This window comes from Podarcis pityusensis (assembly GCF_964106645.2).
Source record: "Podarcis pityusensis genome assembly, chromosome: 2".
Classification (NCBI taxonomy): Eukaryota; Metazoa; Chordata; class Lepidosauria; order Squamata; family Lacertidae; genus Podarcis; species Podarcis pityusensis.
In genome coordinates, this window is record NC_138029.1 from 11,806,233 (window position 1) to 11,913,411 (window position 107,179).

General features: G+C 46.7%; 2 protein-coding genes across 3 annotated transcripts in view; one reads left to right on the plus strand and one right to left on the minus strand.

Annotated features, from left to right (window-relative positions):
- BAZ2A (bromodomain adjacent to zinc finger domain 2A) overlaps nt 1–23,585 on the plus strand; it is a 42,153-nt gene extending 18,568 nt beyond the window's left edge. The window contains exons 10-29 of the mRNA XM_080996572.1: nt 8–128; nt 1,603–1,664; nt 2,998–3,078; nt 3,170–3,403; nt 4,988–5,242; nt 6,618–6,832; nt 7,511–7,585; nt 7,994–8,156; nt 8,817–8,876; nt 9,068–9,212; nt 10,482–11,059; nt 11,882–12,110; nt 12,623–12,778; nt 12,874–13,037; nt 13,708–13,991; nt 14,887–15,019; nt 15,390–15,536; nt 15,858–16,096; nt 16,688–16,831; nt 19,349–23,585. Coding sequence (XP_080852698.1) covers nt 8–128; nt 1,603–1,664; nt 2,998–3,078; nt 3,170–3,403; nt 4,988–5,242; nt 6,618–6,832; nt 7,511–7,585; nt 7,994–8,156; nt 8,817–8,876; nt 9,068–9,212; nt 10,482–11,059; nt 11,882–12,110; nt 12,623–12,778; nt 12,874–13,037; nt 13,708–13,991; nt 14,887–15,019; nt 15,390–15,536; nt 15,858–16,096; nt 16,688–16,831; nt 19,349–19,517 — 3,654 coding nt within the window. The 3' untranslated portion in view covers nt 19,518–23,585. The remainder of the gene's footprint in view (nt 1–7; nt 129–1,602; nt 1,665–2,997; nt 3,079–3,169; nt 3,404–4,987; nt 5,243–6,617; nt 6,833–7,510; nt 7,586–7,993; nt 8,157–8,816; nt 8,877–9,067; nt 9,213–10,481; nt 11,060–11,881; nt 12,111–12,622; nt 12,779–12,873; nt 13,038–13,707; nt 13,992–14,886; nt 15,020–15,389; nt 15,537–15,857; nt 16,097–16,687; nt 16,832–19,348) is intronic.
- A 9,658-nt stretch (nt 23,586–33,243) lies between these two features.
- Nucleotides 33,244–106,964, minus strand: RBMS2 (RNA binding motif single stranded interacting protein 2). 2 transcript variants are annotated; one of them, XM_080994829.1, is made up of 14 exons: nt 106,760–106,964; nt 56,531–56,721; nt 51,006–51,064; nt 50,003–50,094; nt 48,643–48,800; nt 44,130–44,209; nt 43,296–43,405; nt 42,221–42,267; nt 41,933–42,026; nt 41,609–41,659; nt 40,414–40,524; nt 40,232–40,312; nt 35,038–35,124; nt 33,244–34,806 (listed from the first exon to the last, which is right to left on the minus strand). In XM_080994829.1, exons 1-13 carry the CDS (start codon nt 106,823–106,825, stop codon nt 35,044–35,046), a joined length of 1,221 nt encoding a protein of 406 aa, XP_080850955.1. In that variant the 5' UTR covers nt 106,826–106,964; the 3' UTR covers nt 33,244–34,806; nt 35,038–35,043. The 2 variants fall into 2 exon arrangements, with proteins under 2 accessions (XP_080850955.1, XP_080850954.1); XM_080994828.1 differs by lacking the exon at nt 106,760–106,964 and adding an exon at nt 57,265–57,520.
- Nucleotides 106,965–107,179: the final 215 nt, after the last annotated feature.

Sequence of the window (107,179 nt, forward strand, 5' to 3'; positions counted from 1 at the left end):
TACTGAGAAAGCCAAGGCCAAGGAAATGCCCAAGGTGAAACGTGGCCGTGGCCGTCCTCCCAAAGTGAAAGTGCCTGACCTGCTGAGCAAGATGGATGCCAGGGTTCTGAAAAGACTGGAAGCCCAAGGTACCAGCTGGACAAGCCCCTTCTGCATGCCGGGAGCTTTCACAAGAAAGAGCTTTAGTTTGTGGCAGGAGTTGTTTGTCAGTCTCTGGAGGCAGGGCTGTTCATTCTGTGTGCCAAGAAAATTCAATTTTTGCTCTCAAAACTAAAGCATATATCAACAAGATGCATGCAAATCTGCTTATTTTACATCAGTCTCCATTTGCATGCCTTTTCTGGAAACTAATGTTTGAGTTTTTGCAAAATTTGGAATTTCTTGTCAAGGAGCGGTGTGGCAGCAGGAAGAGAGAAACGGATAAGCAAGGGGCAGTAAAAGTATATAGGTAAGAGAACATGACCGGAGACTGAGGGGAGGGGCAGGTAGCTAAACATGGCATAAAAGCTCTGCCCTGGAGGATTGGAAGTACTTGCAGACATTGTCTTCCTAGCTTTCTTTTGTGTCTTCACAGCAATGAGGGATAAAAACTTGTGCTTTATATATATTTTTAAAGACTAGCTCAGAGATTCAGGAGTAGAAATATGACTAGAATTCTATGTGGGTTGCACGCAAGCAATCTTTAAACAGATTGTGGTCAATCCTGGTGCATCATGAGTAGCTTCCAGTCAGCATTGGCTAATCTTTTCCTAACCCTCTGAGGGCTGCATGCCAGCAGCGGATGTGATCAGAAGTGTGCATGGCCAAGTTACACATGTGCGTTCACACAAACGTACACACACTCAGCATGCATACACATTCAGACCTACTCCTCGCCCCAACACACATTCAGGCAGACAGATAGATAAACAGACAGGTCCTCTGAGTGGCAGTACGGCTGCGGGGGGTGGCAGGGAGAGGAAAATGCTCTCTCTACTTACCTTTCAAAGACATGGGTTATGGCTAGGAGGAAACGGGAAGGAGCACTGCTGCTTTCCTGAACACAGACCTCCCATCTATAGCGGTGTGCCTGAGAGAGAAGTGGTGACTTTCAGGGGTGAGAAATGATTTGGTGATTCCTGTCAACTGTATCTGTACAGTTGAAAAAAACTCTAAAGAGAACATGTTGGTTTATGTCTTATCTTGGGATCTTATGTAGACTGATAGCACAGCAGGTAGTAATGAGAGATTTTGTGGTTATGGATGCTCATTCAGGGTTGCAATCATTAATAAGAGGCATTTTTGGAGAAGGATATAAAACAATTGAGATAGAGACACACTCCCCTTTTGTGTATCTTAGGAACATCACCCTAAGTCTACATCTTTTGGAGAAGTGGTACCTTATGTAAAGCAGCCTTACCCCACCTAGTGCCCTTCAGATGTTGTTTGACAACAGCTCCTCTAATTCCTGATCATGGATGGAGTTTTGCTCCCAAAATCTGGAGGGCACCAACTTTGGGAAGCCTGCTATAAAGCATAAGGATACTATTAGGTATGGAATGGCGGGCTGTTCTAGTCTCACAATTTTTAAAAAATTCCCTCATTCTCCGTTTGTATTTGCAGAGGTACTCAGTGATGAAGATAAGCTGAAGATGAGCAAGATCAAAAAGAAAATGAGGCAAAAGGTACATACAGTAGAACAGGACAGTGTATTCTTGGTGGGAAGGGGTCACAGTATTCTCTCCCTATGCAAGAGGGGGATGCTTTGGGGATGAAAGGAGCATTTCCCAAGCTGAAGGGGTAAAGTGGGGGGGGGGGTGATGAGAGCTTCCTTCTTTGGTTGCCAGTAAGGATGTTTGTGTACCCCAAGACAAACATTCCAAATTGCGCACCCAAGTCTGGAATATGTCCAAGTCAGTTGGCATAAGACTGCTTTCACATTTTAAAAGGATGGATTTATTTATTTTTTGGCAAAGGATTTGAATTGCATAGTGGAATGCAGAAAAAAAAATTACATGGGTTTGTATTTTAGGGACAGGAAAGCAAGGAATAAGTTTCCCACTGCTTGTGCGCTAATTCGGTGCGATTCTAGGCATTTCTCTACAGTCATGAGGGATAGAAGCATTTACTCACAGCTGAGATGCTCAGAATGCCAAATCCCACCATTGATTGTGTGGTGAATCTAAGCAGTATGTGAATGTATGCTACCCTAGTTAGCTGTGGAACGGGGCATTAAGGGTCTGTCCCTTGGGCTTGGCTGGAAGCTCCAGCTGCTGCAAAATGTTGTGGCTAAACTCTTGGTGGGGACACACTACCAGTTCATAACTGCAGTCCTTAAAAGTTTGCACTGACTGCTTGTATATTTCTGGGCAAGTTTAAGGTTCTTTTATTAATTTCCAAGGCCCTTAACAACTTGAGTGCAGGATACTTGAAGGACAGCCTGATTCCTTATATCCCTGCCTGATCACAAGATATGCAGGGGAGTCTCTGTTATTGATCCCTCCTCGCTCAGCTTGTATCCACTAGGAGCCGTGTTTATTGTGGGCCCAATTCTGTGGAGTCCCCTCCTAGCTGAGATCAGACAAGCCCCCTCTCTGTTGAACTTACAGGTTCTTGACAAAGAGCTTTCTATTCAGTTAGATATTTTAAGTAAGTTGTGTGAGACTTCTTTTAGGTTTTTACCTGTGGTTTTTACTGTTTAAAACACCTGTTTTATTATTTGACTGATATGTTGTCAGTGCAGTGATGCATTTCTTTATTGCTTTGTAAAGCACTTGGAAACCACATTTACATTGAAAAGCAGTCTATACATATTGAAAATAAATTAATGAAATATAGGAAAAGAATCTCCCAGTTAAGCTGAAAAGCAGTCAAACTTTAATTGATAAATGTTCCTAGTAAATGTTTTGGGAGCTAGTACTGTAAAGACAGCAATGGCTTTCACCTTCCCCTTAGGTTTCTTCTTTTTGAGTGGATTCTCTCCTTGACAGAATTCCTCATGCTTATTTTTTTCCATAGGTGCAAAATAAGCAGAAGCAAGAGGCCAAGGCACTCAAGCCCAAAGAGGTCAAGGCCAAGGAAGTAAAAAAGAAGCCGAAGGTGGGTCAGGAATGGCCCTTTGAAAAGTTGGAAGGTTGGCAGGTCCTGAATAATTGCATGTAAACCTTGCCATGTCTCTCCTCCTCTCCAGGTAAAGAAGGAAAAGAACAAGCCAGAAAAGAATAAGCCAGAAAAGCTGAAGGAGAAGGCAAAGCTGAAAGAAAAAGTGAAGCCCAAGGAAAAAAAGCTGCCAGTACCAGCCAAGGTTCCCCGAAAGGTGGATAAGAATCTTCTAGCTCGGCGTCAGGAAGAACGACAGCGGCAGCAAATGATTCTGGAGGAAATGAAGAAGCCCACTGAAGATATGTGTCTAGGGGACCACCAGGTGCATAGAATTGCTTGGCTTTTTAGAGGTTGGGAGACAGCCCCCTATTCCATTCGTTTATTTATTTATTTATTTATTTAAATCAGTTTTTATTTTTTTAAAAAAATGTATTGTAAAACAAACAAATAAGCATGGAAAAGAACATATAGCGTCTCCACTTCCAATTCACAGTGTCTTTTTCACAGTTTGCTTATTTTCGGTATGAGATACTGTTGTCATAGGCATTGGGAGGAAAGAGGGGAAAGAGATGGGGACATAATGATCTGATTGAATCTTATTGGATAATGATCTATTGCATAATGCTTGTGCAGGGTTTTTTGTGTCAGCCTCACGTGGGTAGGTCCTTTATAAAATTATTTATTTTTGTTGGCATTGCGAGGGATTGGGGGGTCCGGAGGGAGGTTGGTTGATTGCAGTATGGTTTGGACAATCTCACGAAAGTTGGGGTGGATTGGCATTAAGGGTAGAGATGGGGAAGAAGAGTCATGGGCAAAGGTGGGTAGAGAAAGCTGTGTAGGTAGTTGAAGCCCTGCCAACTGATGAAGGAAGCCCTAAGCATCTCCTTATCTTCTAAACGTCTGCCAGACTATTAACTATCCTGTACAGCTTTGGCTAGAATTACATGATACATAAAAGCAGAGCCACTATTAAAAATAGCAGTTGAATGTTGAATTCCTACCTTCACCTCTTAATATCTAGAGGAGCTTGCCAGTGTTATGAAGTCACGGTATGGTATGTTTCTGTGCTGCATGCTAACAGTAGCAAATAATGCAGCATAGAACAGTGCACCATGCCTATACCATGCTGTTCCAAATATTATGAAGGGGAAATTTTCAAACCTGTAGCAGCTGTGTGTTTATTGTAACATGAAAGTCCTCATCCCTTACCAAGACACTCCCGCCCAAGCAACACTATTTTGTTGTGTAGCATCAGCTTAAGGGGTCTTCTGGGTTTACCACAAAATGATATCTGGCACTGAAACTGAGGCGGTGACTCTGGCTCAGATGTTTACATCTCAGGATGCCAGTTTTCTGCACCAGATTCCTTAATTGTACCAATACTAAACAAACAATGCATTTTTGTCTAAATATGCGAACCTTTCAGTACTTTCCTATATTTGCTCAGTTGAGACACTTGATTGTCTCACAACATTGTTCTGTCACCTATGGCCAATTATAAGACTTTAGCGTCTGATATAGTGTTTTGTCATATATTTACTGGGTTGATCATTTAGTTCTTCCACCAAAAGGCTAAGATTGTCTGAGCTATTCAGTTCTATCTCACTGAGACACTAAAGTATTTTTCTGTGGCATTTGAGTTCTTCTCTGTATCTATTCATGTTGCTGAATGGACTTGATCTGGTGGAATTTAATATAGTTTGAGACAGGGAAATCTGGGCACCTGGCTTTGGAGGGCTGGCAGGCTTTCCACACTGGGAAAATGTTCTCTGATTTTCTACCTTGTTAGACATTGTATATTATCAGCCTTTCGTGTGGCTGAGTTGCAGTATGAGCAGGGCTAGCTATTCTGCTAGATCACAAGTCTGTACTGATGCTCTCTGTACTGATATTTTGTCTTTCCCAGCCTCTTCCAGAATTTTCTCGCATCCCTGGATTGGTTTTGCCCAGCCATGCTTTCTCAGACTGCTTAGCCATTGTGGAATTCCTACACAACTATGGCAAGGTGCTGGGCTTTGATGTAGCCAGGGAGGTCCCCAGTCTGAGTACGCTGCAAGAGGGCCTCTTCAATGTAGGCGATAGTTTGGGTGAAGTGTTAGACCTCCTGGTGAAGCTGGTGAAGGCTGCACTGTATGATCCTGGCCTCCCTCCCTTCTGCCAGGTAGGCCCATGTATGTATGTTCTGGGTCACATCAATCTGCATGTTTGAATATAAGAAATCATATGGACTGAAGTACTGGTGTGAAAACGGAATGGGTTTGTAGTCTGGTGCATGCCGAATATTCTAGTGGTATAATCAGAGCTCTGTGTGTGTGTGTGTGTGTGTGTGTGTGTGAGAGAGAGAGAGAGAGAGAGAGAGAGACATATAGTTTAGACAACCCCCCAATTTTGCACCAAGGAAAATTGAATACATTTGCACAATTTCTCTTATTTTTGCATATTCTGAGTTCACTATGAGGAAGGGCAGCAAACTGTGCAAAGCACTGAAACTCTGCCCCAAACGCCGAGAATCTGTTTCAACAAGCCTTCTTTCTTCTGAGATGTTAGTAGGCATTGCCTACACACTTTTATGCAAACGAAAAGCTCAGAAAGCTAGAAAAACATTGTAGATTTTTAATTGAAATGAAAGCTGAGAGTCTCAGGAAGCTGCACCCAATACCACATTATGCAAGTTTCCTGTTCTCCCGTGGAATTGTGGTATACATGCAGGCCTGGCTATTGTGGTTTTTTCCTGTATCTACTTTGTGAGTAGGATGTAGACTAGATTGCTGTCTATGGAGGATAGGAAGAAGCATCATTGTCAGGGATGCTGGCTTGCTATAGCTGCAAGCCTGCTGCTAGTGGCAGACTATGGCTTGCAGTGCAGGTTCCTGAGAATAGAATTTTTCATTTTATTTTATTTTTAAAAAAGAATGCTTCTAGCATTCAAGGTTTCAGGGAGAACTTAAAAGTTGCATGGAATTATCTGCCAAATATTTTTATGAGAGGGAGCTTGGAGGGAGGCTTCATTGACCATGGTGTGAGATCTTCATGGCTCTTTTCCTCCCCAGTGATCTATTTGCATCTGTTCTACTTATTGCCATCAATTCTATCTAGCCCTATGTAAACTTGTACTTTAAAGGGTCGAGGGAGGCAGCTTAATCAAAATTCTGCGCCAAGAAAAGAGAAATTGTGTGAAATCTGAAACCTGCAAATTGGACGTATTAGCACATTTGCCTGTTTCGCTTAGAACCGTTGTTCTAACCATGGGGCAGTCTCAATACATTATGGACCCAACACATATTGCCAGCCATACTCTTGTTCTATTTTTTTTTAAAAAAAAGAACAGTTTAGAGTTGACATTAAGGTGGTGGAGGTGGCTAATTATTACCCAGCTGTCATGAACAGATCACTCCCTAGTGAGGTTTGGCTTGGTGGTAGTAGTTTTCTCCTACAGGTGGTGGTAGTTTTCTGAAAGAGTCTTGAATGCTGTGCAGGATGTTCCTGTTGGCATGGCAGACACATCTTGATTATTGTCCTCTCCTTTCTTCTGCCAGTCGCTGAAGATCCTCGGCGAGAAACTCTCTGAGATAAGCCTGAACCGTGACACTGTGTCTGAGATCCTTCGCTGCTTCCTCATAGCCTATGGGGCAGATGAGAACCTATGTGACTGCTTGCGCACTAAACCCTTCCAGGCACTAGCCCCTGACAAAAAGGCTGCCGTGCTGGCCTTCCTCGTCAATGAACTTAACAGCAGTGCCCTTATCATCAAGTAAGTGGTGATAGCTCAGGCAAGTTGCTGAGTTGTGTCTCTCATGGCCATATTATTGTGACAGTCTGAGCTCTTAATATGTAGATATGGATGGGGAGGCATCCTCCCCCATGATACTATCTTACTCTCTTGAGCTGAGAGAGGAAAGCAAGCAGAGGAGCTAGATGGTTCAGCATATCTTAGATGCTTAGTGACCACAGTAAGGTTGCACGGCTGTAGGCAGGGACTATCTTGTTCATTGTTGATTTTATGCAAGCTGCACTGGGAGCATTTTTTGACTGAACATTGGGGCAAAAATGCTGTTAAATAAATAGATAAATGGTTTCGTGCACTTTAGCATGTGGCCACCCAGATTGCACCCGAGCTTTGTGTAGAAAACATGCTGAACAGAGAACAAATTGTTTTCTGGGAAGATACCACTGGGAACATATTAGAATAGTATTGGACGTCCAAATGTCCCTACATAAGCTTTGCATGTCTGCCTTAAAGAAATGAGTGGCTAGCTTACTCTTCCGCTGACAGGTTCTCTTGTAGACTGGACTGTGTATGTGTAGTGGGGTGGGTAATGGATCTTGAATGAGCATTGTGCATATATTGATAAAAAGGGAATATTTTCCAATTCTCTGCAGTTGAACCCCACCCCACTTCTCTTTCTAATTTTTTGTTTAACTCTTGCAGTGAAATTGACAAGACCCTAGAGAACATGTCTAACCACAGGAGAAATAAATGGATCATTGAAGGAAAGCTGCGCAGGTACATATCCATGGATTTAGTTTTGACCCAGTGTAACCAGAAAGCTCAGTGGGTGTGGGAGGGGCACTTAGATGAAGAGGGCTGAGATCATTTCACTCTTATATTTATTTAAATCAAGTAATCTCTGGTGGTGTGGAATCTTACTGTGACTATAGGAGCCAAAGTGATTATTGATTGCTTTATTTTCCATCTTCTTGGATTTACCAGAGGATTTCCCCTCTGGTTCCCCTCCCTTTGGTATGTGGGTCACCTAAGGAAATAATTCCAGATGGCTAGTAGTTGTGCATCAGCTCATGCAGGCGCAGTAGCTGGATAACGCTTGCCCTGAGTCTCAATCCCAGAGTCCCTCGCTGTAATGTATTGTGTCCCTTTTCTCTCCATTACTGGTGCCTTGTTGTTGCACTGTAGGTTAAAGATTGCTCTAGCCAAGAAGACAGGACGCCCCGAGTCAGAAATCACAGGCTTGGAGGAAGGGCGGTGGCGACGGAGCTCACGCATCAATGAAGAGAATGAGGACATGGAAATGGAGGAGGAGAGAAGCAGAGCATGCAGGACACGGAAAGACAATGAGGTAGGTGAAGGTGTGAGCGAGTAAACTGAGAAGGGCGTATGCAGCGTCCCTGAATATCTGTTCTAATAGCAAAGTGCAGGTTTGAAGGGAGCAGTGTTGGTCATACGGCATGAGATGCAGGACAGTTTGAGCAATAACATTTATTGGACCAACTAATTTTATTTTATTTCATAAAATTTATACACCGCTTGATTGCAAAAAAACCTCAAAGCGGTTCGCAAAAAGATAAAACAATAAAATCAAGAGAAATTCACAACCATCCTTGAAAACATATAAAAGTTAATATTTTAGAACAGATTTAAATTGCCTCTGCTTTCTAATAACTTCAAAGTAGTGTGACCCTTGGTAAAAATCATGTTCGGCCATGGACATTGAGGCAGATCTAAGCTTGTCAAAACGACCAGTTCTTTTAGCAAGATGCAAGAGTCTTAAGAAGTGAGTCGATATTCTCTGTGTTGCCTTTTGTAGAATAAGAGGGCTCCCCCCGTCTCTTAGTGGATTTTGCAACTTCATAAGTTGCAGCAGCTGGATCCTCCCTTCCGCTCATCACTTCCCACTTTCTTCTTTCTAGCATCTTTTTTAATGTATCCAAAGCAATTCAGCCTAGATTTTCTGGGAAACACGAGGGTTTGGCTCTAAGTTATCTTCTTTCTTTCCCAGCATGACACTCCGGTTTCCAGTGTGCCTGAGCTGGAGAGACAAATTGAAAAGCTTTCCAAGGTAAATGCTTGTATTTGAAAAGATAAGTACAGAATGGAAGGAGCTGTAGTAGCAGCTAGACTTTAAAGTGTATATTGGCGATTGTCAGTAGAATAATCAGGGAGGTGTGTTACTCTTTGCTGTGGTAACCAGAGCTTTGCACAGGCACTTTATAACACATGGTGCTCTTGCTGGTCTCCTCCTTGCTGCAGCGCCAGATGTTCTTCCGCAAGAAGTTGCTCCATGCTTCACAGCTGTTACGGGCTTCATCCCTGGGGCAGGATCGATATCGACGTCGGTATTGGGTGCTGCCTCACCTAGGTGGGGTCTTCGTAGAAGGTTGTGAGGTTTCAGCAGGTATGTAGAGCCTAAGATGTACAAAGGCTAAACCACTTGGGGCCATGATAGTTGAGGAACTCCTGTTCCTATATCGTCCTGACTCAACATTTAAGTTCTCCTGCGGGGAGGGGCTCCTTGGGAGCTATACATTATGTGAGGATGTTGGAGAGAGCCTTGGAATTCTCTCCCTTCGCCCAGAGGCCCAGGAGGCACCAATGGCGGCTTCTTTTCAGCGCTCAATAACAACCTGACTCTTCATGCAGGCATTTGGAATGTACTGGTGGCATTACTGAGTTGGGGTCTGCCTATTAGTTTATTTTACAGTTTATTGATATGCGATTTTTTAGTTCCTGTTTTATCGTACAAATTGTGGTTTTTGTTAATATGTGCCTCGCCCTAATAGTTATTTTATTTTTATTTATCGGTTTGCTTTTTTATTACAAAGCAAGAGATGGCACTGTAGATCCCGGTCTGACGAGGAAGAACCCATGTTTCTTGCGGTGTTCCGTGTTTTTTTGTGGGGTGGCTCCCTCCTCAGAACTTGGGGCCACGAGGATTGTTGCAGCTGGCAAAATAGATCAGAATTAATGGGCTAATTAGAAAGAGCCATGGGACAGCTCAGAATTTGGGGCAAGAAGAGCAGAGTAGAAGTGGGAAGTGGAGCCAGGAGGGTTGTATGTCTGTTTTTAAATCTGTGGGCCACATATCACTTTTTAAATTGAAATGCCAATTTGACTGAAGTTTGCTGAGGGTGCAGAGGCAGCATGGGATATATTTGGATGGGTGGAGTAATTTAATAGGGCATTATATCTGCGAACTAAATCGCACTTTAGACTTCAGCTGTATATAACATTTGGCCAATGACTCCCTTGTTGAAAAGCTGATGCTTGATCTTTCGGGCGCTAGCTGCTTTTTCTCTCATTGTTCTACCCGCTCAAGAAAGCTGCACCCACACCCACAAATGATTTGAATCAGTGTTTATCTTGCAGTCAGGGGGTGGAGGCAGGGAAGATAATTTCCAAAAGAAAAAAGGTCTGCTGTACCTGTGCTTGCCTCCTTCACTCCATACAGAGATGAGGAAGCAGTGGCCCTTTAGGTGACATTGGACCTTCCCAACTCCCATCATCTCTAACCATCAGCCATGCTGCTTGGAGCTGATGGAAGAGCATCTGGAGGGCCACAGGTTCTCCCCGCACCCACCCCTGACATTGTATTTTTGAGATAAGTTTTTAGCACCATCTTGTGGCGAAACCTAGGGAGATATCATTTTTGTTGCCTCCCAAGCAGCTTCCCCTGAGACACCCAAGAACGTGCCAGAGAAGGAAGAGGCCCTGAAGGAGGAAGAACCTGAGGCATTGCCCATCAAACAAGAGACCACTGAGACTCCACCGGTTACTGATTACGTAAATGGCACAACTTCTTGGTCATGGAGCCGGCCGTGGAGGGACAATATGCTGCTGCCTGAGTCGTCGGAGCCCAAGTTGCCAGAGCCCGCCCCCATGTCTGTCAATGGATTTTTGGAGGATTGTGTGCCCATGGGCCAATCCCAGCATGACCTCAGCCAGTCGGCCTTCCTGTCCTGGCTCAGCCAGACACAGCAGGCATCCTCTCTGCTCAACAGTTCTGTGCTTACCCCAGACAGCAGCCCTGGCAAAGGGGACCCGTTACCCCCAGATGAGCTGCCAGACTCTGCCGCAGAGGATGAAAGTGCCACAGAAACACAGGTTGCCTGGTTCAATCTGCTGCCCCGGGCATCCTGTAATGACTCTCCAATTACTACCTCCGTTGAACAACCCTCTATAAAAGCTGCCCCCCATACCTGCAAGCCCCCGACCAGGGACCAGTCAAAGGCCTCGACCCGGCAGGTGAGTGTCATCTAGAGACCTTTCATTACCAGGAAATGCAAGCTCCAATTCTGATCTTGCCTGGATCAGTGGAGGAGCAAAGGACATGGTGCCTGCATTAATACAAGGAATTGAATGCAGGGCCTTTACCTGAATCCTGGGGACAGTTCCCTGTGAGTGGTCTGTTTCCATGTAACAACTAGAGCATGGGGTTGGTGGTGGTAATGCTATTTCTGAATTGCTTTGCATTTCTTATCTGTTCAAGGTAGGAACTATCAGACAGGAAGCTGTAATGTCAGGAAACTACTGTTCATAGAGAATCGGACAAAAAGTAATAGATTAGAATTCAAGAGGTAGATTTAGAGTTGTCATCAGGAAGGATTTCCTAACCGTGAAAAGTCATTTAGAATGAGCTTTCTCGTTGAGTGGGTAGATCTCTTCCTGCGAAGCTTTCAAGCCAAAAGTGGAAGTGGCATCTCTCAAGAGATGCTTTAGGTTATAAGATTGCCCTGCCTCAGGACACAACTTGGTATAGATAAACTATAACATCCTTTGTTGATCTCATTGTCCTCTATCTAGTTATCCTCTTACCCTGCTAATATACACCATTCCCTGGTGCCTTCCACTCGTATATAATAGCTAGCAATAAGACAACAAATGACTTCAGATAAGGTAGTAGCTGAGTTTTTTCAAGCCCACATAGTAACCTATAAGTGTTGGCATGATTGAAAAAACAGCCAGGCAGCTCCTTGAGCAGATGGCAACTCCACTAGAAGATTGACTTTAAAGCCCTGCTAGAGCTCAGGCCTTGTCTGATGCATCCTGATCTTTCCCTCTTCACAGCTGAACGGCCTTTCCACCGCCAGCCCAGCATTGCCACAACTGGCCTCCACCCCTCTCCATTCCAGCTCCAGGATTCACAGTACTTGCTCCTCAAGAGCCAAGGACGTCCCCGTTAAAGGCCAGGAACCTCTAGGGCAGCCGAGACGGCGGGGGCGCCCCCCTACAAAACTCTTCAAGCAAATTGAGCAGAAATATTTGACACAGTTGACAGCACAGCCTATACCTCCAGGTGAGGGAAACCTGCATCTCCTTTTCTTCTGTATAATTTGTACTATGTGCGTACTCTGAAGTTATTGATACTATGGTTTGGAAAAGGATTGTGAGGGAAGATGAAATGGTTTACCATTTGTAAGAAGACGCGACTGAGAATCCGCCATGAGTGACCATAGGTATCTCCCAACCCCTGGAAGCGTCACCCCACAGTGTCTTCAGTTTGTAGGACCTTGTAGAAACTGCCAATGCAGTTTCACCTTTTCCCCATGAGGACTAAAAAATCTGTTCTTAAGGACAACCCCCTCAAGTACTGCACTAGATATGGTTGTCTTCCACATTACTTAAAGGCTTCCTGAACCGTGAAAGCAGCTGATGTGCAGTTCCTTGCGTGCATGCTGACCTGAGACAAGACCCAGAGTGCATCATTTGGGAGCTAACAGGCATGCTGTGCGGAAACGGTGGCTTATTCAGTGGCCCCAGACTCTGAGCTGGTTCACCTCCCCCTCCCCATTCTTCTCTTCCTTGCAGAGATGCAGAGTGGCTGGTGGTGGCTGCAGGATCCAGAAGAGCTGGAAGCCGTGGTGCAGGTACTGCACCCACGAGGGATCCGCGAGAAAGCCCTGCACAAGCACCTTATCAAGCACAAGGAGTACCTACGGGAGGTGTGTGCCCGAGCTGCCAATGGTAAGAGCTTCTCATCGTATGGCTGGAGTGAGGCAGGGAGCCACGTTACCACATCCCTAACTTCTCTAATGGACTCTTCTGGTCTTCCCACCTAGATCCCATCTTCCAGACCCATCCTGAGGATTCCGCCCACCCTGTCTCTCAGGAAACCTTGGCCCAGTGGTCGATGGCTGAGCGGGCCTTTGAGGCAGACCTGTCTGTTCTGCAGTGGGTGGAGGAGCTGGAGCAGCGGGTACTCATGGCTGATCTACAGATCCGAGTAGGTACCATGATCCAGGGTAGGCTGAGTCCCTCCTGATAACTCTTCTTATTATTGTGGGTGGGTTGGGGGATGACCTCACGTTGTACAGATCACCCTGGGGGGTGCCTGCTAATCTCTAGATCTGCCGTAACAATTTAAAACATAAATTCAGATCTTTCCTTGTTTCTGGAGTTGGAAAACTGAGGAGAGAAATGACCCAGGTCAACTTAAAATCCTACCTTGGCATTTCCATTCTTGCATGTGGGCATTACTCCCCAGCTGGCACCTTTGCAGCTACACTGCCCTGCAGAAAGCTAATCAATTTGAGAGCAAAGACTTCTCTTTTTTTGTTGTGGCACCTTTAGAGGTCCATATACATTGGCAGCACCATATGATGATTCAAGCTTCTTCGTTTTGATGGGCTATCTTAAGACTGTGAGTGTTCTGGTACATGGGGGCTCCTTTGCACATCTGTGCCAGAGGCACCATCATTATTTGGTGCAAATATTTTTCATTGGCAACAGGAGTAGCACAACCTTGAAAACTGTGTACCTGCAGGACCTGGTTTCGGTTGGTACATGGAAAGAAGATTCACAAATGCATCTGGGGTTCCCAGAGTGTGTCACAACCCCCTCTTCTTCCTGCCATGCCCTGATCTCACGTTTTTTGTTTTCCACCTCCCCCCCAGGGCTGGACAAGTCCAGAACCTGATTCTGTTCGGAACGACTTGCAGTACTGTGAGCATCAGCTGGAGCTTCTGGAAGACATCACCATAAAAAACCGGCGTGAAGGACCAGCTATGAAGCGTGAAACCACCAACCCTTTAGACCTAGCTGTGCTTCGCCTGACAGAGCTAGAGCAAAACTTGGAGCGGAGATACCTCAGAGAGCCCCTCTGGCCTCCTCACGAGGTGGTGGTAGAAAAAGCTTTGCTGAGTAACCCCAGTAACCTTGAGCTGGGTACCACAGAAATGTAGGTGTATTCTTTTACTGTTGACTGAATTGCCAGGGCCTTACTCCTAATGAGAATCAGGGTCGTCTCACTATTTATAAAAAGCTTTTTTTATACCTTTCCTTTTAACCCAGGGACTCCTAAATCAGTTTACATTAAAGTAAAATAGTAAAAACCCATAGGAACTAACATTTAAAAAACCTCTTGTGGAAATGGGAGAATATGGACTTGGGGCAGGAGTCTTGATAAATTCCAGGTCTGATTGCATTGAGAAGATACTAAGATGTAAGGAAAAAAGCTGCTGCTGTTGGTTGTTTTGACATGAGGCTTTTTAGGCAATAGAAAGTGGTAAATGTGTGCATTGCAGCAAAAGTGAGAAATCTGGTGAATGTTGACATTTACCAGTAAGTCTTACGGTTTTACAAGGCCCATCAGGAAATGTCAGAAATCTTATTGGCAAGAATCTGTTTCTCTCAGGCCTGAGGTATGATAAATATCCTTTTCGCTGCATATGATGGAAATGAGAATGATTTGAACTTAAGGCTACTGACATTTAATCCTGTTAGATTTCCTTTTGGGCCTACTTAAGTCTTTGAGGCTTAACAATAAATGTCAAAGTTCACCAGATTTCTAATGTTTACCTAGCATGCTTATGAGCTAGGCGATGATGGACGTTAATGAGAACGAAATATAACAGGGATGTAGATGGTTTAGAGCAGTAAGATTCTGAGCCAGAAGCTATAGATTCCCCTGACAATTCCATCCTGGAGCTTCAGATGATGCGCCAAAGGCCTGCCATCTCTCACAGTATGTTTCCATTTGGAATGGCCCCAAAAGACTCCAAGTGAAGAATTTCCTTTGCTGGGCAGGATTGACTTCCCCCCATCGTAATGGATTGCTATTTTTTCTTCTGCAGTTCATACGAGATCACACCTCGGATGCGAACGTGGCGCCAGACCTTGGAGAGATGCCATAGTGCAGCCCAAGTTTCTCTGTGCATCTACCAGCTGGAGCGTTCTGTTGCCTGGGAGAAGTCCGTTGTCAGAGCGGTGAGGAAGGAGCACTGGGTTGGGGGTAGGAAATATAAGGAAGCGTAAATGAAGAAATCAAAGTGAACATAGGTAACTTGTGAAATCCCTGGTGCAGAGAAGAGAGTTGATCCTCCTTGTGTGGCCTTTAGAGGCACATGTGTGCTGAAGCCTGTACTAGGAGGAGATGAAGCAGCTGTGGGATCTGCAGAAAGATCTCTCTGTTCCAAAGGGGTTGGCTAGAGCAGAGCCGTGGCTTGGATGAATCTAGCTGGGAAGGAGCTCAATTTGGGGACAAGGGAAAAGGGAGAGCTCTCGGAGCTCAACTTTGGCCTTGGACCTCTGAATGTAGTGCTGGTCCTCACCCCTCCTTGTTCTCCCTGCCCTTCAGACTTGCCTAGTGTGCCGGAAAGGGGATGATGATGAGAACCTGCTGCTATGCGATAGCTGCGATCGTGGCTGCCACCTCTACTGCCACCGGCCCAAGATGACCGAGGTGCCGGCCGGTGACTGGTTCTGCTCCCTCTGCATCGCTCAGGTGCTGGCTCCATGTGGGCTAGAATCTGTCCCATCCCAAACTCTTCGATACTTCCTCCTTGACTGGCAGGGCTTCCTTTGCTCCACAATTTGTACTGAGATGCATTCCAAGGGAGGGAGTGTTGAATGTTGGAGCGTGTGGGGAGTGTGCAACAGTGTGGGACCGTGCCGTATCCCTAGCAGATAGCTCTAGGCTTTTTGTGCTGCCTTTGGGAAACCCTTCCCTGAAGTGGGATTCCTAAATTCACCAGTTTATGGTTCTTTACTTCCCTCTCTCTCACACACACATCCCTGTCGTCCCTACAATTTCTCTATGGTACAGATGCAAAGAGAATACCAGGATGACTATGGCTCTCCACGACGCGGCAAGAAAAGAAAAGGTGGAAGTTCCGGGGCTTTTTTTGGAAAGGAGGAGCTCAGGCCCCGATCTCGGTCAGCAGCAAACCAGCAGCGCAGTAACTTGGCCAACGTACCGCCCCGATACTCGGGTGAAGGCCTATCTCCTTCCAAGCGAAGAAGAGTGTCTACACGAGGCCAGAGTGCCGACCTCACCTTCTGCGAGTAGGTGTCACCTCCCCTGGTGTCCAGGGGAGAAGGGTGTGGAGCAGAATATGCCATAGGGATAAGCTTTCAGTTAGGTTTGAATGGAGAGGAGAAAGGACCATTTGCTCTAAGACTTGCTGTGGCCTAGAGATTCAGAAGCAGAGTGGCGCCTGGAGCATCTGAGGGCTGTGGAAGGCTTGTAAATCCCTTTTGCTTTCCCTGGGATTTTTGCATCTGCCACGCATAGAGACATCCACAGCGGACATGGGGTGAAGCAGCCCCACTCTGTGAGGGGTTTACATTGGGCTTCTGCAGCAGTTGTTTCCTCTCAGATGTGCTGTGGCCCAGAGATTCAAAGCAGAGAGGCAGCTGACAGGAAACCTTTGCCCACCAGAGCAACCCTTGCCTATTTAGTTGAATTAGTAAGAACCTCTTCGGTTAGTAGGCGATCCTACTGAATTTATTTGAATGATCCAAATAAATAATTTGGTTAGAGTGTCAGTAAATCCACTCTAGGGCTGCTCCTGCTCATTGGGAGGCCTTCTCAGCTTGACCAATAAGCTCTCCAGTTTCTTTAGCCCTGACTCTATGTTGGCCCCTTTTTGTCAGGATCATCCTGATGGAGATGGAATCACATGAAGCTGCCTGGCCTTTCTTGGAACCAGTTAACCCCCGGCTAGTGCCTGGCTATCGGAAAATCATCAAAAACCCTATGGACTTTGCCACCATGAGGGCACGGCTGCTGCGTGGCGGGTGAGTCCAGGGAAGGAGCTTGCTGGTGGCAGGGCCAGCTCAAGGCGTTTGCAAATCCAAATGGCGCTCGCACAACCCCTTTCTAATTGTGGGGGTTGGTCCTGGTTGGAGGGTTTTGTGTGCTACAAATGGGGTAGTTTTATGCAGGTAGAGCTAGCGTGCGCCTCATGGTGGTCCCATGCAGTGTGCCACAGCCCTTGGGCCGGGCTTCTTTTGCAGAGTTACAGTGGTGCCTCGCAAGACGAATGCCTCGCTAGACGAAAGGGTTTTGCGTTTTTTGAGTCGTTCCGCAAGACGAATTTCCCTATGGGCTTGCTTCGCAAGACGAAACATCTTGCGAGTTCTTGCGAGTTTGTTTCCTTTTTCTTAAAGCCGCTAAGCCGTTAATAGCCGCTAAGCCGCTAATAGCCGTGCTTCGCAAGACGAAAAAACCGCAAGATGAAGAGACTCGCGGAACGGATTAATTTCGTCTTGCGAGGCACCACTGTACTAAACTTGAGGTCTCCAGAGGGCTTACTGAGGGAAAGGTGATGCTGCGCAGGGAAGGGAGTGTGTGACGAGGCCTGCCTTGGGGGGGCCAAGCATTGTGACGTAGGAATGGCAGAGGTAGTGATCGCAAAGCTGGTGTCCTTTGCGGTCATGCAAAATTTGAGTTAAAACTTTTTAGAAAAAAGGCGCAGTGTCTTATCCACCACCTGGGCATGATATTGGAAGAGATTTTTTCAAAAAAATAAATCTTGAGGGGTGGTAGCTGTATCAGTCTGCTTCAGAAAAACCATCCAAGAGTGCTGTAGCATCTTGAAAACTAACCCCTTTATTAATGCATGAGATTTTGTGGACCAGAGTCTGGATGTATGGAGCATTGCCCCACGTTGGCAGGAATAGACAGTGGTACCTTGGGTTACAGACGCTTCAGGTTACAGACTCCGCTAACCCAGAAATAGTACCTTGGTTTAAGAACTTTGCTTCAGGATGAGAACAGAAATTGCACGGCAGCGGCATGGCGGCAGCGGGAGGCCCCATTAGCTAAAGTGGTACCTCAGGTTAAGAACAGTTTCAGGTTAAGAACAGACCTCCAGAACGAATTAAGTTCTTAACCCGAGGTACCACTGTATATGCAAGATCGGACTATATTTAAGTTTCATCAGAATTGTCACAGTCTGTACTTTTAGAAATTTATTTCCCTCTGATTTCACGGCTTTATTTCCCCCTCTTCCACACCCATGTGTATATACTTGCCAACTTGGAAAGCACCTACATCTGATGAGCTGGACTCTTGCTCATGAAAGCTTACACCACAAATAAATTTGTGTTAGTTCTTAAGATGCCACAAGATCTTTCCTTTCTATTTCTTACAGTGTAAATTAAGGTCTCAGACTTGAGAAACCTTCCTGTCAATTAGCCTGCCGCTAGCTGCTCAAGCTCAGCAGCCTCCTCCCTTTCCTAATGACACCTGCAAATGGTGGTAGCCCAAGCAAGGGAAAGACTGGTGGAATTGCAATCCTGTAGGGAGTCATTTCTACAGCTGACAGGTCCCAAATCCAAATTACACCATAGCTTAATGCTGTTGAAAAAGAAGCTGGTGCAATTAGCGTTGGACTGGAGCCTGGGAGAGCAGGTGTCGAATCATAGAATTGTACAGTTGGAAAGGACCCTTGGGGATCTAGTCCAACCCCCTGCAGTGCATGCAGGAATATGTAGCTGTCCCATACAAGGATTGAACCTGCAACCTTGGCATTATCAACACTACGCTCTAATCAACTGAACTACAGTGGTGCCTCGCAAGACGAAATTAATTCGTTCCGCAAGTTTTTTCGTCTTGTGGTTTTTTTGTCTTGCGAAGCACGGTGTCAGAAAAGTTTTGGAAAAGCTTCAAAAATCACCAAAGTCTTCAAAAACCTCAAAAAAGGCTACCACACCGCGTGCTATGAGTTGCTCCTCGAAGTCAAGTCGCAACTGTATTAACGGTTTTAAGAAAAAGGAAACAAACTTGCAAGATGTTTCCGTCTTGCGAAGCAAGCCCATAGGGAAAATCGTCTTGCGAAGCAACTCAAAAAACCAAAAACCCTTTCGTTTTGCGAGTTTTCCGTCTTGCGAGGCATTCGTCTTGCGAGGTACCACTGTATTGAGTGCTGATTCAAAAAGCACGATCCCCACTAAGTTATTAAGCTCACTAGGTGACTTAAGACTAGACCCTACCTCACAGGGTTGTTGTGGAGGTAGAACAGGGAAAAGGTGCACTACTTGGAGGAAAGGCATGGTATAAATGTAATAACATGATAATAATCTGCCCCTGCATTCTAGCCATTGGGAAGAAATGAAGGAAGGGGAGGGGAGAGCTTGAGAGGAGGGTGATTCACAGTAACTCAGAGCCGGCTAAAGCAGTGTGCATTGAGACTGCCCTCACCACCAAGGGATAGGATTGTGGTGTTGCAGGGCGCCTGCAGTTTCTGTCCGAGTGCTGGACGTCTTAGCTGCTTCCAGGAAGCTGACTGCTGCTCTCTTTGTCCTCCGCAGGTACACAAGTTGTGAGGAGTTTGCTGCTGATGCTGCCCTGGTGTTCGACAACTGCCGGACCTTTAATGAGGATGAGTCCGAGGTGGGCAAGGCAGGGCTGACCATGCGCCAGTTTTTTGAGAGCCGGTGGGAGGAGTTTTATCAGGGAAAACAGGAGACAAACCCATGAAGCTGGCAGAATGGGGAGAGATGAGAGGAGCCAAAGGCGAAGCCCTCCCATTTCAAAACCCTGTGCTGCACACTGTCTCTTCTGGAGCTCATCTTGCTACCTGCTGATTAATGTTTCCCCCTCTCACAATGATTGGACTTGGATTGGCATTTAACGATGGGGCGGCTTCACTCACCGCCTGGATCCTCAGAAGCCCCCCCCTCCTCACTTCTTCCCTCTAAACAACACAAACTCTCTGAACTGTGTAAGCCAAAAAAAAAAAGTTTCCTTTTTTTCAAATGGAGAAACAACCACCCACAACCCCAGCTTAGCTGGGGCTATTTAATAATAGCAATAGTTCTTAGTGAATGTGTAAGAACACTTTTTTCTGTGCAGTGTCAGTACCATGCATTAATGGCCAGTAACGTGAACGTTAAGTTTTTCTCCTTTTTAGAGTCGCGTTGAAAATGTATAAAGCAGATCACTCCTGCCTCTGGGAATGACAACCTTGATGACACTGAAACATGCTGCTTCTACTCCCCACCCCTCCCCACCCCTTTGCCCTTTCCAACTCTGTCTCAACCAGCCTCTTCTCCCCACCACTGCTGAACAACCACTGTAGCTGTGGACGGTTCCTTCCCCCAGTTTCCAATGATCTTTCTGAAACCAAGGGTATATGGCTTAGAGCTGGTGTTCATCTGGAGGAGTTGGGATGTTGAGGTACTTCTGCCCATGTGAATGCAAGATGTACTCCCTTCTCAAGGGTATCACCCCTGTGAGCCACATTCTCTTGGTTCAACTAAGATGGGCTGCTTCCAGAGGGGTGGTCATAGCTTGAGCTCTTTGTATGAAATTGGGATCTTGCATTCCTATATTTGGTTAATCTACATCACCCCCCGCCCCCCGCTCAATATTGGTTTATTCCAGATTTAGTTTCTAAGGGAGTTGAACAAAATGGGAATAATCCAGAACGAGTGTGTACCAAGAAGACAGTATCAACCAGATAATCCCCCCTCATGCAAACCACAGTTTAGCTGGATGAACCTTCCTGCTAGCCTCTTCCCCACCCCTGATTCCACAGGGAACACTTCAGCAGGGGCAGCTCATGAGTCCATTGCAGTGCCCAAGTCTCAGCTGCAAGAATACAGCTCATTTCCCCCTCTTAGTTGTGGGTAACATTGCTGGATTGTATCACTAGGCTTCAAGGGACCAAAGTAAAGGAGCTTGCGGGAGTGGGGTTGATGTAACCTGCGTTTTGGGAGGAAGGATTTTCTGATGCCCCCTTCCAGCTCTTCAGAAGATCATGTCATGGGATTCTGGCCTTATTGAGTGTTGTCCCCACCCTGTCCCCTGTCCCCCAACTGCCCCAGCGTTATTCCTCAGGGATGGCTACTGTCTACAAAGTTTGATCTGCAATCTATCTGTACGTTTGGTAGGATTGTTGTTTCCTGCCTTGAAACACCATTCCCAATCTATCATAGGTATTTCCTCCTTGAGACAAGATGTGGGATTAAGCCCATTAGAAGGGAGGGAAAACTGCCACCATTTCATCTTCCTCCATGTTAGGTTCCTGTCTCCTGACCATATTTTTAACCTGTGGGGTCTAAATCGTGCTGCCTCCTTTGGTTACCTTGACTGAGATTCAATTCAGAAGGGCAGCTTTGGACATTACATGCAAGTGAAAGGACAAAGTTCCTGCTTCCACCAACTATGGCCTTTGCAGAATGTCCACAACTGCCCTCAGTCTAAAGATCTGGAATTCATAGGTATTTCCTTTCAGCTTTTGTCTACAGTTTCTATATAGTATTTTACCTTAGATCGCCACTCATACATACCCCATGTGAACATTCTTAACATTTTAGCCTTTTTTCTAAACCCTTTTCCAACTGGATTCTGATGGTTTTCTGAGGAGAAATAATTGCGGTTCCATTCATCGTTATTTTTGCCACGTGGGCAAGAGTAGCCTGTTTCAATGAACTACCATTAACTCCAGTGCCAGAACCACCAAAACCAGAATTTGTTTTGAAGCTGCCTGAGCAGGTATAGGGCAGTCTGTAGAGGGTCCCACCCCCAGGCCCTGTTCCATTGAAGCAATGGATTGCTCCAGCTTTGGGGAATGATTTAACAACCCGCGCAGTCCACTGAGAACAGCTCTTGCACAAGCTTCCATGGAGATGAATGTGCAGGTGTCCGATTCTTTGCTATCCAACCTATGCAAGAGACATTCTGGTGGATTGTTGCCATATTAAAGCATGAGAAGGAGCCTGATGCGAATAAGCAGTTGTGATACTTTCTGTATTTGGGTTTCTGGTGCTAAGCGCTTGGCAGATTCAAATATTTGTGGCTGAAGCCAGGTGATCCTTCCCGCTCGCACTTGGTGCAAGCGGGAATGCGGTTTTAACAAAGTCTTTTAAAATACATGTTTAGGTCTCTAGCCTTTTTAAAAAGAAAAATACCCCAAACAGTCCACAAGGCAGTTGTTAACAAGCATAATTGGTCATCTTGTTTCTTGCAGTTCAGCAACTCTCCATCAGTCACCCCCCTCATGGTGCACGGATGCCTACTAGCAATCTGTATTTGAAGTAATAACCTGGTCCCAAAGCACCAGCCTCACACTGTTGCTGAGCAATGGTTTCTAAGGAGACTGCTGTCTGGGAAACCGATTCACCCGACCCGTATTGTATTCAGGAGTCATAGGCTTATATCCTAGTCCACCCCAGCTGCCTCTGTCCTGGAACAGGGGCGTTGCTGCCATTGGTTTTTTGCCAGTCTGTTTCAGGATGCTGGTCCAGTATTCTTGGCCGTGGTGCAGATGCAAAGGAGGCATATAGGAGAGATAAAAGAGGAAACAGCTTGTTTCTTTCACTTTTCTTCCACCACCCAGGTGGATCGGAGTGGTGGGAAGGCCATCTCCTGTAACCTTAACTCCCTAGCTGCTTTTCATACCCAGCCTAGCTCCTCAAACCATTGTAAATTACGGGTATCACTTAGGGGCAGATAAACGGCTGGCAGGGTCCCATCAGGAGATGGCTTTCCTCCCGCATTTCCACCTGTGCTACAATTGAATGAGGGGTGTGTGTGTGTTTGTGTTTTCCCCCTCCCCGCGTCGACCAATCCAGTTGCAAGAGCACTGATGTAAGTAAAATGCAGCCACAGGTGATGTAGCCTGGAGACTGAAACCTCCCTTACTGTGCTTCCTCTACCCCAACCTCACTCCCCACCCCCAGTTGTTTTCAACAAAACGTAGCCTTTTTCTATCAAATAACCTCAAACTTTATTTTATTTTAAATTTTGGGATTTTTGTTTTGTTTTGTTCTTGCTTTTAAAATAAAGAGGTAGATTTGAAGTCTATTTGAAACTGACTTTATATTATGCATAAATATTTATATTTTATCTAAACTTGTGCTGTAACAGCTTCTTTTTGTGGGTTTTTTTTTAAAAGTAATGTTTTTTCCCCTGATCTGTTGGGATTTTTTTCTCAGCTATGAGAAAGCTCTAGAGAGTTTGGAAGTGTTAATTGTTGGGCTTTTGTTTTGTTATGGAAATGTTAAAATTTTTAGATTCAAACCCTCACACCTTAAAAGAATGAATCCAGGTTTGTCCTAATCTTGATCTTCATTAGGGGAGTCAGTGTATAAAATACCTTGTTGTTTTTTGAAAGTTACATGCATTCCCCCCCCCCCAACTGGATTTTGAGAATTGCAACTAGAATAATTGGCCTTATCATCCAACTACTGGCTTTTTCTTCCCCCTTCATCTTGATTTGATATCAGAAAGGAACCAACCAACCCAACATCCTGTGAGATGCTCTGAACAGCAGGAAGAGGGGCATCACACTTTTTATATGAATAACCAAATGTGTTTGTTTTAGTGAATTTTTGATAATGTACAGTTTTTTGTGAATTTAAATTGATTTCTTTCTATATTTTTAGGACCAACCTCATTTTTAATAAGGTTTAAAAGGAAGAGAAAAAAAAATCTAGAATTCCTGTTTGTTTCCTTGTGATGTTTCCACAAGTACAGATGTTAGAGTGCTTGTCAAGTTTCAAAGAATAAACAAAAAAACAACCCACGTTTGATAGAGAAGAATGTGCTTGAGAATGTTGTCTTTTTCTCGGGGCAGGAGGGGAGGGGCGTTGCTCTGCTACAAGCTGAACATTCACCACTCTAGACACGGACTTGTTCCCCCTCCTCTGTGGCAACCTACCTCAGTACCCTGTTAAGATGTGGACCTCTGCAATGGGTGCCAGAAAGCTTGAAGATGCGTCTTTTTTTTAAATAAACCAACAAAACACACTCGTAATGTTGAAGTAGAGACTGGGCAGGGGCATCTATAGTCTATTATTTCATTGTGATACAGCAGAATTTAGGGAGGATGGTGAGTGGGGGTTCCTGGTGGACCAGTTCCTTCCAAATTGCATGATCTGTACAGGTGAGGTCACCGAATGTTTCATGGCATTGGTATCCCTGGTCTACAAGTTGGGTGTTGTTTATACAGGCCAGCTGTGTTTTGTGCCCCTGGGTTGCTCAGTTGGTTAGAGCATGATGCTGACAATGCCAAGGTTGCAGGTTCGATCCCCATATAGGACAGCTGCATATTCCTGCATGCGTTGCAGGGGCTTGGACTGGATGATTATCAGGGTCCCTTCCAACTCTAGAATTCTGTGATCTGTGATTTCTAAAGAGGACGCCATCTCCACCTTGGGTGTAAAAGGTAAAGGGACCCTGTATGTATAGCTTAAATTGGAGCTGTGTGGATCCTACATGGAGGAAGGCCCAGTCTCTACAACTGGAATCCAGCCCAGCCTTATCTGCTTTTAATTTGTCATCTGAGGTGGAAAAACCCAAAAGATCAGCCAGGCCTCTCCAGCCATGGTGGAGAAAAACATTTCCATCATGATAGCAGGCAACATTTCATGGAGGCTTTTGAAATTTGGTGCTTTAGGGCAGTGGCATTTTGATGAGGCTTGGATGCAGTGAACTATCCCAGCGACATCTTGCAGAGATATTGTAGTTTTCAGAAATCTTAAATTCTGTGGGTTTGAATGGCACCCAAAGTCCCATAGCCTGAGCCTCTCTTTACCTCCATGGTTAAGGCAGTTGCTACTCCCATTAGTGTGTATAGAAAATGGTAAAATGAACATACAGAAAAAGTTCAGTAACCACCACAGTATGGAAAGTCAATTGCAATTTTGTTTGTAGCTTGCAGAAAGATCAGTTATTCATTAGAGCTAAGTGGAAGTTGTGTAAGAGACCAACTGCAAGGGAGATCTTGCAAATGCAAGACCTGGTATACACCTCCCACTTTCCTCAAGTAGCTCCACTCCCCCCCCCCCTTTTTTTTTTCAATCTTAAGAAGCTGAGATGAAGACCTTTAACAGTTGGCTGGGCTACAGAATATTGTGCTGGATGCAGACATCAGTTTCTAGGTAAACCAAAACTTCACACACAACCATTTCTTAGAATGTGGATTAGTCCTCAGTTCCAAGTTGGGGGGGGAAACAGCCTTCGCAGCATGGGGCGGGGCAGCCTTTTTACTGTTCTTTAACATGAACCTCTTGTGGGTTCAATTGAACTAAGGATAGTTCAATTGTGTTGAAACTCTTGACTTTCCAATGCTCCACCACTTCAGGGAATCTTGCTATCTACATTGCCAAGGTGTTCTAGAGCAGATTGCAAGTTCACAGGAGACCTAGCCCTCCAATATGCCCCACACATTTCAGAGTATATCTAGAATACATCTGATGATTGCAAATATTGTCCCAGGGACAAGACTGATTGAATTTATTGGGTACTCTTCATTGGTAGCAATCCCACTACTAGTGAAAGGATCAGTAGAGCTGGTGAAGTTGTCTGCCAGCAACACTGGTCCATCATCCTTAACCTTGTCCCCAAGAAATTTCCACAGAACCTCAAGAGTTTCCTGGAGCATAGTTTGAAAATCATCATGACATATTTTGTCTTAAATCGCTTTAATAGGGAGAGAATGACCAGCATCTCCTTGAAACTGCTTAATGATGATGACGAGCTAAAAGTAACTATCTTTCCAAGAAGCAGTCAAGCCACAGGTTTTTTTTTTCACCTTTTATTTAAAAACAAAAATTTGTTCAAAATGAGACCAGTCAGAGCTCCACAGAGGGAAAGGTGTACAGGGGTTGAGAGAGAGAAACAGGCCTGGCTGTAGCATGGAAGATACAAAACTATAGAAACTTCTCAATTAAAAAAAACTTGTACAAATAGTCCTAAGTATATAAATAAAACTAGCCGGTAAAATGAACTGAGACTGTGGTTGCGGGTGGGCCAAGAACTCTCGCTGTGTCTGTGGCAAATGGAAGCACAGAAGAGTTGCCTTTGGAGAGTTCCCGGGAGCTTTGAATGACTTGAGTCAGAAACAGGGCAGAGGCATCGCTCAGAGTGCCAAATGCATGTTTACAGGAGACTCATTTGCATCCATGGCAAGCATGTGGTGGTGGTGTTTTTAAAGCAACAATTTAGCTGTTATGTTCCAATGTTATGATGACGAACTTGGGTGTTAAAAAACACACTAGCCTGTAGCCTGCTGTAGACATGAACCAGCATGAGATGGGTATTTCTTTAGAGTGGGCGCCTATTGCTATCTGCTTTAAAGGCCATTTGCTACAGGGCAAGGCATCAGTGCAACCATCTGAACCACCAAGGGCGTATTGCTCCAGAGGAAAGTGCCGACAAGCTATGAACTTTGTCCCAAGGTATGGGGTGGATTGGGCCTTGCGTTAGCTCAAAGCAGAGCTGGAATCCCCACCAGAGCCTCCTCCTAGAGACGGGAGGGCAAAGCTGAAGAACACCAAGTGCTCTGCAATCAAGAAAACCCTTTCTTTAAAAAACAAAATGTTATTCTGGTGCGATCCTAGCGAGTAAATTATTTCGAGGAAACACTTGTTACTGACCCTCACTTTTTTTTGCCACTCAGAATGTTAGTAGCGTAAACTGTTTTAGCTCCTGGACAGACAAAAAGTGAGATTTCTGGAAGACGAAACGTTGACTTTGCTCCTTTTGCCCAACTCACAATCGCCAACAGCTCTAGGGGTACTGCCTCTGACAGAGGAAACACATGGCAAAAACGGAAGCAGGAGGCCACAGCGCAACCTTGGGCCCTGCTGGAATAGAATTGGCTTGGAATACTATCTGCTTTATTTGCTAGCATGTTTGGTATTGCCTCCACCCCACTGTCTGCTTTGATGGTGCTGGGTACGTGTGTGTTTTGAGCTGAGGTATTGGTATTTGTCAAGAGCATCACTTCCTTCTGGATAGAAGAGGCTCCCCAAAGAGCAACAGCTGCTGTTTGACAGCCATTAGCTCCGAAGTGTCTTACTTGGCTGTGCAATCACTTTTGGGCAGCTTAGAGCAGCCATCCTGTATCATAGACAAATACATCCAGCTCCCTATCCAGTGAGCCAGTACTAGAAATTCTAACAGCACAGCAATACCACAAGTACTCTACCCCCACCAAATTTCCTTGACCTCTGCTCATTTTGATTCTGCAAGCCATGGCCCAAGGCAAAAAGTTCATTCCCTCAAGTATCTTTTGCTAACGGGATCCTTGCTAGTTCAGTTTGTTGTTTTGCGGTCACCACCTGCATAACCTGGGGCCAGTGGTTTCCTTTCTCTTACAGAAACCAGATTCCTGCAAACTCAGTATTTAGCTAGAGCCCCAGAGTATGGAGTCTGAAAGCCTGTTCATGGCAGGCTGGTTTAAAGGCAAGATCCCTTGTGCTGTGTCTTTTGACCGTTCAACTGCTCCCAGGGGGTCCAAATAAATCCACTGTTTTGCTTCAGCGAGCCCTTTTAAAAATAAAAAAGGCTGTTTTGAAAACCAACAATGGCTTATGCCATTCCTGGACTTCTAGGTGGAAACTTTTCAGCATTCATCACTTATTAATTCTTGCCATGCTTGGGGGTCTCACACTGAGGTCACAAAACTGTGCTCTACCTGTGGATCAAAGATTTCTGCTCACGTTCAAAGAAACGAACTAACGCAGCGTCAACACACTTTACAAAGGAATTTTTTTTAAAAGCAAAATGTGGTACATCTTAACAAAACTCTCCAGTAATTAGCAGCAACACAGGGGTTATTAATCTTTTTTTTTAAAGACAAACATTTCTCTTCCACCCACCCCCTCAAAACAAAAGCAGAGGAGCCCAGAGGGTTTTCTAAGGGTGAGGTGGGGGAACTCGCCCCCCCTGGAGAAGGTGCAGTTTGCCGGTTCAGGATGTACAAATGAACTGCAAGTACATGTGAGGTAGATGTGTAGCTAAGAATGACAAAAAAAAACCTGGAACTGGTGTGCATAAAAATGAAGGGACGTTCTGAACCGGGTTTATTTTATTTTCCTCCCCCAAATAGCACCAACAACTTCCAAGGAGGACGGGGTTTTGATGCAAGCATGGAATTGGCAGGCAAAGAGTTTTGGATGGTGGAGCTTGTTTTTGTTTTAATAAAAAAAGATACCAGCATTTAGGAAAGACAAAGGTTTTGAGGCTCATCTACAGTCTACTCTACTAGGTCTCTTGAGGCAGCCAGCTGCTTCCTCTTCCTCTTCCAGCATGGTGGGAAGGCTGGGGGGGGGCAAGCGTGATGCAGGAGATGACAACAAGGGGGGTGGGCTGGTTTGTGCAGGGGGAAGCTGGGCCAGAGAAGAGCACAGAGGCCTTGTTGGGCATAGAGTGGGACAAGGCTGCAAGGTCATTCATTCACAAAGTGGGGAAGGAGCAGGTCGGGAGAGGCCTTTACTAGCCTGGAAGTTTAAAGTGCAGGGACTGGTTCCCCCCACTGGCAGAATGGGATAGGGGAAATCAAGGCACAAGATTAAAAGAAAAAAATCTAGCAGCTCAGAGGTCCATGCTCCTAGGTCCCAGGGTTTTTGCTTCTTTTTTTGCCTTCGGTCCCTATGCTACGCATGCACGCTCACAATTCATGCTTTTGCGCAGCGGTCGATTCCCAGAGTGTAGGAAGGAGCGATGAGGATGTGAGCGGAAAGCTCAGACCGCGACTTTGCTCATGAGAAAGCTGCAGATCAGGCTTAAAGCAAAGGTGCTGCACAAAAGCAGCTAGGAGCCTTCCTAGCAGTTTGGGGCTGGCGTGGTCGGGGGGGGGGGGGGATGAGCGATGCCATTCGACAGCTGGCCTCTGAAGCCCGGGTAGGATTTTCTCAGATGTTTCTCCTAACTGCTAACCCTCCTTCCAGACCTGGGACGATGGAATCAAAGGACCCCAAATGCCATGACTCGTTTGTCTGTCATAGGTGTCCCCCTCAGGAAAAGAAAAGCTAGGAAGTGCTTTAGGGAAGGTGTGGGGAGTGAGAACAGGGCTTAAGACCATGGGTAAGCTTTGCAGTGGCGAAGTGTAGGGTCTCTATCTGGGCCTGCAGCACACAATCTCTCAGGTCTGTGCACGTCCACCTTTTCCCCACTGCACTCTTACTTTCTCTCACACTGCATTAGCATCCAGCCTTACGCATACCCTAATTCTTCCCTTTACACCCTATCCTTTCTCCTTACCCACCCAGCCCTGGCCACAATCTCTCCCTTCCCCTCGCTACCCTCAGCCTCTCTTTCGCACGCGCGTCTTGTGTTACTTGCTGTTCTTAAACCAGTCCTTGCTTCCTTTCTGCATGGGACCGGGCCTTAATAGACAGCTGCATCTGGCTTAAGACTCGGCTCAGGTAGAAACCCCGTTTTTGTTCTTTCTTTTAAAAAATGCAGAGTGGCACCAGGTTAGCCCTGGGACACCTTGTTTATATCTTTGGCAAACAAAAGAAAAATGTGGCAAAGAAGAGGTAGGGACATCGGCATGAACGCTTAGGTCGAGGCTGCTCCTGTCCTCCTCTGCTGGGTTTCGACAAACACAAATAACGTCTCCAGTCCCAAAGGCTGCCTTGATGCAAAATGGGACTCAAACTCTTCCCTTCCTTTGCGTTCCCTCCTCTCACCCCACTTCCACCAAGAGCTACCTCCTAGTCCAAATGAGAGAGCGACTGACCGGGGGGGAGTGGGGAGGCTAGAACAGAGGGAGCTCTTAACCACACCGGAGGAGAAAGCAAATGAAACAAGTCTACAGAACAATTATTTTTTAAACAGGCTGAGGATGAGAAGGAAGCATGGGCAACAGCTAAGCAATTTGCCCCGATTCAGAAAACTGGGGCAGCGGTTTAGGATGGCTCGTATGCGCAGAATCCTGCACTCAAACCTGGATGGAAGAGATTTGTAGGGGGTTGCCAGGTGTGTTGCTGTATGGCATCTGTTTAGTTTTGTGCTGCTGGCTGCCCACGGCAGCTCCTCTTGAACAAATGCAGAGAGACTTTCTGCAAATAGATTGGAGTCCCTAGCATAAGACGGATATGCTGTGAAATGCTGATCCTATAGTAAAGCCAAGTCTTTCAGGGCAGTGAGATGAAGGAACGCCGAAGTAAAATGCAACTAGCCTAGGAAAACATTGCAACGTTAGCTACTGCCGAGATGGAGGTCAACCTCAGTTTTGGGAAATGAAACTTATTTAATAATATAGCTGCATGCCAGCCATGAAACACAGGCACACACATTGAAAAGACCATTCCCACGACATTCCACAATGCACTCCTTTCTGAACTGGAATTTAATCCCGAAAAGATTCGCAATCCACGAAATCTGTGGCATGCACAGCAACCCCACCAGCAAGGCTAAAGTCTGCAGCCCCCGGTTTGAAAGCAGAAATTATTTCATGGAGGGTGATGCACAGTCACTCTGAAAGCAGCACTTAAGTATTTGTATCCATGATACCGGGAATTCCTTGCTTCCAAACCAGCTCTTGTTATAGATAACTAGTCACAAATGGCAATTGGGCAGTTTCAGGTGCGTATGCATTCCTATGCACAATGAACACATCCAGCCAGTTCAGTAAGACCCAGATAAATATTGCATCCAGATGTACATCTAGATTAATATCTGCAACTACATCCCTACGCACTTCACAATGCTGTTTCCATGCATGGAGCGCCCTTGATGGAGCTGTCAGACTTTGCTGTATTCCTTATTTCCCTAAACAGAATCTTATGAATCCTGACTTACTGAATTCATGGGACCTAGAGGATTGAACCTTTGGCTACAACTAACTTTTGCTGAACTGAGTTTATTTCTTTGTTTTATATTTTGCTAGCACTGCAGACGTGGAACCAGAGCAGGGTCATAATCGAAACGGAATTAAGCTGAAAAAAGGGATAGTGGGAGTCCCATACAGACATCATGTTTTGAGTGGGGTTTGTTTTCCTTAACCATGGTTTAAGTGTTACTTTACATCTGACTTCCTAAACCATGGTTAAATGTTCCTTCTGCACTGAGCAAACCATGGTTAAGACAGTTTCTCCATCCTTCGGCCTGCAAGATGGCAAGCAGATCTTGCTGGTGTCTTATTATATACATGCCCTCCAGGGGCAGGTTAACAGAAGCTAACCATGATTTCAGTATATTCTGAAATACTAATCAGAGGCAGCAGCAAGCCATGGTTAATGTGAACCATGTTTAAACATTATGTTTGCATTGAACCATTGTTACAACTTAGTTCTAAGGACATGCTTTTGAAGACGATCAAGGCTTTTACATGGCCACATGCATCTTACCTACATGGGCTGAATAAATCACATCTTTGGCCACCAGCATCGAATGTCTATATCTAGTGTATTTCAAGCTTTGCTAATTTATCCGAGTTTATCCATTAAAACTTTGTTATCAGAAGCCTTATATAAAACGGTGATTAAAATAACCAATATAGGAGGGGAACATAATTTCATGCTCACATACTTAATTGGTTCTTGGTATGCAATAAATCAGACGTAAATCTAAGAGAAGGCTCAATTTTCACAAACCTCCATGCTCCTTTTTTCTCTTCTTTCAAAACCTGTGATTCTCTAAGCAGTTACGTACTACCATTTGCCTGAAACCCCAACACACCTGATCATGTTGGACAAGCAGAACCCACAAGGAAATTATCCTGCGTAAGCTGTATTAAAATTAACGGCAGTGGCAGAAGTGCTCCTGTGAAGCTTCTAGCCATGTCAGTCCAAACAAAACTTCCTAATGGATCGGTGTGATCCAGAGGGATTGCATAGAGGACTCAGCTGAAAACTTGGAAAGTGGCTTCTGATGCTGTGCGATGTATTTAATTTTGGGCGGTGGGAGTGGGATATCAGGACATCTGGTGCAAGAATGGAAATGTTCGTGCAGACCAAAACTATTATTTGGGTTGCTGTCCAGATTTGAAGCACTCTAGAAAACCAATTAATTGAGCCCGAATCTTTTTACAGCTTGATCTAAGGAACTGCTATGGCTGGCACAAGTTGGGTGTGTCATGTGCTACCCCAAAACTACGTTTTTGAATGCTGTGATGTGCTGGCCCCCAAATGAAGTAAAGACTGAGTTGCGAAAAAATAAGACAACCAGCTCTCATTTCCTGGAAACTGCCACTTGGGTAACAGGATGGTGATGTGCGTAGGGGAGCAGTTGTTCTGCACCCAAATCTCTATGGTGCGGTGCCCTTTTGGCCATTTGAGTGGAATATTGTGACAGGCAAAGTTCAACAGAAACGCAAGACACCTTTTGCTGATTAATTTTAGCCTAAATCTCTTCTCCTACTCAGCCGGCTGTTAGGCCTCACCCTGCAGAAGTCAGTTTAGCCCCTGCCGAAAAGCTTTCAGCGATGAAGGTGTGCGGGGGCCCTCTGCCCAAATGAAGGCACTTCAGTTTAGCTCAGCACCTTGGGGGAAATTGTCAGCTTGATTTGATTCAGTCTAAGGTCCAGGCCGGGGAAGGGGCACAAAAACAGCATTCTGGGAATCGACTGATGTTACAAGAAGCGATTCTGGTTGCTTATACCGAGACCTCTCCCTTGCCGATATCTGAGGTATTAAATGGGGGTGCCTCAGTCCTGCGTTGCCACCAATTAAGGGTGCAAATTTGGGGGGGGGGGCGTGGCTGAGGAGGACAGACAACAAAGAAGCATATGACTAAGGAGCTATGCAAGGTGTACTGAACCCTTATCTTTCCAAAAACCTCAAACACTCCTGTTAGGGAGGAAAACCTGATCCCACTTAACAGTCAGGACAAAGTACTAATCCTTTAAAAAGAAAAGAAAATACCAATGTCCTGAGAAATGCAAAATTAAAAACAAAGGGAAAGAAGCCCAGTTCTGCAGGGATACCTTCTCCCAATGCCATCCTACATGTGCTGTGCATACATACAAACATACAAACACACACACACACAAACACACACACTTCCACGCTCTCAATCCCTGGCTCACATGACACCCGTATGGCCTCTGCAATTAAGTCCTCCCTGATTGTCAGCTGCATAAGAGCTATTTCGTCAAAGGTATGAGTTGGGCATCAAGAAAGGAGGAGGGGGAAAAGGTTTCTCATGATCACATCTGGAGGGGGGGTGGGAAGCGGGAAGCAACATCTAAAAACAAGGTGGAAAGGGTCAGCTTCATGCCAGCTGGGCTGATTTTATGGTGGAAGAGAGGATAAGTCTTTTAGCACCATCTGGTTGGGAGAAAGCGGGGGGGGTTTGGGGGGGGGAGAAAACGGAGAGAAAACATGCAGAGGTGGTCTAAAGCACTTGGTACCTTTGAAAGGCTCTCCAGGGAAACGCGCTGTAGGAAGGGCTGGATTATTGCACATAGTCTCCTGCTATTGCGAATCTGGGGAGCCAGCAACCAAGGGCTTGTTTTTTTTGGGGGGGGTGGGTGAGGAAGGGAAACGTGCATAGTAACTAGGATATCCGTTTCGAGGTGGGGGTGGGGAACTCAGCCATCCCCTGCAAGGTGCAAGATGCTCCCTGTTTTGTGTGTGGGTTTTTTAAAGCAACCGGAACAGACCTCCCCGCCCCCGCCCCCCCAAATCCCCCCCCCGCCAGCTGGAAGCATCGACCTCAGCGCCCCCAACTGGTCTGCCAAGAAAAGAGAGAGGCTGTGTGCACCTGGGTTTGACAGGCATGCAGGAGTCGGAGGCGGGGCATACGGCAGCACAGTCCGGACCGCAGGCAGCAGAAGGCACTGTGTGTGTGTGTCCCAAGGGGGGGTCGGGAGGGGGGGCAGGAGAGGGCAGGAGCGCGAAGCACTGTTGCTGGCAATGCGTCCATTCAGTGTCCAAGAGTCCGGAAGCGACGACACATCACGGGGCAGCAGGTTCCTCAATCAGTTTATTGTTCCCCTGATCCAGAGCAGGGCGGGCGAGGGGGAAGTCCGTGTGGAAGCAAAGAAGGGTCTGCGCAGAAGCTCAAAACAGAGTCCAAAGCAATCCAGCAAGAACCGGTCCCATCGGACAGGGTAGAGGGCAGAAATCGAGGTCTGGAGCAAACTTTCTTTCTCTTTTTCTCTCTCTCTCTCTCTCAGCTGGGGCAGAACTTTTGCCCCCCGCAAAATAGTCCGTTCATCAAAAGCCACCAGCCACTTCATCTCCCTCCAACTTGACAAGTTTTTATGCAAGCCCCTCTTGCTGCCGTCAAAAGTTCATATTTTTTTTTTGTAGTTTTCCTTTTTTGTAGATTTTTTTTTGTAGGTTTCCTTTTTTGTTTTTTTGTAAATTTGTCTTTTTTAGAAAAAAAAATTACCCTCTTGAAATAATAAAATAATCCTTTCAAAGCAAAATCCCCATTCCCTCCCCACTCCCACCCCAAGGAAGAAGAAAAGAAGAAGTCTGCATTGATTTTTTTCCCTAACAGCTGCGAGGTGGGGCTTTCTCAGAGCATTTTTTTTTCTTATAAAACAACAAAAAATATCCAAACACTTTTGCATATTTGTCCTTTAAAAAATCTTTTAAATGACCAAAGAAAGTAAAACAAATTCAAAGGAGCAAAAAAATTCCTCCCAGAGTTGGAGAGCCATCTTTCCAAAAAAGAGAGCGAGGAAAAAAATAAACAATAACAATTGTTCTTCTCTGGGGAATTTTGTGGCATCCAAAGCGTTTGACTTTGCTGTTAACAAGAAAATTAATGCGCAAACACACGCACACGCACACACAAAAATGTTTTCCTTGTATTAAAATAGTCCTTAGTCCATCTGTACATCTAAGGGTCGGGGGGCCGTAGCCTTTCCACCCCCACGCTAACCTCCTTTGGTTCCTCGGTGTCAAAAGTCTATTGCGGTTATTTCCTTTTTTAAAAAAACAAACAAAAACAAAAACAACCTTTTTTCTTTGCAGGAAAAAAAAATGGTTCCATCTTCTAAACGCAGCACAAATTAAACAAAAATAAAAGTTGTCTCCCTCGAAGTGAATGCTCAGAGCTGAGCTGCTCGATGGTGCTGGAAGGATGGAAAGTGGAGGTAATTACGAGGGCGGGTGCTATCCTGAGTTGGCCCCTGCTGCGCTTGTGGCCCCGGGGTCAAGTCAAAGTGGCCCAGCCTCTGGCACCATCCCCAGCCCTCCCGGAACTGGCTGATAACCAAACCTTAGACAGATGTTGCTTTTGCCCTCTGGGAGAGATGGAGCTGTCCTTCCACGCCCCACACAATGCCTCCCCACTTCCACCTTACCTGTTGTTACTTGTTGTACTGGTACGAGTAGGCAGCATGATCCGATGGGGACTCCACTGTCACATGGCTCTGCTGGCCACTGTTCTCCTGTGACAAAACACAGCATCTTAGACAGCATCTTAAAAAGCAGAGACATCACCTTGCCAACAAAGGTCCGTATAGTAAAAGCTATGGTTTTCCCAGTAGTGATGTATGGAATTGAGAGCTGGACCATAAAGAAGGCTCATCGCCGAAGAATTGATGCTTTTGAATTATGGTGCTGGAGGAGACTCTTGAGAGTCCCATGGACTGCAAGAAGATCAAACCGATCCATTCTTGTCCAGTTCTGGGCACCACAGTTCAAGGAGGACACTGACAAACTGGAACGTGTCCAGAGGAGGGCAACCAAAATGGTCAAAGGCCTGGAAACGATGCCCTATGAGGAACGGCTAAGGGAGCTGGGCATGTTTAGCCTGGAGAAGAGGAGGTTAAGGGGTGATATGATAGCCATGTTCAAATATATAAAAGGATGTCACATAGAGGAGGGAGAAAGGTTGTTTTCTGCTGCTCCAGAGAAGCGGACACGGAGCAATGGATCCAAACTACAAGAAAGAAGATTCCACCTAAACATTAGGAAGAACTTCCTGACAGTAAGAGCTGTTTGGCAGTGGAATTTGCTGCCAAGGAGTGTGGTGGACTCTCCTTCTTTGGAGGTCTTTAAGCAGAGGCTTGACAACCATATGTCAGGAGTGCTCTGATGGTGTTTCCTGCTTGGCAGGGGGTTGGATTCGATGGCCCTTGTGGTCTCTTCCAACTCTATGATTCTATGATTCTATGATTCATTCTGAAGGAAATCAGCCCTGAGTGCTCACTGGAAGGACAGATCCTGAAGCTGAGGCTCCAATACTTTGGCCGCCTCATGAGAAGAGAAGACTCCCTGGAAGAGACCCTGATGTTGGAAAAGATGGAGAAGGGGATGACAGAGGACAAGATGGTTGGACAGTGTTCTCGAAGCTACCAGCATGAGTTTGACCAAACTGCGGGAGGCAGTGGAAGACAGGAGTGCCTGGCGTGCTCTGGTCCAGGGGGTCACGAAGAGTCGGACACGACTAAACGACTAAACAACAACAACACGTTTCCTCCCGAACCTGTCAGGTCCACCAAGTTAAGCAAGGCCGACTTGGATCTGCATGGGTGTATCAGGCCTAATGTGCGCAGCGACTCATCTCTGGTAGGTCTTGCCCCCACGAAGCAGCTGGGGAGACTGAAGCTCCCCACCTCCCCCCAGCTGCCTAAGTCCCCTCCGCTCCAGAGTTTCCCCCAAGCAATCTGAGACTGTGCCTGCAGGAAGTGGACTTCTCTTCTGCCCTTTTCATGCCTCTCCTGGTTCCGGGAGACCAGCGGGGAGAGGAGCTCATTGCAGCAAAAGCTGGAGACCCCAGGACTCTTCACTAGCCTGTCTCATCTTTGCCTCTTGGCTCCCCTCCTGCTTCAGCTTCTGCCTGATTCTGGACTTCTCTCGGCCACAGTCTCTCCCTGCTCATTGAGCCCTGTTGCCTCTTCAGTTGCCAGCTCCTCCTTCTCCTAGTCTTGTCCTTCTGACAACGCATTGTTGTTCCACCACCATTCCCGGGCTCTGAGCCTTCTTCCCTTGGGGGTTCCTCAGCTGCTGCCTCGCACCATTCCTCTGTGTCCAAACAGCTTGTGACAATCTCCTAGTGTAGCCTTGCTCTCCGCCCCATCCCCTCACTTCCCTTATTGTGTTTTTCGGCGGCTCTCTCTAATTTTCCTCCTTGTGGCACACACACACACACACACACGAGTTTGCTGCTAAGGCGTGTAAGCAGAGAAATGTTGACACCGCCTCTGTTGCTTGGCAAGAGAGGGTTAAAGGGCCCTTTGGCCAGGCCTCCACTCGCATGGAAATGAGCAGTCAGCAGGCCAGGTGATCTTGCTGCCCCCTCTACAAAGATGATCCTTGTTAAACATTAGTTGGAAACCAAAGTCCTACCCCAACTTAAAATGGTTCAGTAGAACAATACAGTCATACCTCGGGAGAAATACCCTTCAGGATAAGCATTTTCGGGTTGCGCTCTGCGGCAACCCGGAAGTAACGGAGCACGTTACTTCCGGGTTTCGCCGCTCGTGCATGTGCAGACGGTCAAAATGATGTCACGCGCATGCACAGAAGCGTCGAAACATGGCACGCGCAGATGCGCAGTCGCGCCTTACGTTCTGTTCAGGATGCGAACGGGGCTCCGGAACGGATCCCGTTCGCATCCCGAGGTACCACTGTACTTTATATCTCCTAAAGCCAGAGGGCAGTAGTGGGGAGGAAGATGGTTTCACAAAGGTCCAAACAGGCCAGACCATTTTGGCAGTGGGATCAGGAACTTGGCTTATTTCTCATGCGTGCAAGCATTGCCTTCGAACACGGTGGTTGGTGTCTAGGCCTGGGCTGTGTACACACCATAATTTAAAGTGTGTTAAACACACACAAACACACACAGAGTCCTGGGAACTGCAGTTTCTTAAGGGTGCTGAAATGGTAGCTTTGTGCAGATCCTAAGATTGTTTCAGAAGGGGGTGCTTAAATGTGCCTTAAACGTATGGTGTATACAGTGTTACTTTTCTAGAAAAGGGGTTCCGGAGCTCGCAGTGAACTTCTCCCTTGTTCTCTTAGAATGGCAATGGCATCCACCTGACAGGGGCCGGAACTGAGTTCCTGCAAGTTCTGGCTAGGGGGAAAAAGCCCTGGGTGTGTATGCACACTGGATTCCTCCCTCCCACCCACCCACCCACCCACCTGCCTCTTTTAAACACAAACAGGTGCCTCATCCCTACAGCTGTTCTTAGGCCAAGATAGCCTGGCCACTATAATCCACTCTCTGATAATCTCAGGATTGGATTACTGCACTGTGTTCTAAGCAACCCAGGAGCAGAAACTAGCGTCGAATGCTGCAGCTCGGTTACTTTACGGCAGGGGCGGGGAATCCCTTTTTGGTTGGTGGGCTGGATGCAACTGTGGTCTACCCTTCATGAATCACATTTGACGGCAGGGCTGCCAATCACATGACCTCACACAACACCTGGTGGGCCCAACCCCTTGTCAAAGAAGCACGTCTTGTATTTGGTGCTAATAATAGTAATAATTTATACCCTGCCCATCTGGCTGGGTTTCCCCAGCCACTCTGTGTGGTTTCCAATAGAATATTAAAATACAATAGCCTATTAAACATTAAAACCTTCCCTAAACAGGGCTGCCTTCAGATGTCTTCTAAAAGTCTGGTAGTTGCTGTTCTCTTTGACATCTGGTGGGAGGGTGTTCCACAGGGCGGGTGTCACTACCGAGAAGGCCCTCTGCCTGGTTCCCTGTAACTTGGCTTCTCGCAGTGAGGGAGCTGCCAGAAGGCCCTCGGCGCTGGACCTCAGTGTCCGGATAGAACGATGGGGATGGAGACGCTCCTTCAGGTATACTGGACCGAGGCCGTTTAGGGCTAAATGCAAGCAGCACTGGTAAAGGGGCAACCAGGAGCCTGCGCTCCCAACTGTTCCTTTGCGAGCATATCTTGCGCTTAGCAGCCTTTAAATTTGGCAATGAATGCTAGTGGGTTCCTGCGTTGATCCAACCCCAGGAGCAAAGCTTGCCCCATGTATAATGGTGGCTTATGCCAGCCACACTTGTGAAGGCAGAATCAGGAACACACTCTAAGGCTCTCAATTGTTCCTTTGCAGCTTCAGCTTCATCTGATGTCAGGTGAGTGACAGGTGTGTTCCTGGATGGGGGATAGGAACTTTGTGGGGCACATTAAGAGTCCTGGCAGGGCCAAAGGTTTACCATGCCTGCTGTATGATGTCCCAAAGTGGAATCTTTCAGGAGTGGCCCTGGTTCTTGGGACTGATTTAAAGTTTTGTCTTCAGTTGTCTAAAGATGCAAACGGCCTAGGACCCAAATAGAGTGGTATCTCTAGTTGCGAACAGGATCCGTTCCAGAGCCCCGTTCGCAACCTGAGCAGAACACAACCCCTGTCTGCGTGTGCGCGGGTCGCAATTCGCCACTTCTGCGCATGCGCGTGACGTCATTTTGAGCATCTGCGCATGCACGAGTGGCAAAACCCGGAAGTAACCCGTTCCATTACTTCCAGGTCGCTGCGGGACACAACCTGAAAAGATTTAACCCGAAGCGTCTTTAACCCGAGGTATGACTGTACATGTCAGACAGCCTCTCCCAGTACATCTGACCTGGGCTTTAAAATGAGTGGGGAGGCCCTGCTGGCCATGTCTGTTATAGGCACCCAGAACAAAGCCATCACAGCAATTACAGAACTCCTTCCCATTAGAGAGATGACTGGCCAGTATTGCCTTTAGTCATCTTCTGAAAGCATTTTTTTCTCCCCCACCCTGGTTTCTGGAAGAAAGTGACCTAGTGCGCTGCATTCAGCTTTTTCCAAAATATTCAGAATTGGCTGTTATGGTGCCTGCTGTGGAATACTTTGTACAGCCGTACCTTGGAAGTCGAATGGAATCCATTCCAGAAGTCCGTTAGACTTCCAAAACGTTCAGAAACCAAAGCGCGGCTTCTGATTGGCTGCAGGAAGCTCCTGCAGCCAACTGGAAGCCGCGGAAGCCCCGTCAGACGTTCGGGTTCCAAAGAACGTTCACAAACTGGAACAATCACTTCCAGGTTTTGATAATTTGGGAGCCAATTTTGTTCGGGAGCCAAGGCGTTCAAGATCCAAGGTGCGACTGTACTATGTATTTTGCAATATACCATACTTTTTGCCCTATAAGACTCACTTTTTCCGTCCTAAAAAGTAAGGGGAAATGTGTGTGCGTCTTATGGAGCGAATGCAGGCTGCACAGCTATCCCAAAAGCCAGAACAGCAAAAGAGATTGCTGCTTTCACTGCGCAGCGATCCCTCTTGCTGTTCTGGCTTCTGAGATTCAGAATATTTTTTTCTTGTTTTCCTCCTCCAAAAACTAGGTGCGTCTTGTGGTCTGGTGCGTCTTATAGAGCGAAAAATACAGTAGTATTTGGTGTAGGATTCTGCCCTGCGATTGTCAGATGAAGAACGGTCTAGAAATAACGTTTATAATAATGATCAGTAATAATAAAACAGCCCCCAGCTGTGATGTGTGTGTGTTTGTGTGTGTGATATATTGGTGCCTAGCATGCACCCCCAACTTAGGCAGAAATAACAAAAGGGCCTCTTACCTCAACTGCGACACTAGAGGAAGGCACAGGTGTGTACTGGGGGATGTAGGCTCCTTGCATAGCTGCTGCTGCTGGCATGTACTGGTGGGACGGAGGGAGAGGAGACGTCAAAAAGGCACAGGAGATGAGGGCAAAAGCCTCTCCAAGAAGGGGGAAGGGTAGAGGAGGAAGAAGACACTTACCGTGCCAGCACTGCTGAGGGACAGGTGGCCCAGCTGCTGAGTTAGGGGCCCCATCATGGAAGTGGGCTGGATGGAAATCGCATGGTCCATGGTAGGTGTCAGCACTGTGCCCTGGTTAGCAATAACAAGAGAGAGAGAGAGGTTAAAGAAAAAAAATTGTGGGAATAAGGTAATGGAGAGAGGGAAGTGTCCATAAAGAGCCTGGAATAACTCATGGCAGAGGAGACACTGGCAGCTGTTAAAGGTGGGGCTCTATGTGGGTCTACCTTTGAAGGTGGCCCGGAAACTACAATTAACCCAGAATGCGACAGCTAGACTGGTGACTGGGAGCAGCTGCCGAGACCACATAACACCGGTCTTGAAAGACCTACATTGGCTCCCAGTACGTTTCTGAGCACAATTCAAAGTGTTGGTGCTGACCTTGAAAGCCCTAAACGGCCTCGGTCCAGTATACCTGAAGGAGCATCTCCACCCCATCATTCAGCCCGGACACTGAGGTCCAGCTCCAAGGGCCTTCTGGCAGTTCCCTCACTGCGAGAAGAGAGGTTACAGGGAACCAGGCAGAGGGCCTTCTTGGTAGTGGCGCCCGCCCTGTGGAACGCCCTCCCATCAGATGTCAAGGAAATAAACAATTGTCTGACTTTTAAAAGACATCTGAAGGCAGCCCTGTTTAGGGAAGTTTTGAATGTTTGCTGTTTTATCGTGTTTTTAATATTCTGTTGGGAGCTGCCCAGAGTGGCTGGGGAAACCCAGCTAGATGGGCGGGGTATAAATTTTATGATGATGATGATGATGATGACGACGACAAAGAAAGTGAAGTCAGAAGAAGCCTCTGTGATGTAAAATAATTAGGTGGCGTATGCTGGCTGCAAGCCAAGGGTGAAGTTTTCTCTACATTCATCGTGGTCCCCTCAGCTTTCTGGGTGCAGAGGATACCTAGCCAGCCTTGGGGAAAGAGGGTGTCGTCTAATATCCTGGACCAGAACTGGACAAGGGCCTCAAGCTTTAGGTTGCTCTCTCATGCGATGCTTTTTGCATCTCCTGCATTTGCAAAATACAAACTTCACAAACGTTTGATTTTAAACTGGCTCTTCTGCTCTGCATTCTGCATCCAAGTAAGTTTATGTTCCAAACAGAAAGGGTGTTACTTGCAAATAAAATGCCCTTAGACAAGAACTCCAGGTGGGGGTCTCACCGTGGGCGGCATGAGGTATGACTGATGGTGCATCCATGACGGGCTGTGAACCTACAGAGAGTAATAGAAGTAGATAATTATCAGTAACACATTTCACTTAGTAATTCTTGAAAAAGCTCTTAAAAGTCGACCAGTCTTATTATCCCCATATCACTGATAGGGAAAGGGCTGTGAGATAAGTGGCTGAGGTGAGATTTGAAGCAAAGGCTCCCAGATTTGCAGCTCACACTCATAGGCCCAAAACAGATCTATGACAGTAGATGTTTAAATCAAGGACTGTGCTGATTACATACAAAGCTGGGGGTAAGAGTAAGAGAGAAGTACCTGGTAGGAAGAAACAGGTGACGGGAGATAAGGAGAGAGCGCAGTCTGGGCAATCATCCTGTTAGGGGCCAGGCTGTAGGGTGTTGTGTAGAACCTGCAGAGGGTATGGGGAGAAATCGTTGAATTGCTTCATACAGCTTCAGAGGAGGCTGAATGTACAGCCCTTCCCATAAGCTCACACATATGCAGATCTTATTCTGCCAGGTCTCCTTGAAGGCTATGGCCCAATTGCCTACCAAACTATTTCTTGGTTACAACGTGAAGAAACAGGGAAAGCAGAAGACATACCCATTTTGTAGTGCCGTTGTGGGGTCATAGGTCAAGGTCATCCCACCCTGCATGGAAATAGTAGACAGTTCATACGTGGCTCCTCCCATTCTCCTGACCCACTAAGATCCCAGCTCAACCAATCAGCAACTGCTTCTGTGCCTTCCTAGGGGCAGGTTTCAAGCCTCGCCCTGCTTAGTGGAACCCCTGATGATGCCACCTCAAGTAGCCTCCTGCAGCCAGCCAGGGCCCTAAAAGCAGGGGCGGGAAAACTTTTCTGTCCAGTGTGCCAAATCCTAATCTCCCCAACCCATGGCAGGCCAAATTGGGCAGGTGGGTGTCCCCCTGCCAATTACCTGGCATCATAGTAATGTTCACCAATCCTGCACTTTGAAGCCCCAATTGTCGGGACTTCAAAGCACAGCACAGGGCTGTTTGAAAGCCCTTTGTAAGCAGTGCAGTGATACTCCTTAAACCTCGAAAAATTGAAGGCTTAAAGAGCTCGTGAAGGGCTTTCATACAACCCAGCACTGCCTGTTTGGTTTCTGGACATTCAAAGAGCAGTACTGGGAAGGAGGAGTGGTTTCCACTGAATGGAAAAAACTTTACCTTCCTTGATCAAAGCACACTCTCATCATTGACAGATGGAGGTGGGAGCGCACTTTGCTCCATCAAAGGAACAAAATGAGCTCACTTTAAGCTCTGAATTGAAGTTCCACTCTTACCTGCCCCACAGCTAACGTCGTGTATTATCTCAGGTGCAGGGCAGGTGGGCGTGGCTTCCAAAATATGGGGAGCGCTGGCAGGCTTTGTTCGGCCTGTGGACTGGAGGTCCCTCACCCCTGTCCTAAAGAGAATGTCTAATCCCCAAGCCTGCAAAACCTATGGCCAGCCCACTAAACCAAAGGCCGTCCACCAGCCACACAAAATAGCCAGCCAGGAGTGTGACAATCACTCTGTTTTTGCAGTTTCACACATGCAGCAAAATGTTCATACGAGATGGTTGTTGAGCTCTGGGCTGACTGCCGCATGTGGCTAACGGACTGGTCTCCAACTGTTGCAGCCTCCCCCCATTCCCTGCTGCCCCCTCCCTTACCGTGTCATTCTCCCGTGGCCAGGCTCGCCCGTTCTGCACGTATTTGCCCTGATTCTGGCGCTTCTTCTGGCCGCCATCAGCAAATTTGCAAAGCAATGGATCTGGAGGTGCTGCAAGGGGAAAGGAGCATTTTGTGAGGGGGAATCACGACATGCAGTTTCCCAACTGCACTGCAATGTAGGTCTCTTGAAAAACCTACATTGGCTCCCAGTACATTTCCGAGCACAATTCAAAGTGTTGGTGCTGACCTTTAAAGCCCTAAATGGCCTCGGTCCTGTATACCTGAAGGAGTGTCTCCACCCCCATCGTTCTGCCCAGACACTGAGGTCTAGCGCCGAGGGCCTTCTGGCGGTTCCCTTGCTACGAGAAGCCAAGTTACAGGGAACCAGGCAGAGGGCCTTCTCAGTAGTGGCACCCGCCCTGTGGAATGCCCTCCCACCAGATGTCAAAGAGAAGAACAACTACCAGACTTTTAGAAGACATCTGAAGGCAGCCCTGTTTAGGGAAGCTTTTAATGTTTAACAGACCACTGTATTTTAATACTCTGTTGGAAGCCGCCCAGAGTGGCTGGGGAAACCCAGCCAGATAAATAATAAATTCTATTCTATTCCATTCCATTCCATTCCATTCCATTCCATTCCATTCCATTCCATGCTATTCAAAACAATACAGCATTGGAAAAGCTTTATCGCTTGACTCCGCAGCATGCAGAAAATGGCTCAGAATCCTTCCTTGCTGTTCCTCACAAGAGCAGTCCACACATCCTCCTGAGACAGTCTTAGCTGCCAGGCTCCCAACCACCACTCAACCCTCATAGCCAATTGTGCTTCTCACCTGGGACCCCTGGAGGGGTTTTGATATATTTGCCATTGAAGTGCGTGATGATAGCTTCACACTTTTCTGTAGACTCCATCCTGGGGAAGAAGAGAGAAGAAACCATTGGTGATGCTGGGCTGGGGAGGGTGTCAGTGTAAGTGGAGGAGCCACACTTATTGCAAAGTTATAGCCCGCCTGCTCCTGGTCACGCTGAGATTCCTACAGATGTGAGGCAACAGTGGCATAAAAAGGGTGGGGGGAGCTAAGGCTGTTAGTCTAGTGTCCAGATCTAGAGAAGTAATAGTACTGCTCTATTCTGCCTTGGTCAGACCACACCTGGAGTATTGTGTCCAGTTCTGGGTGTCACAAATTAAGAAAGATATTGGCAAGCTGGAACGTTTGCAAAGCAGGGTGGCCAGGATGATCAAGGATCTGGAGGAATAGTTGATGGACTTGGGTATGTTAAGCCTGGTAAAAAGGAGACTGAGAAAAGATATGATAATCATTTTTAAATATCTCAAGGGCTGTCACATGGAAGGTAGAGCAAGCTTGTTTTCTTCTCCTGTTCCAGTGGGAAGGGCTGGAACCAATGGCTTCAGGTTACTAGAAAAGAGATTCCGACTAAACTTCAGGAAGAACATTCTGATGTTAAAAGCTGTCACCCACCTTCTCCCATTAGGGCTTCTGTGCCTGTAATGGTTGTGTGTGAGAGAGGAATTCAACAGTAATGCTTTCCCCCAAGAGAGATGTGTAGAGATGGGAAATCTCTAGTTGCTGGATTTCTGCTTGTCAGGAAAACTGCCCGGGGTGAGCGAGCAATCCTAAGTAGAACACTTCTATCGTATAACCAGTTTCTAACTCCTTTCTGCTCAAGGATTCACATGTTAAAAGTGATTCAGTGAGCACATATGTAAATAAAAGTTAAGACAGGAATCAGCTTTCTATGTGACTTTACCAGAATCTAACCCACAGACAGGATTCTTAAGGACCCTACTTGCAGATTCCACTTGGGAAAGTTATTTAGGTGGTACATTCCCAATGCACATTTCTTTAAAACTGAATCCAAGAGCTCAAGACTTAAGATTGAAACAGGCCTGTAAAGCCCAAATTACTGCGATTCATTCCATTTTGTTGACTGAGGACCTGTCTAGAATCGCTTTCATCTCCGGGCAATCAGATGCATCAAATCCAGGGCTGCAAGGAGCTGCTGCAAAGTTGGCATGTGTCTATACACTGCTATGCTGTAACGACTGCACACATTGTTAGTATCATTATTATTCCCTTCTAGCTTTTAAGAGCTACTGGACTTGCAGTTCCTGATTCCCTGCCACAAGGAGGCGCAGGAGAATATTTGGCTAGGACAAACTGGAGGAGGATGCAAACTTGGAATTAGGTGTAAAACTATCCAAATTTCTCTCCTATCCCATCAGGAACAATGACGTCTGGTGCCACCAGCCGGCTAGAAAATAAAGTAGCCATTGTTAAGGTACAATTCCTAATTCTAATTTAGGGAATGGTGCAATCCAAAGTGCCCCCCTTGGGTATGTTGATGGTGAGAGAAAGCTGCAAGGTGGTGCTGGTTGGAGGAGGAGGAGCCAGGCCCCATCTGGTGTAAAATGGAAACCTGGCAGCAGGGGGCATTGTAGGACAGAACAGGAGAAGCTGTCCCAGCTGGTAGAGGAAGCAGGGAATGTGGGAACTGAGATGGCTGTGTCCACCCAGATGTGTCTGAGCAGATGAAGACCACCAGGGTTTGTCTGCCCAAAAGTACTTCTACAGCCTGGCAAATACCTTGCAGTGAGTTTGGCATTTGCAGAAAGGGGATTGATTGAAAAACTCAATACAGTGGTACCTTGGTTTACGTTCCGGAAGTCCGTTCTTAAACCGAAACCATTCTTAAACTGAGGCGTGCTTTCCCTAATGAGCCCTCCTGCCAACGGTGCCCTTCCACCGTTCGGATTCCGTTCTTAGACCGAGGTAAAGTTTGCAAACCGGGACACTTCTTCCGGTTTTGCGGAGTTCGTAAACTGAATACAGTGGTACCTCGGGTTAAGTACTTAATTTGTTCCGGAGGTCCGTTCTTAACCTGAAACTGTTCTTAACCTGAAGCACCACTTTAGCTAATGGGGCCTCCTGCTGCTGCTGCGCCGCGGCCGCACAATTTCTGTTCTCATCCTGAAGCAAAGTTCTTAACCTGAAGCACTATTTCTGGGTTAGCGGAGTCTGTAACCTGAAACGTCTGTAACCTGAAGCATCTGTAACCTGAAGCATATGCAACCTGAGGTACTACTGTAGTTCGTAAACAGGGCAGTTCTAAAACCGAGGTACCACTGTATTGTGAGTCACACAGCATGTTGCAATAAACCAGGGAAGGGGACCTGTTGCCCCATAGATGTTGCTAGGCCCCAACTCCCATCAACCTCAGCCCATGGCATGCCCAATGGTTGGAGAGATAATGGAAGCTGCAATCCAGCAACCTCTAGTTTTCCCACTCCAGCACTTAACAATATGGCCGCTGCAGGTATGTGGGAAAACAGACACAGGGATGTGGATCCCCTTGTTGAACATAATGCCTAGATCAGCTCAGAAGGCAAACTGCAGCCTTGGACAACCTTGTGGTCCAAGTGAGCAAGAAACAGACAAACCTATGTGTCAGGGCTGCCTCAAGTCTCAGCTCACAAAAGACCAACGCCTTTCTTTTCTTATATACAAAAGTGTTTATTGCAGTTCATTGTTTGCTTCAGATCCGAGGCGCGCAGCCCTACGTCTGCTAGGCGCTGAAGTCCCTTCTGAATCTGTCCCCGCCCTGCACCAGTTTAAGAGGCTTGCGCTGCTCCACCTCTTTCTCTCTTTCCTTTTCCGCAGGGTCTTTCTGCCCACTGGGGTTTCGCCCCTCCTGGATTCCTCCGACGCGGAATCAGACTGCTCTTGCCCCCTCCTGCGGGCTTTGGGACCTGGCCCCTCCTCCGGGCTCCCTGTACTTCCGCGCGCCTCTACATTTGAACTTGGCGCGCACCCCCAACCTCTAACTTTCCTTTTGACAGCTACGCTACTCCCTTCACTACTCCCCTCCCCTTCCGGGAGGGTGGCTTGCTCCGACCTCCCTCCTTTCTCTACTGCCGGAGCCGCCTCCCCTGATACACTGGAACCTCCACCCCCTTCGCTGCACTCTGGCGGGGAGGCTGGTCCTGACGCCCAGCTGCCACTTTGGGATCCCCCGCTGGCCCCCTGCTCCTGACAAGTCCCCCCTGGGGCTCCCCTGGCCTTGACCACCGGCGCCCCCTTCTGGGAATCCTCTGATTCGCTGGAAAGACTCATGGAATCTCTAGAGTCATTGTCATCCTCTTCCTCGCTGTCCTGGGATTCATCCCCATCGCTCTCCATCTCCTGCCTACCCTGTGCCTCTGTCCCTGAACCCCTGACACTATGTAACCTCAGGGTTAGATTACTGCAATGCGTTATACGTAGGGCTGCCTCTGAAGACAGTTTGGAAACTTCAGCTAGTGCAGAATTCAGCGGCCAGCTTGCTCTCCGGGGCAAGACGGTTTGAGCATATTACACCGATCCTGGTCCGACTGCACTAGCTACCAATTAGTTTCTGAGCCCAATTCAAAGTGCTGGTTTTGACCTATACACCCTTAAACGGCTCAGGACTGCAATACCTCAAGGACCACCTCTTTCCATATGAACCTACCCAGACCCTGAGATCATCTTCTGAGGCCCTTCTTCGTGTGCCTCCTCCTCGAGACATCCAAAGGGTGGCAACACGAGAACAGGGCCTTCTCTGCAGTGGCTCCCTGTTTGTGGGATGCTCTCCCCAGGGAGGTGCTGCTGGCGCCTTCCTTATACACCTTTAGGTGCGAGGCAAAAACGTTCCCCTTTAACCAGTCGGCCTTTGGCTGATTAAGATCAGATGCCCTTTTAAAATGTGTTGGGGAGGGGGGCGTTACTGGGTTGCTCTTTTTATTTTTATTATGTATTTTGTGTTTTTATATTGCGTCTTCATGTTGTGAACTGCCCTGAGACCTGTGGGTACAGGATGGTAAATTATTTGATTTAATAATAATAATAATAACCATCCACACTAGGCCCTAGGAATAGGGCATCCATCGTATAAGTGGAAATGCAAACATTCCCCCAGGTGAGGGAGCGTGTGTTTGTTCAGCATATCTGCAAACCTTCCATACATAAGGGAGGGTTTGTCCTAGCAAGTCCCTGTGCAAAAGCCCTTGTGGAAACAAACGCTTGGACAAAGGCGTCTGGGTCAAGACTCGGCCAGGTGTGGGCTTGCTAGCCTCTGTGTGGCCAGTGATTTCTGGGTCTCTGTGAAAGCAGAGCGGCGCAGCGACAGAGACAAGTGAGCACATGTCTGCATGGGAAGGTGCACAGACACGCCTGCCTCAGGGAGCATACTGGCGTAAGCTGCCACCATTGTGTGAGGCGAGATCACAGGAGTTAAGAAGCCAGACCCCAGCCAGGGCTGGAGCACAAGGAAGTCTGCCTGTAGACAGAGAAAGCCCGCCCTCCTGACCTGGCAAAGCCGACCCCCCGGCTGGTACCGCTGGCGTCGCGAAGGATGCGCGTGGAGATGACTTGTCCAAAGGGCTTCAGCATCGACTCCAATTCAGCCTCGTCCATGCCCAGAGGCAGGTTTGACAGGTAGAGGTTGGTGGGATCCTGCTCCTGTTGCTATGGAAACAAGAAAGTCAGGCTGTTGCCTAGCAATCATCCATCCCGTCCCTGGGGACTCGTTCCTTTCAGGCCGCCCCTTCCCTTCCCAAATTCGCAGCCTGCCTCAGTTCACAAGACTGGCCGTTTCCCAACCTCAGTCATATCACAAAGACTCTCAACGCCTAAGAAGGAGGCAAGGCACAGAATATGGTCCGTGATCACAGTCTGTGCCCTGGAGAGCCCTGTCGAGAAACACACTACAGTGGTACCTCTGGTTACGGACTTAATTCATTCTGGAGGTCCGTTCTTAACCTAAAACTGTTCTTAACTTAACCTGAGGTACCACTTTAGCTAAGGGGGCCTCCCACTGCTGCCGTGCAACCGCCATGCAATTTCTGTTCTCATCTTGAAGTAAAGTTCTTAACCCGAGGTACTACTTCCGGGTTAGCGGAGTCTGTAACCTGAAGTGTTTGTAACCTGAAGCGTTTGTAACCTGAGGTACCACTGTACTGGGATATTACAGGGCAGCTTAAGGCTTAGGATTTATGCGTATCAGAGGGGACCCATGATTTCATACAGAGAGTTAGCGCTCGCCCGAAGCTCCGTTTGGCCTGCTACTTTCTCCGGGAAAACCCACTCTTTACCACTATAAACGGCAATCAGGTTGCTATTTCATAGAATCATAGAATTGTAGAGTTGGAAGGTAACCCAAAGGCCATCTAGTCCAACCCCGCTGCAATGTAGGAATGATGCAGGTTTGTTCCGATTCAGCTGCAAAGAGCATGTTTTCCAGGGGAAAGTTGCAAAACAGCCTGGACCTGTGCCTAGAAAATGTGGGACAAGTGGAAAACCACTTGGACCCATGCTTTCTAGGCCCGGGAGAAGCAGAAGTGTGGCTGAGCCCTCAGGCAGCAGACAAGACAGCTATGTCTGTTGCATGCATGCATGCAAGTATTACGACGCTACACAGTGTGGACGATTCATTTGAAAAACCCATATATATATGGAAGCTGGGAAGCCTGCCCCAATCACAGTTCCCAAACACATGTACACAGATGTTCAAAAAGACATGCTTGCATTGTGCATGTTTGCTGCATTATGTAGGGAGCTGGCCTGGGATTTGAACTGCAGCCCAGAGGCTGCCCTCCTGTCTTCCCTCTCTATCCTGGAGATGGAAGGACTGGCATCTTCCCCCATAGGTGCTGGGGCACAAGTCTTACCTTGGCCATCTGGGCCTGAACCCCACTGGCTTTGAGTGCAGTCACTGCCTTCTGGGCCGCTGTGGGGCTGTCAAAATCCACAAAGCCATAGCCTGCAGAAATTAAGGAGATGGAAGAAATTAAGGAACCTGCAGAAATTAAGGAGATGGAAATAAGAGGGCAGGCCTTGCGTATCTTGCTTTGAAGGTGGACAAACAGCCTCTGCAGAGAACCACTCAGCTTTCTACTAGTTAGCATGGCCTAGAGGCACCCCCCAACGTCTATGGTGGGGGTAGACCCCTTTCCCTGACCTTCCCCCCCACCATGCGCACATGCGCACTTTTCATTACCTTGCAGCGCCACACCCTCCAGCATGCCACAGATGAATTCTGGGCGGGCAATGCTGAGCTTGTGTTACCTGGCTAGTTAGCAAACATTGGCAGGAAAGCGAGGGAGGGAGAGCCCGCCTCTCACTGTCAGAAGAGCAATTTCCCTTCCCCTCTCCAAGCCTCTGTTCTGAGTGGATGCTGCTCCCTCCCCCCCCCATCCCATCCCATCCCATCCCTCAGCAATGTCTGGCATGTCAGGAATTCCACTCCCTACCCCACCCCCCCAATGGCACCTCCCTCTCACACAGATAACCCAGCCCCACCTCCCAGACAGAACCAATCTTCCCCCAGAAACTTGGCTCCAGAATCGAATTCTCATCCTTTCCTCTCCCTTGCCCCTCTTTCCTTATGAGCCCCCTCCCTGCCAAACCCACACCCCTTGAGATTGAGAGAACTTGTGCAGGGAAAGGTATCTTCTTGGGGAGAAGGCTCGGTCCCAGAACCGCTCAATGCAATCGGGTAAAGGATGCAGTGAAGCACTCCGGCCTCTGAGCTCTCCCTCTCCAAAACCGCAAGCAAAACCCCATCTGCCCCAGCTGCGATTCCAGCTCCATACGCCCCTTCCTTCTCAACGCTGCAGCACTGTGCTCCCCTCACCCAGTTGGCAGCGCACCGCCCCACCAATCTGCACTTGCCTTTGCATTTGTTGGTCGTTTTGTCCAGGATGGCCTTGGTAGAGACAATTTTGCCATATCTGTGGGGCACAAAGGAACATGGTGGAATTAATGCCGTTGCTGTTCATAACCAACATCCAAAAATATGCCACATCCTTCCTTCCTTCCCTGCTGAGCAGTCCAATAAGCTCCAAGCGTCTAGTGGTTTGTGCAGGCCTGAGCGATCCCCTGGGGAGAAATCTGAGATAGCGCTACATTTCTAAACAGGCCTCAAAAGCCGGCCTAGAAATCATGTCTCTACCGGGTAAGGCCTTGCCCTCTTCTAGAAATCTGAAGAACATTAATACATTCTGTAGGCGATGCTTTCCCCCATTACTAGAATTCCTGTTGTGCAACTGCTGAAGGTGTGGTTCAGGGCAGGAAAAGTGTCAGGCAAGCAACAGCTCCTGGACAGAGGCCTGACTATGGGCCAAATGTCACTTTACATGGCAGACAGGTTTGCTACTGGCTAGCAGGGCTGGGCGATGTTGGGTTTTCAACATTGCAGTGTACAGTGGTACCTTAATTCGTTCCGGAGGTCCATTCTTAACCTGAAACTGTTCTTAACCTGAAGCACCATTTTAGCTAATGGGGCCTCCTGCTGCCGGTGCGCTGCCGGAGCACGATTTCTGTTCTCATCCTGAAGCAAAGTTCTTAACCTGAAGCACTATTTCTGGGTTAGCGGAGTCTGTAACCTGAAGCGTATGTAACTTGAAGTGTAACCTGATCCCTCTGCCTTTGCTGGCATGGGGAGCGGACGAGCTACCTTGCCCACTTGCCCCCCACTCCCCGAAGATGGACCAAGTGATGGATGTGGTGATGTATGACTTTGGGGCAGGCTACCAGTGACAACACAGCACAAGCCGTGCCCAGTAAATAGGTGGCAACAGGGAGAAGGAGACTTCTAGACCAGGAAATGCCAAATTCAAGCGTCTTAATTATGATTACCTTGCATAATTTATTCTGCTTTTCTGCCTGCTACGAGGGAAGAACAAGGAGTGATGTGGAACACCTAAGACAGTTGCCAGCCAAAGCAGAATAAATTATGCGAAGCAATCAATGTATGCAAATTAACAAAACTCAAGGTTTTAAAATTGGACTTTCCTTGGTGTAGAAGTATGGGGGTGCTGCTGTGGTTTTTTAAAATCCCTCACCAGATATTAAAAAACCCACTGTTACATGATATAATCGCAGACATTTAGAACACATTTAGAGTTCAGATTGTATCTCTTATGTATATCCAGTGTAAACATGCAAATTGCCTTTATAGCGATCTGCTTTAAAATAATCAGAACATTAAAAGTGCCCTTAAATGGGTTGCCCATCCTCCCAGCATGCCCCAAGGCAAGAATAAGAAAGCCCCGGAGCTATTGAAAATTGTCTTTAACAATGCTGGGGTTGACTCCTCTCTGGCCAGAAAATTTTTGAACCTCTTGACCCCTCCTCCCAAAGAGAAGCATTCCTTCCAACTACTGTTATGTGAAGTGAGGGTGCAGTCCAGTCTCAGGCATGGTTATTGAGAAGTAACTTCCACTGACTTCAGCAGGAGATTCTCCCTGGTCGCTGCCTTACAGACACAAAACGCTTATTTAGAAAGTGCTACTCCCAGCTTAATGTATACAGGATTGCAGCGCTTAAACATCTCCAACCTATTGCAAAAACCCGGTGTGAACGCAGCCACCAATAACCGGTCAGCCTTTCTCAAAACAGGCGACTGAGTCCAATACTCCTTCCCCTCCCCCCAACAATGAACCCTTCAGAGTCCATCCCAGCTGCCCCCTCCAACCCCAAACCGCGCCCCCCCCCCACCAATGCTTCCTGCTCGCCCTGAGCAGGATTTCCTGCCCAGGAAAGGACAAGCCCAGGAAATCCGACCGGCGCCAAGAACAGCCAAGTTCTGGCGCCTCCCAGCCAGCACACAGGGGAATCCAGCTGCAGGGTTTCAAGAGCAGGATGAATGCTGTGGTTGCAGCGATGAGATCTCAGGCTTGGGGAGGGCGGTGGTGGCGGAGGCTGCTGCTCTGCAGATGTGGGAACCGAGAGGCGGCAGGGGCACTGCACGCAAGTGATGCAAGGCAGTGGCAAAACCAGGAAGGCAACCCACAATCCTCGCTCCAAGCCACTACCAGCATTCAGCCTCTAGGCCCCATTCCCTTCCCCATCTCCTCCCCGCCCCCTGCTCACAAGCAGCTTGCAGAGATCCCTTCCCTCACACTCAGCCCCGGCAGATTCCTGGTTTTGAAGGAGGCGTGTTTGTCAAGTGTGGCTTTCGGGCCAGATCCAGCATTCCAGGCTGGGGTGAGCTGAGGTAAGAGAGGAACAGCCCCCTGCCCGCCCCTCCTAGCCACTTAGCTTTAAGCACTCTAGCCTATTTCAGTCTTCTCCAGGCAAGGAGAAGTGGGATCGGGCAAGCTATGGCAGAGAACATAAATACACAGGCGTCCTTATGTCAATACATCATAACTGCAGTACTCTCTGGGTGAATGCACACAGTAGTAGGCTCCCTAATTGCCACCGCCTCCCAAAATCCCTTGCGATAATCTTTACTTGGGGTACAGCTATCTTCACATGGCCACTCATGAGATCAGGGGTAAGCCAAAGAAATGACATTTCTTGCCATTTAGAGTTAGGGTATTAGACAGACTACGGCTGAGCCCCCAAAACAGGACGGCAAAGCTGGAACAACTGGAATTGCTGTAGCTGTTATTGGGCTTATTTATAAAAGTGAGGAGGAATTAAAGAACCTTTTAATGAGGGTGAAAGAGGAGAGCGCAAAATATGGTCTGAAGTTCAACGTCAAAAAAACAAAGATCATGGCCACTGGTCCCATCACCTCCTGGCAAATAGAAGGGGAAGAAATGGAGGCAGTGAGAGATTTTACTTTCTTGGGCTCCATGATCACTGCAGGTGGTGACAGCAGTCACGAAATTAAAAGACGCCTGCTTCTTGGGAGGAAAGCAGTGACAAACCTAGACAGCATCTTATAAAGTAGAGACATCACCTTGCCAACAAAGGTCCGTATAGTTAAAGCTATGGTTTTCCAGTAGTGATGCTTGGAAGTGAGAGCTGGACCATAAAGAAGGCTGATCACCAAAGAATTGATGCTTTTGAATTATGGTGCTGGAGGAGACTCTTGAGAGTCCCATGGACTGCAAGAAGATCAAACCTCTCCATTCTGAAGGAAATCAGCCCTGAGTGCTCACTGGAAGGACAGATTGTGAAGCTGAGGCTCCAATACTTTGGCCACCTCATGAGAAGAGAAGACTCCCTGGAAAAGACCCTGATGTTGGGAAAGATGGAGGGCACAAGGAGAAGGGGACGACGGAGGACGAGATGGTTGGACAGTGTTCTTGAAGCTACCAGCATGAGTTTGACCAAACTGTGGGAGGCAGTGGAAGACAGGAGTGCCCGGCGTGCTCTGGTCCATGGGGTCATGAAGAGTCGGACATGACTAAATGACTAAACAACAACATGTCCTTGGAGCATTGGTGATGGGTAACAAGATTGCCCGAAGGTCACCACTGGCAGGCAGGCGTCCCATCTGGCAGGGCCCCAAAAAAGATTTCAAGGAAGGGGCCGGCCCCCCTCAAAATTCCCTGGCAGCCATGTGCACACTCCAAGAGGTGTGCTTGTGTCACGCCGCAAACCACGGGGCATGTGCAGAACACATCAGCGGGGTGTGCTGATGTCTTGAGTGCAACCCCCTCCCCCGCGGCGTCTGCACGCAGCCTGCTGACGTCGCACAGCCCCGGCTCCCTCAATCGCGGGGGCAAGGAGGTGTGCTCACTAGGAGGCATGTTATGCCACAAGGGTTGCAGGGTCTCAAATATGGGCTGCTTCCAGACAACCTGCTTATTGAGCGTTCATCCTGATTTGCTTGCATAGAGTTTGCTGGGAGGCTATGTGACACTGCATCAAGTAATTGCTATAGTGCACTTTTCAGTGCGTTATCCTGGCATTTCCCTTTCCACAGTAAATCTGATTTTGGGGTGGGGGGGCAAGGGAGTGGCTTTGTTATAAAGGTAAAGGGACCCCTGACCGTTAGGCCCAGTCGCGGACGACTCTGGGGTTGCGGCGCTCATCTCGCTCTGTAGGCCGAGGGAGCTGGCATTTGTCTGCAGACAGCTTCCGGGTCATGTGGCCAGCATGACTAAGCTGCTTCTGGCGAACCAGAGCAGGGCACAGAAACACTATTTACCTTCCCGCCAGAGTGGTACCTATTTATCTACTTGTACTTGACGTGCTTTCGAACTGCTAGGTGGGCAGGAGCTGGAACCGAACAATGGGAGCTCACCCCGTTGCAGGGATTCAAACCACCAACCTTCTGATCAGCAAGCCCTAGGCCCTGTGGTTTAGACCACAGCGCCACCCGCATCCTAAATAAATATATAATCATAGTTAAAATAGCTTGTTGTGCATGGAGGTGCTCCCCTTCACGATGGGTTGGTGGGGACTGTAAAACCTGGACTGGAGGTCAGGATACAGATTCCATTCTGCCCGTTTGCCTTCCTCGCATTTAAGGACTGGGCCTCATTGGAAAGGTGCAAACGGCACGGCCAAAAGCAGTTTGTGCTTCTTCTAGCCCCATGACCTCTCCACATGGAGCGCCTTCAATGGGCCAGGAGGCAAAGTGCCAGCCAACCGATCCACTGATGACTTGGCTCCAGTTTAGTTGAAGGGAGGGGCGAGGCAAAGGTGTAGAGAGTCAAGAGGGAAAATAAACCAGAAGAGAACACACACAGACAAAAAGGCAACGGGAGATCTGTAGGCAGCAGCAGAATTGCTCTAATTCTCTGTTTGCTCTAATAAGCAAGCATGACCTGGATCTGGCCTGCCCTGACCTACTGTAACTAAGGCTTCCTTTCTGATTTAGCAGATTTCCCTATAGCAACCTCCTTTGGCCACAACCAACCCTCAACCCCTAAGTCTCGATCCTTTCGATCCTTTCTCCTCCTAATCCACACAGAATCATAGAATTGAAGAACTGGAAGGAACCCTGAGGATGATCTAGTCCGATCCCCTGTAATGCAGGAAGATGCAGCTGTCCCTTACGGGGACTGAACCTGCAATCTTGGTGTTATCAGCACCACGCTCTAACCAGCTGAGCTATGCAGCGTGCTGTCAGTTGCAGTGATATTACTGGATCTCTTGTCGTTGTTGCTTCTCCTAAAATCCCTCCTGTCGGCCCATGAGGTCCCACTGGATCTAACTTAGTAGCCCCCACCCCTTGTAAGCATAGGAGGAATCTCTGAAAGCCGTTTACTGCCGATGTCTGTCTTGCAGGGAATACGTTTTGGGCGGCTTAAATGCTAATGCCTCCATTTGAGAACCCTGACCTTAGAGGGGCTGATGAAAGCATCTTCTCTAAGACTGGGGTTTTCACTCGGGTTGGGGAGAGGTTGCCATGGAGATGGTTGGGAGGGCAATAAATTATTGACCCGGTTCTTTTCAGCTTCCGTTTACAGCATGACACTGCCCTCCCGGGTCTCTTCGTCCCAGTAACTTACGGTTGGCACAGCTTGACAAGGTCCTGGTCTGTGGTACCCGGGTGCAGGCCCCGGATGTAGAGATTTGTTTTGCTCAGCTGGTCCCCTCCGCCGCCTCCGCCGCCTGGCCCGCTGCTGCTGCTGCTGCTGTTGTTGTTGCTGCTGCCACTGGGACTTGGGGGTGCCATCTGCTGGGCCACTGAGACATAAGGCTGCAGGGCAAAGGAAGAGAACAAAATGAGGGTCTGGGACTGCGGGAAGGTGCAGATGAATTGCGGGGAAAGGTCAAAAAGATTTAGGGCAGCATATAGTAAACTTGCTAATAGGGGACTAGACTTCCAAGGGCATGGAAGGAGCAACGTGGAACCCAAATCGCCCCCACTCAGCTCTTTCTTTCACTTCCTCCTAAACTTCCTAGGGTATATAAAAAAGCGAGCTGCAACTGTGAGATACATGTGCAGAATGCCTTGCAGAGAGAGGGAGTTGGTAGAAGACAGAAGGCTCAATTGTCTCCTTTTTGCATAAGCTCTCTGAGGTGCAGCCAGTCTTGGACAGCATCAGATAAAGAGGTTTTTGGGACAAAAATGACAGGGCTAACCAGCACTTCCTCTCTTCTTCCACCCCTACTTTAAAATCAACCAACCGACATGCATTTGTGAGATCAGGGTGGCCTATGCCAAGTTTGCTTCAGGGAGCTTTGAGTCCTTCTCCCTCATACCACCCTTCCTGGCCAAAAGAGGTCCCTGATCAATTGCCTTCAGTCCCCTGATGGGGAGAAGTAAGGAGGTTTCCTCATCCAGGATGATCAGAAGTTCCACCCTCCCAATGGATCTTAACCCCTGAATGCAACAAAAGCCCCCCAACACTGCCACCATCAGAGAAGAGAGCACAAAAAGGAAGGGGAAGCTGCCTCTCTACCATTGGCCAAGCCACCTTTGATGTCACAATCACGCCAGTCAACAAGCAAATTTAGTTGGAACATTCTCATCTTGGGGGGTTTGTAGACAATCCTTTTCTTTAACTAACAAAAGACTTTCTCAGTACCCTGAACAACAATTTATTTTTATTACTATTGCTCCAAAAATCTAATACTTATTTTAGTTAGCACGTCCATTCTTAGTGGTGATTGCTATGTACAGCATTATTCCCTGATACCAAAGGTGCTTCCAGGTGGGTTTTTATTGTGAGAGGGGTACTCCTCAGGCAAGCAAATTTTTCACAGCAACCACACATCATTGACATCAAAATGCCAGCCTGCATTCCCCCCATTTAATCCAGATTTACCCCTTTGAGGAAAACACTGATAAAGTTTATTTTTTAAATTGCTTACAGTATCTGAATGTCCCATTTACAAAATTCAGCATAAGCCACACATCCCCTCCTGCCCATACCATTTTGATCTTTTCTTTAAAAAAAAAAAGCTCTTCTGCTACCCTGTTCCAGCCCGTTTAAAAAAAAAAAGAATGTGTTATGATGCTTTTGGCAGTAAACTGGGGTTCATACAAGTGAACTCAACACTCATTTCCTCTTGCCAGTCAATCCTAGGAATTGTACTTCTATGAAATAGGGTTACGGACAACAGTATTCTCAGAACACCACCAAACAACAATTTCCAGGATCCTTTAGGGAAAGCTAAGATAGTTAAAGTTGCATGGAAACCGAAGAATGTTTGGAATGAAGATATGCCCTTATGCCTTTTGAATAAAATCTTTTAAAAAAATAATTTGGAAAGTCCCTTGAAGACTAAAGTTGCCAACTGGCCAGGGAAAAAAAACTGGCTTGGCCTGTTCCCTGCACCTTTAGCAGAAGCTTGTTCTGCAGAAATAAGCAGCTGCTTCTTTTTACAGGACGGTGATAAACATTAGAACCTGCCAATGTCTGCAGATCAAGCTGCTGTTAATGATACAAAAGCAGGGTCTGGTATACTGTATATACCTTGGCAACCTTATCCATATCCTTCCATATTTCATTTCCTTTTTCCACGCGTGAGGAGCAACTAAGTATTATTTCTTCTATCTTTCCGAGCTTGCTTCCTAGAGCAAGCCACAGCGGCTCAACTCTCTTCGCAGAGATCCTTGTGGCGTCTCAGAACATTACCCGTTCCTCAGGCCGCTGTCAAGGTCTTGTGACTGCAGGAGGAGGGGAAGGAGTCTAAAATACTGGGTTGTTGAGCATTCAAAGTCATTTCTCTGCTCCGGGGCATGTGTGGGGCTAGACAAGATGCACATGTGTTTGGCCGCGCATGGAGACGCTCCGTTCCCATCATTCATTTGCTAAGTGCTGCTGAAGTCACCGAGTCTGCCCTGCCCACTGGGACAATTCTGGGTGGGGTATTCATATTGCAAAACTGCTATGCTATCCAGCAGGCCTGCTAAACGCTCGAGAGAGGCCTAAGCTGGGATCGGAAAGGAACAGACAGAGGAGCACCAGCAAAGTCAGAGCGGAGGGGAAACCCACATGCAAGGACAGCAGGGGCAATGCAAAAGAACGTTGTAGGCTCTTTTTAATTCACTGCTGCACCCTGGTTACTTTGAATTCTCTAGCAAGGACCAAAACCAACCTCCACTGCTTGTTAACCATCCACTAAAAGGATAGAAAAATGTACTTTTATCACTTTTAAACACCCTTATTATTGAGGCGCGTTTACAACTAACTTTTCAAGCGATAGTCCTCAAGAAATAAGTCCCACAGCATGTATTGTGTTTTTTATGCTTTTCTTTTTTATGTATATGTACTGTAATGTGTTGATTTGTACTGTTTGTTTTTTCTTTTTCTTTTTTCTTTTTTCCCCCTTTAATTCTTAAACTTTTAATAAATATTATTTTTTTTTAAAAAAAAGAAGAAATAAGTCCCACAGCAAAACACTTTAATACTGTGCTGTTTGCCCTACCGTATCAGCGCAGGGTGGATGAGTTAAATAAATGTGATTTTGATCCATGCTGTAATTACCAAGAAAAATGTATCAATTTGAACAACTGATTTAAAACAATTTTTTTTTCTATTGTGCAAGTTATACTACCTGAACAAGGCTATGTATATTACCATAATAATTACTATACGACTACCATGATAATAAAAATGAATTGGTTTAACACAGAATAAAACCTTTATACAATCTAGGCACATAAACAAACACCTTTGGACTGATTGACTGATTGATTAGAGACAATATGAGCAATGGTGAAAATGAATGGATTTCTGTTTACCTGTCTCTAGGGCGGCCAGATGCAAAAGCTGATAGGATTCCTTCACCTTTAATAGCTGTCATGTATGTTACAACTGCTGAAGCTCCCCTCTTCTGAACAATGCATCTGGCCATCATACACATGGGTTTGGTTTTTAAAGGCAGACTTGCGGTGCAATTCTAGCACGCATGCATGCACGCCTTCCATGTTGATGGGGCTGGGGATGGACGGCGCATAGCTGCCTCTCCGCTGACCTCCCCTGTGGTGGTGATGTCAGTACCACCCAGATGGAAGGAAAGCAGTAGCCAGCAGAAGGCCCCAATGTGCCTTTCAGGGTGGGGATCCATGGAATCTAAAGCCATGGGAATCCCCCCAAGGGGCCTGATCTTCAGGACTGCTACCACCAGCCTGGAGCTGGCATAGACTGTCCTGACCAGCACAAGCCAGTAGGGCAGCAGACAGTGGATTCACTGTTCTGCTCTAGCCCATCCCTCTGTTCTCTGCCCCAGTACGGATTGCTCTGCTTAACACGCTGGTTTGTGTTAAAGTCAGATTTCTTTTTAAATGAGGTCATTATCACAAAGAGATATTCAGGTTGCAGTCCTATGGCCACCGACCTGGGAGAAAGCCCAGCTCAATTCAGTGGTACACATGTCTGAGTAGACACAAATAACAACAAACAAATAACAACAACAACAAAATTATTTATACGCCGCCCTTCTGGCTGAGTTTCCCCAGCCACTCTGGGCATCTCCCAACAGAATATTAAAAACATGATAAAACATCAAACATTCAAAACTTCCCTAAACAGGGCTGCCTTCAGATGTCTTCGAAAAGTCAGATAGTTGTTTATTTCCTTGACATCTGATGGGAGGGTGTTCCACAGGGTGGGCGCCACTACCGAGAAGGCCCTCTGCCTGGTTCCCTGTAACCTCACTTCTCGCAGTGAGGGAATCGGCTAGAGGGCCCTTGGTGCTGGACCTCAGTGTCCGGGCTGAATGACAGGGGTGGAGACGCTCTTTCAGGTATAATGGGCCAAAGCCATTTAGGGCTTTCAAGGTCAGCACCAACTCTTTGAATTGTGCTCGGAAATGTACTGGGAGCCAATGTAGGTCTTTCAGGACCAGTGTTATATGGTATTGACGGCCTCTCCCAGTGCAATGAATTTGATTGCACTGTTAATACAACTGGGTTAAACGCCAACTTTAAACTGGGGTGGGGTGGGGTGGGATTTAAACCTCTCAGGTTTAGTTTTTAAAAATCTGATCATTGTAATTTTTAACAGATTTTTATCCACCCGGCTTCAGTGAGGAGCACATTATTGTTCTCTCCCCCTGCTTTGATCCCAGGCACAATCTTCCACTGCCCCTGGCAATAGGTACTGGGTGATGGCATGACAGCAGGGAATCACACAGCTATTTCTTCCCAGCAGAACAGGAGTTATATACTACTCCTGAACTATTCAAGCAGTCCAAGGAAAACAGCATGCAACTGCTGCTAGGTCATGCAACCATCGTACACCAAACTACCACTGGCCAAGCAAAAGCCTTAGAGCAGCAGGACTGCACAGCAGTTCTAGCAGCTATCTGTTATTGTGAATACATCCATAGATATGGGAGTAAAGGAGTTAAGGAGCACACCAAGTTAAGTAACTAACGTCATCAAAAGCAAGAGAAAATTGGGTCCTTGTGCCTTTAATGGCTTTAGCAGAAGAGAGAATTTCAGCTAGTGCAGCTTTTCTTGCCCCAGAAGCACTCTGAATTGGCAAGCAAAACTTCCTGAAACTCCCTCTTCTGCAGTGAAGGTTTGATGCAATGTTCAGGTTCAGCGAGAGCTTGTTCCGAATACCTGTTATCATGTAGACTGGCAAGCAAGAGTGCTGGCAGTAACTTCATGTTGTATTTGCGGGCTTCCTGGAAGCACCTGGAAGCTATTCTTTATTGCACTACCCTAGGTAGTTGCAGGGGGCAATTCAACTGATTTGGCTGCAGGGCCAGTCTTGCGTCAAGGTTTGCGGGCTGCTTAGCCAAAAACAAAAGCAGAGGGCAAGGTCATTTTTTCCTGGCCCGGCCAACTTGCTTGCTTACTTATTTATAGCTTTGCGAATTAGGTGAACAGTTTGCTTTGCTGCTGGGCTTCCCCCCCCTTCCCAGCCAAAAATGGCCAAGTTGGCTTCGCTTTCTGGTGCCTTCACAGGATCTGATTGGTGCTGTGCTTGCTGTCCCAGAAGGCTGTGCCTGGCTCACAGAGATGTGAAAACAGAAGAGAGATGCATACTTCAAATTTATGGTTTGGAATACAACTTTTTTTAAAAAAAAACAACACCTTCACCAATGTGGAATTGAGAGCTGCCTGGAGAAAACAATTGAGGAAGTCAACATTTTAATGTGCCTGCATATGGACAATGGGTACCCTCCCCAAAAAGGAACAGGTAGCAGCAAAAATGGGAGTCACTACTCTTTCAGACTGGGATCTTAATTTGTGTGGAGGAAAGGGGTTTTGTTTTGAATATTTTGAATATTTGAATATTTTGAAGTGTAATCAGGGGTCCCTTTACCTTTACCTTTAAAGGTAAAGGGACCCCTGACCATTAGGTCCAGTCGTGGCCGACTCTGGGGTTGCGGCGCTCATCTCGCTTTATTGGCCGAGGGAGCCGGCGTACAGCTTCTGGGTCATGTGGCCAGCATGACTAAGCCACTTCTGGAGAAACCAGAGCAGCACACGGAAACGCCATTTGCCTTCCTGCCGGAGCGGTACCTATTTATCTACTTGCACTTTGACATGCTTTCAAACTGCTAGGTTAGCAGGAGCAGGGACTGAGCAACAGGAGCTCACCCTGTTGCAGGGATTCGAACCACTGACCTTCTGATCGGCAAGTCCTAGGCTCTGTGGTTTAACCCACAGCGCCATCTGCATCCCTACCTTTACCTTTACCTTTAACCTGTCTGCAAGCAGATCAACTGAGCACAGTGCTTCTGCATGAAACTGAGGGCTTCGCCACACCTCCAACTACCTTGCCACTTCCCTCAGGAAAACCTGAAGTTTACTGCTGAATCAGACCAAATGGCAACTGAGTTTTCCTTGAATTGCCATTTGTTCTGATTCGGTGGTAAAGCGTGTGTTTTCCAGGGGAAAGCTGTGGGGCAAATGCAAAACTGCTCGGATCCATGCCGAGAAAGCATGGGGCAAGCAGAAAACCTCTAGGACTCCTGCTTTCTAGGCATGGAACAAGCAGAAGTGTGAACGAGCCCTTAGACTGGGAAGGAAAACTGAGGGGACAATTTAACCAGATTGCTGCAAACTACAGGACATTTTAGACATTATGAATATTCAGTAGAATATAAATATCTAAAATAGATAAATATGGAGGATGTTTGACTTACGAATCGAAACCAGCCTCAGTTCCAGCTCTGACCTGTAACATTAACTGTGGGCTACACTGCAGAGCTGTTATAAACTACAGTGGTACCTCAGGTTACATACGCTTCAGGTTACATACACTACAGGTTACAGACTCTGCTAACCCAGAAATAGTGCTTCAGGTTAAGAACTTTGTTTCAGGATAAGAACAGAAATCGTGCTCCAGCGGCGTGGCGGCAGCAGGAGGCCCCATTAGCTAAAGTGGTGCTTCAGGTTAAGAACAGTTTCAGGTTAAGAACGGACCTCCGGAACGAATTAAGTACTTAACCCGAGGTACCACTGTACTGTCTCTCAGCACAGCCCCACAACCAGCAATAGTGTAACAATAACAGTGGGCTACGCTGCAAGGTTGTTTGCAAGCTATTCTCTGAGCCCCTCGGCCCAATCCTCAAACTGCTACCGAGGTATTATAATAATTGTAGGTTTGTTGTAAGCCATTCTCTCCCCCTTAGGCTAATCCACACAGACCTTTTGCCCCAACCTGCAATCTTCAGTGGACTACACTGCAGAGCTGTCACAAATCGCTCTCCTTGCCGTAGTTGCTAATGTGAAATATAGGGAATAACACTGCACATGAACCTCATTTGGCAGGGCTGTTATTGAAACTCTTGGTTTAGTTTTTCAGTATTTATTCCCCCCCCCCCCCCGAATGAAATAATACCTGGATTCAAAAGAGAAATGCCCTATGCAATCATCACAGAGATAGTTCTGGAGCCTACAATTTTGTAAATTCAAAAACGGGCACTCTGGATACTTATTGCCCCTGCTTTGTCGGCAACCCCCATTTCACCTTCTGGCCTTCCAACCAGTCCCTCCATTTCTACTTCTCCTGCTACAACATAGCAGGCAACTTCAGTTTAGTTATGTACTCTTCTCCTAGGTTTAGGAAAATAATCTAAATAGGTCTGGGAGGCAGCAATAAAGAAATCTGAGACAGCTGCTGGCTCCCACAGGGTCTGTGCTATTGGGCAATTCCCTTCTGCAAATCAAAACGCGGCGTTACATCCCCACTTCCTCTAGTTTTATTGATAGAGAATATGTTGGTTCCTGTCAACCTGCAACTGTTCCAGCACAAGGCCCTTTCCCTTATCCGGCTGATTTCAGCAACCATTGAGCAAATGCAACATAAAGACGTCACTTCGTCGTGGTGGGTGGATATGCGCTTACTCTAGTAAGTCCCAAACTGAGTGCCGGGCGTGTAAGTGTGCCACAAAAAAATAAACAGAAATAAAATACTTAAAAAGACTCCTGCGAGTGCCCACCCACAGAGGAGGGCTGCCTGCTGCAATCGTGCGTGGTTTATTTCTCAGCCATCAGCTCCTTCTAATCAGCCTCTGATTCAATGGGTAATTCTGCCCTAGCAGGTGTGATAGGAGCGTTCACCAACTCCCCATACAGAGACTCAGAATTAGCCCTCTATAGAAAGAGCTGCCTGTTGCTTCCTTGTGCAAATTAATGCTACAGGCTTGCTTGCCTCCTTTCAATAAGAAAGCATGCCCAGAAGAGTCACAGAGCACAGCACAGCGCATAGGGCTGCTCTGGGCAGAGGGGAGGATAACTCCCACCTTTTCACATTTTAACAGCAATTTGTAAACCACTCCCGAGAAGCAGTGGGCTGACATTTCATTTTCATTTTTCCAGGTAGGTTAGTGAATTAAAATGGAATGATATTCTTCTGTGGATAGCCCTGCAGGCTTGCTGGTATGAGACCGATTTGGCTGAGACCTAACAATTGTCAAGTGCGGCACAACCGGAAGTTTCCTGTGTCTTCACTTGCTTTTTTATTTTGACATGGTCACACTCACTCCAGTTCCCATTTTCACTTCATGCACAAGGAAGATCTGAGAATACAACTTGCTCGTTGTATTTTTAACACTTCTATAGTTTATTGTGGAGGGATAATGTGTGATTCATATGGGAGGGCAGAGTATTACTTTTCTGTTTTCTTTTGTATATCTGTCATCTGTGGAATATGTCAAGAATGATTGTTTGCTGTATTTATATTGCGGTGGTGGATGGCTTTAAACAATAACGTTTCATTCATTCAACTGTGAAGATATGTTGATACAGATCAACATCCAAAAGGGTTCTAAGAAACACCAGGCCCACAGAACTCATTCTTCAGCCGCAGGCCTCTAAACCAAGGCCCAGGGCCAGACTGAGACATACTGAGGCCTCATAGCATTACCAAAAAATTATTCTAACATCAAGGACAACAATGGAAATGTAAAATAAACTTTTCCTTCTGCAAATATACTGGTACAAAAAACCAACTAAAAGCAAACCATCTAAATAAAGCATATATTTTGCAACAAGCCTGTTTGCAGACGAAATATTGTCTCAGAACAACAATGTCTGTTTTAGAGTCGTTTACTTTTTTTTTTTAAGCAGTTGTGTCGAATTTGAAATTTAGTAGTTTAGTATGCGTTGAGACTTGAGGCCCCCATATATGGAGGCCATAAACTGTAGTTTACTGCAGACCCTCCTAGAGTCCCTGTTTTCCAGGGGCAGATTAACAGAATATGTCCCGGTTTCTGATTTGATCCCAGAATGTCCCACTTTTCCTTAAAGGTAAAGGTAAAGGGACCCCTGACCATTAGGTCCAGTCATGGCCGACTGTGGGGTTGCGGCTCTCATCTCGCTTTATTGGCCAAGGGAGCCGGCGTACAGCTTCCGGGTCATGTGGCCAGCAGGACTAAGCCACTTCTGGCGAACCAGAGCAGCGCACGGGAACGCCGTTTACCTTCCCGCCGGAGCAGTACCTATTTATCTACTTGCACTTGATGTGCTTTCGAACTGCTAGCTTGGCACGAGCAGGGACCGAGCAATGGGAGCTCACCCTGTCGTGGGGATTCAAACCGCCGACCTTCTGATCGGCAAGTCCTAGGCTCTGTGGTTTAACCCACAGTGCCACCCACGTCCCTCACTTTTCCTTAGGACGTCCCTATTTTCTTCAGAGAAATTTTGGAGGGTATGGAATTATGCGACTTCCAAGCTAAGGAGATAAGTGACTATACCACCTTTAGAAGACATCTGAAGTCAGCCCTGTATAGGGAAAGATTTAATTTTTTAAAATGTTTTTATATACTGTATGCTGGAAGCCACCCAGAGTTGCTGGGGCAACCCAGTTAGATAGGTGTGGTATAAATAATATTTTGATTATAATAACTATTATTATGGAATAGGACATCATCCCTATTGTCATCAGAGAAATGTTGGAGGGTATGGCATATGTTTTGCAACAAGCCTGTTTTCATAAGCAATGTTGTATCAGAACAATCATAACTGTTTTAGGGTCTGCTTTCTTTTATTTTTTAAGCAGTTATGTCGAAACTGAAACTTGGTAGTCGAGACTCGAGGTCCCTCAGAAGTGGAAGCTATAAACTGTAGTTCACTGCGGTGGTTTGTAAAGCCAGCCCAGCCCAGGCCCCTGACCTGTAGTTGGTCCACGGGTCAGCAAACTTTTCAGCAGGGGGCCAGTCCACTGTCCCTCAGACCTTGTGGGGGGCCGGACTATATTTTGGGGGGGGGGAGAACGAATTCTTATGCCCCACAAATAACCCATTTTAAATAAAAGCACTCTACTCATGTAAAAACACCAGGCAGGCCCCACAAATAACCCAGAGATGCATTTTAAAGAAAAGCACACATTCTACTCATTTAAAAACACGCTGATTCCTGGACCGTCCGTGAGCCGGACTGAGAAGGCGATTGGGCCGGATCCAGCCCCCGGGCCTTAGTTTGCCTACCCATGGGTTAGTCCAACTGGAGGGCTGCTCTGAGGCATGAAGGCCGTGCCCCCACTTCCCCACACCTCCAAAGGGGTTGTTGACAAGGCCCATGGGCACAGCAATGCTCCCCATCCACACACAATCCCGTCTCACCTCTGGGTTGGAAATTTGGGAGGCGGACAGGACTCCTCAGGTGGGCAGCTGTGGTACAGGAAGCCTCCACATCTAAAATCTCTGCCCTAAGCCATCTGTCATATGCACATCAATGTCTTGCTCCCAGAGGGAACAGGAGAGCCGGCTTGGGCAACAGCCCGACAGAGCCTGGGCAAACTCACCACCATGCTACCTCTTTAGCCTCCTAGGCTGAGCCAGTCGGCCATTTTCCAAGGCAGGAAAAAATGTGTGGTTGCTAGGAGACGCCATTGTATGCTTCTAACCAGACAGACCCGATGGGAGGGCAAACGTGAGAAGGGCAGGAGACCGCGGATCTGGACCCCTAATTTTACGCCAGGGGTTTACAGCCTTGGGGGGGGGGCCTGTGGGCACATTTGCAAACTGGAGAAATGGTCACAGGCACCCCATAACTACTGGCTACAATGCTTTTTTCAAGCTTCGTTTCAACCCTGGGGGGCACCAGGGAAGGCCTCTCTGGGCACGTTTTAGGGTACCCACAATTCCAGGGCAGCTCCTAGTCATGCTTATTTTAGTATTCATTTAGACCTATGGCCTGTCCTATATCCAGGCTCCAGGGTGACTTGGAACAATTGACATTCAAGGAACGTGTCTGCACCTAAAGGACTTGGAATCTAAACATAGCCAGTAAAAAGACTTGAAGGGCAACCAAGGAATTCTATATGTGACAGCAATATGTATATATTCTTTCCTATTATATATATTTTCTCCTATTATTTAAACTAATTATTTAACACTTGAGTTTTGTTTTTGCAATTTTACAAAAAAACCCACCAATAATACACACACACACCATATTTTCCCGTGTATAAGACTAGGGTTTTTTCCTGAAAAATAATGTCAAAAATTAGGGGGCATCTTATACACGGATATATCTGCCCCCATTTTCTTAAATCTGAGTCCCCAAAAATAGGGGGCGTCTTATACATGGGGGCATCTTATAGACGGAAAAACATGGGGTGGGTGGGTGGGTGTATGAAAAGAGAAGGCCCCCTGGAAAAGACCCTGATGCTGGGAAAGATGGAGGGCACAAGGAGAAGGGGACGACAGAGGACGAGATGGTTGGACAGTGTTCTCGAAGCTACCAGCATGAGTTTGACCAAACTGCGGGAGGCAGTGGAAGACAGGAGTGCCTGGCATGCTCTGGTCCATGGGGTCACGAAGAGTTGGACATGACTAAATGACTAAACAACAACAACAACAAATATATATATATATATATATATATATATATATAATAAAACCTAATGAGATACAGGGAAAATTGTACTGACTGAACAAGTGAAGGCCCAGGCTAAATGTGAGGTAATCTGAAGAAAGGAAGTTCCATAGTGAACCTGCTCTGTTTGCTCAGGTATACAAATGAAGCCCTACTCAACTTCCGGTGCCACCTGACATCAAAATGAGGGTGAGAAGCTGCAGGGTTTTCTCAGTGATGTGCTCTGCTCCCCACAATGGAATTCTCTACCCCGTGGAAGACTGTGAAGCCAGCTCTATTTTAGAGTGAAGACAGACCTACAATAACTCCCAACAGTTTCCTTCCAGCTTCGCGACGGAACTGACAAACAGGTGGACACCTCTGAGTTGCGACATCTTGGGGCTCTCCAGACATCCTTTTTATTGTGCATTTGTTATTATTTGTGTTCATAACGGTATTGGGATAGTATTGCTTTCAATACTGTTTGTGTCTGCCAAAGTTTTGGGGCGGTCACACTGCTTCATTTCAAATCAGTGCATACCCCACGTACCTTCTTCCGCTGAAATCCCCTAACTTTTCATACCACAAATGGTCTGGGGTTTTTGTGTGTGTCATGCTAGCATCAGGGATCAGGATAACTCCACCGCTAATGCGCTATTATTGTGTGAAGAACATGTTGCAGAAGACACCGGCAATAAAACACACCAATCTGGAGAAGCCCAAAGTGTGGCTATCAAAAGCTTCTGTGCAACACAGCACAAGAATATAGTCAACTTATTAGCAGCATTATAAATAATCAGGAAAAATATACAAGAGAAGCACTGCAAGAGAGGACCTGCAAGGTCAAGCAAGGTCAGGCAAAAACTCTTTGCATGACTCCTGCAAAGTTAAATAAAGTTTTGCAAGAGGTCGGCTTCAGTTAGATTAGTACTAACAAACAGAATAGAACACCAGGAAGAATCTCTCTTATCCAATTTACCGGTAATTAAAACATTGGCAAAGTTTTTTGCTTTTAAGGCACATTTAGGAATGTGATTTGAATGAATGCATGAAATACTTGACATACATTTACAGGCTACACTATGAGGGATGAGCATTATGGGGAGGGATCTTTTAGGTGGCAGGAGAAGCCTTAACCTACCTACCTGTGATTGGGAAAAGCTGGCACTTTTATATCACAGTTTTATCCTGTTGATTACCAGCATGTTTGAGGAGCATAATGTTGCTATGCTGAGGCCGTTTGTGGAGCTCCCCAAGGGCCAAAGCTCCTGAAAACAGCTGATTCCAAGTTCAACCCTTTCACAATTCTGCCACTGGTGGAGTATAATGAACTGCTGAAATGAATTCTGCATAAGGACCAAGGTAAGGGAGCCAACAGGGGACGCGGGTGGCGCTGTGGGTTAAACCACAGAGCCTAGGACTTGCCGATCAGAAGGTCAGCGGTTCGAATCCCCGCGACGGGGTGAGCTCCTGCCAACCTAGCAGTTCGAAAGCACGTCAAAGTGCAAGTAGATAAATAGGTACCACTCCAGCGGGAAGGTAAATGGCATTTCCGTGCGCTGCTCTGGTTCGCCAGAAGCGGCTTAGTCATGCTGGCCGAGCTCCCTCGGCCAACAAAGCAAGATGAGCGCCGCAACCCCAGAGTCGGTCACGACTGGACCTAATGGTCAGGGGTCCCTTCACCTTTACCTTTAAGGGAGCCAACAGGCCCAAGGACAGGCTACAGCTGCCATGATTCTCACTAGTCTGTTGGCTTTGTGACATGATTACCAGCCTTTTTCTATAACGCTCCCTGCCTTGTCCTCCAGTTCTGTTTGCCTATTTGGGCCAGAGGCATGTCTAGAAAGCCTATGAAATGTGCAGGATTGCAGCCACTATGCTTTCCAAACAGTGAGCTCACGTGTTTTCAAAGCTAACGGTGAAAACTGAGCTGTTCCCAGTGGATTGAGCCAACAGTGAGGAAAGTAGTCTAACAATGATAGATGGGTGCAGGGGTGTCTGGAGAATGCATAGAGTGGGATTGACTTACTAATGAAATTTGGAGTTGGGCCATTCCCAAAAGTGATGCTAAAAGCATCTTCGGGCCTCTCTTGAAACACTGTTCTGCATGTGTGAATGGCTTTAATGTGGCTTTAAACACATTAGGGTTTTTAAAAAAACTGGTTGAAGCTGGATTTCCAAATGCATAACAGACCAGGCAAGCATCTCTGCATCTCTGTGAAAAGTGGAGCTCTTAGCGAATTGCCTTAATGATCTTGACCACAAGGCATCATGAGCTCAAGCAAGGATGCCTCCTCTCCTGGGTAAGCTGTGGAATGGGAGATTGCAGGGCAAAAATTTGGAACCAGCATATAAAACCAATTCTGGCATGACTGCATTGGCTATCAATTAATTTCCAGGTTCAATTCAAAGTGCTGGTTTTGACCTACAAAGTCTTATGTGGCTCAGGATTCCAGGACCGCATGGACTAAGGGAGGTGTGAAGAGTGGCAACACAAGAACAGGCCTTTTCAGTGGTGGCTCCCTGTTTGTGGAATGCTCTCCCCAGGGACTCATGGCCAACACTGGCTGCTTTTAAGCACCAGGCAAAAAATATTTATTTTCAGCCAGGTTTTTGGCCCTTAACCTGGAGAGTTTTAGATACTGTGTCCTCCTTTAGTGGGTGGCATGTGTTAGACAGATTTTTATGTATATGTTTTTCTTTTCTTTTCATTTTATATTTGTTTTCATTTTTCTATTATACTGTAGATTGCTTGGGGTTCACTTTCCATTACAAAAGCAACCAATAATTACAATAATAAATAAATTTATATGAAAAAGACATACTGGTGCATTAATGCATAATGTTTCCATCATTTGGGCAAACATATATGCCCTATTGGGTTGCACTGTGCAGGAGATGGTATTCTGCAGAATGTGCTCGTATTTCAATGCAGAAGGGAAGTGAACAAAGGGAAGTGTTTTATTTGATGTGCTTTGTTTAATGTTTATGCCTATGTTTATACGTAAATCTTTTCATGTCGTAAGCCGCCTTTGATCACGGTTTTATCTATGGAAAAGCAGCATACAAATATGATGATGATAATGATGATGATGATGAAAATGCAAGACAAGATAAGGACAGAAAAGGGCTTTTGGCTGGCCAAAAGCAGGAAATGATAGCCTTGGTGGAGTTTTTAACTCTGAATGGCTACATGAGCCCTCCCACACTTAAATCTTACTACATTTGTTAAAATTGCAAAATGTCCTGTGTGGCTGGGGAGAGAGGTAGGGAGAAACATGTGATTCCTCAGCAGTGATGTTATGGGAACTGTCCAATAGGGTGCTCTCAACATTCACTCATTAGTGTAGTCAGAGAGGAGTTACCAGGACTGGAGCTTGTCTGGAATTACGGACTCATCCATTTCAAAGAAGACGTCTGCTTCCTACTTAAGGATGAGTAGTTTGCTTGAAGGAATGTGGTTGCTTTTCCAGTTGCAGCAGCAAAGTGCAGAAAGCAACGCTGTGCACTGTGTGCCGGCAATGCATTTGTTATCATAATACGCCGCTGTCAAAATATTATCGAAAGTTTTATTGCTTTGCATTGTTATACCGAATGGCTGAAACAATAAAATGCTTACTTAGGAGGAGCACGGTGGAAGTGTGTTGGGGGTGGGGAGTCCCTATTACAAAACGGCCTCGGTCCAGTATATCTGAAGGAGCGTCTCCACCCCCATCGTTCTACCCGGACACTGAGGTCCAGCGCTTAGGGCCTTCTGGCGGTTCCCTCCCTGCGAGAAGCCAAGTTACAGGGAACCAGGCAGAGGGCCTTCTCGGTAGTGGCACCCTCCCTGTGGAACGCCCTCCCACCAGATGTCAAAGAGAACAACTACTACCAGACTTTTAGAAGACATCTGAAGGCAGCCCTGTTTAGGGAAGCTTTTAATGTTTGATGTATTACAGTATTTTAATATTTTTTGGGAAGCCGCCCAGAGTGGCTGGGGAAGCCCAGCCAGATGGGCGGGGTATAAATAATAAATTTATTATTATTATTATTATTATTATTATTATTATTATTATTATGCTTGGGAGCAGTGGGGAGACATTAATATTCTTTCCAACTGGAGGGTTTTCCATGATGGTAGATGCCAGGATTCTCTGAACATTCAGTAACTGTACATTAATGGTTTAAAAGAAAAGAAAAGCCCCAAGAAGCATATAACTATTTGATCAACAGCTAGCATGTTTTTCGTTGCTGAGGTTTCATTATACAGTATAGTGCAGTTGGGGATGGGGGATTGGCAGGGGTAAACAGTGAAGTAGGATGGGCTGCTTGAGGAAGCATGGGGCAGGGAGGGGGCCTTTAAGAGGCGCAGGAGGTAAAAAGAGGGCAGGGGGTGTTGGCTATAGAAGGAGGAAGTGATTCACAAGCTGCTGCTTTCAGCTCAGTCTTTGCCACAAAGACTGCCTGAGCCTCGCGTTGGAGGCATCCTCCAGGTCCTAACGCCTGCCACATTTATTTCTCTCCCCCCCCCCTCCACCAGCTGGTAGCAGCTGTTGGCTTCTGATGCACATAATGTTCAGCAGCCACGGGCGCCTTCTGCCAAAATGGCAAGATTCTGCAAACCAGCAAGATTCCAAGACATTTTCTGTGACTATAAAAATCTGCAAAATGCTGAGACGAGAATGAATGGGTTGGGAGCTAGCCCCTTTGGGAGAGAGCATTTTAACCAAGAGGAGGTTTAGTGGAATGTAAGGGAAAGTTAGAACGAGCTGCCTTGCCTTATGTTACTGACTCAAACCAACACTCGGGCTCAAGCCCACACTGTCACTCCTTACTGGAAGCGAGTGTCAAAAGAATCTTGAGGGTTTCCGAAACTTAAGGCTTTTCCAGGCTCTGTGTTCTTTAGTATACACTGTTCCAACATGGCAAGGAAGGTCAGAACCCAGAACCAGAATCAGCCTTGAGCTGCAAAGAAATGTTACTTATTTGTGGGATACATTACTGCACAATGAACATCTTTTTGCAGTAAACAGGCAAACAGCATGGACTGGAAGATTTGCACTGATATCTTCAACTGAACATAGTAAGGATCAGCGCTTTAACTGTGAATTCTCTTTAAACTGATCCGTGTCGCTAGTGTGACACCAGAATTGGACGTTTTATGTAGCCACTGCATAAATATAACAATGTCTATAGAAATTAAGTCTCTTGCAGCAAAAACAATAGAGTCCTGTGGCACCTTAAAGAAGTGTTAGAAACTCAGATATATAAGCTAATCACCAAATGGCACCTTAAACCTAGGTTACAGTCAGAACGGAATGTCTAGGCGCCTTTTTTGCTATGGGATTTATTATTATTATTATTATTATTATTATTATTATTATTTTCACTTCTGCAGTTTACCACTTTATATTTTACAGAAAAAAATCTCAACACATTATAACATCAAATAAAACAATCCAGAATAAAACAAATTCAAGCTTCAAGGAAAATATTTCAGATCCTTCTATAAGTGACATTTTGCTTTCCCCATATTTATTTACCTACTTCATCTATAGAGCTGCCCCATAGCAGAAATACAGTCATACCTCATATTACGTTTGCTTCATGTTACATTCTTTCAGGTTACATCCTGCGGCATTCCGGAAGTACCGGAAAGGGTTACTTCCGAGTTTCACCGCTTGCGCATGCGCAGAAGCGCAAAATTACATCACGTGCATGTGCAGAAGTGGTGGGTCGCAACCTGCGCATGCGCAGATGCGCCGCTGCGGGTTGCGCTCTTTTCATGTTGCAAATGGGCCTCTGGAACAGATCCTGTTCGCAACCAGAGGTACCACTGTACTCTAGAAAGCCAATGTGGTATACTGGTTAGAGCGCTGGGCTAGGACCTGGGAGATCAGGGTTCAAATTTCCACTCAGTCAAGAAGCTCACTGGTTGACATTGGGCCAGTCACAGCATCTTAACCTACCTCACAGCGGCGTTGTAGGGATTAACTGAGTTGGAAGGTGAACCATGTATTCCTTGGGGAAAAAGCTGAGATACAAATGCATTAAATAAGTTCTTCTTAAGCCTACCTGCTTAAGAAAGCTGGAAAGGCCAGCCAGCCAGAGATATCAGTCGCTAATCTGGCATCCAGAGATCTCCATGTGGTCGCAGTTGGACCTGTGTCAGTAGCAAAACACTCCTGGTGCCTGGCTAATTTCAAACACTGCCTTAAAGACTAACAAATATGCTTTGTTGTTCGTATGTATGTATGTATCTCAGAAGCTTAAATACCCCTTAACACCATAGCCGCTAAGCGGTGTACAGTGGTACCTCGGGTTACATACGCTTCAGGTTACATACGCTTCAGGTTACGGACTCCGCTAACCCAGAAATAGTACCTCGGGTTACGAACTTGCTTCAGAATGAGAACAGAAATTGTGTAGCGGCGGTGCGGCGGCAGCGGGAGGCCCCATTAGCTAAAGTGGTGCTTCAGGTTAAGAACAGTTTCAGGTTAAGAATGGACCTCCAGAACAAATTAAGAACTTAACCCGAGGTACCACTGTACAATGTGGTTGTAAACACAGGGAACAGGTGATTTAGCAAAAGGACAGCAGGACAGCAGCATGGAAACGCAACAGCCGCCACCTCTTTCACATCATTTTCCAGGTATGCATGTTCGGAGGTTGCAATCTGATGTCTGCCAATGGTACTGCTAGTCGCAATGGCTATGTTCTACCCCCACTGTTGATATAACTCTGAATACCAGCTGCCAGAAATCATAAGAGGAGAGAGTGCTTGTAGGATTTCCACAGGATGTTCTCCTGGGCCTTTGGCCTGTTCCAGAAGTGGTGCTCTTATGTTTCTGATGTCTTCCTCTCTCTGTACACTGGCTTTTGGGAGCTAGCTGTTCACCCCTCTCTTGAGAAAGTTTTAGGTTTAACTATGGTCGAGTCCAAAGCATGTTCCCTTGCCAGCAGGGAGGGGGAAATTGCAAAAAAAGCTCCCCTGTGCTTGTCAGCACAGTGCAGAAATGTTGGAAATGAGCATTATAATGAAGCTGCCCCATACTGTGGGGGTCTATCTAGCCCAGAATTATCTTTTCTATCCAGCAGCACCTCTCCAAGGTCTCAGGTAGAGGTCTTTCCCGAAAAGGACTTTCTGACCTAGTAGGGCTATTTTTACTTTCACGTGGGGAATATAATGCCAGACTGCATTAGACAAATATTCTCAGTGCCCAGGACCGGATGCTTCCAAAGAAAGGAAGAAAAGTGGAAACCTTAGGTCAATTTTAGCAAAACCTTTTTTCGTTGCCGTCATTCACTCATCTTCACACTGTCAAAAATTGGAGACAACCTGAACACGAGGTTTAAGTCACCTCAAGGTATCTGGTTAAGGGGAATAACTTCAAGTGATCCTTTTTTCCTTTATAAAGTGAGGAACAATTTCACACGTGCCACTGTTAAGGGCTTCCTCACTATTGCCCTGCATGTACAAAAGACAGAAATGTGGTTTTTAAGTGGCCTTGTGCATCAGTTTTCTTAACTGACCAACAGCCATGCAAGAAGGTGGATCTGCAAGCACAGTTCAACCTCCTTGCAGTTTTTATGCAGTCTGTGAACAGATGTGATCTTTCAGAAGTGCATTTCTAGATCTTTGCCCACTGTCTTCCTACAGGGTTGTACGCCTTTAGGAATCCTTTCTTTTAAAACCAAAACAATCAAAGAGACAACCCCTCTCCCCTCTATATGGAAGGATCTCTTTGGTCATTATTAACAGATGCCATCATCTGCAAGTCACAGATAGTTATTTTCTTAGGAATGGATTCCAGAACAATAGTTCTGTTTTGCAGAACTCTTACAGGAGAGAAAAGGGAAATAAAAAGAGAAAGTTCAGCAAAATATGCCAGTAGCAGCAGATGCCATGCCTTTGTTCGGGGCTTTGTTTTTCCACATACATATTTATACATATCTACATACTTTATAGATACATACAGATATACATATACTTATCTACCTACCTACCTACCTGTCTTTCTATACACATAATTAACCACGATCTTAAAATCTACTTCTCTATACTTCCAAGGGTTGAGGGGTAGATAATATGGAATGATTGGGTTGATACGTCACATTACAGAATTTCACCTGAGGCTATCTGCAGGTGACTATGAGCAACTGGGAGGTTTTTCTCTACAGGAGTGACACTGAAACCAGGAAAAGCATCAGATGTAAATGGTGGCAACGCTCCTTAATTGAAGCAGTGGAAGACTCACAGACCCTCTGAAATGCACTAATATTTATTTATTTATTTATTTATTTATTTATTTTACCCCACCCATCTGGGTAATATTAAATGATGTGTTAAGCGTACACTGCCTTGATCTATTTTACAATGTGGTGGCATAAAAGTGTGTTTTTAAAAAAAAATAAAGAAATAGAATATTAAAGACAAAAATGTTCTATTTAGAAAGTACAAAATACAGTGGTACCTCGGTTTAAGAACAGTCCTGTTTTTGAACAATTCGGTTTACGAACTCTGCAAAACCGGAAGTAGTGTCCAGGTTTGCAAACTTTACCTCGGTCTAAGAATGGAATCCGAATGGTGGAAGGGCACTGGCAGCAGGAGGCCTCATAAGGGAAAGCACGCCTCAGTTTAAGAACGGTTTTGGTTTAAGAACGGACTTCCAGAAGGGATTAAGTTTGTAAACCGAGGTACCACTGTAGATCAAATTGCGCGTATCTGCTGTGAACATTTGCTGGAGAACATATGCTGCTCACACTGCAGGAATGAGGAAGCTGCAGCCCTTCACAATTCCAATTGGCTGAAGTCAGCATGGCCAATGGCTAAGGATGATGGGAGTTGTAGTCCAACAATGTCTGGAAAGCCATCCCTCACGCACTGCAAAATGACAGCAACTTTATTTACGGGTGGCAAAACATATCTCTGGCTCCTAGGCCATGATTAGAAAATAAAGGAGCTCATGAGAATAGAGAAGACGACCAGAAGCATTTTTACTGGGCATTGTAGGAGATGATATGAACAGAATGGATTGTAAGCTGTTTTTATATGCAATGACGGCAGCAAGAATATTATTGGCACAAAAATGGAAACAAGAAGAATTACCGACGAAAGAAGATTGGAGGAATGAAATTGATGGACTATGCTGAATTAGACAAGCTAACAGGAAGAATTCGAAACCGGCGGGACCAGAGATTCACAGAAGATTGGTGTAAATTTACGGACTATTTGAAAAGTAATTGTGACGACCAGATTACATTTGTACGTTTGCAAGAAGTTTTGTGAGGTGAATAATTTGAATTATTGCATAATTGGATAAAAAGGGAGACATTAGTTAAGATAATTAAAGGCAATATGAATTTAAGAAATGCAGAAGAAATGATAAAAATGGGGGATCATCAGAGGTGTTGATGGAAGTCCAAAAAGATTGTATAAGATGTGAAATTTTGTGGTATGTATGATAATTAATCTGTTTAAAAATGAATTAAAAAAAAATTTTTAAACAAAGAGAATAGAGATGACGGCCCTCCCCGAACTATTTAGCTATCATGCATACATTCCAAATTTCCTTCAAGAAGCTTAAGGACATTTACCTGATTCTCCCCACCATCACCACCAGTTTATCCTTGCCACAACCCTGGAAATTAGGTTGACCTGAGAGAGAGTGACTAGTCGAAGGTCATCCACTGAACTCCATGGCTGAATGGGGATTTCTGAGCATGACACTCTAACCACCACCCTGTTCTATGATCTCCATGGTCCTGTCTGACTTTAAGAATCTAGCAGCCAAACTTTTGGTTATGCAAGCTTACACCAACTTGGGGGGGAAAGAAAAGGAAAAGGAAACATGAATCACAGCTCCCACGCCGCCGGGATGAAAGTTGCTCTGCTAAATCACTCCCTGTAATGACACTCTGATGAGTCACACCCAGGCGGACAGCGACCTACAATCTCACACAACAGCCTCTGACTGTTTCAGAGAGAGAGAGAGAGAGAGACAGAGGAAAGACTGGAGCAGGCTGTCTTCTTTAGCGTTTTTGGCCCGCAGCGGAAACGGCAAATGACATCATAGGCTCTCACAAGATGCCTCAGCGGTGACGCCATGAGGGTGCGGTGTGGTTGATACCATGACATTCCTGGGTTCTGGCGTCTCATTTCAGCCCTACTGAGGTCTGGAGAAAACAGCTCTCATTCAAAAGCCAAGCCCGAAGGCTGCAAACGGAGTAATAAGTCAGGCAACTGAGTACAGTGTAAATTGTGAGGATGTTCATTCATCGCACCAAGATGGGTATGAATAGTCCCCAAATAAGAGATCGATTTGTAGCACTCAGCTCTGCCCCTCTCAAAAGCTTCCTGCAAACTGAGTGCATTTGTACCTGGCTTTCTGAACAGCAATCTTGTCCGAGGACAAAGACCCTGAACTAGGTGCCTCTGAGTTAGAGGGCTTCAGAATTTTCTGCAGTGGACTACGACGGCGACCCTGCGATAGCATCTTGATCTAACAAATGCTGCTGTCCTTGTTCACCCAAGCCACCTCTGAATACCTGGTCAACTAATCTACACTTCAGTCAGTCCACATTCCAGGCTGAAATATACTCTGAGTCGAGAGTGGATTTCATGCTCTTTATTCAGCTCCTAGTGGTGAGGAGGAATGAATGTCTCCTCAAAGTATCTGCTTTATATACATTATTTACACAATGGGCTGCACGTGATTGGCTAATTCCGGAATTCTCCTGTAGGCCAATCAGGTTGTGGGTTCACTTCCATCTGGAGCTGGATTGGGTGGCTCCTGCAGACCAATCATACTGCTGCATTGCTCTAGGACCAATCAGACTGCTGCATTCTGAATCCTATTGTTCTAGGACCAATCAGACTGCTGCATTTTGGATCCTATTCACTCAATACATAACACAGGCCATGCACTCCAGACGACAAACCTTCCTCTACCAACATGATGTGAACTGAAGGACACCCTTACTTTGTCCACAAAGTTCAGCAACATTTCCAACAGCGGCCAGCCAACCAGATGTTTCCAGGTGCTCACACACAGGTCGTGACAAGAGACAGCCTACTCATTTGCCCCCAACAGTTAAAGGTATACTGCCATTGCACATGGGAGTTCCATTCTTAGCTATGGCGTCTAACAGCTGTGAATTAATCAGTCTCGTCTCACTTTGCCACAACCTGCACAGATACTTCTGTGCACCACAACACTGAATCATAGAATTGCAGAGTTGAAAGAGACGACAAGGGCCATCTGGTCCAACCCCCTGCAATACAGTGGAACCTCGGGTTACAGACGCTTCAGGTTACAGACGCTTCAGGTTACAGACTCCGCTAACCCAGAAATAGTACCTCGGGTTACGAACTTTGCTTCAGGATGAGAACGGAAATTGCGCGGCGGAGGCGCAGCGGCAGTGGGAGGCTCCATTAGCTAAAGTGGTGCTTCAGGTTAAGAACAGTTTCAAGTTAAGAACGGACCTCCAGAACGAATTAAGTTCTTAACCAGAGGCACCACTGTACAGGAATCTTGTTGTCCAACATGGGGCTCAAACCCACAACCCTGAGATAAAGAGACCCGTGCTCTACCAACAGAGGTATCATCTCTCATGGGAATAAATTCCATTATGTGAAGAAGCACTTCTCTTTGTCCTGAACTGACAGCCCATCAATTTCTCTCTGTGACATAATTTGGTAAGCCTCTCTCCTGTTTCCCCTTGGTACTCATACATACACACAAACACACTCGCTATAATTTGACTGCTTTCCCTCCGGCGTCAGATCTTGGCATGCCGTAAGACCCAGAGCCCTGTCCAAACCTCCTGATGAGCACAAGTCATACGCCAAGTTCCCTGGCTTTGACCTTTGACCTGTCCAGACCACGCCTTGACTACGAGGCTCAACTCATTCCTTGACATATATCCTCCCAGGGCTCGGCTTCTGACGCCAAGCGAAACCTTCAGCCACCACGCTGTGTCCCTTGAACTTCCGCACACAGTGGAGCAGGGCTTTCCAACGCAGTTGCTAGGCGCTCGAAGCAGGTTTTGAGCTGCGGCACCTCTGGGACTCCAGAGCAAGCTCTGCATAGTTCAAACAGTTTATATCCTAACTCGGCAAATAACCAGGAAGGACATGAGGGCATAATTGGGCTGTAGAGCAATTCAAGCAACCAGTTGCTTGACATCACACGCCTCGCCGCAGGAGGGTGTTTTGCAACGAAAGCCCTGCAAAAGAAGGGCTACCTTGGGCTCCTTCTATAGCATATGTGAACAATCAGTGGGTGGACTGGAATTGCAAAAATGCATGCATATATATTGTAAGACAGGAGGGTTGGCTGACTCATTCTTACGTGGCCTACTTTTTTGTTTTTGTTTTAATGGGAAGCCCTATAAGATGATATGATTCACAAAGCAAACATCCATACTTGGGGCCCCTTAACAGTTTGCATCTTAACTCATCTGTGTTAAGTGATCCTGAGTGTGTCTTCTTGCTCACCTTGTCCAACATTCTGTGCAAGAATTCCAGCAACCAGCTGGCCCTACATCAGGAATGGGGAATCTTAAGTTTTTTGGGGGGGCTCTCTACCTGGCCCTTGGGAATCTCCCCAGACCACACATCATCCCCAGCCACCCCCCTCGTCAGCCCTGTCTTGCACCCACATTGAGTGCACCCACCTGAAAGCTCTGATAATATTGCTTGCTTGCTTGCCTGGCTGGAGGATAGGAAAGGACTCACAAACAGTGTTAGAAACACAGATATATTAGCAAGGCGAAATGGCTCCTTAAACCAAGGTTGAGGTCGCCAAAATGGAATGCCTAGTTGCCACTTTTGAGGCAAGTCTCTTTCAAATGATGGACTGACTGTGATTCTCAGTTAAGCCTCAGGCTAGTCCAGAGGACAACCTTGAGCTACCGTATTTTTTGCTCTATAAGACTCACTTTTTCCCTCCTAAAAAGTAAGGGGAAATGTGTGTGCGTCTTATGGAACGAATGCAGGCTGCGCAGCTATCCCAGAAGCCAGAACAGCAAGAGGGATTGCTGCTTTCACTGCGCAGCGATCCCTCTTGCTGTTCTGGCTTCTGAGAGTCAGAATATTTTTTTTCTTGTTTTCCTCCTCCCAAATCTAGGTGCGTCTTGTGGTCTGGTGCGTCTTATAGAGAGAAAAATACGGAAGTTAAGAATGTGAAGAACTTAAAGAAGAACAGTCGCTTGATCCAGGGACAGTCCACATACATATTGGCCTATTCCGACCTCTTTTCCTTAAGCGTGGCTGCTCCTGCTCAGGTTACACAGAAAAATCATTTTGGTTCCAGAAATTCATTCCGATTGTGCAGATAAAATATAACTGACAGAATTCTACAGAATGGGGTACAGTGGTATCTTGGTTCTCAAACTTAATCCGTTCTGGAAGTCCGTTCCAAAACCAAGGCACGCTTTCCCATAGAAAGCAATGCAAAATGGATTAATCTGTTCCAGACTTTTAAAAACAACCCCTAAAACAGTAATTTAACATGAATTTTACTAACGAACGAGACCACTGATCCATAAAATGAAAGCAATAAACAATGTACTGCAGTCACACAATCAATCAATCCATAGCTAAACTGGGTTCCACACAGTCACAAAAACAAACAAAAAAACCCACAAAAACACAAAATAAATAGCAAAAAGTGACAGACCTCAGCATAACACTCTAAACGGAAGCGTGGCACTCTAAACGGAGTGTGCCATTCAAATCGGAAGCGTAACACTCAAAACAGAGCATGTCTGGCAAAAAGTTTGCAAACCGGAACACTTTCGGGTTTGCAGTGTTTGGGTTCCAAGTTGTTTGAATACCAAGGCGTTTGAGAACTAAGGTACCACTGTATTAGTGTCTGAATACAGTCCAGATCCAACGATCCCCAGGTATGCACCTCCAGATGGTGGAGATGTCAGGCTCTATCCTAGCGCCCAGACATCTTCACTTGGTCACAAGTGGTCAATAGCTAGGTGGATAATGCACCTGGTGCCTGGCTAATTTCAAGCACAGAGTGTATGTAAAAGCTAACCTACCACATAAAGCTAACATTCACATCTACTGCTCAGGCTGCTTTCACCGGGGGCCCTGCCTGCCACTGGAACATGGCCCCCAGAAGGTTGCTTGGGAAGAAATGTGGCCCTTGGTTTGAAAAAAGGCCCCTCACACCTTCTCTAAGTGACAGGCCCTGGCCTACATTCTGCTCATCTGTTGTGAAAGAGTAAAAGGAAATGAGAAAAGTTCGGGGAAATTCACAGCCGCAGGAGAATGAAGGCTGTGAAATGCACTCCCCCTGCAGTTTGTCCTTCTTCCTCAGTACTGGCCTTCTGGAGGTGTGGTGTGCATCTGCATAAAAACGTCACTTCCCTTTGGCCTTTTGCTCAGCTGGCTGGCTTTGTTTGTCTTGACCGGTGCCCTTTCTCTGCTTTTGTTGGCTGATGAGCTTATATCTCGCTGCACGCCACTCCGAGTGCAGGAACGGCAGCTCATACACGGTTTGGATAAATAATAATTCCACCAGTTAATTAACTATTTGCAGGGGTGGGAAAAGAAATATGGCTGAAGGGGTTCCCCATCAATAGTTAAAGACCTTCCAAGTGTCCCTATTTTCCAAGGACAGTCCTGGATTTACTGAAGGCATCCCGGTTTCTGCTTTGATCCTGGAATGTCCCGGCTTTTCCTTAAGACACTCCTATTTTCATCGCAGAAATGTTGGAGTTATGCAACCTCCGAGCCAAGGAGATAAGTAACTATGCAACCTTTCGAAGACATCTGAAGGCAGTCCTGCATAGGGAAGTTTTTCCATGTTTAATGTTTTATTACGTTTTCATATATGTTGGAACCTGCCCAGAGTTGCTGGGGCAACCAGTCAGATGGGTGGGGTATAAATATAACAACAACAGAATAAATGTAAAGGGACCCCTGACCATTAGGTCCAGTCGTGGCCGACTCTGGGGTTGCGGTGCTCATCTCGCTTTATTGGCCGAGGGAGCCGGCGTACAGTTTCCAGGTCATGTGGCCAGCATGACTAAGCCGCTTCTGGTGAACCAGAGAAGCGCACGGAAATGCCGTTTACCTTCCCGCCGGAGCGGTACCTATTTATCTACTTGCACTTTGATGTGCTTTCGAACTGCTAGGTTGTCAAGAGCAGGGACCGAGCAACGGGAGCTCATCCCGTTGCGGGAATTCGAACCGCCGACCTTCTGATCGGCAAGCCCTAGGCTCTGTGGTTTAACCCACATAGGACAACCCTATTTTCATCAGAGACATGTTAGAGGGTATGTAGCTATGCAAGGGCTACTGGGGAACTCGAATGGCCCCGAAAGCCAGCTGCAGTTGCCAGGCCACAACCTTGGTGCAGCAGGAGCGCCTTTTAAATCCCCCGATGTAACAGGAGAAAAAGAGGCAGCCACAGCTTCTCCCCATCAATTCTTCCTCCAAACCTGCCTGCCTGCCTACCTTGCCTGGCCCGCATACTGTAACAAGCAGGGTCTCAAGTAGGCTGCAGAGGCGGAGCTGGTAGAGAAGGTGGTAGGTTGAGGGGAGAAACAGACAAAAGAGGCCACAGTTTCCTCTTCTCCCACTGAACCAGGGAATGTAAAACTGCATGCATGCCTTCTCGAGAAAGGTCCATAGCTTAGCGGGGAAGCACATGTTCAGTACACTAAAGGTCAGAGGTTCAATTCTGTTATGTACTGAGTGGAATAGGATCCAAAATGCAGCAGTCTGATTGGTCCTAGAACAATAGGATTCAGAATGCAGCAGTCTGATTGGTCCTAGAACAATAGGATTCAGAATGCAGCAGTCTGATTGGTCCACAGGAACCCCCCAATCCAGCTCCAGGTGGAAGTGAATCCGCTACCTGATTGGCCCTCAGGAGAATCCTGGAATTAGCCAATCACGTGGGGCCCATTGTGTAAATAATGTATATAAAGCAGACATTCTGGGGGAACTTCCATTCCTCCTCACCACTATGAGCTGAATAAAGAGCATGAAATCCACTCTCGACTCCGAGTATATTTCAAATCCCCAGCTTCATCCCTGGGGCTGATGGGAGTTGGAGTCCAGCAGCATCCAGAGAGCCACACAGGTTCTCCATCCCTGGGACTGAAGACACGGAGCTGGATCGATCCCTGGTCTGACTGGATATATAAGGCAGCTTCCTGTGTAGCTGCGTGATCAGATATCCCCCAAGGCTAGCAAAAAGCTGCCCTGGGGTTCTGATTGAAGCTGAAGGAACTGACAGCAGAGGTTTTCTTGTGAAGTGGGGAAGAACCCACAATCTCTTTCCCAGCCACAACAGTGAGCTTCTGCTGCAGCCCAGAAAATTCACCTCGGTCACCCTGAGGTTGCAGGAACAGGGTGTTAAGAACATGGGCAGAGCCTCGCTCAAGAGGGTTTTCCCAGGGTGGAGATAACAGAATAGGAAGTAAGAGGTGCTGCCCTCCCTTCCATTCCCACAACTTCCTCATTAGGTTTTCTTTCTACACAGGCAGCCATGCCAAGCTTTCGCTGGGGGTTCAGAGGGAGAGGAAAGGCTTAGGGCTGTGTGCTTTATTGTGTTTTTAATATTTTGTTGGGAGCCGCCCAGAGTGGCTGGGGCAACCCGGTCAGATGGACAGCATATAAATAATACCATCATTTCATCATCATCTGTGTACGCATACAAATGTATGAAGAAAGAAACAGTTTTATATGACACTGTTGTTTCTCTCCCTTTGCAAGCTGTAAATGCTTTGGCTAAGTTTTTCATCTTGGCCTTAAGAATGTGAAAAAAGTACTGTACTTTCTTTTGTTCATCCCAAATCTTCCAACTTGTACCCCACAAACGCTGCTGTTCTTTGCCCTTCTCAGTATTTACGTATATTTTGAATTCCACTGCAGCAGAAACAATAGGAGAGACTTGTGCCACCTTAAAGATTTGCACATTTATTACAGCACAAGCTTTTGCGAACTATGGTCCATTTCACCAGACGCAACAGGAACTGCATCTCAAAGAATCTGAGCAGGAAAATAATTTCTGCAGCTTTCTTAATAAGAAACAACCATGATATGTAAAAGGATGACTTCCAAGGGCTGGTTAGAGAAAAGATCTCACTTGTCAAGACCTCTCCAATCTGGCTGTCTCTGTACATGGTTTATTATACTGCTTGCCTAGTATTACTGTCTAGATTTTATAACCCTCTCTGTTTTAGACACGTCTGTTTTACGGACAAAATGCATATCATACCTGCCAATAATGGAGGTTCCAAACGAGGGAAGATACAAAGCACAGTCTCCTTGCCTAAGCTCTGCAACTCTGCTGTACATTTGCACATCCATTCATCTCACAGGGACCTTCATAGGAGGCCTTCTCAGCAACTTGTGCACTGTGTTAGTATTCTAGTACAGTGGTACCTTGGTTCTCAAACTTAATCCATTCTGGAAGTCTGTTCCAAAACCAAAGCGTTCCAAAACCAAGGCACGCTTTCCCATAGAAAGTAATGCAAAATGGATTAATCCGTTCCAGAATTTTAAAAACAACCCCTAAAACAGCAATTTAGCATGAATTTTACCATCTAATGAGACCATTGATCCATAAAATGAAAGCAATAAACAATGTACCGCAGTCACACACTCAACCAGTCAGTAGCTGATCTGGGATTCACACAGTCACAAGAACAAAACAAAAAAAGAGCCACAAAAACAAAAACGAAAAATAAATAGCAACAACAGACAGAGCTCAGCTTAACACTCAAAACGGAAGCGTGGCACTCAAATCAGAAGCGTAATACTCAAAACAGAGCACGTTCGGCTTTCAAAAATATTTCACAAACCGGAACACTTACTTCTGGGTTTGGAGTGTTTGGGTTCCAAGTTGTTTGAGTACCAAGGCGTTTGAGAACCAAGGTACCACTGTATTTGGAATCAAAAAGGTACTTCATCACGTCATTCTCAAAGGGCTCATCCACACGTCTGCTTGTCCTGTGCTTAGAAAGCACGGATCCAATAGGTTTTCCGCTTTCCCCATTCTTTTTAGGCAGGGCTCTGAGTTGCTTTTGGTTTGTCCCGCTGTTCCCCCCAGGAAAACTCACTTTTTACTGCTGAGATGAAGCAAACGTCAATCCATGGAAAGCCCAATTGACATTTGCTCGGATTCAATGGTAAACAGTGGGCTTTCCCTAGGGGAAAGCAGTAGGAAAAGGAAGCGGTATAGCGTCAGTTGTTGGTGTCTAGGGCAGGTGCACATGCCCTGGGCAGGGGGCACCAGCCCAGCCCTCGCCACTGGAGTGACCCCACGCCCACTGGAGCAAAGCGGGGCCACACTGAGCTGCCTACCCACCTAAGCAGGGAGGAGCCCAACCACCGACATGGCCCTTGGCGGGCGGAGAGGGACACCTGGAGTTACCTGCGTGGGAGCACCTGGTTCACATCCCCACAAAAATTGTACGCCCAGGGCCACGGCACCCCTGGTACCCCCCCATGCTATGCCCCTGGGACAAGCAGAAGTGTGCACAAGTCCTGAGATGAGGGGCAACCAATGTTGAATTGTTTGGGCCAGCCATGATCCAGAGGGACACAATACACACACACACATTTCACAGATTGTCCATTCCAGGGACTGTGTTTTCAGAACCCCAAATCTGCTCTTCAAATCCCCCCACTTTAAACAGAAGCCAGAGAGTTTGAAAAGAAAACCCCATGGGCACATGCACGGTGTCAGTTTCCTGGTTTTCCTTTACACTATTCTCAGGATCCCCAATCTGCTTTTGGAAATCAGGAATGCGGAAATTGCGGCCTGCGAGTTGTGTGGGAGCAGCTAGCCTTAACGCACTGGATGAAATCAAGGTCCATCTGCTGAGAGCATTTGGTTGTCTACATGGACTGCTTGGGTGCTTGTGGGGAAGATTATAAATACGGCTGACTATCACCAGCACCTAGAGCAGGGTCTCCCAAACTTGGGTCTTCAGCTGTTGTTGGACTACAATTCCCATCATTCCTGACCACTGGTCCAGCTAGCTAGGGATGATGGGAGTTGTGGTCCAACAACAGCTGGAGACCCAAGTTTGGGAAACCCTGATCTAGAAGTATGCTGCCTCTCAACCTGGATGTTCCATTGAGCCGCCTCCTTCCCTCTATCATTCCTCCTCCTTTTGAGTCATTTCTATTAGATTGCAAGCCTTTCTTGCATAGACATGTCTGTTATCTGTAGCTAAATAGTCATAATCATGGTTAATGGCTGTCTATCCTCGAAAATGAAGCTCTGCCAAAAAAAACAAAAGAGAGAGAGAGAGAGAGAGAGAGAGAGAAGGAAATTACACTGCCAACGTTTAACCCAGGGTTTCCCCAACTTGGGTGTCCAACTGTTTTTGGACTACAACTCCCATCATCCCAAGCTAGCAGGACCAGTGGTCAGGGATGGTGGAAACTGTAGTCCAAAAATAGCTAGATACCCAACTTGTGGAAACCCTGATTTAACCTAATGAACAGCAACTTGAGTTGTCTGTTTTGCTCCAAGATGACTTGGCCATCTTTCTTGCGTCATCAGGAGCTATTGCTTTGTATTCTTTGGGTACCTCTTGCACAAGGCACCTGCTCCCTGCTTGCGGGAAACTTCGGCCATAACTGCACAAGGAGAGCAGGGCGGCTAGATCAAGGGAAAGGAGATCAAGCAAGGGAATCAGTTAAGAGTCTTTTTGGTCCCTGTCTAGCCTTTGGATTTTATGAAAGTCAGGCACAACTCTGCTCCACCGGGTGCACTGCATTAAATATGTCCCTAATGCAAAAAATCTGCCGTCTGGTTTTAAAAGCAGCTTAAGTTATAGCCTTATCTTCAAGAAGAAGAAGAAAAATGTGGCATTAGAAATGGCTACATAGAAAGATGTTGATCGTATTTCCAGATGCAAGTACATCATTGCTCTTAAGTCCGTGAGCAGGGGGTCTCTTGCATAAGAGGATGGCTTTGGCTCTGGTTTTCCTACCATCTGATGGTCAAAGTAACTTCACATGGATATATGATCAAATGTTGCACCAGAGGGGTGCTGGGGTTAAAAATGGATCTTTCCAAAACTGTATACAATACATGCACACCTTGGACAAGTGCGCAGATAGGAATTTGAGAAAATGCACATCTAAGTATGCACTTTGAGGCTAATTATTTTCAAAGCACAGAGTAATGCAGAAATGGGACAGAATTCTGAGTAAAAAATACACAAAAGTGACCAGAAACCGTAAGGATCTGTCCAATTCTAGCATACGTTAGGGATTTAGCTGGTTTAGTAACTTCTGTGTCTTGTCATTGGCCCACCAAAAGGGGATTTCAATTTCAACTGGTGCTATTGGAATCGGAAACAATAGCAGACGTTTGAGACTATAAAGTGGGCTGAATTGTACAAGCAGATTTCTACACACCAAGGTTAGAAGGTATGCTTGCTTGAGATGTGCTAGTCTTCTAGTTGGTTACTGATTCTGCCTGAAGGGCACTTTTAATGAGGGCGTGGAAAGTCAGAGGCCAAGACCCCTTGACCCCCCAAATGGCTTCCCCCACCCCCACAAGCCCAATTGCCACAGGTGCACCTGATCCATCCCCATCTTTCGCCTCTGGGGTTAGCAATTAGAGGACCAGATGGCACCAACTTCAGAAACCAAATCCACAGCATCATTAGAGGGCGGCAAATTATCAGGTGCTTATTCTGTGAAAACTGTTTTAATTTCTCTCCTGCCATATCCCACAATGAAAGCCATACCGCAAAACCCTACAGATATACAAATGACAATATTTCGAAACCTTCAGGCTCTGAGCCTGCAAAAGCACCAAAAAACCCAAAAGGTCACCAGACAGAAAACCCCAAAGGTGACTCAATACTCATCAAACCTATCTACTGTTCTTATCGTGGTCAATTTGAATATTTAGATTTTCTGTCCTAGACATTAAAATTCTGCAATTCTGGGCTGCATCAATAGGAGTATAGCATCTAGATCAAGGGAAGTAATAGTGCCACTGTATTCTGCTCTGGTCAGACCTCACCTGGAGTACTGTGTCCAGTTCTGGGCACCACAGTTCAAGAAGGACACTGACAAACTGGAACGTGTCCAGAGGAGGGCAACCAAAATGGTCAAAGGCCTGGAAACGATGCCTTATGAGGAACGGCTAAGGGAGCTGGGCATGTTTAGCCTGGAGAAGAGGAGGTTAAGGGGTGATATGGAGGTTAAGGGGTGATATGGTTAAGGGGTGAAATGGAAAAGGGGGGAAACCACCAAAGAGGAATTCAAACAAATAGCCAGCACGTGTAGACACATAGTCAGAAAAGCTAAAGCACAGAATGAACTAAGGCTTGCTAGAGAGGTTAAAAGCAACAAAAAAGGCTTTTATGGGTATGTTCGTAGCAAAAGGAAGAACAAAGAAACAGTGGGGTCACTCAGAGGAGAAGATGGTGAAATGCAAACAGGGGACACAGAAAGGGCTGAACTCCTCAATGCCTTCTTTGCCTCAGTCTTCTCCGATAAAGAAAACAATGCCCGACCTGAAGAATTTGAAGCAAATGATTCAGCAAAGGAAACACAGCGCAGAATAACTAAGGAGATAGTACAAGAATACTTGGCTAGTTTAGATGTATTCAAGTCTCCAGGGCCAGATGAACTGCATCCAAGAGTATTAAAAGAACTGGCAGATGTGATCTCAGAACCATTGGCAGTCATCTTTGAGAATTCCTGGAGAACAGGCGAAGTCCCAGCAGACTGGAGGAGGGCAAATGTTGTCCCTATTTTCAAAAAGGGGAAAAGAGAGGACCCAAATAATTACCGCCCAGTCAGTCTGACATCAATACCAGGGAAGATTCTGGAGCAGATCATTAAGCAAATAGTCTGTGAGCACCTAGAAAGGAATGCTGTGATCACCAATAGTCAGCATGGATTTCTGAAAAATAAGTCATGTCAGACTAACCTGATCTCGTTTCTTGACAGAATTACAAGCCTGGTAGATGAAGGGAACGCAGTGGATGTAGCCTACCTTGATTTCAGCAAGGCATTTGACAAGGTGCCCCATGATATTCTTGTAAAGAAGCTGGTAAAATGCGGTCTTGACTATGCTACCACTCAGTGGATTTGTAACTGGCTGACTGACCAAACCCAAAGGGTGCTCATCAATGGTTCCTCTTCATCCTGGAGAAGAGTGACTAGTGGGGTGCCACAGGGTTCTGTCTTGGGCCCGGTCTTATTCAACATCTTTATCAACGACTTGGATGATGGACTCAAGGGCATCCTGATCAAATTTGCAGATGACACCAAACTGGGAGGGGTGGCTAACACCCCAGAGGACAGGATCACACTTCAAAACGACCTTGACAGATTAGAGAACTGGGCCAAAACAAACAAGATGAATTTTAACAGGGAGAAATGTAAAGTATTGCACTTGGGCAAAAAAAATGAGAGGCACAAATACAAGATGGGTGACACCTGGCTTGAGAGCAGTACATGTGAAAAGGATCTAGGAGTCTTGGTTGACCACAAACTTGACATGAGCCAACAGTGTGACGCGGCAGCTAAAAAAGCCATTGCAATTCTGGGCCGCATCAATAGGAGTATAGCATCTAGATCAAGGGAAGTAATAGTGCCACTGTATTCTGCTCTGGTCAGACCTCACCTGGAGTACTGTGTCCAGTTCTGGGCACCACAGTTCAAGAAGGACACTGACAAACTGGAACGTCTCCAGAGGAGGGCAACCAAAATGGTCAAAGGCCTGGAAACGATGCCTTATGAGGAACGGCTAAGGGAGCTGGGCATGTTTAGCCTGAAGAAGAGGAGGTTAAGGGGTGATATGATAGCCATGTTCAAATATATAAAAGGATGTCACATAGAGGAGGGAGAAAGGTTGTTTTCTGCTGCTCCAGAGAAGCGGACACGGAGCAATGGATCCAAACTACAAGAAAGAAGATTCCACCTAAACATTAGGAAGAACTTCCTGACAGTAAGAGCTGTTTGGCAGTGGAATTTGCTGCCAAGGAGTGTGGTGGACTCTCCTTCTTTGGAGGTCTTTAAGCAGAGGCTTGACAACCATATGTCAGGAGTGCTCTGATGGTGTTTCCTGCTTGGCAGGGGGTTGGACTCGATGGCCCTTGTGGTCTCTTCCAACTCTATGATTCTATGAAATGCCCTAGGTCGTGGCTAGTTACTGTTTGGACAAGTTTAACCTACACCCTTGTGTTGTTGTGAAAACCCAACAAGATAACACAATCTACCTGAGCCCTTTGAGGAAAGGAGCAGAATACATATGAATGAAACTGATAGTCACCTTTGTAGGAGACATGGGCATAACCATCAACATCAATGGGAAAATGGAGATCCTTGAGGTTCCAGCAACAGAGATGGTGATGACATTGCCAAAGTTTTCTCAACACTCCTGTAGGCGGGGGGCTTTCCTTTTTACATTTAATGAAAGCTGCCCTTTAGAGGGAGAGCAGAGTGGCTTGTGAAACTCACTCGATGGCCTCACTCAAGACACAAGTCTCTCAACTTACTCCCACTCTTGGGAACCAGAATGTTTCTGAATACCAGTTGCTGAGAAGAACTATTTTCCAGGCACAGATTTACAGAAGCCGTCCCGGTTTCTGATTTGATCCCGGAAGGTCCTGCTTTTCCTTAAAAGGTAAAGGGACCCCTGACCATTAGGTCCAGTCATGACCGACTCTGGGGTTGCGGTGCTCATCTCGCTTTATTGGCCAAGGAAGCCAGCGTACAGCTTCCGGGTCATGTGGCCAGCATGACTAAGCCGCTTCTGGCGAACCAGAGCAGCGCATGGAAACGCTGTTTACCTTCCCGCCAGAGCGGTACCTATTTATCTACTTGCACTCTGAAGTGCTTTCGAACGGCAAGCTTGGCAGGAGCAGGGACCAAGCAACGGGAGCTCACCCCGTCGTGGGGATTCAAACCGCCAACCTTCTGATCGGCAAGTCCTAGGCTCTGTGGTTTAACCCACAGCACCACCCGCATCCCGCTACTTTTCCTTAGGATGTCCCTATTTTCATCGAAGAAATTTTGGAGGCTATGGAATTATGAGACTCCCGAGCCAAGGAGATAAGTAACTATACAACCTGTAGCAGACATCTAAAGACAGCCCTGTATAGGGAAGTTGTTGTTTTGATGTTTAATGTTTTATTCTGGGTTTTCTTCCATGTTAGAAGCTGCCCAGTGTGGCTGGGCCAACCCAGTCAAATGGGTGGGGTATAAATAGTAAAATTATTGTTGTTGTTGTTGTTGTTGTTGTTGTTATTGTTACTGTTACTGAACAGGACGTCCCTATTTTCATCGGAGAAATGCTGGAGGGTGTGGCACAAGTGGGATGAATCCTGTTGCACTCATTATCTGCTTGCAAGCTTCCCAGAGGTATCTGGTTGGTCACTATGAGAACAGGACTAGATGGGCCACTGGCATGATCCAGCAGGACTCTGCATATGCTGTTGTAATGATAAGGCTAACCCCACATTTTCCACCCCTGAGCTTGTAGGAGGAAGCATTCGGCCTTGCATTTAAGCATGCGCCTGGTAACCATAGGGACGCGGGTGGCGCTGTGGGTTAAACCACAGAGCCTAGGACTTGCCGATCAAAAGGTCGGCGGTTCGAATCCCCGCGACGGGGTGAGCTCCCGTTGCTCGGTCCCTGCTCCTGCCAAGCTAGCAGTTTGAAAGCACGTCAAAGTGCAAGTAGATAATGGCCATGGCCAGCATGACTAAGCCGCTTCTGGCCAACCAGAGTAGCACACGGAAAGGCCATTTACCTTCCCGCCAGAGCGGTACCTATTTATCTACTTACACTTTGACGTGCTTTCGAACTGCTAGGTTGGCAGGAGCTATTCATCAAGGTTGGCAGGCTATTCATCAAGAATAGCCACTTGCAAAAGTATGAGCAAATAAAGTGGGAGGCAGTCTAACGTTTATGAGACTGGTCTGAGAAAGGCATCAGTTCCCAGGATGTGCACGACAACTATCTATCTATACACACACACATACACCCATTTTGCTTCGCCGCCGCCTATGGGAGTGTTACCTTCGACAGGTGATAGAAGGCATTAACTGTTTGGAAGCATAATCAAAAGAAAGAGAAAGGGACATAGTGATATTGTTTTATGTGCCTCCTCTGGCAGCAGCCTCAAACACCTTTTAGAAACAAAACCTTCCAAAATGTTATCCACCCGAGATGAAAGCGTCATGTCTGTACACAGGAGCTACAATCCCTCTTTAACACTGCCTTCAACTCTCAGTGGTCATCCCCACTTCAAAATCCGAAATCTGGCTGCTAGCCTGCCTGATTGTGTTTGGACTCCAGTGACCATGTTAACACTTCCTCTGAAACGCATCCTTCAGAGGGTAACCCTCTACTTAATAATAAGAATAAGAATAAGAATTTTTATTTATACCCCACCCTCCCCAGCCAAGGCTGGGCTCAGGGCGGCTAACAAGCAATAATAAAAACAAATTGAACGAATACCACTTAAAAAACAAGATTAAAATACAACATTAAAATATTGAAAGATTAAAATATTAAAATGCAGCCTCATCACAGGAGGAGAAGGAAAAATAAAGAGGGGGAGGGAATCAAACTGGCTCCAAGCCAAAGGCCAGGCGGAACAACTCTCTCTTACAGGCCCTGCAGAAAGAAATCAGATCCTGCAGGGCCCTGGTCTCATGAGACAGAGTGTTCCACCAGGCTGGAGCCAGTGTTGAAAAGGCCCTGGCTCTGGTTGAAGCTAATCTAACTTCTTTAGGGCCCGGGACCTCTAGGGTGTTGCTATTTATGGACCTTAAGGTCCTCCGTGGGGCATACCGGGAGAGGCGGTCCCATAGGTACGAGGGTCCTAGGCCATGGACCATGCAGGAGGATTTAAAAACACTGAAAAGTCTGCAGATTACTATGGTTTATATCAGCGAACTTTATTTTCCAGCCTTCTTCTGAATCTAAAATACCAAGTTGTCTCAGAATACAGTGGCACAGCGATATAACAGCTATCACTTTTGCAAAGCTAAGCAGGGTCTGGTATGATTTCAAATTGGATGGGGGACCACATGTTGAGATTCCTATATTGCAGGACTTCAGGTCCCTTCCAACTACCATTATTTGATTCTAAAATGAAGAGTTTCCACGAAAGATGGGCAGAAGAGAAGTACAGTGGTACCCCGCAAGACGAACGCCTCGCAAGACGGAAAACCCGCTAGACGAAAGGGTTTTCCGTTTTGGAGGCGCTTCGCAAAACGAATTTCCCTATGGGCTTGCTTCGCAAGACGACAGCCCATAGGGAAATCTCCGGGACAGCGGGGAAGCGCAGCGCGTCTTCCCCACTGTCCTCGGACCTCCTCCCGCCGCCCGGCTTCGGAACGAATCTCCGATGCCGGGCGGGGGGGGAACGCCTCCTCCCGCCGCCCGGCATCGGAACGAAGCTCCGCTGCCGGGGGGGGGAACGCCTCCTCCCGCCGCCCGGCATCGGAACGAAGCTCCGCTGCCGGGCGGGGGGGGGACGCCTCCTCCCGCCGCCCGGCATCGGAACGAAGCTCCGCTGCCGGGCGGGGGGGGGGGGAACGCCTCCTCCCGCCGCCCGGCATCGGAACGAAGCTCCGATGCCGGGCGGGGGGGGGACGCCTCCTCCCGCCGCCCGGCATCGGAACGAAGCTCCGATGCCGGGCGGGGGGGCGGGGACACCTTCTCCCGCCGCCCAGCTTCGGATGGCTTTCCTGAAGACTTGGGGTGGGAGGAGGGTTTTCCTTCCCACCGCCAACATTCAGAATGCTGTTCTGAATGTTGGCGGTGGGGAGGAAAAACCCTCCTCCCACGCAAGCCCCGGGAACAGAGGGAAAGCGCTGCGCGCCTTCCCCTCTGTTCCCGTACCTGTCCTGAAGGCTTGCGGTGGGGAGAAAAGCCCTTCTCCGCACCGCCAGCCTGGCAAGCGGTTTCCCTAGGAACGCATTAATTGATTTTCAATGCATTCCTATGGGAAACCGTGCTTCGCAAGACGAAAAACTCGCAAGAAGAAAAAACTTGCGGAACGAATTAATTTCGTCTTGCGAGGCACCACTGTACAAAGAAAGCGGGGCTCCTCCAGGCAACCCATCTTATTGAGCATTCATCTTAATCTGCTTATACAAAGCTTACATGGAAGTTAGGCTATGTCCACACTTTACTGAACATTTGTTCTGATTTGTTTGCAGGGGGGTTATACAACAATGAACATTCATTCCAATTTGCTGACAGCAGTATGGTTATACATCTTCCAGTTAGTAATTCATTCAACCCGTGCTTTTCAGTGCATCTCCCCATCACTTTCTTAACTGCAAAAAGCATGTTTTGTTTTAAAGTGGATTTGTTGCCCTAGGACAACAAAGCACTTTAAACAGTTTTTAACGGCACAAACCTCGATTTCCAGACTGAATCTCTCCTGTAAAACACTGACAGTCTGGAGGCAACCAATAATACGTTTGGAGTGCTGCCTCTTGAATTCTGAAATCACTTCTGTCTTGCACATAAAATTCAGCCATGGTTTGTTCGGCTGAACAGCAGTTTGCACATCCAACCTCGCTGCAGCCAACGAACTAAAATATGAACAACAAGCCAGGATATGGTATCAGCTTCCCATGGTTTCTTGTTACATCTGAAACCCACCATCCTGGCTTAATTCTGGTTTATTTCAGTGCAAGGCAAGAGTAGATGCAAAACAAAACCAATTAGAAGGCAAAACAGCTGTGCTTGTTATGTGAGACTGGTTTGTTCAACAAACCATGGCTAAAACAAACCATGGCTTAGCCTTATGTGGAAACGTGGCCAGTGACTGCTTATTTTCAAACTTTGTGGAGGTTTGATGTTTGCTTTACAAAGGAAGAGAGAGAGAGAGAGAGAGAGAGAGAGAGAGAGAGAGAGAGAGGAGAGAATCTCAGTAACACACATGCCAGATTCTACATATGGAGAATCAATGAACAGCGTTACCCCCCACCGATTTGAAGATGCTTTCTGAGCTGAAGAACAGACCGCGAGGTGTCTGAATGCTAGTCCTGCCAACAGGGAGGGTGAAAAGAAGACCTAACATTGCAAGTGCGGCAGGTGGTCTGCAAACACCTTTGCCGCCCTGAAAACACACAGGCATTCTTCTGTCCTGGACTTAGATTAGAAGATAATAAAAGTAGTTCTGCTGCCGCCCAGCACCGTCAGCTTGAGCGGAAGAAAGGTCGACTGTGGAGGGCGCCTCCTACCCATGATTTATTTTATTAACAGTATTTATGCACCTTCCAATAACCACGTTGTCTGGGTGGCACCAAGAGGAGTGGGAGAGAGAGAGAGAAAGGTAGGAATTTATGTCAGAATGGTACAGCAAGGTTTGGAGACATGGGGGGAGGCAAGGAGAGGCACCATCAGAGCGCCAGGCAGCAAACTGGACCCCTGGACATCTGCTGAGTGGGGGATACAGCCGTCCCACCCATCCCAAATGCCAAATCCTTTGACAGGAGGAAGAAGAAGCCCCAACTTGTTCCTCAGTCAGTAGAGAATGAGACTCTTAATATCAGGGTTGTGAGTTTGAGCCCCACATCAGGCAAAAGGATTCCTGGATTGCAGGGAGTTAGACCCTCTTTTGGCCCCTTCCAATTTTATGATTATACAGTCTAAGTTGCACTTGATAGGCTGCATAGGTCCAATTCTGCTTTACAAATACAGCCATACCTCGGGATAAATGTGCTTCAAGTTAAGTATTTTTGGGTTGCGCTCCGTGGCGACCCGGAAGTAACGGAGCGCGTTACTTCCGGGTTTTGCCCCGCGCACATGCGCAGACAGTCAAAATGACATCACGCGCATGCGCGGAAGTAGCGAAACATGACCCGTGCACGTGCAGATGTGCGTTGCGTTCGCTTCGGGATGCGAATGGGGCTCCGGAACAGATCCCGTTCACATCCCGAGGTACCACTGTGTGTACAGTGGTACCTCAGGTTAAGTACTTAATTCGTTCCAGAGGTCTGTTCTTAACCTGAAACTGTTCTTAACCTGAAGCACCACTTTAGTTAATGGGGCCTCCCGCTGCTGCCACGCCGCCAGATTTCTGTTCTCATCCTGAAGCAAAGTTCTTAACCCGAGGTACTATTTCTGGGTTAGCGGAGTCTGTAACCTGAAGCGTACGTAACCCAAGGTACCACTGTGTGTGTGTGTGTGTGTGTGTGTGTGTGTGTGTGTGTATCTCTAAGGCTTCTGCTTCCTTTGATGGAGCAAAAATACAGAGGCAGGACACAGATCTGCTGCCCCTCTCACTCTTACAACCATAGGGATGTGCCCATAAACTGGTGTTTCCCACCTCGTGGGATTGCGGGGAGTGGAGTGGGGACTTTTGACCTCTGAAATAAACTAGGTACACACACAAAAAAAAGAGGTTATAATTTTAGAGTGTGCAAGAGTAAGAGCTAACCACCCTCTGAGGAGTCCACGCTGGATGAGTCACCATTTGGAGCCTGCCTCCTCCTCCTCCAATTAATTCAGCTGATTCTTGCTTTTGGGAGTGACTGAATGAAGTCCCTGGTTCCAAACTTCCTTCTCCCATGAACTCACTCCACGCTCATAGGCAAACTTCTGTTCCCTCTGGCTTAGCTTCCCCCGGCTGCCCCTTGCCCGCCTCTGCCTTATGAGAAGAACAGCAGCGGGATTGCTGCCCGATTCAAGAGATCTTCTACTGCTATCCACTAGATCCACTGACCTGGGAGTGAGGGCTCGCCCACACTTCCTCTTGGTCCCGTGGGTCTGAGCGGTTTGCTGCTTGCCCCGTGCTTTCTAGCCACAGATCTGAGCAGCTCTGCCTTTCCTCCACTGCTTTCCCCTGGAAAACCAGCTCTTTAGCACTAAATCAGGAAAAAACCCCAGCAAAAACACATGTTTGCCTGGGAGAAAGCAGCAGGAAAAATAAAGTGTGGATGACCACTAAGCCCTGCTGGATTCAAAGGGGCTGAATTCCACGTAGACATCATCTCTTTTTGAAAATGTCGCTTCACTACACTTCATAGTCTGCCTTTCTTCCGAGGAGCTCAAGGCAAAATACGTGGTGTGTGCCCCCGCCATTCCAGTTTATCTTCACAACAACCCTGTGAGGTAGATGAGACTAAGAGAGAGAGAGAGAGACCGGTCCAAGGTCACCTAGTGGCCTTTGTGGCTGAGTAAGGACTTGGTCCCAGATCTTTCTGGTCCAAGCCCAGCACTCTAACCCAGGGGTGGTCAGTGTAGCACCACCCGAAACATTGTTGGACTCCAACTCCCAGCAGCCCCAAGTAGCATGGACAAAGGTAAGGGATGATGGGAGTTGTAGTGCAGCAGCATCTGGAGGGCGCTCCAAACAGGCTGTCCCTGACTGGACGACTGCATTGCGCTAGCTCCCTGATATGTATAACAGTCCAGTTGCAATCGCAGCAGTTTGGGGTCAAGTAAATCTGCGTGTGAGGGGGGGAAATAGTTATAAAGGGGGGAAAGCATTCTACGTTCATTGATTATGATGAATGCATGTATCACATTGCAGGATTCATCCCAGAAGAGGTATCATTGCCCCTTTTCTCTCACACACAGAAAGGTAAAGGTAAAGGGACCCCTGACCATTAGGTCCAGTCGTGACCGACTCTGGGGTTGCGGCGCTCATCTCGCTTTACTGGCCGATGGAGCCAGCGTACAGCTTCCGGGTCATGTGGCCAGCATGACTAAGCCGCTTCTGGCGAACCAGAGCAGCGCACGGAAACACCGTTTACCTTCCCGCCGGAGCGGTACCTATCTATCTACTTGCACTTTGACCTGTTTTCGAACTGCTAGGTTGGCAGGAGCAGGGACTGAGCAACGGGGGCTCACCCTGTTGCGGGGATTCGAACCGCCAACCTTCTGATCGGCAAGCCCTAGGCTCTGTGGTTTAACCCACAGCGCCACCCGCGTCCCTTGGAGATTCCTTGGACCAGCGCTATTTGTATTTTTCCCTGGCAGGTAAACGGAAACTCGGCTCTCGCACCTAACCCACTCTGCTCACCTGAACTTTCAGGCTTGGGATGCGCAAGCTGCCTTTGCAGGCTGCCAGTCAGGCATCGCGGCGCACCAAAGATTCTCGTTACATTTCCAGATCGTGAATTCTAAAATCGCTCTCACGATTTCAAATTCAAACCGCTTTCAGGCAATGTATCAAAACGTCACCCAGGCCGACTAGGGGATGGAAAGAAATGATGGTTTATCACAGCCTGAACGTAAGAACCTGGCAGTATGGCGTCATAGCGCAACTAACTCACACTCGAAAAAAGGTGACAGGCGAGAGAAGCTTAAGTCATTCCTACATACTTCCTGTTGATGTCATCTGCTGGCATTCCTGTTTGTTTGTTTGCTTGCTTGCTTGCTTTTCCTGCAACCAAGCATGGTTGGCACAGCAATTGCAGCCAAAAAATAAAAATTTGAAAATATGGTGGCATGGTGTCATCAACTTGTGTTCAAGGGGGAAAGGAGTGAATTGGGGATGGCAGGAACATAGACAGAGCAAAAGTGTGGGTGCATTAAGGCAGGATAATTAAGGAAGCACAGCAACTTATAAACTGGGGAGATGTGTGGACAGTCCAGTTTAAATCCACTTCAAATGTGCTATTAATGAATCAAACATATGTTGCTTTATACATCCACAACAAAACAGAAGTCTGGATGGGCCCAGAATCAATATTCAAAATCATCTTGAGAGGCTGGAACACTGAGAGGCTGGAACACCAAAAGATAAATGTTTCACCAGAGATAAATGTAAAAGAGATTGAAGTATAGGACAGGAATAAGGTGTCTTAGTGGATCACAAGCAGGACATGAGCAGGCACTGCGATGTGGCTACTCAAAAAGTTAAGCAATCTCAGGCTGTATTTACAGGAGCCCCACGTCCAGATCACTGGACTAACAGTTCCAATCTTTTCTGCATAATGGCTTTTTCCACCTGCCTTGCCCACCTTGCAGCCCTAGGAGCCTTTCCCAGAACATGACTTTAGGAACTGCAGAAACAGCTGGGAAGAGAGGAGGAGTATAAAAATAATTTTATAAGTTGTGTGTCTTTGTTTCTCCATTTGTACTGTGTTATTTTAGACACTGTGACTTGCTGTTATTTTTATTGATTATAGTTTAGAAATTATTGTACCTGTTAAGAGTGAATTTCTGTTTAATTATTATTTGTTGGTATTTAATTTTATCGTGTTCTGTTATATTATAATGGATTAGTGAATATTACATTATTCGATATAAGCTCTTTAAAGTTTTTATTTTGACATTTTGGTATTGGGTCAGATTGCTATAAGGTGTGTGCGGTCTTTGTTGCTTCTTCGGCTTGTAAACCGCCCTGCGTATAGTAATATAGAAAGGCGATATGAGAATTAAAAGTGAAATGAAAAAATGAAATGAAATGCACTGGCTGGACCACTTCAGGACTACTCTGCCCAATTCTTTTTTAAGCAGAATGTTCACCAAGAGGAGGGAGGTCAGGATGGTGAACAGTTTTGGAAAACGAGCCCTGGGAGAAACAATGGAAAGAGCTGGGTGTGCTCAGCCTGGGGAACAGAAGACTGACATGATAGTTGTCTTTGAGTACAGTGGTACCTCGGGCTAAGAACTTAATTCGTTCTGGAGGTCCGTTCTTAACCTGAAACTGTTCTTAACCTGAGGTACCACTTTAGCTAATGGGGCCTCCCGCTGATGCCATGCCGCCGCCATGCGATTTCCGTTCTCATCCTGAAGCAAAGTTCTTAACCCGAGGTACTATTTCTGGGTTAGTGGAGCCTGTAACCTGAAGCATCTGTAACCTGAAGCATCTGTAACCCGAGGTACCACTGTATCTGAAAAGATGCTACACAGAAAATGGAGCAGACCTGTTTGCCATTGCGGCAGACGGCAGGACCAGAACCAGCGGATGGTCGTTGCAAGGGAACAGATTGTGGGGTAAACATTAGGAGCTGCTTCCTAAGAGAACTGTTCGGATAGTTCGCTTTGGAAGGAGGCAGGCTCTCCTTAGGTGGAGACAAATTTAAGCAGAGCCTGGTTGGCCTCTTGTTAGAGATACTCATCTCCTGCAAATTCGGAGGTTTGGCTTAGATGTCCTTCCGTGCCCCTTACAACTCTACAATCCTACGGTTGTTGTGAGGTTGCCGCAAGGCTGAAATGTGAGAGAGGAAGACCCATATATGCCTCCTTAAGCTCCTTGCAGGAAAGGCAAGCTACAAATTTAAGAAATAAATAAATGGTGGCAGATGCAACAGGGAAGAAAAAACCTACACACTGCCCATAACTCCTTGGAGAGAGGACAGGGGAAAATTCAGATAATATTTTTTTTTAAAGGCTCATTTGGATCCAATTAAGATCTCCCAATTTTATTTCGTTTTTAAAACTTCAACCATGACCCCATAACTTAATATAGTTTTAAAAAGTCTTTTTAAAGCCCAAAGTGACCAAGAATTGCAAGGAGGTATAAATAGCTACGTTTCCAACTGAGAGTATTTCCACTTATTAGCAAAAAAACAAAAACAGAAAAACTGCAGAGTATCAGCAAATTGTAATGCACAGAATTCTCTTTGCTTCCAGAAGACAGTCTTCCCTTGCCTATCCAATCCATTTCAGTAAGATATTAATTTTATACAGTCTTAAGAGAACACAGGTCAATGCTGGGATCAACAAAACAGTCCATACAGAGTTAGAAGTTGGGAAATGAAACTTCCACAACCAGAGACACATGCCTGTGTGTCAAAAGACCCAGGAAATATGTTTATAATGTGCACATTTATCCCATCCCACAAACAGACACTCCTTCACACATGCAGGCATAATTCTGGTTAGCTGCATTCCGATGAGCAATGCAACAGCTTTTACCAGCTTTGTCTGATCCAGCAATGTCTGGATCTGGATAACTTAGCCACTGTAGTCCCTGCATGGGTAACAGCAAGACTAGATTACTGCAATGCATTCTATTGTGCGACTGGTCTGGAAACCGTAGCTAGTACAGGACCAGTGTTTGAAATTCCCCAGGTGCACTTTGCACCTGGCTATAGGCCACTTGCAAACAAGTTAAGATGCCCGGGCGCAAGGATGGAGCCTGCCGTCTCCACCATCTGGAGGTGCATGCCTGGGCACCCTTGGATCCTGACTGTTTTCACACACTAGCATCGCATCCTGTAGAATCCTACCTGTTATATTTTATCTGCGCAATCAGAATGAATTTCAGGAACCAAAAAGTCGTATTGAAAAATACAACGTTCGAGTCGTCTGGCCCCCAAAGGGCAACTAGGCATTTCGTTTCGAGACTGTAACCCTGGTTTAAGGAGCCATTCGGCACCTAGCTTATATATCCGAGTTTCTAACGCTGTATAGAACGCAGCGGCTAGATTGCTGATGGGGGAAGATGGCCGACAGCATGTGACAACCAGTTGGTTAGAGTGTGGTGCTGATAACACCTCGAGGTTGCAGGTTTGATCCTCGAATGGGACAGCTGCATATTCTTGCCTTGCAGGGGGTTGGACTAGATTATGGGTAGGCAAACTATGGACCGGGGGCCGGATCCAGCCCAACTGTCTTCTAAATCCGGCCCGTGGACGGTCCAGGAATCAGCGTATTTTTACATGAGTAGAATGTGTCCTTTTATTTAAAATGCACCTCTGGGTTATTTGTGGGGCCTGCCTGGTGTTTTTACATGAGTAGAATGTGTCCTTTTATTTAAAATACATCTCTGGGTTATTTGTGGGGCATAGGAATTTGTTCTTTTTTCTCTCTTCAAAATATAGTCCGGCCCCCCACAAGGTCTGAGGGAATGTGGACCGGCCCCCTGCTGAAAAAGTTTGCTGACCCCTGGAGTAGATGATCCTCAGGGTCCCTTCCAACTCTACAATTATTTGACCCCTCTGCTCAAACATCTACACTGGCTGCCCCTACGTTACTGGCCCAGGTTCAAGGCTCATGTGCTGATATACAAATCCCTGAACAACTTGCATCCAGGAGTGCTTAAGGACTGCCTGAGCCCTTGTATCCTTATCACTGAAATCACCCCAAGGAGCACTGTTAGTTGTTTTCCGTGTTGTTGTTGTTGTTTAGTCGTGTCCGACTCTTCATGACCCCATGGACCAGAGCACGCCAGGCACTCCTGTCTTCCACTGCCTCCCGCAGTTTGGTCAAACTCATGCTGGTAGCTTCGAGAACACTGTCCAACCATCTCGCTCTCTGTCGTCCCCTTCTCCTTGTGCCCTCCATCTTTCCCAGCATCAGGGTCTTTTCCAGGGAGTCTTCTCTTCTCATGAGGTGGCCAAAGTATTGGAGCCTCAGTTTTCCGTGTTACAGAGGCCCAACTCACCTTAACCAGAAGTCGACCATTTAGTGTCGCCAGTCTCATACCATGAAATACTCTTGCAGCAGAGATTCAGCAGGCACTCTCGCTTTTGACTCTTGCAAGACGTTTTTACACCAACAGGTCTATGCAATTGTTTAACATTTTCTGGAGCAGCCAGTCATTTCAATGATGGTTCCGTACTGCTTTTAATGGCTTTTTAACAGTTTTATAACGCTGTGCACTGCCACAATATTTGGTGGGAGAGGATGGTATAGAAATACTTCTATAAAGAAATAAACATGCGGACCAGTAGCTTAAGTGCCTTCTCGTTGTTGTTATTGTTATTGTCTCGTTATTTTGATCATGGTATTTTTCTGAGTTACCTGCCTTCATGTGAACAATGCAACATGTGAGCCAATAATAATAGTAATAATTTATTATTTATATTCCGCCCATCTGACTGGATTGCCCCAGTCACTCTGGGCAGCTTCCAACCAATTAAAACACAGTAAGACATCAAACATTAAAAACTTCCCTAAACAGGGCTGCCTTCAGATATCTTCTAAAAGTCAGAGAGTTGTTTATTTCCCTGACATCTGACGGGAGGGCGTTCCATAGGGTGGGCACGACTATCGAGAAGGCCCTCTGCCTGGTTCCCTGTAGCCTCACTTCTTGCAATGGGGGAACCACCAGAAGGCCCTCGGAGCTGGACCTCCGTGTCTGGGCTGAACGATGGGGGTGGAGACGCTCCTTCAGATATACTGGGCTGAAGCCACTCTTAAACACAGTGCCTGGAATTAAGATTCATTAAAATCAATGGGTTTCATTTCCATTTCCTGCATTTAGGTCAAGGGTGCTGCTAGCTGAAGCCGAGGATGAAGTATTCCAACTCAGGTGATCTGCATGTATTGTAGTCCTACATACACACATAGTTTTGAGATCACTGATCATCTGTCGAACTTAGAAAAGTCTCACTCTCACACATGGCTACGCAAATACTACACACCGCAAACGACCTGACCCCCAATCACGATTATCCAAATTCAGCCTTAAGCACCCATGTTAGCTGTCAATCAAATCAAGGATGAGACTGTATACACGCGGCCACAGTTGCACCTGCTCACCAATGTACGCACACAAATAAATGTGCACACAGACACGAGGGCAAGTTCCTGAGCACTGGAGTGGCATCAGCAGCACCAAATCCATGAAACAACATGCTAGCCCCCGGAAAGTCACTTGAAAGTACTCCAAGACGCACTCATAACAAGAACATTTTGAAACACGCACAGATAACCCACCCATACAATGCACTGCTTAGAGGACTGTAATAAAGCAGTATATAAAGTGTCAAAAGAAATAAAACACACACACGTCAAGTTATGCATACGGAGGCATAGGTGGAATATGTGTACATGAGTGTGTGTGCACACACGACTGGTGATATGGTTTCAGTCTTACGTTGAACCACCAATTATAATAACCGTGCCAGCACCGTTGGCTATTTGTCTTTGTTGTTGTCGTTTTAACAGGACAAGCCACTAATATGTGTCCACAGCTCACCCATCACAAAATGCTGCCCTGCTCCTTATTGGCACAGACAGCCCCTCCATCAATGCAGAGGTCTTCCCGCCCCATATCTGCCTATTTCTACAAATTCCACATCAGTCAATGGTCAGAACAGGAAAATGTCACCCAGTTTCAAAAAGAGGTTGGCAGGGAGGCGCAATGAGATGGCTAAGACAGCCACAGTTCCTTCGAGTGCCATACTCATCCCTAATATGGATAAACACAATTAATGCCCCAAATTGGGCCTTCCCTCTCTACCCCAGGTTTCTGTCCAAACGCATTACTATAGTGCCTGCAATTTTCACATTTGCTGTAGATCTTCCACAGTCCCGGGGACGGACAGAGAGGAAACTGAGGCACAGAACAGGTAACAAGCTTATTCTTCCCTGCCACCACCACCCCTTCAACCCAACACCATATGCATACAAGGTCACACAGTGAATCAACAATAGAGATAAGGTGGATATTTAAAATGCCAGAAGTCTGGGCTCCTATTTCCAACTTCCCGGGGGTCTCCCCCTTCTATCCTTCTTCCCTGCCCCGGCTAGAGATATAACCTGAGGTTCCCTGAAACCCTAGAGTACCACTAGACCGCACTTCTTGCCAGAGGGGAAAATAATCCACACCCGAGCGTTCAAATAAATACCCAGGCTAGTCAAGATGCATTTTCCAAACCTGACAAGGCTATTCAGGTTCCGAATGACAGTCCTGACGAGGAGGGGGTGGCGCTGGGTTCAAGCCTCCATTTCTTACAGCTCCCTCGCATCCTCCTGCAAGCTACATGTCCCATCTTCCCTGGCATGCAGAGTATTCTCGCCTCACCCCAGATGTGGGGAGCAGAAAGGGCGGTGGAAGAGGAAGGGGGGGAAGCCTCCTTTATGGCACACTCTTCCTCAGAACATGTGGATGCCATAGAAACCACATCCTGGAACCCCACCCTCGAGAATACCCCGCTGGGGGTGGATTCAGAAGTCTCCATCCCCCTGGAAAGAGTCAGGAGAGGGTTAAAAAACAAGGCCTCAGTCTGATCCTGGTGTGAACACCCCATGCCTAGAATTTGAACTGCCTGCTTCCAGTACCCAGCCCCTCCTGGATGCAGGTCCTCCGTTCCCCTTAGCCAAAAAAAAAAAAAAAAAAAACCCCAGACGAGAAACCAAACACCCCATAATCAGGGGTGCAGGGAGGAACCCACAGAATATTAATGTCCCAGGGAGATTCACGAAGTGCTGTGATTTCGCTGCCTGTTGTTCTGGTCTACCCAGCTTATTTTTTTATTCTATTTTTTCGTCCCCATCGCTCCGGACTCAAAGTCGCCCTTGGGAAGACTCAGGCCTTGGCAAGCGGGGTCTGGTGGTGCGAGGGGCGGATGGGGGTCACCCCGGAACAGAGGCCAAGATCAGCCAACCCTGGAGGTGGGCTTCCCTGTTGGGAAGCCAACCTCCTAGCTTCCTAACCACCCCAAATAATTGGCAAGATCTGTCTCCCCTTCAGACACGAACACCACCACAGCGGGCTGGTGGGGAAGGCAACCCTGGTTTTCCTCAAACCCCCCTTTTTTTTTAACTTCTCCTCCCGTCTCTAAGCCAAGGACGTTTCCAAGATCTTGGAAATAGGAAGCAGAAAGGGGAGGTGAGGTGGTGGGGAACCAGGACTGGCTTCTTCCTTACCTTCTTGTTGCTCTTGCTGTAGCCAAAAGTGGCGATCCCTGCACGAGGAGGCACAGAAAGGAGCATTTTCGCTTTAATGTTAGAGAGCTTGGGAAGGGAGGGGGAAGAGGGGGAAGAGAGAGAGAGAGAGAGAGAGAGAGACACACACTCACACACACACACTCACACACAGAAAAGAGAGAGAGAGAGAGAGAGAGACAGGGCTTCTGGCTTACGTCACCAAGGCAAGCCAGCTTGGAATCCAGGGCCAGAGTGCCTGCTTTCCGCAAGGTCCTAACGCCTGCCGCTGGAGAAAATGGGCAAGGCTCCCTTCCTCATGCAGCTGGAAAACAAAATAAATAAATGGCAGAAATCAAAGCAGGCTATAAAGCCACATGACTGACAACACACAAATCTCCTGACGCAAAAGTCCGCCCTCGA

Coding starts and splice junctions, on each gene's coding strand:
- RBMS2 (XM_080994828.1), bottom strand. CDS start 57,384: ATGGTGGCAGTGTTGGGGGGCTTTTGTTGCATTCAGGGGTTAAGATCC. Junction 51,065..56,530: donor CTTGTCAAGCTGTGCCAACC/GTAAGTTACTGG, acceptor TGTGCCCCACAG/ATATGGCAAAATTGTCTCTA. Junction 44,210..48,642: donor CGGGGGGTCGGCTTTGCCAG/GTCAGGAGGGCG, acceptor CTTCTTCCCCAG/GATGGAGTCTACAGAAAAGT.